Source organism: Phocoena sinus, chromosome 11, assembly GCF_008692025.1.
Source record: "Phocoena sinus isolate mPhoSin1 chromosome 11, mPhoSin1.pri, whole genome shotgun sequence".
NCBI lineage: Eukaryota > Metazoa > Chordata > Mammalia > Artiodactyla > Phocoenidae > Phocoena > Phocoena sinus.
Window position 1 is genome coordinate 103,881,635 of NC_045773.1, and position 144,179 is coordinate 104,025,813.

Below are 144,179 nucleotides of genomic sequence, written 5' to 3' on the forward strand. Positions count from 1 at the left end.
CTGCCAGGCCCCCCAGGACCAGCACCTCCACACCTCCACTTGCCCCTCCCTCGCTCAGCTGGCCCTAACTGAGGAGCAAAGCCACCTGCCCTCGGCCACCTCCTTCACATGGAGCCGAGGTGCTTCCTCTATCAGCGGGGCTCCTGCCCCACTTGCACTTGCCCACAGGCCACAGGAGCGTATGGAGGGGTGGCTGGAGGGGCCCACGCAGAGTCAGGTCCTGGTGACCCGACTGGCCGATCTGCCTCCAATCTTCAGAGTTCTGAAAGGTCCCTGTGGCCAAGGTACTCATGGCCCCTGGGGAGTGACGGGGACACTCTGGACAGTGACAGATGTTTGGCTTTGTTGAAAGGCGTACGTCGTGGTAGGTTGATTTGCATGAGGCTCGGACCGCACCAGTAACAGCCCTGACGTGAGCGGCTGGGATGGCTCTGCCGGGACATGGCTGAGGTCTCTGGCAGGCGGCGAGCTGTCCTCCCTGCTGACCTTGTGGGACCGTCCTCCCCTTCTGCCCCTCTGGCCCTTTATGTGTGGCCTCGCAGCGCGCTGGAAACTGTCTGACCCCTGCAGCTCCTCCCGGGCCCCCAGCACCCCGGAGGCTCTCAGTGGTTACCGAACGAGCCTGTGTCCTTCGTCTCATTTACACTGAAATTTCTGTTTTGAAACTCCCTTCAGAAATTCCCTTTCTCTTCTAAACGTTGTGCTTTTTCTTTCAACTCTGCAGAACCATCGTTCAAAGCCGGTAGGCAGTGCATTTGGAATAAACCCGTGAACTGAGTCTTCCTTTCTGCGCACTGAATTCAGTTCTCTGTTTTTATTTGGTATCGTCTGTCAAATGTAGGAAAGAGCCAACTTGGGAGATAAGGCCTCAGTGGAGCGGCACCGTGAATACCCTGATTCCGTTTCTTCGGTAGATGCTCTTTGCTTTTATCTTGAACTAAGTGTCGCCGGCATCCCTGATGGTCACAGGTTGTAAATGGATTCTTACAAGTACTCGGGGGTGCTCATCCTGGGTGACCTACATAGAACTTTTGGGAGCCTTAAAATTTTGCATTTTGGCAATTTGTGACTTATATAAACTTTTTATTTTATAAATTAACATGCCATCTTTTTGGGGGGTGAATTTTTGCTATTTCTTGACTTCTTTTTGGAGCATCTATAACAAAAGTCCTAATCCATTCATCGCTGCCTCCATCTTTATAAATTAAAAATCAATATTCCTTTTTAAAAGTTCATTGAAACTTCCCAATTCCTTCGAAATTTCTTCCTTTTGAAAATCAAATTCAGGTTCCATCAGCAAAGTTCCTGTTTATTTTGATTCTCGAGTTAAAGCACCCAGGTGGCGAGCATATATTTAGCGGGTGCTGTTTCTTTGCATTAGCTTACTGAATAATGTTCCGGGGAAAAGCTTATTCCTGAAACACTGAAAATCACGCGCAGGTCTCAGTAATGTGGGCGCTTCAGTGCTTTGTGAGGAGACTCCATGAGCTCGCTGGCGTCTGTCCTTCAGTGCGTCCCCAGCTTTCTGTCCTGTCGTCCAGGCGTCTCAACCTGCAGCAGCAGAACCTCAGGGCCCCAGCTTTGCCTCAGGCTGCGACCCCCACTTTGCGGCCAGGTCTCAGTATGAGCAGGTGCCCTGCCCGTGATCTGGCCCCCGTGCCCGCCCCGCGGGTCCCAGATGGGGTCAGGGGCTGGCCTCCCCACGTGGTAATGAACGCTCCTGTGACACCCCGAGACCCCTCTCCAGCGTGGCGCAGACGCTCCCTCAGTAAGATTCTGCTGCAGGCCCCCCTGTTCCAGGAAGGTGGGGCTTTGGAAAGCAGAGTCCCGAAATTGGAAGCAAGGACCCTGATTTCCCTCGCACCCGTTTCGGGCTGGAATTACACCCTGAATCTCAGCAAAGGTTTTCTTCTGAGATTCTGGGAGGCCTGGCACCAGGCACCTAGGAGGCCAGGAGGATGGCCTGCCTGGAGTCCCCCCAGCTGTGCCCTCCCCTGCCCCCTCCCGCTGTGCACATGTCCCGCCCTCCCCCCCAGAAGAAAATCTGATCAGACAGACAGAAAGGGGGCGGCCACGAGGGAACTCAGAGCGTCGTGAAGATGGTGTTTGACCTGAACCTTGAAGGCTTCAATGTCACAGAAGAGGCAAAGGACGTTAGAGGCTGGGATGCCCAGGGGGAAGGTGCTCCGGAGGGAGGAGGACTCAGGGTAAAAGGCCAGGGAGGGGGCTCAGTGCTCCCCAGGAGGACCACGGGAGCCTCACGAACAGCCGAGGGACCTGCACTGCATGGACGGGACACTGGCCCTTCAGCGTCACTGTGAGTGCAGGGGTTCAGACTCAGCCGCTGGGCCCAGGAGCCTGCCTTTCCATCAGAGGGTGGGAGTTTGGCTCCAGGGTCCCAGCACCACTCACTCTGAACACAGCTGGGAGAAAGCGGGGCCATGGGGGGCACACTGACCGTTTTAGAGCAGAAAGTGACACAGCCCAGCTCCAGCTTCAGGAAGACCGCTTTGCGGCGGGGTGAGGTGGGCCAGGAGGTGCGGCGCTGGTGGGCCTGGGGGCCCAGGAGGTCCCAGCGAGGGCGGCGTGGGTGCCAGGTGGGCCAGGGTGCGCCGAGGACCAGCACAGAGGGTGACCACGTGTAGGACGGAGGGTGGCGAGTCTGACCCGGGAACCGGACGCGGGCCGTCAGAGGGACGTTTGGGCGGGTGGGCCTGTAAAGAGGAGTGGAATCCGCTGTGGAGGGTGGCCTGCAGGGCACAGGCTGGCGGTGGGCGGATAGGGCCCTGGCGGTAAAGGAGGATCCTGCGGTTGGTGGCCGGTGAGCTTCTCTGTTTGTCCGCCCAGGACGCTCAGGCTGGGGGCAGGGGGAGGTCAGGAGGCACTCACCTTCCCCTGACCTTGGTGCCACACTTCCCTCCCAGGAGGTTTCACTGGCACGGCTTTGGGGTGTCCCTGGTGGGAGCCGCCCAAGATGACTTCCTTGAAGACTCCCCGGCCCTGGAAGGAGACGCCGCACCGGCCGCTCAGCGCAGACGCGGCGAGGGGAGGAGGGAAAAGGATCGGAGAGGAGAGGGGCGAACACGGCGGGGGGCGCCCTGTGGGCACAGCAACTCTGTGGAGGGTTCCCCCAAGCACACTCAGCCAGGAAGCTGCTCAGCCCGCCTGGAAGTGGGCAGCAGGGCCGTGTGCACTCAGGGGCTGGTTCCCACGACTGCGGGGAGGTCAGAGGTCTCCACCAGGCTTCCCTTTGGGTCAGGGTTCGGGGCAATTGCAGAGGCCCAACCTTGTGTCTGGTCTGCGGCTGCCATGCGGGGCTCCCTTCTCTGCCTCCTTGTAGCCCACGGAGAGCTGGCGGGGAAGGGGGCAGGTGTTGTGATTACACTTAGGGATGAACCCCTGAGGTCAGACAAGCTGGGCACAGAGGCCCCTCGGCCACCCGCCTCCTCTGAGCTGAGCCCAAAGTGACCAACACTGAAAACTGCAGCTCAGGAGCAGCCCTGGATCGGACAGTCCTTCAGGTCCCACGCAGGGCGGCCTCTGCTGCCCTTCACCGTCCACGCCTGTCACCGCCGCTCTCCAGAGCGTGGCCCCGTGAGGGCAGGGCTGTGTCCGCACACATTAGATGCTCTGTGAACGAGTGCATGAGTGAGCGATCATTGCAAAGGGACAGCAAGTTCACACCCATTTAAACGAGACCACGTGAGACGAGTGTGGCTGGACATCCTTGTTCAAAACGCTCACCTCAGCATTTGTTACTGTAACACTTGGAATTAAGTTAAATATCTAATTATTGGGAACAATTAAATACACGTTAGTACATCCACACAGTTGGGAAATTACAGTTCTGAAAATTTTTGTTAATTTTTGGAAAATGCTTATGATATGAAGTTGAAGGAGAGTGGGGTGCAAATCACACGCACAGTGTGGCCTTAACAGAAAACACGCCAGCGTCAGGGACCCCATGGCGGGAGCTCTCGCGTTGCCCATATGAATTGCCCTATCCTCCATGTTCTTTCTGAAGTTTACAGTTTTTTAGGGATAAAATATGGTATAACCCAAACCATAAAAACATGTTCTAAGGACAGACAATCCACACACACTAAGACTGATCGCCCACGTTGGTTTATGTCAAACGCTATACCACCTCTTGACCTGCACGTTTCTGCAGCCCTCAGTCTGTGCCAGGCTCGCATTCTCTTCTTTCTTGCTGTACAATTCCTTCCTCGAACTTTTTTGGTTCAAGTTACTCCTGTTTTCACGCTGGTGTCTTTTTCTAGATTGCTTGAAGTCTGGCTTGGTTTGAAGCTCTTGGCAGGGAAACGCAGAACTCCACTGTCAAAGTTCAAAGATGGTCTCTGGGCAAGAGAGGTGCTCTGGGAAAATACAAAGATATATTAGAGTATGCTTCCTGCCCTCAATAAATTTTCAGTTGAATACCTCTGGTTCTCTGGTCTTTACCTTGGAGGAACTACTTTTATTAACAAACCACCAATGACATACTTGTGGCAAAAATCCAATGGCCTCATCCCTTTTCTGAGCTCTCAGCTCCTCTGCAGAGGCCCACCAGCCCCTTCTCAATGCGCTCGGGTCTGGTCTTCAGGGGCCTCCTGCGTCTGTAATCATCTCTCTCATATTCTGTCGGTGTCGAGACTGAATTCATTTCCTGCTTTTCAGCATCTCCAGGCCCTCACAGTGCTCTGGAACCAGCCCTGACATTATCGGACCAAATGCTTCAGAGATGTTTATCTTCCTGACACCAGTTACCCCTCATCACCTTGGGCCCAGTGCCTATTCTGCTCTCTTCAACCAGAAAACCAAACCCCACTGCTGCCTCTCACCTCTACCAGCTCCTCGGATTCAGTGCTGCTGCCTTCAGCAGAAAAAGGTAGGTCTCTCCTCCATCCCAGAATATTCTCCTCGCAGCCTGAATTCAAGCATTCAACCACAGCTTTGACTTCCTCTTCCTGGGCTGGTCCCATCTGTCCCACTCACCTTTAATGGGCTGTCCCTTTGCTTTAGCAGAAGTTCACATCAGAGTATGTGTAATACCTATGGGCATGGCTTTTAAATTAATTAATTATGTATTTAAATTTTAACCTGCTTTATTGAGGTATGTTTGACATGGAAAAAGCTGTACATACTTAATGTATGTAACTTGAGCTTGGGGATAAGTAGAATCTGTGAAACCATCACCACCATCAAGGCCAGAGAAACATACCCATCACCTCCCAACGGTTCCTCCCATATCCCCTTTTATTACTACTGTTACTACGACTATTGTTGCTGTTATTCTGGGGTAAGAACACTTAACATAAGGTCAGTGCTCTCAGCAGCAGGCACCAGGCTGTACACAGACTTCCAGAACTTGTCTGTCCTGCACAAGTGCAACTGTGCCGTTTGACCATCACTTACCTCTCCCCTCCTCCTCCAGCCCCTGGCAGCCACTCTTGTCCCCTCTTCTGTGTGACTATTTGAGATTCCACGTTACAAGTGAGGCCACAAAGGATCTGCCCTGCGTCTGCCTACCTCACTGAGTACAATGTCCTCCAGCGAGTTCTGTCCGTGTTGTCGCAAATGGCAGGAGATGTCCTTGTTTTAAGACCAAACAGTATCCCATGTCTGTATACATGACATTTCTTTATCCATTCGTTATAAGCATTTTTAAACTTGTAAGACATTTTATTCACACAGCAAACATTTCTGAGTGCCTTTTACAGCACGCAAGGCACTCCCTAGGCTGTGAGAGGAGCCATGGATAGACTGACAACTGTCCTCAAACGATTGCAATTTAGAGGCAAAGATCAGACTGGTAGCTAACACTGAAGTTGAGGGAAGTGTGTGGTTAGTGCTTGGAGGCATATTTTAATCTTTGATTTGTGTATTTCTCTTGTAATATCTTATTCCCCTTCCCCCCCCCCCCCCCCCCCCCCCCCCCGCAGTTCTAAAGGTAAGTATCACATTTTCTAATTCTTTTATTTTTCGCAGGACTTAGACTAGCGTTCTGTACGAAGTAAGCTCTCTGGCAGCCAACATGAAGTCAAGAATTCAGGTAATTTTTCAAATGAAGCTAATTTTTTTAAAATAAGAAATTTGAGTTTGCATTATCCTACCTGTCCATCTACGTTGGCCACATTCAGGTGCTTTTCTCTCATACTTCATTTCATCCCTGCAGAGACCTCAGGGCCACATTTCACTGGACCCTCAAGCCTTCCAGGCGACGCCCAGCTCCGGCTAGGGCTTACGGGCAGCTCTCCATCTCAACCCTCATCTCTCTCTTTTTTTTTTTTTTCCCATCTCTTTGTTTTTTTAGGAGAGCAGACAGATCACTGGATTTTTTTTACGGTTTCTCAATCTTTTCTTTTCTTGTCTTTCACACCCTTGACCCTTGACGGTTCTAGTCAGCGAGCTTTGCAGAAAGCCTAAGAGTGAGGACCTGTCTGATGTCCTCTCAGTATTGACTGGTTGAGTTGATGCATTTTGGCAGCAATCCCATGGAGATGGTACTTGGTCCTCCTCGGAGCATCACACCAGGGCTGCATCTTCTTCCTGGAGATGTTACTTTCTGCACCTGCTTACGACGCCTGCAGACGTTCTCCGTGGGAAAGACTGTAAAGTGATTATTTTTCTCTTTCTAGTTGATCATCAATCCTTGTTTTTTGTCAGAGCTTAGCCCAGTGATTTTTGTATCCGTCAGTGGATCCTTCCTGCAGCGACTTTTACCGTAATGTTTGCCTATTGGTGATTTGGTGCTTTCCTCCTTTCTTCCACATTTGTTAACTTGAGTTCTGTAAGGAAGGGCTGCCCGTCTCTGCCGCTCGTTTATCTATTTATTTGTTTATTTACATCACCGTGGACTCATGAATACTTATTTTGTTCTGTGGATTAGGATCCAACTCTTGTAATTGATGGTTTAGGCGCCACTGTCCACCTGGCTGCTCACATCAGGCCGGTTTTGACCGTAGGGGGCTCCTTCCGGGGGCTGTCTGCGCCCTCGTGGCACCTCCCTCTGTTTTTCAAACCCGTCCCAGTTTTCTAGCCCCACACGTCTCAGGCTCACAACCGGACCCCACGGCAAGGTCGCCTTGTTCGGAACAGACTGCAGGGCGGCCTCGCTGGAACCTCGCCCCGGTTTCTGAGTCTCCGGTTCACAGTCACAGTTGCAGCCAAACACCACCTTCCGGGGGAGCCTCGGCCCGGAGCCAGGCCTTCTCGTCCGCTCAGCCCGAGCCGCGGGCGGTCCGGGCAGCGAGCAGAGGTGCCACCCCGCCGACCCCGGACTCGCATCGCTCAGGAGCGGCCGCTGGCAAGTGGGCCGCAGGCGTCGGGCTTGGAAACAGCTCCAGCTTCCGCCAGCCTGGGGCGCCGGAAACTAGGAACCAAGCGTCTGTCCTCATTTTTCTAAAAGTAGCTCCTAAGGAAACAGAATCCAGGAGAGTGTAAGTCACCTCCACGGAACTGAGTGCCGTTCCAGCAGCCAGGAAAGAGGGACACGTGTGTCACAGGACCTCAGGGAGCTCGGCCTCTAACGCGCACACGCACGCGGATCCGAAAAGCTCCTTTGCTCACACGTGCCGGACGCAGGAGCCCACAGGAGAGCGGGGGCACCGGGGTTCCAGAGCCCCGGGGGCTGCCCCAGGAGCAAGGGGGAGGCGCTGCCGCTGAGCATGGCTGTTGAATTCATCTACAATGAAGCACTTTAACATGTACCTTTATTATTGTGAGACACTCTGACATCGAACTTTTCGAAAATAAGGTCTGAGTGAAGGTCTGAGTGACACGAGTGAGACCAAACCCCTCTCTTGGTTTGCCCGTGATGCCCCGGGGCCGGGCGGACTCCCGGGTTCGCAGCGTCGGGAGCTGGGTCAACTCACAGGGACGCACAAGCTGTTCAGTGTCAGCCTGGCTCCCGACTCACTTTGGGAGGTGACAGCACAAAAGGCAGAGCCTAAAGACGGACACCCCCGAGTTCGCATCCCAAGCCCCGCCATTACTCCTTGCACTTCCCGAGGCATCGTTTGCCCGCTCAGACTCCATGGGGCGCATGCGTGGAAGTCTGGCGAGCCTCCTGAGGGCCCCCAGGCCAGAGCGAGCTCCAGTCCCGAGAAGACAGGCACTGAGGCCTTAGCTCCACCTGACCGTTTATCACCTGCCACCACGTCAGTCTTTGATTCGTGAAGGTGACTTTGGTCCTAATTCCTTCTCTCCTTCAACTAGCCTGTGTCGTGTACCTGCCACGTGCCCCGCTCTATCCTAGGGGCTGGGGTACCGCAGGTCCAAGTGAGTGCCTCCTTAGTCAGCAGAGCACAAAAGCATCTCCAAAAGGATATATCAGAGCTTCTGTTTCTATTTGTTTTAATATAAAGTTTAAGAAATGAGCCGAGGGCTTCCCCGGTGGTGCAGTGGTTGAGAGTCCGCCTGTCGATGCGGGGGACACGGGTTCGTGCCCCGGTCCGGGAAGGTCCCACATGCCGCGGAGCGGCTGGGCCCGTGAGCCATGGCCGCTGAGCCTGCGCATCCGGAGCCTGTGCTCCGCAACGGGAGAGGCCATAGCAGTGAGAGGTCCGAGTACAGCAAAAAAAAAAAAAAAAAAAAAAAAGAGCCGACCTCACGCTTAGCCTAGAGAGTGACAGTGGCCCCTCCACGGGGAGGGCCCTAGTGGTGACCGCCACCGGGCACTGCGGGGCCCCTCCCTTAGGTGGATTTGCAGGTAGCATCTTCTGGTGTTGAGCAGACAGCCCCCAAAAGAACTATTAGCAAGAAACTGTGAATGAAAGATGGCGGTAATAAAGAACAAGCAAACAGCAACCCAGAGCCTCCTTCACTCTGAGAACAAGCTCTCTGTCAGCTGTTTCCAGGTTAAAGACATGCAGTACGAATCTAACAGGAAATCAGTCCCCAACATTTGCGATTCTCAGAATGGCTATATGAAATGTAGGTGCTATAGACTGAATGTGTCCCCACGAAATTCACGTGTGAAACCCTAACCCCAAGGTGATGGTGTGAGGAGGTAGGAGGTAATCAGGTCCTGAGGATGGAGCCTCATGAATGGGATCAGTGTCCCTTCAGAAGGGACCCCAGAGGGCTCCCTCGCCCCTTCTGCCACGGGAGGACACAGCAGGAACACAGCCGTCTGTGAACCGGGAAGGGGGCCTCACCAGACACCAGATCTGCCGATACCTTGATCCTGGTGTCACAGCCTCTGGAACTGTGAGAAATACACGCTTGTTGAAGCTGCCTGTGGTAGTTTGTACCTCAGTCCAGTCAAACTAATACGGTGGATTTCCGCCTTCTGTCATTAACATCAAACCTCACACCAGACATCCGCTTTACCCTAAAGTATCAGCTACTGATCTATCCCAGTGATCATGTAAAAGTTTTGCGTACACTGGCTTAGAATCACCCAAACGCCACACTCACTGAATGAATGACTCGTTTAATAACCTATACCAGACAGCATGTAAGAAGCTGGTGCTGAGCTAGGACACTGCCCTGGCTTAACGGAGCTCCCTCTCCACACACACATACGCACACGCGTACAGTGTGATAAGTGATAAAGGACGAGGTTCTGTGGGCGCAGCAAGGGACGCGCCTGGGGGAAGCAGGAGGGCTCAGGGGGGAGGGGCCGAGTCCTGGGGGAGAGGGAGCTCGGCGTCTTCCCCCCGAGACAGGCCCCCACGAGAGGGAGCAGGCCAGCCTGAGTGGTCAGCTGTGCAGAAGCAAGGATGCCTTAGGGTGCGTGGCATCCCAAGGGACAGCAAAGCAGCCTGGGAGGGAAGCGCCCAGGAGGCTCTTGGGAGAGGCGTGTTCATGCCACCGGTCTCTGCCACGTCATGCCCTCCACAGCCCGTTGCCTCACAGCCTCTCCCAGGGAGCTGAAGGCCTGTACCGAAGGCCAGGCGGACCTTCCGGAAGACCTTGTGATTTCAAGTGAATCTCTCTGTCCTGGAGGGGCAGGGGAGGTCACCCACTCTGTATGGATGTTCCTGGCTTTGCAGTTTCCGCCCCGGTCCTGCCCCAGGCTCTCCCCAGAGGCGCCACGACAGCAATTTGGGCCCATTATCTCCCCACCTATTTCTAGCCTTTATATGTACATCTGTGAATAGTATATGCTATTTTTTGCTTGTTTTTATAAAGGTTCTAGAAATTATATTTGTAGCGTTTTATAGAAAAGCAAACATGACAAACTATTAAGTACCAATAATTATAGTGGAAACCTGGCTGTTCGTTATATTGTACTTTGTATATTTTGGATTTCTTTTTAGAAAAGCCAGCAAGGCTTGGGAACCCAGGTGGCTGACAGCCCTGCTCCATTCCACGGTTCCTAATCCAGAACTTTTTCTTCAACTCCTCTGGGAGGCTTACCCGCCAGCTCCCCAAGGGCAAGGGCGGGGCAAGAACTCACCTGAAGCTGCCTGTGAGGTCCTGCCTGCAGGTCACCCGTGTGGTCAGGACCCAAGTTCTCCACACTCCTGTGGGCCTCGTCCCTGGCCTGGGGCAGGGCAAGAGCTCATGGGGGCATTTCTGCCTCGGACCCAGTGCACAGCGGGGTCAAGGCCATGCTCGTCTGGGTCCTGGAGACACCGCTTCCAACTATGTGACCAACAGCCTGCCAACGAACGGAAGGGTCAGATCTACCCTACGCCAAGAGTCGTGAAGCGGGGCAGTGAAGCCCTGGGCAGGCAAGTGGGGCTGGAGGAGGGAGCTGGCACCACCCTCTGCTCTCCGGGAGGCAGCCAACAGGAAACGGGTCTCTCCCGGCAGGACCAATGAAAGGTACCTCTGCTTCCTAAGAGCAGTAGCGTGAGGGCTAAAAATCTCCTGAGAGAGCCTCGTGCTCTTTGTCAGAGGAGATGGTGTGTGAATCTGGAAACCAGGGGGCTCAGCATATAGAAGTGCCCTCAGCTAAAAATAGCAGTGATTGAAATCCTCTTATTTACAAAAGAAAGGGTCTCAAAGAAGACCTTAGAAGGAGAAGGGGGTCACAGAAGGGAGGCTTGAAAAGCGGAGGCAGGTACCGGGGAGGAGGCCGCGGTCAGGACAGAGCAGTTTTGTCCCGGGAACGCAGGTTTGGGGGTAAAGTTCCGAAGGGGAACAGTTTCCTACTGGACTGAGAATTTCCTGCGCTCAGAGATTTCTGGTTTGTGCTGGCAGTGAGCATTTCCAGGGGTCAGAGTATCGCCATAACGGAAGAACAGGCACATTCTTACAGGGGAGATGGTAAAAGGACAAACACCTGCTTCTCTCTGAGGTTCTGGGAGCTTTCATCCGTTAATCAATCGTGGAGCCAAGATGAACACAAAGGAAATTCTCAGAACACTTCCCCTCCGCCAGCGAACATCAAACGCTTATGTCTACAATAGTTTGTTTTTCAGCGAGAGGGGGAAGGAGACCTCACCTAGATCTCCTTCTTTAATTACCTGTCTATACTCTAGTATCACTTATGTAAAACTCTACCCGCTTTCTCTGTCAACTATCTCTCTAATCTGCCTAGAGAGACTGCAGGAGAGCTATGCGGATGTGTCCACACTGCTTATCTCTAGGTGAAGAGGTGGAGATAATTTTTACTTTTAAAAAATATTTATATACATGTATACCACTTCAGTAATTAGCATATGTCATTTTTATCTTCAGAAAAAAAAGCTACATTTATTTTAAGAGAGACACGGACAGACCAAGGTTGATCATATTCCAGAGTTTTAGATTCAGGCATTTGATCAACCAAGTTGAATCTTCTGTAAAGGGTGTTGGAACAACTGAGCTGGAGAGCAAGTGTGGAGTTATAGCTTTTGTTTTTTACGGACTTTCTTTATTTAGAGCAGCTTTAGGTTCACAACAAAATTGAAAGGTACAGAGATCTCCCATGTACCCCGCCCCTCCCCCCCACAGAGACACACACACACACACACACACACACACACACAGACACACACAGACACACACAGAGACACACACAGAGACACACACACGCAGACACACAGACACAGACACACACACACACAGACACAGACACACACAGAGACACACACAGACACAGATACACACAGAGACACACACACACAGACACACATACAGACACACACAGACAGACACATACAGACACACACACACAGACACAGACACACACAGAGACACACAGAGACACACACAGACACAGATACACACAGAGACACACACACACAGACACACAGACATACAGACACACACAGACAGACACATACAGACACACACACACACAGACACAGACACACACAGAGACACACAGAGACACACACAGACACAGATACCCACAGAGACACACACCACACAGACACACAGACATACAGACACACACAGACACACACAGACACACACACACACACACAGACACAGACACACACAGAGACAGACACAGATACACACAGAGACACACACAGAGACACAGACACACAGATACAGACACACACACACACAGACACACACACACAGAGCCTCCCCTGCTGTCAGCATCCCCACCAGATGATGCAGGTGTTACGATCGATGAACCTATATGGACACCCAGTCACCCAGTTACGACACCAGCACCACCCGTAGTTCATGTCAGGGTCCACTCGCGGTGCTGTGCGTTCTGCAGGTTTGGACAAGTGTATAATATGTATCCACATTATAACATCATACACAGTATTTGCACTGTCTACTCATCTCCTTCCACTGCCACAACCACTGGTATTTTTATGTTGGGTTACAGCTTTTTTTTTTTTAATATTCATTATTTATTTGGCTGCCTCGGGTCTTAGTGTGGCACACAGGGTATTTCATTGCAGCGTGCGGGCTTCTCTCTGGTTGTGTTGGGCAGGCTCCAGAGCCTGTGGGCTTAGTTGCCACCATGCATGTGGGATCTTAGTTCCTGACCTGGATTGAACCCACATCCCCTGCATTGGGAAGGTGGACTTGTAAACCACTGGATCGCCCAGGGAAATTCCCTGGGTTACAGCGTTTTAAAGGCCAGATCTCCTTTTGTACTGCTTCTTCTCTTTGGAATTTGGATTTACAGAAAACTCCGTTCTAATTTCTAAACTCTACTGCTTATCAGCTGTGTGGCCCTGATCAAATTGCTCGACCTCTCTGAGCCTAAGCATCCTCAACTGTAACACAGACACAAAACGACTATCTGGCAGCGATGAACAAATGTGTACAAAGTGCTTACGGTCATTCTGAGGAATGTGCGTGTGCATATGTGCCGTGCACACATGTTGTGTGTATGTGTATATGTGTTGTGTGCTGTGTGTGCACGTAGGACTGTACAGGCATATACTGCATATGCCCATCTGGATACATGTATGTTATATGTGTACACACGTGTGCATGTACATTTGCATTTTGCCCTCATTTTACTGCCGCTGTGTATCTCTAGCAGGCGGTGCTGATGAGACACAGAGGTGGTACAGGAGGTCAGATGCAGGGGAGCCTGCAGGAGACCCAGCTCTGCCGGCCCCTGCCAACCAGCACTCCTGCCCGGCACCCCCTCCCCCGGGGCTGAGGCAGAGCTGCCCACTGGGACCCCAGAGTGGTCGGAGTGAGAAGTTACCCAGGGCAGTTGAAATGCACTGTTTACTTGTTAAATTCCCAAAGGTAACCCTGCCCAGGATGGTTTACCGACTCACAGCACTTGGGTCTCCTCTTACGTTACTAGGCTCCAGAGAACCGTGTTTCTTATTCATCATCACACAAAACTCAAAAGAACCAAGACAGAATCCCGCCTCCTGGCACCTCAACAACCCAGAGGAAAAATCGAGCAGTCCGAGGTCCCTGGTCTCAGATAAAACAAAGTATTTAAATTCTGACTGATTTCTTCTTTTTCCCAAGAGGGGTTTTATGCTGGGTGATAAGAACTTCTTTAGTTTTTGATTTTTGGATCTGTTTCTTTTAATCCCTGCCCCCTGTAAACTTTATTCATTAATGTTAAGAATAACATAGTAGAGTCAAAATTCTGGAGCTGAAGTGGAAAAATACAACCAGAGTACGTAACGTTGGACCCTAAGCCGCAAAAGTTATAGCGCAATTTGTTGCTAAACAAACTTAATGTCCTTTATTAAATTCCTCTATTATAAGCCTCCCAACGATTCCTGCAGTTCCTGGAACTTAAAGCTGTACAAGCCACACCATTTGCTACTTTTCTGTCGCTAAGTTTCCAAAACCAAGCAACGCTGAGATCTCAGCCAGGAAACAAGAATTGTACACTCTCTTTCCTCACCTTTCTCTCTGGTGGACAGTGCAACCCAATGAATAATATTTTAGGAGATTCCAAAATTTTCCCAAATGGTAAAAAAAATTACATTTCACAAATGAGTTTATATTTTAAACATACATATAAATTAGACAAACGGAATCCCAATTCAATGATATGCAGTGCAATCAAAGGGAAGGCTCCCGTCAGGCAACACTTGGCTTTAGACGTGTACCCTGAGGATAAGAGGGAATTTTGTGAAGCCCACCAGGGATTCTCAGTCTCAGCACCGCTGACGTTTTGGGAAAGGTCAGTATTCGCGTGCAGGTGTTTAGCAGCATCACTGGCCTTCGTCCACCAGATGCCAGGAGCAGCCCCCACCCACGTGTGACAGTCACGGTGCCTCCGGACATCACACAGGCAGGCCCCATGGAGACCCTCAACTCCAATTAACAAAAATCCAGGCTGTTCAATAAAAAGGAAAGAAGCACCAACACAAGGTACACCGTGGCTGACTCTCAAAAACTTTATACCAGGAAGGACGCCAGACCCAAAGACCACACGCTGTACGGTCCCATTTATATGAACTAGCCTGCGAGGCAGCTCTACAGAGAAAGGAAGTGCATCTGTGGGCGGGTGTCAGTGTGGGAAGGAGGGGTGATGACACTGCTCTGCATCTGGTCATGGTGACAGCTGCACAACTGGGTCGGTGTTCTTAACCCCACTGAAGAGCACACTGTAGATGTGTACTATTTACGTATAGCATGTAAATTTGACCTCAATAAAGCTGTTTTTAAAAAAACATGAAAAAAACAATAGGAGGGTAAACGTATCGCCCAAGGAAGAATCAAAACAGGGGCCACCCTGATCCCAGCGACTTGCTTTGACTCCGGACAGCAGTCTCCCCAAACAGAGGTCAGAGCCCCGCCTTCTCCTGGCCCGAGCGACCGTTAGAACAAGCCTGAGGTGTTTTTGCCAAACAGCTGCATCGTCTGTTAGCACCTGATGCCATCCAACGGGCTGTGTAGTCAGTGCTGGTGTGTGTCTTTCTATGGAAAACATTGTGTATGCATGGTCACCCATGTCCAACCCTGGCCAGGAAGAAGACGAGCAATCAGCAGGGGTCTGCCCTATAAGACCATCTCCGTCTTCTGTTAGCATGTGAAATAGTTCATGGTGAAGCATGCCTAGCGTGACATAAAATGCAAAGGGGAAAAAGGTTTGAAAGCCCCCAGAATCCCCTATGGCCGACTCAAACCTCTGTCACAGTAAAAAAAAACCCAAGTCTATCTCCTTTGGTGTGCCTTAAATAACAGCTGTTGTTGCTATTCAAAGAAATTCTGGGGTCTCTTTTATTGTAAATGGGAGAGCACATGCCTTCTTAGGGAATGGAAATATCCTCTCTTACCTGGAGGGCTAGTCGTTTCCAGGGGTTGGTAACCTGTCTCAGGCAGGAGAGCTTTCCCTGGTCAAGTCATAAATACCTACTTGACCCAATACACATACAGCCCTAAGTGTGTGAATTGAAATTTTTAGGATCTTCAGCTCTGATGTACCCAAGAAAATCGAGAAATGGCTTAGAAATTGAGGCTGTTGGGTAAGTTATCCCGAGACCTCATCGTGGCGAAGTTCTGGTTAAAGGAAGGTGTTGATAGTAAATTCACCCCTATCTCCTTTAGCTGGAAGCTGTGCGACCTTGGAAGAGATAATTTCCACAATTTATATTTTCCCCAAAGGCCACGCACACAAAAAGATACTCTTCTCTTTTAATGACTCTACATCTGATCCGCGACAAAACACTGAAATTCTGAGAAATTCTGTATTTTAAGACCCGGTAAACTGAGGACAGGAGAACTCACACTGGCCCTGACGGATATGGCAGCTAGGAAGGTGGGTGACGCCTGCCAACATTTCAGGAAAAATAACTGAACGATAAATAATTCTGATTAGGCCCAACTTCTGAAGTGGGCTGAGGGCAGGAAGGAGGATGATCTACCCAATTAAATCCCACTGGTTTCCTAGAAAATTGTTGGTCTCACGCGTATTCTGTGAAATGTGCACAATTTTACAGCGACGTTTTGCTGAACAGGGTCCAGGCAACAAGCACGTTAAAAATAAGCATCTCCTAACACATGGGAATAAGAAAAAGGTGACACCGCTAGAGAAGATCCAAAGTCACGGTTTTCTGCCTACCTCTTTTTGAAAAATACATAAATATAAGCTTCAGAAGTAATTTTGCAAGTTTTCTTTCCAGATCTTGGCAGGTGTCAAGTGCCAGGATCGGAGTGAGAGGCATATGGCTGGGGTAAAAGCCCTCACTACCTAAGTGGCGCAGGTTAGGCTATTTTCCAAAATACGAAGTTGTCTTTTACTTCCAGAGGGCATGATGGTTCCCTGCTTTCTTAGCTTTGAGTTTTAAACTTCTCATAGAAACCAAAGGGGGGGGCGGGGTTACTGATTCAACAACCCAACTGGGTTTATTCTAGCTAAGGAAGTCAGAGATGTATTCACCACTATACTTAACCATCGTCTGTTAAAATATTTACTCATTGCCTTTTTCTAATGGTTGTTGCAACTACTTTTCAACTGCCCCATTGCTTCCTTTCCTACACAAAGTTTTCTTTTGAAAAAGTTAATTCTTTTCCATGGACTTGAGAGCTTTTGTTTTGTCTTGTTCTGTTTTTGTTTTGTTTTGTTTGGGGGCAAAACAATTCTCGACAGGAGGAGACTGATTCTTTGGTCTTAAAAGTATGTTAAGATATGTCTGATGATTTGGTGTTAGACGGAACAGCTGTCATTGGTCCAGAGTTGTGTTTGTGAGACCGTGTGACTTGGTGCCGACCCGTGCAGTGTAGACAGCAGCATCCCTCACTCCGCCTGGCAGGTCCTGGACAGTCCATCCCAACCTGGCCCAATGTCCCTCCTTCCTGTCTGCTCAGTTCTTGGGCCACCTGCCCCATTGCTTCTCCCGGGCAGCTTCTGCCCTGCCTCTGGCTTATTTTCTGCACCTTTGTCTTGGTTCTTCCAGCAGGTCCCTCCTAGACAGACACCATCTCTACCTGCTGCCCCTTCTAACCGAGATGCCACCCGCTGGCATGTCTAGACCTGTTTAGTGGCTCTCAGACACAACCAATTCAAGTCTACAAGCCTCAAGATGATTTCAGATCCACAGTCCTTGAGGAAAGACACTTCCCTGTGTACATGTATCATGTGGAGACATGACCTGGTCTCTCGTGGACCAGGTAACTGTGGCCTCTTCTGCGATTCAATTCCACTTTATTAATTCATAAATCGATCCACTGGGACCCGACTATGTCACATGATAACGTTGCCTCAACCTTTGTTTCTAAATCATTTTGGCAGGTTATCTTTGATTTGCTCACATGGAGAGCTCGTTGCTCATTGGTTCCAACATGGTATAGAGCAAAGAGCAATGGACTATGAGTCAGACCTGAGTTCTAGGTCCTGTCCTGCTACTGAGCAGCTGAACGTGGGTGCTGGTGATTCCACAGCTTTGCTGGGAAAATGAATTAATGTACGTGAAGGTGCTCTCTATATGGAAACACTTTATGAAGCGTCATAGGATTTACAAAATAAAAGTAATTTTCTGAATGGCGCTGTAGACTTCTTTCATTTTGTGAGGGAAAACATTTTCATAATCTGAGGAAGAAGCTATTGAACAGAAAATCTAGAGAGTCTGGACTTTTCCCAGAGAAAGCTGAAGAAAAGAGGGGTAGACTAGAACAGATACGTCTGGACACCGTAACACAGTAAAGCGCTTCAGATCCGATCGAGGGGCTGTACAGGAGCCTTGCCGCCAGCAGGCTGGCTTACGGTGCAACAACCCGGTCGCCCGACGTCAGCTCGTGTCTCTTCCAAAGAGGTGTGAGATTCTAGGACCAGAAGTTGTGCTTCTCTAGAGAGAAGAAAAGTGGCTTTAAGCAACCGTTTCAACTGGTACCGTGAACTTTGTCCAGAGCTAGTTTCACAGCAAACAATCAGCATCAAAACTCTTCTGAGAAATGAATGTAAATTGTGAGAAAGGCAGTGAATGAAGAAATCCAGGAAACAGAACAAGGCTGTCAGATAGCAAGTGCATGGATCGGAGTGAAAGGTAACAAGAATAAGGTCCACGGTATTGTAAGAGATATGTAAGAGTTTGAAAATCCAAGCCACAGGAAGGTAGCTGAAGCCAGAAACGTGTGGCTGGGCTCTGGTTGGGGCTGCGGAAGGGAGCCGCAGAGGAGACCCCGGAACAGGCCTCTCCTCTGCACCAGAGGCACCCTGCACCCTGGGGGGGACACATGGGCTCGGCTGGGCGGGGACCTGGCCCAGGGCTGTGAGCACAGCGGGGCCACCAATAGTTTTGACTGATTGACTTAAATACAGAAAAAGGAAATAAACATGTCAGCGGAATTATTTTTTTAGCTTAAGAAGCAAAATAAAATAAGAGTAGGGTCCTAGTGGTGAGGCCTTGATAAAAAGAATGTTTAAGAGGCTAAGATTCATTTCCCAGAACATTTGACTTTTATGTATTTATTTTTTAAAGAAAGGCTCAGAAACAAATGATGTCAGCACACAGGGGAGGTTACGAAACTCCAGGTGGGTTGAACCGGGTCCTGCCTGGTCCACAGTGGGCTCAGATTCCTAGTTTCCAAGGTGCTAACTGTATGAGGGCAAACGAGGTCCTGAGCGCGTTTCTCAAAACTGGGTGGGTGGGTAGGCAGGACCCGGTGAGCAGAGGGGCTCCTGTCCTCCGTCGGATGGCTCAGCCCGCCCTCTCGCGAGCCAGAAAGTGAAGATGAGGGGCTCCCACAGCGCAGTCGTGAGGGGCCAGGAGGGAAGCACAGACCGGAGCCTGGGGTCTGGGGAGCAAGTAGGGCAGGGCTGGGGCCTCTGAGGCGCCCTGCTCCGGGCAGGACAGCCTGATGGGAGCGAGACTCCGGGAGCTCTGACCAGGAGACTCAGGCACCTGCCGCGAGCCGGGCCCCGCCCCCAGGGAGCTGAGGGCCCGCTGCCGAGGCTGGCACTCCCACCTTAGAAATGCATTTGGTGAGCGACAAGGATTTACTGCTCAGCACAGGGAGCTCTACTCAGTGTCTTGTAATAACTTACAACGGAAAAGAATGTGGAAAAAGTACGTAAAACTGAGTCATTTTGCTGTACACTTGAAGCTAACACAATATTGTAAATCAACTAAACTTCAGTAGAAAAAAAAAAGAAAGAAATGCACTTGGTGATTTTTGGCACAGGAGAAGGGCGTGCTTCAAGACTGGGATTCATCAAAATCTCACAAACACTTAAATTAGGTCCCTCACCAAATAGAGGAACATCGTGATTTTTGCAATAGAGGAGACAGTCTTAATAAGTTGTATGTTTGTAGAATTATTATATATCTGAGTCTCTGAAATGCACTAGGAGAGACGGCAATTTAAAGACACATTGATGCGAGAGGGGGGATGCTTCAGCCTCTGCTCACGTCTTGTGAAGTGCAGATTCTCATATGTGAGCCTCTTAGTGGAAGGGACACCCACAGGAGAACACTGCACAGGAAACATAGAGCAGCTTTCTCACCGAGGGTCCCCCCAGATAACAATAATAATCTTCAATTATCTTTGAAGAAAGGACCAGAAAAAATGAACATTTGAAAAATCAGAGAATTTTCATTATCTTTTCACTTGTGCCTCTACAGAGAATGAAACAGAAACAGATTAGTGAAGTCTCGGGTATTAGGAAACGTGAAAAAACCAAATCATAATGGGGTCGGGAGACCCACGCACATAGGCTGCAGTAAAACCAGTGGGCTTCAGGGCCTCAGTGTTTCCTAGGGAGCTTGTGAGCACAGGTCCACACAGCATACATGACACCAGGGTCCTCTGTGTGACAGCCAGTAATGGTCACGGAATTAAACAAAAAAGAATACGGGACAGAACATAAACACATGCTGTTAAAAATGTTCTTGTTGAATTTTATACTTATCGCTCCAATAAATAAAAGAGAACAAAAATAAAAATCACAGTAAAAAGAAGAAAAAAGTCATGGACTAATACTTTTCAATTGCAATAAAGTATATTTTGAAAATTGGGGAAATACATATGTACCTATACGTTGGTCTGTCACATTAATGAATAATTACAATTTGTTTTAAAGCCTTAACTTTTGTAAATTTGTTGCAAAAGTTAACAAATAAACATAAGGAGAACCGACCTTCTCTTTATGTCAGATTTGTCAAATAAACATAAGGAGAACCGAGCTTCTCTTTATGTCAGATTTGTCAATCTAGCTTCACTCATCATTGATCACAGACCTCTTTTGCTTTATTTTAATTTTGAAAAATTTCTTTCACGTTAAGCAACAGATATATCGATACAAATAGTTAGGAAAAGTTTTAAAAGCATAAGACTGGGAAACATTTATAGCAAACCCATTTCACATCAAATTCCATAAATAGCATGTCTATGCGTCTTTGGGACCAATTCTGGTAGCTTTCAAATATCTCTCCAGCCCCCAAATTGTAAAGGCAAGTAAATGTTCAGGTGGTTACACAGGGGCTCCCCTTGGTTATTTCAAATCTACTCTGCAGGCTGGAGACCAAACTGCCCCCGTGGGGCTCGGATTCCAAGTCTTTCTGAATTTAGTGAAAAAGAAAAAGGCAAAGCTAAGCCTAGCTGATTCCCTCTGTGCCAGTGCTGCCTGTTAACTGGGATTCTCTACATTCACATCGTGTAGAAAACATCGTTAATTAAAGATGATGTAATAAAAACACCCACATCTAAAGGTGATGTAATATTATTAAGACTCTACAGCAGACACAGCCGTTATTTAGACTTGGGTCAACCAAAGAAATTTTGGGGGAGGAGTATTTTAGCACTGGAATGGTTTAGGATTGCTGGCTCTTGGTAGACAGATCAACGTTTAGTTGTTTATTGCTAAAAGTTATTTGTACTAAATGCTCTGTGGCCAGTGCGTCTCCACATCTCCTGCACCGGGAGCGCTGAGGCCCTGCTGCCCCCCTGGAGGGACGGCTGTGAGGAGGGGCAGAAGGGATCCCCCAAGTCCTGGTGCCGCACCTGGGGGCGGGGAGGGGACTTCAGGTCGCCAGGGGCACCTGGTGACCATGCTGCCTGGAAGCTCCAGCTCTGGAGTCTGGAGCGCGGCTGAAGCATTTCGGCGGCCCTGCCGGGGACACCCTTGTGCAGAAGTACCTCTGCAGGGTCGCATTGCAGCACCTGGGGACCCCGGAGAGCGGCCGGGCCGCCCCAGCCTGGGCGCCCGGTGAGCGCCGCCAGGCTCGGACCACTCTCTGGGGCCGCCGTACCGCCCCCGGCCTGATAGCCCCCGGCCCCGCCAGCCTCCTCCCCCGCCCGTTTCAGGTGCTACCCGCCAGTCACCTTTGGCGCCTGACCCTCTCTGCCTCTGAGGAACCCAAACCAGCACTGCCCGCCACTACTTCAAGGTGCCGATGACCTACCTATGTCAGTCCCCCGGCCTGGTGGATTCGTATTCGGGAAGGTCCCGCGGGAGCCCATCGGGCTGACGCCTGCCCTCCCTCACAGCTCTTCCCCCGCCTCCAGCCCATCCTGCCTGCCAGTCATAGCCAGGCCCCCAGATGCCCTGCACATCTGCTTCCAAGTGCACCTGGCCGTGCCGCCCCCCTCCTTCGCCCTCCGCCCAGCAGGCCCTTGACTCCCTTCCCTTTCCAGCCCCAGCCAGCGCACCCTCCACTGCAGAGGCCTCCTGGCCTGCATTTGTGCTTCTAGCTCAGCATTTGCTCACAGGACATTCCGGAGTGACTGCCCCCTCTCCCCAACTCAGTTAAAAAGCCTTTGAAGGCAGGGCCGCCAAGCCTGGCTCCTCCCCTCCCCCATGGCGGCCTGCGTGAGCTGCTGGGCGCCTGCGCGAGCTGGGCAGTGAGGCCTGACTGAGGCACGCAGTCCATCCTCCCCCGCCCTTCACAGGGGGGCACAGTTCATAGCAGATATCAGAGGCCACCCGACCCTGCTGGCCTTCCCTTGGAGGGTGTCATTCCTCCAGATGGGCCACGGGAAGTACAGATCGGGGGGGGGGGGGGGCACACTGGCAGGCATGGATGCTTCTAGGATGCGTTTTAAAGATGAAAGCGGTGAGTCACAGGCCAAGCCCCCGACAGCATGCTTCTGGGGCAAAGCGTGGAGGAGAACCCAGGCTCCTCTCTCAGACCCACTTTTAGCATCAGCTGCTGACACTGATACTTCTTGGAAGCCGGTGGTACTTCCTCTTCCTATCACGGACTCTCCGTCCCACCCATGCTGAGGGCCAGGGCTGCCTGTAGGAAGGAGTCTGGCCCGCAGCAAGCAGAATACCCTGCCAGCCAGCATCCCACTGGGTCTGGGGAGTCAGGACAGGACACAGGACGGGAAACTTCTTCTGCCCCCAGCTTTCCCGTCCTTCTTGAAGACCTGCCCTTGCCTCCCTGCCCCCAGCCCTGCCCTCAGCCCCAAAGTCAGAAGGAGGCCCCCTGTTCCTTCAACACACTGTTGCTTCCCCTGCCTCTGTCCTTGATGAGACTCCACTGAGTTATCTGAGCTGAATAACAGCAAATCCCTGGGCTTCTTGCACAACCCCCCCACCCCGGAGCCCCTCAACTTGTGTAACGCTGCACCTCAAGGACAGAACGCCATCTGCTTCGGGTGCTGGGCTCCCAGCACCAACCCCACTCTGGTCCAATTCCGTGTTCCTGAAAAGGGCCTCCTGGGGCGCCACGACACCCCAGGACTCTGCCCGCCACCCTGGGAGGTATCAGGAAGGCCCGGTGGAGGCACGTATGGCGGACACAGCGCCCACGCAAGGGGATGTGGTGGAAAGAAGAAAGGCTTCCCTCGTGCCTCACCTGTGTTCCTCCTGTCTCCCCACGAGGCCCCGACCTCAGGAGAGAACTCCAGCGTGGATGCCCGCACCCACTGGCATTGCCCCAGGGGTGCTGGCGTTTACAAGGAAGTGGCGACCTTAGCGCAGTGGGGTCAGGCTGCTTGGACTCCAGGCCTCACTCTGCCACTTCCTGGCGTGAGACTGGACAACACTCAAGTTCTCTAGAATTTCTAGAGTTTCTTCATCTCAAAATTGGGGATAAAAGTAAAACCTATGTGACAAGATTGTCGAGAGGATGCGCTTTCGGGAACATCACACACTAAGTGCTCAGTGACTGTTGACCGTCCAGAGGCTGCCTGTCCTGTCCTCCAGATGGGGGGAGGGGGGCCAAAGGGGCCTTCCTAGACCATAAGGGGCCACCCCGGGGGCTGCAAGGTGGGCTCTGGCTACACCTCTGCGCCACCAAACAGGGTGCCGTCCAACCCCGCTCACCCCTCCCAGGGAGTTTCTTTCAGGCGGGTCTGAGAAGAAGTCCCCATAGGGTGGGCTGCCTCCTCGGGGGCTCCCAAGGTGTTCCAGGGAACTGGGGTCGCAGTGGACTTCTCCCAGGCCACCTGGTCACGGGTCCAGGCCTCGGCTGCGCTCTCCCGGCCCGGCACCACCTCTGCCCCGAGCTGCGCATCGGTACCCGCAGCTCCGAGCTCCCAGCAGCGGATGACTCAGGAGGGGCTCTCGTGCCGCGGGAATGGCCCACCGTGCAGCACACCTGAGATGCACCTGATCTCACACCGTCCTGCTGTTCCTGTTGGCATCCGCGTGCTTCACACACACCAAGGGGAATGGAACGTCCGGCAGAGCCGGGACGGGCCTCTCTGGATGTCCTCTGAGGAAGCTGGGCGCCCGTGGCCTCTTGCCGTGAAGGGCATACCCTTTGCAAAGCAGGTGACATTTCTCTGGGGCACATGGAGGCCTTTCGATTATTATTTTCCAAAAAGGCTCCCATCAGTGCCTTGGGGAAACCCAGAGCCGACTGACAGGCAGGGCAGCTCGCCAGAAAGCACGGTTCCTGTCTGTGCTGGTCTGGCCACGTCTGGGGGCAAGTGGACTCTGTCCCTCTCTGTGGCCGGAGGGACACACACGTCAAGGTCCCATCACACACGTGCTCATCGTGAGAGTGTCCGGGGGGCCAGGCCCCGACCCCCGTGAGCTGATGTGTCTCCCTGGGTCGAGCTCCCAAAACGCACTTGGCACGGTCAGCGTTGTTTCCAAAAACTGTCCCGAACTATCGATACTAGAAGGGATTGTCCTCCCACAGAACCAGCCCCCCTGCCCCATCTAGTTTTCCTACACAGGCCTTGGTATAAAGGACGTTCTCAGGTCCGATCCCTTCCCCACAGACGCAGCACACCGCCGGGATCAGAACACCGGCGGCCTGTGCTCAGTCAAGGCCGCCAGAGCCCTTTACACACCCGGCAGGTGTTTGCTAAGCCGAGGATGGCAACGCTTCCCCGACAGTGAGCCCAGAGCGGCCCCACGGCCTCGCGGCGAGGTGGCGGAGCCCAGGCTGCAGAAGAGAACGCGAATTCTGATACTGGCTGCGATAATCACGTCCCACTGTTGCAGCTGGGGGGAAGCAAGAGAGCAAAGTGTCCCGGTGAAATGCAGCCACCGTCACCGGATTCAAGCACCTGACAGCCTGGGTGTCCTAGCTGGGGGCCCAGCGAGACCCCAGTAAACCCTCGGAAGGGACGGTGAACGTTCTCAAGCCTCCGGGAACAAGTCAAAGGCCGTTTTTTTTTTTTGTTGTTGTTGTTTCTTTTTCCCTCCCTTTCTCTGGGCAATAAAAAGGAAAGGGAAGGGCTTCCCTGGTGGCGCAGTGGTTGAGAGTCCGCCTGCCGATGCAGGGGACGCGGGTTCGTGCCCCGGTCCGGGAAGATCCCACGTGCCGCGGAGCGGCTGGGCCCGTGAGCCATGGCCGCTGAGCCTGCGCGTCCGGAGCCTGTGCTCCGCAACGGGAGAGGCCACAACAGTGAGAGGCCCGCGTGCCGCAAAAAAAAAAAAGGAAAGGGAAGAGGAACTTCCCTCCGAAGTCTTGGTGATTTCTTCTTAAGTACATCTATAAATACAAGCGTGTTGAAAGCACATTCTCGATAAAATTATTAATAACGCAGGGTCAGGATGGGAGGGGTCACCTAATGTGGGATCACAGGGTATTGAGTCTTAGCATGTTCCCTATTTTCAAGACTAGATGCTGGTGTGCAGGGCAGCCTGTCGTGACCAGCTCTGACTTTCCCTGGGCTCCCAGGTTCTGCTGCCTAAGGTCCCGATGCCCCTTGACGTTGCCCACATGGCTCCCCTGAAGGCTAAGGAGTCCTCTAAAATAAAATTTAAAAACAACAGAACACAGCTGTGTGCACACACACGCATGCACAGCAGTCCCTGGAATTTGTAGGCTGTCTCATGCACCAGCAACAGGAAGCAGCCCCAGAAGTTGGAAGTGGGGTCCCCTGCTGAGACGGAAGCTGGAGAGAATCAGCACCCCATACATAAAAAAGCCCCCAGGGGGAACCTATCCCCAGGGGGAAGCCCAAGGTTCACAAAGTTGCTCTGAGAGACGTGAGTTAAGTCAGAGAACCAGCTCAGGCAGAGGGAGCGTGGACCAGGGTGGCTGCTGAGAACGTGGACGGGGACGGGGACATAGGAGGCTGGAGGCTGCAGAACTGCTCCAGGGCGCGATGGCAACAGCACGCCTCTCTGGGCACGCCTGTCAGGACACCCCGCCCCCAGGTCTCAGCCCCACATCCAGGAGTGTAGGGAGATACCTCAGGACTAATTTACAAGGTGCTTTACTCTTTTTCTTCTCCCGCTTTATTGGGATATAACTGACATATAACATTGTGTAAGTTAAGGTGTACAGCATGTTGGCTTCCAAAAATCTGATAATGAAAGACAGCCTAGTTAGGGGATAAAATTAGTCTTCATAAAGCTAATGTTTTTATCTTTCACAATAAATTAATAAATTGGACATTTGGATTGGACATGAATTGTCGCAAGTATGGTGCCTGGGAGTCTGTTCCGGGTCTGTGGACAGACTTGAGCCCCTGGTGCGCGAAGCTGGGTGCCAGCAGGGCGTGAGCCCCGTGGACGCCTCTGGCCAGCGGCCCCTTCAGTCTGCCCTCAACGTGCCAGAGTCCCCACCCCACCTCGGTGTGGGAAGAGCCATCGCCAGGGAAGCAAGCCCCTCACGGGTTCTGGTCCTGGGAGCAATGGCCTCCCACTCCCCAGTCTCCCTCAAGCCCCTTCACCTCCGCACCAAAGCCCCGCTCTGGGCGCCACGACTGTCGCCTGGATGGCCGTGATTGCTGCCTCTCGACAGGCCCCCAGCGTGGGCCCCCTTCCCCCGCACCATCACGGTGCCTGCTTGCCCAGCACGTTCGGCAAGCCCCACTCCGTGCCTGCAAAACGGCGTCCACGCGCTTGCAAGGCTCCACGCCTGGGGACCAGACCGCGGGAAGCTGCAGGGCACCCGCCCTCTGAGCTTGGTCAGCTCCAGGGCTGGTGTGAGAAGGAAACCAGTTACTGTGCCAAGCAGAGAGCGAAAGCCTGGGCCTTTGCCTGTTTCTGCAGCTTTGTCTGCACCTCTCATCAGCGCCCACCCCTGTGCCTACTCTGGTCACCCAGAGAGACTGTGGCCTCTCCTGCGCGCATGCCAGGCCCCTGCCTGGACTCCCCCGCACCCACTGTGCCAGCCAATTCCAGCACTCATGCTTCAGGCCCCGATTAGGTACCACCTCCTCCGAGATGCCGTCCTGGGACACGACCTCCCTCACCCAAACTGGAATGGCCTCTCTGTGCCTTCCCCACACACAGCACCAAGGGCACCTATACCAGTGCTTATGGCCGGCTCTGTAACCGCCAGTTTTCCTAACTGCCAACCCCACCAAGCTAGTCTTTCTGAGAATCAGGGGTGGGTCTGTGCACCCTGCCTGAGTCCCAGAGTGCCAGCTGGGATGAATAAGCATTTCTCAAGCAAACTGGCAAATGACTGAATGAAGAGAGGCAGTGCAGGTCTCTTCCACCATGGGTCACGATCCTGAGACCCAGGCTGGACAGACCTGTGTTCAAAGAACATCACAGAAAAGACAGCCTAAAGAAACTGCCAGGGCCACGACCCCTCCTCTAACAAGGCAAGGCCCTGGGGGCAGGGGGGTTCACCGTCCCCATGTCCACGTGACCTGAACACCTGCTCTGGTCTCGGAGAAGGGGCCTCTGCCTCTAACAACTAAGCACGGTTAATACCATCTAACGGAAACGTCCGTGTGCATTTGGCCACCACCCACCATGGCCCCAAACAAAACCCCCAGAGAGACTGGGGGGAGCGGGCAGAGGCTTTGGCTCGGACAGCCGTGCACACGGCAGCGGTGCTGGCTTTGGCTTGGACAGCTGTGCACACGGCAGCGGTGCTGGCTCTCCCAGGGGCCCTGGCGTTAGAGCCTCACAAACCTCTAAGTGCAAAGCCCAGGGCACTCTGCCCCTCCCTCTCACATCGCACACTGATTTGAGATCAAAACCTGGGTTCAGGCAAAGTAGCACTAACGTTTTTAGTTTTCGGTGTGTTTCTTGGCCTCTCTGAGCCTCAAGTGAATGAAATAATACCTTCTCTGTGGGTTTATACGGCTTCAAGGTGATAGTTCGTGACCCGCAGAGCACCGATTACTCGGTGATTGTCGTGGGTGCCACGAGGGGTAGGGGAGCCCATAGGGTTGGGGCCGTCGCCAGAAACCCTGCTTCCCTCATGCTGTTTCCTCACGCCCCCCGGCACGCCCTCACAGGTGGGCAGTGGAGACACCTCGGGGCCTCGAGGCCTGGCACCTCCACCTGGATCACCTGTTCTTCACCCAGGTAGGCCTATTAAGTCAGAATAAGCATTGTGGTGCCCGTCACCCCACACCCATCAGGGGCCGTTCTGGCACAAAGTGTCCTGCCCCGAGCCTTTGCCAGGAGCGCCCAGGCGCTGCAGGCGCAGCACACAGGTCAAGCCTCCTTCAGCCACTGAGCCCACGCACCTCAGCTCCTGTGGTCCCGCCAGACCTCTCCTTTAAGTAAAACGTTACACTTCCTTCTTCCCCCACTGGAGTGAATGAGACGAGAGAACGCTGGGAAATCAACTTAAACTGCTCTTCACACCAGCTACTGTCCTTCACATTGAAGCTGAGACTGGAGTTGGGAGATGGCCCTGCGCACCCCCCGGACTTCCCTCTGCTCAAGCGGGGGACTCGCTTTCTCTCCCAGGGAAAGCAGTTCACGTCTCCTGCCGTCACTACCCTCCTTCTGGAGGATGGCAGCGGCCTTAAAATAAAGCAGCACCACTGCCAGGGGCAGCCTCCGAACGGGCCTCGTGGCGCCCGTGGAAGAGCAAGTGGGATCCACACCCCAGCTAAGGGCGGGCGCAGCGTGTGCAGCTGCCCTTCACCTCAGATGCGTGCACGTGTGGTGGAGGCGAGACCCCAGGACGAAACAGCCCAGGAGACAGTCCCCAGGGGCAGGTGTGCCCAGCAGGGCCCTCAGGAGTGGCAACCGCGATCACCACATGGTCACCGGGTGGGGCAGCAGGGCCCTGAGATGGCCTGGGGGCAGCAGGGCTACGGGCGAAGAAGGAGCCACAGCAGGGGAGTTAGGTAAAAATCCTTCCCTTGTCAAAGAGGACGTGTAGTTCCCAACGTGATGACACAATTGCATATGTTTAAAATGAAAACAGGTGAGTTCACAAATTACTTCTGGACACTGAAAAATGAACTCCGGCTGCTTTTCTTCCGGGTAGCACCTAAACTCTGGCTTTGCAATATTACAGGTACACTGCAGCCTTCTGAGAGAGGCCCAGTACTTCAGAATCCCTGGGGTGGCTGTGGAGAAAGAATGTTACTGGCGACCAATATTAGGACAACATTTCAGGTTACAGGAACAGATCTAGGCGTTCACATTGTACCCGCATTTAAGCCTTCAAGCTGACTCCTAAATACTTCTGTTAACATATTTACATTTCTTTTTGGTTTAAGGAAAACATTACTTTAGAGCAAACTGCCGTGGCTGTAGGTGAGGAGCTCCGCGGCTGCGCTTTCTTTTCCTGCTGCACATCTGCGGCCCGCACGAGTGTGGAGCCTGGCCCCCGGCTTGGCCTGACTTCGGCTTTACCCACCACAAAGCACCCCCAAAGCCCGCATCAGAAGCTTCGAGTGGCCCAATGATACGATCCTTTTCCCGTTGGCTTCAAAAGCCATCGTGACCAAACGCTTTCACCCATGAGGCAGAGTTGATTGGAATAATGAAAAACTCTTTTTCAAAAACCATTTCATGAGGTAGCTGAGATCAAATCCCAAATCCACAGCAGACACAAAGGCGCTTAATAAGTGCTCAGGCATTTTAAATGTATTTTTAAGCGCAAACCGTGACAGTGCCTAACGACTGCTCTTTCTTCCCAAATCCCAAAGGTGCATGCAAGCCTTGTGAGGAGGCCCCCACAGTGAGAGCAGCGGGCGGGGGGGGGGGGGCTGGGAGGAGGGGAAGCTGGACGGGGGCCGAGGGCGGGCGTCTGGGGTGCTCCCCACACGACCCAAGGGCAGGCGGTTCAGGCAGGCACCACCGAGTAGGGCGCGGAAGGGCAGGGCTGGGCAGGGCCGGCTGCAGCAGGGGGCCCTCCACGGCCACCTCCAAGTGCCTTCCAGCAGACCTCGCACGGGGAAAGGCAGTGAGGCCGACGCCGGCAGTGTGGCTTTCACGGCAGCTCCCGCAGCGCGCACATCCAGCACTCACGCTCGCGCGCGCACACACACACACACACACACACACGAGCGCGCGCTCGTGCACACTCCCCAGCCTGCGGCGCAGAAGCTGGGGGTGGGGCTGCTGGGGTCTCGGGGGGGCCCGGATCCACCGGGACACCCCTTCCTGTCCGCGGGCAGGGGCGCCAAGGGCTCCGCTAGGTCTCCGTGGTGCAGCTGCCGTAGGCCAGAGGAGGTGAGGCCGGGAGGCCACCCCAGCGCCTGGCGCCAGGCGGGGGCTCCGCGCGCCCCTGCTCTTTGTATTTACCCAGAATGCCTCTGGCTTCTTCTGCATCCCGCAAAGGGCTCTCTCCGTACTCCTCCTTCAGCCACTGGCGGAACTGGAGAAGTGAAACAAACCAGGATGTCACACAGCTCATCCCCTACACTCTCACCTGTTACCTGATGGTGTAGGTTTGCCCCTATGAACAGGGGGCCAAGGGGCATCGGGCAGTCAGCTCTGAGGCTGGCCAGCCAGTGTCTAGCAAGAGAAATGACTGCTTCTTCCAGGTTCTGGCCTGAGAACGTGAAAGCAAGCCTGACCAAGGAAATGGCACTTGACCCCAAGGCAGAGAAACAGAAACGAACATGGGGCCTGAGGACAGTGGGAAAAGGGAATGACCGCAGCGGCTGGCGGACGAGTGGCCAGTGATACTGCAGAGGGGCTGAAGGGGTGTCCTCGGACCAGCCGACCTCTGGGGGCCTTTCCAGCCTCCACAAGTCTAGGAGGGCACGGAAAGACGGAGGTGTGTTCCCAGCCCCTGAGCACGCTCACCTGACAGACCTGGTGTTCCTCAAACTCCTGCAGCTGCCTCTGGAAGCCCAGGTTGGGGTTTGCACAGGACCTCCCCGCACGCACAGTGCGCAGGGCATCTTCCCAGCCGAAGTCGGTGACCGTCATGATGTATGCGACCACCAGAGTCACACTCCTGGAGACGCCGGCCAGGCTGCAGGGCCAAGAACCACACAGGCAAGGGAGGGTCGGGGACTCCAAAGGCTTCACTGCGGAAGCCTGCCCGCCCTGGGGTGGGAGTGCACAGCAAGCCAGCACGTTACTAGGAAATTACTCAGAACATACCAGCTCTCTCTCCCTTATGACACTAGAATCTCAGGCATCCTTTACCTGTGCAGCCTCATTTTTTTATTGGTTTTCTACCGGCTGTGTCTCCGGACACTTCACTGTCTGATTCCCTATTGCTCCTGAGCTCCTCTTCAGGTAGTCCCTGTTTCCCTGGACAGACAAAGTAACTAAAGGACATCCAGGGACTGGAGGGGTCCAGGATCTGAGCAACAAACCCAGTTATGATCTGCAGCCGTTCAGACAGCTTCACGCTTTTAGAGTCTGGTTTTCTTAGGGATACAAGGGCCAAGTCTATAACTTAAAAAACTCATTAAATACAGAAGCCCTTACCAAACGTTTTGTGATCCTCCTCACATACATAAGCAGAGTGCCAGCGTGGGCACGCTCTGCAGGCCATAACGGTCAATTTTCTTTCACAGGCTGAGTAAGGGACCGATTTTAAATGCACATGCAAATTACGGCAGTCAGAGAGGTTGTGCTGCGTCAGACTTGGAGTGCTCAGCAACGGTTTAAGATGGGGAAGTTTAGCAAATTTCTCATTTTTAGAAAAGCCTATCTTCAGATTGACACAACTGTATGAGATACAAATTCCTAGAACATCAGGCCTGCACATATTCAAATATAAATAATAATAATAGTAAAAAACCACTCTCAAGTAGCGGTTCTTCCTGCATATCAGAAAAACTGAGAGAGCGTTAAAAAAAATACATACTCTTGGGCTGCACCCGGGCAGATGCCCTCACCAGGCACAGGACTCCAGAGCCCCTTGAAACGGCCCTGACTGCGCCGCAAAGCGTTTTGAAGCAAATGCCAGAAAACCTGCACTTTGTGTTTATCACATGTCCTGCTCCTTTTAAAAGTAAAATGAAAATGGGCAGCGATGAAACGAGGGCCCACATTCCCTGAGTGCTTGCGATGTGTCAGGTGCGGGGCACCGTGCTTGAGTTCTGTGTCTCAGAGCAGCTTTCTCTGCACGATGTGTGCACAGGTGTATGTGTGTGTACCACACAGACGGCAGCTGAATGCAGGTGGATAGCTGCATAGGAACTGCTCAATTCTAAGAGTCTATTCAGTTCTCTTCAAAGCAAAGTATAAGCCCCAAACACATAAAAGCTCCAATCTATAAACTGAGAAGAAATGGTCATTTTGGTGTGACAGTAACGCAATGCTAAACACCCACACATGCAATCAAAACTCTCCAGCAAGAAGCAGTGTTTTGAATGGGCACTGGGCAGAGCCCATATTCTGTCGGGATCTCGGAGGAAGGCTGGAAAAGGAGTTTCTGTGTCGTGACCTCAACAGTCCCTGCAGAAACCTAACTGAGAAAATGAAAATCCTAAGTGAAAAGGAAAGAAAAAATGTACAGTTCTCTTTGCACAAAAGCAAACAATGACTAACAAGCAGGTGGGGTCAGGTGGGGTGTGCACTGGGCATTTGCGGGAGGTAAGCAGAACAGGCCAGGGGTCATCCGACAGGGGCACACGTACCAGTGAACAAGGCAGCCCTCACCTCGCAGGCGGCACTCGTGGATGAATTGAATACTTTCTTTGAAATGTCTTGCCCTGGGGTGAGGAGAAAGGAGAGACGTGACATCTCTGTACTTTACTCAACGCATGATGAAAAGAAAACTCCACTGAGGTTTATTGTAAAGGTCTTGAGTTCACAGCTTCAGACCCCAGTCACCGACCGGGGCTAGAACGGCCTCGGCTTTGAATCCGACCCACACCGCTGAGGTCCAGGAGGGCAGCCCATCCGCTGGAATTGTCAGAAGTTCTCTGCAAGGGATCCCTGAAACACACAGTTGCCACTGACTTGTTGGGGGGTGGGTCCTGCCCAGCCCCATGGTCAGTTTGGGCCCCTCAACACTCAGCAGTACAGTGACCTGCTTACCAGCCACCCAGGCGAGGGAGGTGCCCACCCAGTGTGGGCTCCCTGAGCTCTAAAGCCAGTTCACTTCTGACCGTCTGTGGATAGGTCCTGTCTGCCCGTCCTCCAGGCCGGGGAAGGGGAACTGCTGCTCCAGTCCCGCTCGGCCTCACTGGATATGGGACTTCGGGAATATCACCTGGCTTCCCTTAACCTCACTTGGAAAGTGGGAGCTATGTGTCACAGGCTGGGACGAAGCAACATATAACAATGTGCTTTGCAAACTCTGAGGTCCTGCATGAAGATGAAACCATGATCTTTTCTCCTGACCCTCGGCTTTTATAGGACCCCCTTCCCCTGTCCCTGGGCCCTGCCCAGCTGCGTGCACCAGCATGTTCTAGATGGGCAGGTGGGTTGAGTACAAGTACTCTGAGGGCAACTACAGAGTACGTGCTTTTCGATGTCTCCTGCCTTTGAATGGCTTATAATGCAGCAAAACACCTAAAGATGCCCACGGACTAAAGTCACAACACCTACTGAGTACCGGTTGTTTAGCAGGGGCTCTGCTAAGATGCAAGAGGCTCAGAGCTGAATAAAATGCAGCCCCACAGACTGGGTCTGCTGCCTCATGTCAGGGAGAATGAGTCCAGCAAGAGTGGGGAAGTTCAGGTGCTGGGACAAACAGACTCAGCCAGCTGTCGACTGCAGGAGAAACCCAGCAACCTAAGTGCCGGTGCCTGGCTAGATTAGGGCAGCTGGCACAGGGGAGACTCTAGTGGCAGGCCTGATGCCGCCATGTGTGGAGGGGCCAGGCTCCCACCCACAGACTCTAGACTCTCACCTGAAACCTGACTATAGAGCAGGGCAAGGCGTGCTTCTGCTGACTTTCCCAGGGGCAAACGCTCCAGGTGTAAACGCACAAAGTAAGCAGGGCGCTGCGACGCTACTCCCCCAACCGACCTGTTGTAAAACAGGCAAGGAAAGATTCCTGCTGTGATCCTGAAATCCGAGGAGACCTCCTCGGAGCAGGGCTGTGAGGCAGAAGCCAGGAAGGCCAGGCAGCAGAGCAGGGAGGGGCGGAGGGTGTGGCCCTGGAGGCGAGGCTGCCCGTGCACAGGCAGGAGTGACGGTCCAGGGCGGGGAGCGCCGCCCATCCTGTCTCTCAGCAGGCGGAGCTGGCGGTGAACTCTTCTGATGATTGGGAAGTGCTGGGGCTGAGGGGGTCTCCTCCGTCACCCTGAGGCTGTCGGGGCAGCAGTTCCCAGTCCCTCGGAGGCCCGTCTTCCCTCCAGTTCCGGCCACAGAGAAGTAAAGGGGAGGCTGTGGGCTGGGGGCCCCTCCTGATAAAAGGAAGGGCACCTCTGCCCCAGGCTTCCTGCCAGGGGACTGGGAAGTGGCTCATGCCCAGGGTTGCGTCAGTCGCTCTGCGACCACAGGTGGCAGGCCTCCGGGGTGGAAGGGGGCTCCAGGAGCTGCTGCCCAGACCTGGAGCACCCACCCCAGGCTTCTTGGGCAGGGAGTGAAGTAAATCAATGTCTTTATAACTTAAAAGACTGTCAATCAGATATTCTGCTATTTATAGCCAAGCACTGTCTACCTGATATTAACAAGTGCAACGGTTTTAAAGACACTGAGCCACTCATGTGGCCGAGGAGCCACTCATGTGGCCACCTACAGGCGGCCCGCCCACCCTCTGCCTCGTGGTATCCCATGCAGACACGCCAGAGGGTGGGCAGGTTTGACTGTAGGTCCAGGGCTAGGCAGCTCGCCCAGGACCCAGGCTCATCTCAACTGCAGGCTAGTGGCCTCCGTACCCTAGCTGGCCACACTGCAGTATCCAAGGGTTCCCAAGAGGCCTCTCCATGCCTGCAGCCCATGCTCTAGCCTGTGCTCTGTGGGGCTCTTTCTGGTCCAGGAGAGCTGTGTCTGAGATGAGACAGGTGGGAAGAACACCCTCCAAGCAAAGGAAGAGCGAAATCAGGAAACGAGAGACAACGGCCTGAGAGCGTGGGGAGCACGGACGGCCTCGGAACACACTGTGGAGGCTACGCCAGGCAGGTGGCTTGTCCCGGGGACCTGTCGGCCCTGAGGAGGCCACCGACACCTTACAGAGCCTTACAGAGATGACAAGTGAGCCCCTTTACTGAAACCCCAGGGTGGGAACCTCTTCTGTCTGCCTTTCACGCCTGCATGTCCGAAACCACACACAGGATGAAACCCAGGTCCTAAATAAGGCGTGGTGCTGGGTTCAAGGATCAGTTTTGCCACACCTCAGCATGAGAGACTGAGGTGGGGTGTGGTCAGCAGGAAAACGTCTAAAGTGGCCGGAGCCCAGAGCGTGTGTGCGAGGGGCCCCCCGACAAGGGAGCTGTGAGGAGGGTCTCCCCCCAGCCTCTCCTCTTTCGGCTCTGTCTGCATCAGGCGTTAAGTCCAGGAAAAACCCACCGATGGCTCCTGCCCATCGCTGTGTTGGGACAAGGGCTCCGGCCCAGGAGATTAATGATGCCCACGGAGGGCCCGCTCGGAGCCCCACCTCGAAACCTGACTCATGGGCAAGACCGGACACGAGGCCAAGCCGGACAGACACTCCTAGAAGTGCCTCTTCCAAGGAAAGCCAGGAGGCAGGTGCACTCAGTGCTCTGGGGGTAGGTTATTTCCAGGGAAGCTCGTGACATAAGCCCTGGCCCGGCTATCACACCCCCTCCTCCACAGTGGGAAATACCCGGGGCTCCGGGCTGCACGTTGCTCAACCCTGGATCAAAGCAGAAGCCCAGAGGGAAGCACATCCGCCACAGGCTGTTCCACGGAACGCCGGTTCCCTATTCCTGATCTTCGTGCTGTACCTTTACTTCCACACAAAGACAGGCGGTCAAGCTCTGCCGGAGGACAGCCACCTGGGCGCGTCCAAAAGCACGCGTGCCTACACGTGCGCGTGGCTGCCAGTGTGTAGCTGCCGACAATCGCCGAGAGCACGGGGCCGGGCGAGAGACGCCCTTCCGTGGGGTTGGTACACAGCCCGGCAGCTGTGCCACTGTCCCCTTCTTCCTCCTCCCCAGTCTGTGCTGGCCCTCCCCACTGGGCAGTGCATCCCAGCCCGCCCTCTCCATCCAGACGCCCAAAGCAGGACCAGCTGGGTGTTCCTGACCTTCGGGAAAGGATGCTGGATGAATCTAGCAAAGCCGCACCACACGACGCTCATTCTTTGAGTCTGGACAATCTCTTCTCACTCCAAGACTGCAAGACTTGGAGGCTGTGGTCCCCACTGTTGGGAGGTCTGAGGCGGTCCTGTCCTGCTGGGAGGGACTCTACTTGTGGGAGGTCTGGCCCAGCACCTCGGGGGGCAGCTGGGCTCACCCCAAAGCCAGCAGTGCCAGACCAGGCTGCGCTGACAGCACAGCCACAAGATCCAGGCCACTTCTCCTGCCCCTCATGAGAGTATGAACATGTGTGTGCACGTGTGTGTGCACGTGTGTGCGGTATGTATACAGGAAAGCAAAGGAGAAAAAGACCAGGAAAGGCCAGCACCCTTCGGGGTTTCTTCCCTCAGAAAAGAATGTTTAAAAAAAAAGCCTATGGGTGGAGTGTCCTCTCTGGGTGCAGGCTCTGGAGGGTGGGCTCAGATCAGAGAGCTGCTTCCTCCTGGGCAGAGTCAGTCCAGCCCCCCCCAGGCCCTGCGCTGACCGGGCAGCTCTCACTGCACCCGAGGTGAGCGGGAAGGAAACTTCCCCACCCGGAGCAGACTGCACACAGCCTTCAGCACATTTATGTCAAGGCTTCCGCAACTTTTACATTTCCTGCATTGTCAACATTTAAAGAAAAATTGCGGGGAATATGTGTACTGTACTTTTCATTTTGCCAAATAAGGTCATTTTAAGAACAAACAAAAAAAATCCCCTCTCTACCATCTACTACAACATCATTTTACAAAGAACAGTTCCACCCCAAAAAAGCAAGGACGACATAGTCTAAGACTAAAAAATAGGTTTTTAAGTTGAATAAGTGAAGAGTCTTATGAAAAACGCAATACACATTTTCCACATATTTCTCATTTCTGCGACTGCAGCGTCCTCAGGAGTCGTGTATGCGCAGGTGTGTATGTGCATCTCTGTCTGGAAGCAGGACAGAGCACATCGGGGCCCACTTAGCTCTGATCTTGCAAAACTGCCTTTTAATAATAAAAGTAAAGAAAAATGTAAATGAGAGAAAAGGAGAGCTGAAAGTACAGAAGACATGAGCTAAACTAAAGAAAACACACACAAAAAGACAGAAGGTGGAATAAAGCAAGGAGGGTTTAATGCAAGCTCTCTGCATTTCTGGTGCCTCTTCTCTCCACAAAAACCCCAGGAACCTGAGACCCTGCTCGACTCTCAAGCCACTGTTGTCACCAAGTTTCTGCTGCGAAGATGCGATGCTGCAGCTCCACAGAGAAGACGAAAAAGATAACCCTTCCCTTATGGTGTCTAAATCCAAACACCAATCTGATAAATACTAAACTAGGAATGAATACAATAAGCTGCGATACCTCCAACCGTTCACTCTCAAGACACGTTAACACTCCTTTCTTGAAGAGGCAGAATATGGAATCTGATTCTTTGGAGACACTTAGTGTCTTTTTACACACTTGCACTACCTCACCTAATGCTACAGAAATCGTGTGAGACAGGTATTTCACAGGGGAGACAGGTGAGGTTCAAATGACCTGCCCAGGGAAGCACAGACAGAAAGCAAAAGCAAACATTTCCAAAAGCCTCGGTTCACTCAACCACTGCACGTCTGCCACTGGCAGAAGGGGTGTGCATTTGATATAAACCCGACGATGCCTCCAATTCTGCAAATCACGCAGAACGCATCAGCCTGGGTTCTGTGGGGTTGTCACCACTGTGAGAACCTGAACTTCCACGTGTCCTGACTTTGTGAGGCAGGGTGGTAGTCGGGACCAAGCTAAAATTCTGATGTGTTACTGTTGTCTCCGGTCAGGGTTCTGCATTTCAAATTCCTGGAAGATCAGAGGGGAATTTGTGAGGAGTACGGCCAAGACAGAAAACTGACCTTTCTGGCGCGTCTGCGGTGGCCGAACGCAGGTAGTCTCCAAAGGTCACAACCCTCTTAGTAAGCATAATTAGCAAGAAGAATTCCTGCTGGTATAGGGATTTGTGGGGAAAGAGTTAGGATATAAAACCTTAAATTATATCCAAAGTTGGAAAGAATTTTTAAAATCTTTAAGTTTAAAAAAATAAGCAATACAGTTTTCTAGAATTTATTTTTGTCCTTAAATATAGGAACTCTCAGGCACCAGGAAGTAAAAGCTGCTAGACTAAAGGACCTCTGGTTCTAACTGGGCTTCCAGAGCAGTAAGAGGATTTGCCTCCGGACCATCTACGTCGGTTGATGGTACAGAAGCTGAAGGTTCACGGTCAGCCTGCACACGCTCCTACTACTTGGTGAGTAATAAATACAAGCTACCCAAAGCGAGGTGGGTGACACAGAGAAGTCAAGAGTTCTGCCTGCCAGCGTTAACCGTCTCACTGTACAATGAATGCATGCTCGCGGTTAAAAGGCAGGCTGCGCTTTCCAATGAAATATCTGTAACAGGTAGAGAAACTCAAACTATTTCATAGGCTGTCTCTTAACATACGAAGCACCCTCGAATTCCAAGCTTAACTTCACGATCTCTACATAACTTCACTAAAGCAAGAGACATTTATAGAATGGTGCACATTTATGCACCTAAAGCCCTACTTGTGTATAAGCTTTGCCATTACTAATGGATCAAAAATAAAAGTTTCCCTAAAGAATCACACACGTGCCCATGAGCACAACTGTCTTTCCCTGAGTTATGGTCTGGACCCCCTTTTCCAACTGAACCCGAGGTCAGGCTGCTGCAGGGCTTCACTCACGACGGCAGCAACGGCCACTGCCCAGCTCGACCTGTCACCAGCCCCGAGCACAGACGCCGCAGCACCCACCTGCTGGACCACACGCTTGGCCCGATTCCAGGAAAGGGTAAGAAGGCAAACCACACATCGTAACAAGACATCTGTACACACTTGGGACAGGAGAGAACAAGTTCAAATCTTATGAACTAGTCCTCTGGCCCCAGGCTGACTGGGCTCGAGCTGGTTTTGCCAGAAGATCTGAACAGACCCAGGAGACATCGGAAGTCGGGGGAGCGGCTGCTGCACCCTCTGTCCCCGCCCCCCCCGGATCACACCTTCCCAGCATCTGTAGTGGGCCTCCTGGGCACCTGTAACTCTCAGGACGCACCAACGCACTTGAAGTAAAAACACACTTATTTTCAAAAGTGCTCGGAGGTCACAGAGAACACTTCCACACACATGGTCTCATCTCCACAAATCCTGGAGGCAGGCGTTTGCAGATGAGAGAACTGAAGTTCAGGGGCGTTAGAATGACTGGCCCGAGGCAGAGGGAGCTGCTTTTGAACCTGAGATCTCTAAGCAGTCTGGGTCTACCGCTCACTTGTCTGCACAGGGCAGGACCGCTGAGCGCTGTCTTCACCTGGTGAGCTAGGGTCCTTGCCCCAGACGTGGAGCACGGTGCCTGCCTCCACCGAAGCTGAAGCATCCTGGGGCGGTGCGAGCAGAGTGGCCATCTGCCCTGACCACGAACACCCACGGGCTGCTGCAGTCAGGTTCTTCCGGAGGGTCAGAATGCCAATCAGGTACCGACAAGTTCAACAGTATGTTAGAATTTCGGTTTGAGGTAAGAGCAGAGCAACCATTCTAAAAATAGCCACCAAAACATGGGCAGAAGACTGCCGTGGTCTCGAGAGAAAGGCAGTGGCTCGCTTCCTTCCGTATACACCATGCCCTCCAACCACTTCTGTTTCTCGACACGACTAGTAACCAAGGAGGTTCTCTGATACTTCTTCTCCTTCCAGATCTAGGCTACTACTGTTTTCCTGGTGATCCTATAAATCTTTCCTCACCATCCTCGATCTTAAAGACTGACCTTTTCTGTGAAACATGGAGAGCTGTTGTGGAAACACAGGCTTTGGGTAGGAGGTTTTGGCCCTGCATCCAGCCTCCCCTGCCCCTTCCTGGTCTGACTCTACACCTCCTGCCCCTGCCCTCACCTTTACTCTTTCCCCCATCAGCCCATCTGACTATATAGCCTGCCGTTTATCCAAACAGGTAGACCTCACAAAATTATTGCATAACCTGTGATTTCTCTGCTCTCCAGCAGTGAAAAACCAAGGTTGGCTGACATTCAGTATTGGACAGCCTTCAGAGTGGTAAAGTTGTATGGTCTGTACTTCTGATATGTAGGCCTTGCAGGCGATAAAGCTTGAGGACCATGAAGGTTCTCAATCCTGACAAGCCCATGGACTCCCAAATTCTCCAACACCACAGCCTCTTCCCTGATGAAATGCAGCAACATGTCATTCTGGAAGGGTTGTTGTGTCTGCCCTAGAACAGGCAGCAAAGGTGAGTCTGAGGCAGAGGCTGGGTTGCTGGACGTACTGAACAGCCATGTCCTCGACTCCTGTGGCTCTCAGCCTGCCTGGTTCAAATCCAGGCTCAGGAGAACTTTCATCTAGTCCACATCACCTCCACATCACCTCCAGACACCGAGGAGCGTGGTGTCACAGCTGTAACCTCGTTGGTCTGCAACCCCTGTCCCACAGGTCTCGTATGACTGTGGGGAATCTGGAAAGGAGAGCGACTATGAACCTCTCTTTGGAGGGACACACAGAGCTAAAGCGGCACCGGAGATGTATTCAGCTGTGGGGAAGAGAGGGCAGGATTTTCCTAACCAGAAAAACATGGTCTCTCAACTCAGACCAGCTTTCCAAGGATGCTGTCCCTCAGGTGGCCACTGGCCACGTGAGGCTGCTAGGCACTTGAGACGGAGCTGGTCCGAATGGAATGCGATGTAAGTATAAAAAGTGCACCAGGTTTTGAAGACTTTGTATGAATAAAAGGGTATAAAATATCTCATTTTTAAAATGCTGAGCACATGCTGAGTTGATAGTATTCTGAGTATATTGGGTTAAATAAAACGTATTATTAAAATTATTGTCACCTTTCTCTTCTCTACTTTTTAATGTGGCCCCTAGAACATCTAAAATTATATGTGTGGCTTGTGTCTGTGGCTCATATTGTGTTTCTGTTGCATAAAGTGCAACAGCTTCCAGGGAAAGGGTGAACGTGCTAAAGGTTTGGTTTGAGGCACCCTGTACAAAATTAGGCTCCTCATACACACCCCACTGTCAGAGCTGCACAGGGGAAGGACCGGCAAACCAGCAGCGCTGACCTCCTGGGCCTCCCCCCTCGCGGCCGGGCGGCAGCTGTGCATCGAGGTCCCTCTGCTCTGATGGCTTTAAGTCCTTTATCTTTAGTATGTCCAAATAATACAGAAAAAAACTTACAGGTTTTGAGATGGTGAATCCGCTGCTGGAATGCACAGGTATTTAACCCCCTGTGGAATGATAAAAAATAAAATAACATAAAAAGATGATACTCTGTGGAGAAAAGTATTTAAGGGAACTATTTACTCAGGCCAAAAAATAAAAAGTAAAAAGGAGAAGTTTTTCACTCATCTTCTATTGCCAAGGAACTGGAGGAAAACTCTTAGTTAAGTTCCTGGTCATTTTCTATGACCATGCACACAAATATTCATGCTCTCGCTTGTAGGTTAGACAGGGTTTATCAAAGAAGCGAGATGGCTGAGTCCTTCCCACGAAGTGTCTACAAGTTTCAAAACTATCATCTCTGATGCTTGTTCAAATATTCTACTCTTTAAATCTATTTCATTTAAGATCCTGAATGGCCCAAAAGGAAGCACTGATAGTAAAAACCTTATCACGACGACGGCATGTTATGCGACAGTCTTAGGGGGAGGAGAGTTACAATTTCACTGACGCAATGGCAGGAGCTTCACACACTCGAAACAATTTGATTTATTTTGCTTGCTTTTCAGAAGAGTAAAAGTTTACACACCAAACTCATATATTTTTAAAAGAATGACCCGATTTGAAAAAAAATGAACTTCACATTGTTCACTATAAAAATCTAAAAAAATGTTTATGTAAATTCATACTATAAAAAAATCATGCCAAATTTGAGTTTTATTAAAAGCTTGGTTGCCTCTTCTTTGGAGGGATTTAAAGTATAATTCAAAAGGTCTTCAATGTCAAGTAAAAAAACAAAGTCTAGAAATCTCAGCAAACTTTGCGAAGGAAAATGGCTTCGTGAAGCCTTAAATAAACCACTTTTAAACCTTTCTATCTTGATAGCCTAATCTAACAGAATCTAGCCACCAGGTCATAGATAATTAATGGGGAAAACATTTTCAGAAACTACAAAAGTAACCAACCTAATAGAGTCAAAGAAGGAGAAATATGTGGAATCATGGTACAGACAACCACACGTCCCTTAGCAGTTGAAGGCATAAAATTATTATTCCTAGAATTATTTGCAATTTTTTTGCAGCTGATCATTAAAATTTTACACTCAACTCGTATCATTAGGAATTTCTGTGTTGTATTTGCTAGTGCAGTCTTGTGAGGAACATGTGGTCCTCCGCCACGTTGTGGATCCCACTTTCCAACACAGAAGCTATAGAAACTATGTTTCTCAACCTCCTTTGCTGTTAGGGTGCAGACTTGGGACCTGGTTGCATCATCTGACACACCTACTTGCGGCAGATTTGGAAACAGGACACGGGAAGTGTCAGATGGGTAAAGAGCACCTGCTCAACAGGTGCAGGTGGCGGCTGAGGCGGGAAGTGCTGGGCGGACGTGGCAGCAGGTCACAGTGGGCAGTTGTATGTTGTGCACTGGGTGTTGTTCCTCGAGCTGCAGTTGGCAGCCTGTCTCTCCAGCTCTTCTGAGGAGATCATAGCCCTCGGCTCTCTCTTAACAAGCCCCTTTCTGCTGAAGTGCCTCAGAGTGGAATCTGTTGTCTGCAACTAAGATCTGAGTGACACAATTCCTCTTCCTGTCCCCCACCATTATGAGAGGTCAGAAAAATCATTTCTCCTGCTTATTTCACGCACGCACACACACACACACACACACACATGTATACGTATATATGTGTATATATATTTTTCAGTTTTGAGTCAGTCATGACATCTCCTAACAAAGGCTCCTGTGGATCTCCAAGAAGATGAGTTTTACTGCTACTTAACCACAGCGGAACACTCCACATGTGGCCAAACGTGCTGACATGCCACGGGTTAGCTGCTGGGAGAAGAACGTGAAGCAGCAGGCTGTCCCCCACTCAAGCTTCGCTTCGTCACCTCACTGTCCCCGTCCGTCCCCGTCCCCTGGACTCTGGGCATCTGCTCTGCTGGAAACAGTGAAGTGGCTGCCTGAGGTTCTAAGCGTCTCCAAACCCAGACAGGTTTGACAGCCCTGATATGAAGGGAAAGAAAACGGAAAAGGAAACGACACTGTTAAAAAGAGTCATTTCACGCCTCCCCTCATGGAGGCCAACAGGCTTGCTGGTATAGACACACACTGATCATCTTGTGATCCGCCATGGAAATGACTCATTTACTTTTTTTCCTTTTACTCTGAAGTGAGAGTTGGCTGGATCAGGCCCAGAAGCTTGTGAAATGCTTCCCTCCCACACACTTCCCCCAATTTCCTTCAGACCAACCCTTCCCGAGGGATGGGAAGGGTTCTCAGGGTTCCACTTTCCCTTCTCCTGCGACTGTCAGTCTGAGCCTCCTGCTAGTCAGCGATGCTGAGGTGGGTCCCTCTAATGTGGGATGAAAGCACCTGCCGCACTTTCCGACCGACAGCCCCTTAATCCTGCAGAATCCAGAACCAGCCCAGCCCATATGTCGGGAGGAGAGAAAAAAATGGAGAGAAGGAAGAGAAGGAGGGGAGGGTAAGTGGCTCTCCGCTTATCGAGAGCGTCCGCCATCAACGCCAGCATGGTGTCGGGCGGAGTGCTCTGCTGCTTCAGGGGTCTCTGGACGGGGTCTCGTTCCCCTCTGTGGTGCCTGACGTACAAAGGGAAAGAGGCCAGCCCCACACAGCAGGAGCAAGCCGGGAGAAGGTGGCAAGGGGTGTCCCCACTCCGTGCCTGCCGAGGGTGAGGGAGCACCTTTCGGCCATGTCGGTCCCCTCAGCCTCACTAGCTGGGACGGGCACGTGGCAATGATGGCTTCCCATCTGTGACGCATTTAAGGAGGAACAAAGGGTCTCCTGGCCACAAGTTTGGGGATCCCCTACTGCAAAGGAAGGACGCTGAAAATATACAATATAAGATCATGTTCTCTCAAAGACACAATAACAGCAGTAAGAACCTTCCCTGGAATGATGCCTGGCACACCACAGGCACTTACTAAACGTCTGCTGGATGATAAGAACGAGGTGAAAATCAGTTAACATGAAGATCACATCGTAAGAACAGTACAAGGGGAGAAAAATACTGTGAAGTGCCCAGGCCTTATTCTGGTGACCACAGAAACAAGAGGCACGCCACGCTGGGGGCACGCGCACACACACGCTCCAGCGGGACACAGCTAAGAGGCAGCTCACCATGATCTACAATAAGAAGGGAACAAACTATGCAAATACAGTGAAGAAAGGAGTCAAAACTGTCGAAAAGGTTCAGTTGCTCACCACCCAAGAACGTCTACTTATCCTGGCTTAGTCATTAACAAAGCACAAAAAGTATCTTTCTTGGAGGCCACAGACTGCAGAAGGTAAGGTGCCTGAGAAAAGGCTTCAGATGCCTGCACATGTGTACAATTCAGTTAATTACTAATTCAGAAAGCAGCAGGAGTGCTGGCAGCGTGAAGGACCTCAACGCTAATGAGAAAGCCGGACAGACTTAAAATTATTAAAGGACCGGGCTCAGCAAATGTTTTAATATGATGTGGAACAGAATTTTTCATCTACTTGGACCTAAACAAAGGACCTTTCTGTAGTGCTGGAGTTCAGAGAGACAGATGTTTAGCTAAGTTACGGAAAGTTTAGCAAAAAAATAAAGAACGTCTTATTATATAGGACAAAATTCTAGAGCAATCTGAAAACTTCATAAGCAATAAAAACAGCAGCCATGTCCTCCCTTTTACTACAGAGTTGGCTAGGGGGGTATCTCCTCCTTCGTATTTACCGCTGGTATGTTTTTAAAAACCCTAAAATCAGTTATCTTCTTTGAAACAAAATTCTTACTAAATAAATAAAAATTCAGTATTTCCATGATCTTCAAAGAAGTGATTGTTGGAAAGCTAATTGACATTAAACTTTTATGGAGCTAATAAATGTCAAGTTACAGACTCTCAACTTAGAGAGCTGGCCCAGGAGTGCCCACTGAAGTACAAAAAGAAGCTCAGTTAAGACGGCCATGGTTTCTACGAGGGACAAAGAAAGAGCAACCAATTTCTTTGGACTATATGACCTCCTGAATGGCCTCACATGTCCTGAGAATGGCACCAATACTGATGAAATGGGAACCGGAAGGAGGAAAAAGGCAAAAAGCACATACACTAAATATTCACAGTACCAAGTGACACATTGATTAGTGTGACATGATGTCACACTAATGTGACAAAACGTAGGAAAAACATCAGGAAGATACAGGAAGGAAGGAAGAGTTAGGTGGGGTTTGCCAAGGAGCGCTTTTTGGATGAAGTTTTTGTTTTTGTTAGGTTTTCAAAGAAGCGGTAGTCATCACTTGACTGAAAAGAAAGTTTAGAAAGTATTCCAGAGGCTCTTCTTGAACAAAAGGTTAAAGCTTTCTAAGTCCGTATTCTCAAAAGTTCTAATAATTTTCAGTTTTCTGTTTCAACAAGCATAGTAACCACCAAGAGTAAGGTTTTTGCCTTTCTTTGGGTCTGAAACTAAAGATTACACTTAAAACGATACGTAGGCAAGTACTTGAAAAGCAGGGCCAAGGTTCTGATTTCAGGACTAGTGAAGGAATCAAACTCTCGCTTGTTTCAAGTACAATTTCTAAAATTCACTGCTCTTTTCTTTCTGAAACATCATAAGTAAGAGTCTTCTGAAGAACCTAGTTGACATTCTACTTTTCAAAGGAAAGGCCAAGCCCTTCAGAGCTGTCTTCTCTCTCCCAGGAAGCTAATGGAGACCAGTTACAGAAAATAACTCCTTCCTGCCTATTTACAACCTAAGAGGAAACGTCAGTAGGAGAAGCAGGGGCTCACTTAAGGGGCCAGAGTCGGGAAATCCAGGCAGAAACAACATAATCAGATATCTTGGTTTCTCATTTATCCCGTTCAGTGCCAGCAGCAACTTGGGTGTGCATGGGAGGACCCCTGAAGAGACTGCGTTTTTCCTTTGACCAGCATGTTTGGGGGCTGTACTGCACGGCTTGAGAAAATAAGCTGAAGACCCCATGAAAAGCTAGTTTCACCACATTCCCAAAAAACTCTGAGTCCAGAAAATAAACATAAAATTAAAGAGGATTAAATGTGGCGACTTCCCTGGTGGCGCAGTGGTTAAGAATCCACCTGCCAATGCAGGGGACATGGGTTCGAGCCCTGTTCTGGGAAGATCCCACATGCCGCAGAGTGACTAAGCCCGTGCGCCACAACTACTGAGCCCACGCACTGCAACTACTGAGCCCATGTGCTGCAACCACTGAAGCCCGTGCACCTAGAGCCTGTTCTCTGCAACAAGAGAAGCCACTGCGATGAGAAGCCCGTGCACGGCAACGAAGAGTAGCCCCCGCTCACCGCAACTACAGAGAGCCTGCGCAAAGCAATGAAGGACCCAACGCGGCCAAAAATAAAAAATAAATACATTAAATAGGACTGGAAATACAGTGTTAAATAAAAAAAGAATTCAATTTGAACTGTCTCACACCTGCTCAGAAGCAGGACCACAGCTTATATACTAATTTTAAAAAAGTCTTTCTCACTTGAGACAATCACTCTGTCCACTTTCTTGGTGTGGTAAAATATACATAACATAGAATTAACCATTTTAAGTAGACAGCTCACAGGCATTAAATGTATTCACATTCACATCCCTGCCACCCATCTTCAGAACCTTTTCATCTCCCCAAATGGAAACTCGGTCCCCAGTAAACACTAGCTCCCACCCCTCCCCAGCCCCTGGGAGCCTTCTACTTTCTGTCGCTATGAATTTGACAACTTCTGCACTTTTTTTTTTTTTTTTTTTTTGTGGTACGCGGGCCTCTCACTGCTGCGGCCTCTCCCGTTGCGGAGCACAGGCTCCGGACGCGCAGGCCCAGCGGCCATGGGTCACGGGCCCAGCCGCTCCGCGGCATGTGGGATCCTCCCGGACCGGGGCACGAACCCGCGTCCCCTGCATCGGCAGGCGGACTCTCAACCACTGCGCCACCAGGGAAGCCCTGCACTTTTATATAAACCTAAAGGTAGGTAAACTCTGAAAAAATTAGTCTGGCCATACTCTTAAAGGTCACATACCCGAGAGATGGCAACTGCTGACCTGGAATTGCTTTTGGACAAACATACCAGGTTTGACAGCCTCACTGTCTGTCTCCAGGGCCCTTCCTGGCAGAGGCTCAGCGCAGAGAAGGCCCAGGAAGATGCCCAAATCGCTCATGTACGTGGAAGCCAAGCCCAGCTCCTGGCACATACCCTTTGATTAGTATTTCTCCTCGACGTAAGAATTTTCACCCAGCCAATAACATTTTAAAAGGAAACAGTACAAAGTTATATCCATAAAGAGGTTACATCTGGAAAACCCGATGCGCGTCTGCGGACTAAGAACTGGAAATCAGCACAAAACACCAGACAGGGAAGGTCCCGAGGGTGAGGCTCCGCCATCTCTCTTGTTTGGTTGTTTATACCGCAGCAAAAATCTCAAAGAAACTACTGTAGAAAATCACTCCAGAAGCTAAATGCGGCCCTTTAGTTGTGCCACATAATACACATCTTAAATCCAGGTTCTAAACCCAAGATGCATTTTCTTAACGTCCCCATTTGCCCCTGATTCTTCCTGCATCAGCTAAATTTAGGAAACACCACCACAAATAACAACTTCCACGAACTCTGTGGCGCTTGGGGGGGTGGGGTGGGGTGGGAAGGTCAGAGTGGAGAGACAAGATTTAGCCCTCAGTTTGATTTTGTGAGAAAAAATGCAAATGAGAACCCTCCAGCACCTGCTGGCTTCTTTCAGGTTAGTCAAAAAACGACATACATTTGACTCGTCAGGTCAACAGGTGGAGAACCCAAAGGCTTATTTTTGCTCTAACTCCTTTTGCTAACACGGGCACAGTCTGCTGGAGTCCCTCAGGCTGCGAGGGCGGGCGATGGGGAGGTCACGCCAGCCTAACCACCTAACCCTCTTCCGCGACCTGGGTTCTGTCTGAGGACCTGCTGGTGCGCCCGATGTGACTCGTGAAACAGGGCAGTTTCGGCAAAATCTCTCCAAATCGAGCAATTCTACGGTGTATCCTAACGGGTGTTAATGCTACACGACCACGTTGAAAGTCACCGTGAATGAAACACTCCTCAGGAGTGATCAGCAGTGGACCAAGTCTGCCTGTAAAAGACACAAAGGTGGATTTTTATCTGATCATGTGTCTCGGCTGGTGAAACACCCCGTCTGCAAAGTAAAACGACCCCCTCCCAAGCTCTGTGGCTCTGTTACGACCCCCCTTCCTCCAGATCACCAAGCCCAGGCACCTGCTGCCTGAGACCCCCAGGCATCCTGCACTTCCCTGCTTACCCCTCCCCAGGCTCCTGTGGGTCCTTCTCTCCCTCAGGAGTCCTGGGGGGCACCTCCTCAGAAAGCACCCCCGTCCCAGGCTGACTCCAGCGATTTCTCTAACTGCCACCCAGCACCCAATGGGCCGCACAGGGTGCCGGGGCCCCAGCACAGAGGACGGTAATTGACTTGAGGGTATCTCCCTTAGACCCCAGTTTCCTTCAATGCCTGAGTCCCATCTCACTCATCTTTCTTGTAGCACCCTAGGCACCTCTCTCTCCAGAGATCATCAATACATGGTCACTAAGTGAAGGAAGGGAGATCCACCTTTAGAATATTAAATTCCAATGTGCCCTGAGAGTCCCGTGTCCAGGGGGGCCAGAGGTCCCTAGAGTTGGCAGGAAGCACCGCCCAGGGCAGGCAGGCGGGCCAAGCCGTTTTAGAGGGCGATGTCTCATCTGCAGGGTCCTATGAGCTCTAAATCTCAGAAGGATGCTGTGGCCCATCTCACTAACAATGAAAAACTATTACTGAGGTGGAGGCTGGCCAGATGCTCAGAAATTTCCAGGAGTGCATTAAACTGGGGACTCAGTGGCCCCAAGTTTCATTCCTAACACAGGCCCCTGGAAACCGCTGGCTCAGTCCCTGAGGTGCACCCCAGCTACACTCCCTGCCACTTGGCCACCAAGACCAGAGGTGACAAACAGGCCCGTGTGTGTCCGGACACAGCCCGCCTGTTCATCTGCGTGTGGCCTGCAGCTTCTCTCAGGACACGGGTGGAAGGGGGCGGCAGAGTGCTGCCCAGAAACCTCAGGGTCCTAGAGCCAAACATATTCATCATCTGGCCCTTGACAGAAGGTGTGCTGAGCCCTTGTCGGACAGTGACGCTTGCTTCCGAGGTCACTGTGACAACCTGGAGCTCATTAGGTAAATCACACGTCGCATTCCTCTTCCACACACGGGATATGAGGATCAGGCCTTGGGGGCTCAGGCCTTGGGATTGCCTGATTCTAAACCATCACTTGTGCCTGGCTCTCTTCCTCACTCTGGAGAGAGGCACAGAGGAATTTCTCTCCAACACAGGACTTTTTTAAAAAAGGAGATTTGATTCCACCTGTGAAGCACTGAGCGGCTGGAGGTGCTAACAAAGAAACAAGGTGCGTGTTGTCACCAGCACAGACCAGGCTGCAGAGGTGTCGCCCGGGGGTTTGGAGGGCCGGGCTCACGCGTGGGTGCGCTGCCGGCTGGCCTCGCCTCTGTGCAGGAGGGTGCCCAGCCCCTTCCTCCGCAAGGAGCTCAGCATTTGGAATGTTGTGTGTGGTCCCTCTTGCAGGTTGCCAAGCAAATGAGTCCAGACTCCCTCCCTCCCAATGGGACGAGACCTCCCTACAGGCGAGTGGCCAACGCCGCAGATTCCACTGGGGCGCAATCCTCGGCACTTGAGGAGCTTTTTCTAAGCAGCATTCAAGGTCCCTCGGGCCTAACATCACATCCTCCAAGTGGGGTCAGACCCCAGAAATGGTGTGTTTCGAGAATGAAGCAAACACTGACCCAGACCAGGGCACTGCCCTGCGAGATAGCCAGTCCTGCATGGGTGGGGTCAGGGTACGGACACGCAGAGGTGGGATGCGGTAAAGGCCAGCGCGTGAGTCCATGACTCCCGCTTCTCCTGGGCGTGAGGAAGGGCGCGCTCTCCAAGGCAGGTACGTGTGGATGGTCAGATTGCACTGGATCTCCCTGGCGCGCGGGTCACCGACATACCGCAGTGTGGGGGTCCAACCTCCAGCACTACAGGGGAGGGGCGCCTTCCCTGCTCTGCTCTAAGACTGACTCCGCTCTGCTCAGTGCCCCAGGCCTTCCTTGAAGGGCAACACTTCACCAAGCCCTCCCTCCCAGATGGCTGCCACTGAAAGCAAGCCGACGGGCCATTTTTATTTTGACAGCTGCATCCTCTCGCAGTGGGCACAGAGGGGAGAGCTGTGTGGGGAGGCCAGAGGTCCTTCATGGGGGTGGGCAGGACGTCAAGACAACTGGTTGAAACCACTGGTCTTGACGCCACTGCAAGTGCAGGGGTGGCAGCAGGAGAGGGTTCCAGCGGAAAAGTGGGCAAGTGTCAGGTTACAGGAACACGGGAGGGGGCGTGGGAGAAAGGCAAACACTTGGGAAGGTCGTTCTTCGCCATGAGTCGGGGTGTTCTACAAGGCCGTTTGAATTCAGTCCCTTTGGGTTGATCTGGGGATCTGGGAGTGTCTTCCACTTGGATTCCGTGGGGCTGGTCTGGTTACACAGGTAAGTTCAGGTCGGACCAGCTCCACCGTCGCTAGGCCCTGAGGACTCTGAAGGCCAGTACAGTCGGCAACGACCTCTGAACTACTCTGGTTAGGAAGTTTCCAGGCCTGGAACGCTGAAGCCGAAGCCCAGGCTCCACTCTGTTGTCTGAGACGCCTCAGGTGATCACACAAGTCTCGGCAGCGTCCCTTTGCAGCCACTGGGACAATGCGGGGTGGCCTCTCCTTTCTCTGGCTCTGGCAGTAGTTCTATGGATGATGCTCCTTTAGTTGGGACAAAGTCTGGGAAGCCACCAAGACTGTCCACAGTTGGCCCTCAAGAGGAAGGGGATCCCACTCAGAATGCAGACGCACCCGTGTCCTCTCCGTCAGCCAGCCTCCGCCCTCACCGCAAATTCAGTGATTTTCCCTTAGAAGAGAGAGCAGAGCGGCTGCAGACACCCTGCTCAGTCACGGATGTTGGAACCACACCTGTGCTCCTCTCGTGGTGATAGCTGAGAGGAGAGAAACAATTTCTCACTCCAGACCCGGGGCCTCTGCCAGTCTCTGCCCCGGCACACACGCAAATGTCCCGCAACATCCCAGGAGTCAGAGCACAGAGAGGGGAAGGCAGGACCTCGGCTGCAGCGAGGCGACGGCACCAGCTGGTACTGTTGCTTCACCCCCAGCTTCTGGAGTCAGGTTGGGCCACTTCCCTTGCAGGTGTGGCAGGCACAGGGCCCACTGGCAATGCCTACCTGGTAATGAATTATAGGAGCACCTGAAAATGGCAAATCTGCTTAGGGTTTTATAAGGTGCCCACAAGAATTCTATTTTGTCTGATAAGACTATTACTATGCCACCTTTCTTTTGGTTCATGTTTGCTGGAGACCCGTTTCCCATCCTTTGATTTCTAACCTTGCTGTGTCTCTTTGTTCAGATGACTCCTCTACTTCCTGGCATCCCAGTTCAGCCCTCACGGTTTCTGACCAGGATTACCGTAAGAGCTTCCCAGCAGTTTCCTTGGTATCTGTCTCCCTCCCTCCATCCCATCCCCTAGTCAGAATCTTGGAAAAGAAATGTGAAGGAGTCACCTGACTGTTCATAAGTCTTTGCTGAGTCTCTGCTTCACACAAGACGAAGCTCAGACTCCTCGGCTTGACGAATAAACCCTTCCTAATCTTCCCCACGCCTCTGCCCCTCCAGCCTGGCTCCTGGCGCTCCTGCCCCGCTGAGCCCTGTGCTCTGCACACCCGGTGCCCTGCACACATGCCCTCACCCAGCATCCATCCCCCGCTCCCCAGCAGACCCTCCTATCCTGGAGGGTCAGTCCACACTGCCCGCTCTGTGGCGAGGCCTGGCTGACCCAGCGGGGACGGTGCCCCAGGCCCCTCAGCTCTGACGTGCACTCGCAGCTCCGCACCGTTGAAGGATTTCCGTGCCTGTCTCTTCTTAGTGCGGGGCCACAGCGTGCTTCTCTTTGCGTTTTATCCCCAATCCCTGCTACAAGGTAGGTGCTCAATTAACATTTGCTGAATCTGAAGGAATAACTCCCAATTTAGCCAAAAGGAGAACTGAAGATGGCACCACCCTCACCCCCCCACGCTGACCACCCTCTCCACTCTGTAACCAGACGACATCCACACGTGTCCTTATTTCCCCCTTCCTGACCAGCCTGGAAGGGCTGGTCCTACTTGAGACACACCTCCCCACTGAAGCGGACATACCAGTCCTGCAAGGCTGCCTCAACACTCCTCTTCCCCAACCCCCAGTCCATGGGCATAAGGACGTTGTATAAACAGACCAACTACCATCCAGCACTTACGGGCAATCCTGCCGCAGTGTGTCAGTGCATACTGCCATTCCAGCTGGAGCAGAGGGGAGAGACCACGTGTCACATGCTTCTCCTGAGACCTCGGTTTGGAAATCCTGGCAGATCCTGCCACTAGCATACTCCCTGTTGAGGACTCTGGGAGGGGTCTGAGCTAGGAGAGTCCCCTCCAGAAGCAGCGCTTGGCGCCCATGCACAGGACGTGATCGCACAGGGGCGTCTGCAGAAGAGAGAGGAGACGGAAGCTCAGCAGGAGATGCTCAAGAAACTGGGACTTGACTGAGAGGAAAAGTCTAGGAAGAAGAGTGTTTTGCAAAAGTCTTCAGTTACGTGGTGGAGGCTGGTCAGTAAGTGTGAGAACTGGAGAGCGTGCCCACAGCTGAAGTGCCAGGAGCTCCAGGGAGCCGGGCAAAGGGAAGTTAACACACCTCTTTCACTTACAGACAAGAAGCACTGCTTTCCTGCCTGGAACCAACGCAGGCCTCGGCAATTTCAGCCCCTCTGGCTCATCTGAGCTGGAATTCTGGCTTCAGAATTCCATTTGTCACAGAAGGCCGGCAGCCAGGGGAGCCGCCTTCTTCGCGCTTGACGGCCCACACACGGGGAACTCAGACACGGCTGGATTCGAGAAAGAGCGATTACTAGACAGTTTTCGATACCCACCATAATCATTTCTATTTGAGTCATTTCTATTTAAGTCTGGGGTTGGCTTCAAAGAAATTTGCCTCAACACATGAAAGCTGCAAACTTTTGGCACAGGAGGTGCCACCGATACTCAAAGACCTTACCGGAGAGATGGAAACAACTGTCAACCTGAGAACGATCCCAGGTCGAACAACGATTTGCTTTCAAAGGCCCTGGACCTCATCAGCAATTATGATAGTGTGGTGGTTTCTGTAATGCCAGTAAAGTAACAGAACTCATCCACACCGACCAATCTGACCAGGAAACCCTGCCCAGTGCTTCAAGCTGTATCACTGGGGGATCTGTGAATCCTAAAAAAGGATATAAACTCATTTAACTGAAACGTTCAAGTAGAAGTACAACATAACTGATATTGAAAATAAAATGTGCACAGTTGAGAGGTGTGTCATGGGCTTTCTTCTCCCTTTGAAGATTAAGATGACTAAAAGAGATGCTTTGTATTCACTGACCCAGGAGGAAGACAAGCATGCAGTGTGTCTGAGGCCACACATTCACATGTGAATCCATGGGAAACACTGCTACCAAACATAGAACCCATTCCAGCCAAGCCTGGACATCCAAGTGCAATCTACCTGTCACCACTCCAGACACCAAGTGTGGCTACCTGCTTACCTTCCTTCCCTACCTCTCTTCCTTCAAAATGATACTATGAAGATACTCCCATTGTGGAAAATAAATAGAGAAAAAAGTGAAACTCATCCTTTCCACTCTCTTCTCCTATCCTACTGCTCTTTACCATTCCCAGGAGTCTGATATGGTCCTTTCAAGCTCTTATCTGTACATTTACACATTTATTTATGTACATACAGGAATACATTATTGATATGCAATTTTACACAAATGGGAGCATATTATGTATATTATTCTACAACTTGCTTCTTTTGCTTAGCAATCAACCTTTTCCTGTGCACACATGTAAGCCTTCCTCTTCTCTTTGAACTGCTGCGGTGTCTCTTTCACACAGGTGTATCACAGCTGACAGGTACCCTTCTGCCGGATATGTGGGTTGGCTCCAATTTTTTGCATTACAAACAGACCTGCAGTGAACCTCCCTGCCTACACCTGTGTGTACCGGACAAGGCATGTGGCTTTCAGCAATTCTCTTCCTCGTGCCAGGGGAAATGTGGCCAATAGCCCCTGTGACTTGAAGGTCATGGACAGGAGGGGCCTCAGAGTCCTAAGAGCTGAGCTGACATGGTCACCAGGTAGGCAGAAAGGCAGAGCTGGGTCTGCCTACGAAGCCTCCAGAGGAGGACAAGGTAACCAAGGTCTCCCTGATGAGTCAGAACACGGCCCCGGTGCCTGGAAAGTCCTCCCAGCCTTTCATGATCCGGCCACAAGCTCCCGAGATCCGAGAGGATGTCTCAGCCAACCCTCCCAACCTCGACCTGCCCTGGCTGCGGCCAGTCTTCTTTTAATTGGTCGTCCACTGTCCGTGTCTTAGACTGTGCTTTCCTTGTAGGACCAGGCTTCCAATGCAGACCAAAGGTAGATGAAGCACCGCTGAGAGGTCAGCCAGAGAGCCACAGAAGAGTCACGTGGTTGCAGGAACTTAGCAAGAGGGAATTCTGAACTGGAGGCCACTCCAGCTGTGTATGGCAGAACATCTGCACCTGCCCAGGCTTCCTGACAGTGGGGGGAGGGCAGTGAGGCTACGCTGCATTAACAGACCTCTGGCCTCACAGATCACTGGTGGTCAATATACCATTCTTGACACTGCTCTTCTTTCACACCCTGAAGTCAGCCACAAACGACCGAAGACACGGCTTCTCACTTGGGAGTGGAGCTTAAATGCACTCGGCTCTGAGTGTGTCAGCAAGCATCTGCAGAACCAGATCCAGGCTGAGTGCCGGGGAGACCAGGAAGTCCAACACGGCAGAAATCCACTGCCCGCAGTGGCCTGAGACCAGCTGAGGAGCTAGACCATCAGACGGAGGTCAGACGGCCATTTGATGGCCTGCAGGGTCTGTCACGGAGCACTCACAATTCAGGGCCCAACAAAGAGTGCAAACTATAAGTATTATAGGAAAAAGGGAAGAATTCCTGAGGTTGGAGGTCACCGGGAGTGTCCTTCTCAGAAAAGGAGCTGGGGCCAAGGTCTGAGGGAGGGTAGGACTTGGGTGGGCAAAAGAAGGGTGGAAGAAAGAAGTGGACACAGAAGCACAGTTTCAAATGCCATTTCACACCTTGGACTGGGCTTGTTTTACATTTAGGAAGCCAACAAAAATTTTCAGGGTGAGAAACGGGGTGGGTCACCAGACAGAAATGCAGCAGGGGAACGAGGTCCCTACAGGAGCCCCTCAGGCTCCCAGCACCACTGTCCAAGCAGACTGGGCATCTCTTGGAGATACACACCTATATGTACAGACACATAAATAACAGTAAGTGTCAGGACCAGGAGAAGTGGTCAACTACACAGAAAACTAACAAAATTAAATCCTGAGTCTGGATAACTCAAGAAAATGTCTTTTGTGTTAAAGGAAATATAAAACAGAATCACCAGGAGTAAATGCTGGCCTATGAAAACATCCTATTCTTGAAAACAGAAACAAACACTTAAATGGTTCAAAATACGAAAGTCACAACTTAAAATGGGAAGAATATGCAAGCCGAACTCAAGCTCAGAAAATCCATGTGGCATCATGCATGCAACGCCCTGATTTGAATATATGTATATAAACGATTTGTTTTCTATTTAATCCTAAAATGTAAATCACTTAAAAATTAAATTGTTTCTGTTATTAGCCCAGAGAAGGAATGAGAATACTTTTTAAAGCATTTTTGTTAATAGTGAAAAATAGTTGTTTCCTGCAGGTGCTCTGGTTAAATACCCAACATGAAAGATGAAACAAACTCTGAAATTTTTACACTAGAAAGATAGACTTCTGGTTCTTTTTTCAGAGGAAGGGAGAAACCTTTCATTGCTCAATATTACTTCCTCAGCACCTACAAACAACACGGGGTTTCTGATTTGAAAAAGCACTGTCTTTGTGACAGGAGTTTTCACCATCCCTCAAATCTGGAGCAACCAGTAGGCACTGAAAACACAGCCCACAAATAAAGAAACACTTTCAGCAAACGCAGGCCACTGCCCCACCCAGTCCTCAATGTGGAATCGGAGGAAGGGATTTTTTCCCCCTTAGATGTTATGATTACAGATTTCGGCTTAATTCCTACTTGAAATTCATCTACGTGGCAATGATTTCTCCCCCGGCTCCGCCAGCTGCTAGCAGGTGACGTGGGCAGGCCGCCAGGTCTGGTTATGCTACAAAGGAACCAGGACACTGCTATCCTCCAGGCTGGGTCCCCAGGATCCATGGGGGATGAGCAGGACCGATGTGATTCCGTGGAGTCAGGGCCCCACCAGAAGGCATATCCTGGTACTCTACCAGCCAGAGCGGTACCAACCAAATTTTCTAAATCCCCAGTTGTCTCCAAAGGCCCAGCCAAAAGCCCAGCACCGCAAATGCCTCCAGACTGACGTGGTAAAGGAGGAACCTTGTTCTCTGAGCGGTTCCTGCCCTGAGCCTGATGGTAATTATTAGTAATATGTATGAAAGAGTTACCGTGTGCATTTTGTTTATTCACTGAGGGCTTCACCATGGCAGACACTGGCATTCACTTTATCTCTAGCACCTGTCCCAGGGCCCTGCATGCGGCAGGAGCTCAAGAGTAAGCCATCCACTCCCTGCCTTCAAATGGAAGAATTGTCTGGACAGGGGACTCGACAGTGTGAGGAAGGCATTCACAGAAAATAAAACAAAACAAAAATACTGCTAATTAAAAGTAAAGAAGAGCAAAACTCTGTGCTGGTGATGGTTTGGGGAAACAGGTATTTTGATATACTGCCAGTGGGGGTACAAATGGTACAACCTTTCCAAAGCTGATGTGTCAATATCTACTAATACTGCTAGCAAAGTCAGAAGTATCAGTCATGCTAGAAGAGGACCAAGGCAGTGAAGCCTTCTGGGAAAATCTCTGGCCTGGGAGAGAAGATCCAGGTTTCCATCAAGCTATCTAAAACAGCAGTGGGATTGTGAGAGTCCCTTCACGTCTCTGAACTTCAGCTTCCTGTCCACACAGTGATGGAGTCAGGTAGGTGATCTCTAGGACCCTGTTCAGCTGGGATTTCTACATCAAACAAAGAGCAGTAGGCATAAAAATGGAGCCAGAGCGCCTCAAAATCTCAGATCTTAGTTTAGAGCTGACTCAGTGAGCAAGAGGCGCCTAAGTCTCTGCCACGTCTCTAAGACTCTTTATTCTGGAAGATCTAACCCTCGGATACTCTTCTGAAGAGACAGGAAGTGGAGCCTTGGACCTCTTTCCCTCCACTGACCACCTCGCCACAGCGTTCAGAGTGGTAAGCAAACCTGATCTCACCCACAGAGAAGCACCTACGGTGCCGTGCAGGGCGGCAAGGCTCACAGAACTCCCGCATGGATGTGACAGGACTGAAACCTTTCTATTTTGGATAGTAACTACCTCCCCACTTCCAGCCCAGCCCAGCCCAGCCCAGCCCAGGGCTGCCCAGAGAAAGTTAGGGCCTGTTCTCTAAACATGCATGGCTTTGAAGATCTCAGAAAGGGCACGAGGTGCCAGCTCCCTTCTCTCCTATCTCTTATCCCTCCACCCTTTATCAGGGCCCTGAAACCATCTGCCCTCTCACCTCATTCCTGCCCTACTTCCATCCAAGGATCAGGGCCAGCAAAACATGGAGCTGCTGAAACATAAAATCTATCCATTAATTCCCTACCGACTCCAAACAAGTAACTTCCCTGACTCATCTCAGGCTGGGTGAAATTATGGCTTCTGGAACTGAGTTTGAAACCTAAGAGAGACAACTGCCTTTATGCATCAGGCAGAGGGCTACACAAAGGTCCGGAGCTTCCGGGGCCCTGGCGAGCGTCCTCGACCCCAACCACTCAAGGCAAGCACGCCCGATCAGATAACTTTTGACGCCTCAGTTTTCCCCACCTGTGCAATCAGAGAATCTATCGTTTTAATTTTTAAGCTAAGAATATATTCATGAATTACTTGTGAAGTTAAAAATGAATAAAGTAAGAGGGGCAACGTTAAAGTATGTCATGCTATAAAACGAAGGTCTAACCCTTAATAAAATGAAATCACAGGAAAGTACTTACTATCAAGAGAGGTGATAAAAGCACCCAAAGGCTGAAACAGGATGCTGCCAAATAAAAGCAGTCCCATGGGGAAAAGACAGTAGATCTGGTACCTGGAGGCTCGGACCTGTTTCCCTCCACTGACCACATCACCCCAGGGTTCAAGAGGATAAGCAAACCTGATCTCATCCATCAGAGAAGCACCTCCAGTGTCGGGCAGGGCAGCAAGGCTCACAGAACTCCCGCATGGAGGAAGTTCTGTGAGCCTGAAGGTCTGGTATCTGGACGGAAGCCACAGTGGGGACGGATTCCGGGACCGTGTTCCTACCTGACAACGTGTTGTGCCGAACAGGGCACAAGGGTGCGAGGCAGCCTAGAGGGCGAGGGTGGGGAGGACATCTATGCAATTTATTAAAGTAAAGGAAACCTCAAGCCTCATCTTGTGATTTAAGAGGAAGTAAGTCATGACCAGTTTACGTTTAACTTATCATCTAGGCCATAGCTTGGCTATATGTTTAATATAAACTACTGTTGATATATGAAAAATGGAGTAGCTATTTTCTAGGGAAATGTCAGGCTCCAGAAAAATGATGTTTTGTTGTTGTTGTTTCCAATAAAATCACGCTGCAGCACAAATTGTAGCACCTTAACAAAACCCATGAGCTAAAACAACAAAGGGAAGTGCAAGCTCAAAAATCTGGAGAAAGGAACAGAGGTTTGTTCACATCCCACCGTCCTCTGTATGGCGATGCCAGTAGAATCACTTATTACTCTATATCCTCATTTATTTGAAACTGACTGAAATCTGGCAGCTGTAATGGACAAGTAAAATAGATAAATTTGAAATAAAAATATATTACCTACTCTCGCAGACTATGAATTTAAGTGTAAACTGATTGAACTAGGATTATTTCTTTCAGAACAAGCCACAGCTCCCTCTCCAATACCCAACCCTAAAATAGAAAAACATACACATCACAACCACACTCGCATCATTTTCTACAAAGAGGTAGTTTGGGCTCTGTCAAGGCTAATAAACAGAAATATATTTTGCTCCCAGCCAACAGCTCAAACCGTCCATTAGGGTAAAATTGAAGATGCTTTTGGAATTAGTGTGAAGGCAGACACACCCTGTTTACTCTAAAACCTAAAACACAACAACTTCTGCACTGACAGTCTGCACAGAGAAGCCCCGGAAAACCTCCAGGGACAATTTATCCTCCATTGCCTTTTTTTTCCTAGCAAATAATTGAGCTTAAATGGAAAAAATCAGGAAATGAGCAGACCGAATTCTTCTGGATTCTAAAACGGGAGATAATTTTGAAAGGAATGAAAATAGGTCTTAAATGTCCTTAGGATCCAAAGGGAAATGCAGCATCAGCTTGTTCTTTGGCATTCAGCCAAGAAAGCCAAGCTAGCAGCGTAACAGAAGGACGATCAGGAAGAGAAGGCGTCCTCCCGCCACGCCACGGACCAGGCACAGACGTGGCCTGAGCGCAAGATTAACACGGCCGGTGACACAGGGGCACAGCGGTGCTGCAGAGAACATGGCTGCTTCGTCAGTGCCCCCTGGACCCAGGAGCACAGTGCAGACACGCGTGCACCTCAGTTCTCTCACCTCCAGTGCTGGCCTGGCGCTGTCGTGCACAGACAGAATGTGTGTCACCTGGTTCTTGCTCAACTGCTCTGCATCTCTGGCATCTGTCACAGAAGAAAGAGGAGGACATTTTAATGTTTTCTGCAAGTGAAGTACTCCTTAAGTTTAGCCGGCAAAAGAACACAAAATGACTTGCATGTTTCTCTCTTAAAAATTCATAACTGACTAGACCAGAATAATCTAGACTTAGGGAATCTAGGATTATTGCTTTTAGGTATTCTGCAGATAACTAAGTTTATTTCTGATTGGCACATCTTCTGTTAAAAAGTAGTCATATAAGACTTGAAATATATTTAGATTAATAAACTTTATAATCATGAGTGTTACTGTTTAGAGGGAGTCACTCTGTAGTTGACACTTGTTAAGTTGTAGGCCCTTAGGTTAGTATTTTACGTGAAACATGTAATAAGAAAGATGTTTCAAATATTTTTAACTGCCTCTTAATGATTAGTATCTAAGTTAAAATTAAACACAAAACAGCAACTTACTATATAAGATACAGGAATCTGCCAGACTTATCAACCCTAATGTCAAACACCAGGGAATGGCTCCGGATGCAGATAAGACTGTGGTTTACAACATCTACATTCACTTCATGGCAAAACTAAAAATGGAACATTTTCTGGAAATTCCAAACAAAATAGTCCATAAGTTATAAGTTGGCTATTAAATTATCTGCATATGACACTAAGGAGACACCAAAATTACATTCCCTTCCAGTGATCATACGTGTAGAAGAAAGTTGGAATAAATCCCCTCAAGTTGGAACTTCTGCTAATCTACAAAACAGGGCCCAGCAAGAATCAAGGAGGTCCGCTCCCCCTCTGCCCCTGTTCTGGCCTGGGGCGAGCCTTTGAAAATGATAGAGGGTAAAATGGACTGAAAATCAAATGTTTAATTATGATGTTTCTGGAGAATATTAATGACATGGGAAAATGCTCAGGATACGGTATTAGCTGGGGAGAGGGGGAGCAGGTACCAAACTACAAATACAATATAAACTCAATTTGTTAAAACACATAAAGACAAACACACACAGTGGGGGAAAACTGCTCTAAGGAATTAGCCCAAACGGTGATAATCTTGAAGAGATGGAATTACAAGTGTTTTAATTTTTTTTTCTTTATAGTTTTTTTGTGTGTATTCAACACAGGTGGTTGTAAAAGTTTAACATGCCTATGAACTACCTGGGGTTTTTTTAGAAAGGCAGATTCCTGGGCTCCAACTTAGTTCAAGGTCTATGGCAGGGCTGGGAACCTGCATTTCTAATAAGCCTTGGTGATTAAGCAGAAACTAAGAAACACCATTCTAAACATTTTGCAATCAGCAGGTAACATTTTTAGAGTCAAGAGAATGATCTTTAAAAGTAATTTTAAAACGTCGGTTTTACTTTAAGACTCTCTTAACTGCCGCAACAACCCCAAGCAGCCTCCACGTCCATCACATAGGACCCGGCCCAGCAGACCCTCCGCCAACTACGCCAAGCCGGGGCTTCAGTGAGTTTTGAATTCGGCGGGAACTCAAATTATTTAGGGTCCCACAGGCAGGCAGACCCCACGTGTTCACCGAGTTGTGGTTTTCCAGTCCCCACCAGTACGTGCATTTTAGACAAGCGGTGAAACAAGGTCAAGCTGGAGCTGCTGGCGCCCAGACAAGGCGGGGCAGCGAGGCGTTCGGAGCAGCTGGGCGGGGTCTCCCCGCAAGGCACTCCAGGCCAGGCTCTTCCAGATTATACGTGTTTTCCTTTTTTAAAAAACAGTGTTACTGAGATAATTCACATACCATAAAATTCACCCTTTTAAAGCGTACAATGCAATGGGTTTTAGTATATTCAGAATTGTTTAACCATCACCACAATCTAACTTTAGAGTATTTTCATCACCCCGTAAGTATACTTTTGTAACACAGATTAAGATAAACAACAACAAAAAAGGTGGTTTGGGGATAAAATTGTTTTCGAATACAACCACCCTTGATACCACAGATGAGAAAACTGACTGTTGGGCCCCAGAGAAGACAGAAGTGGCTCCTGGGGATGCTTGTGCCCCTTCTGCTCCGCGCTCCTTTCTATTCTCCTGCAGCGCCATCCGTCCGCATGCATACGCCACCTTCGGATTACTCTTTCCCACAAGCACAGGCTCTGTCCACCCATTTACGTGCATGAGTGCTCAGCCAACACTATTGGAATGATGACATTTATTCTTCAGGACTACATGTTATTGGTGGATGGCTGTCTAGAGCCGTGGGCGCCGTGGTAATGGTGTGAATGCAGCTGGAAGGTCTGCCGTGGGGTCATCAGCTAGCCCACGTACACGTGCACAAGCTCTCCCCGAGCACGAAATCTTTGGAGAACTTAGTCCTTTGCTGCTCAAACCGAGGTCTGGCAAGCAGCAGCCTGGCACCATCTGTGAGCGTGATGGAAACTGTTGGCAGGAGTATTGAATTTGGTTGGTATTTATTACAATTTCTGATTTGTAAAAATATTCACACAGCAATTCTACTTCCAAGAATTTATCCTAAATTCTGTTGTTTTCAAAAACAAAGACATTCCCCTCTCCCCAGGAAAGTGTTAATAATAATTCACTAAATAACCATAAAGATGTTATGCATTCTAGCACCACTCCCCTACCTGCCACAAAGCACTGCTGCTTTTTCAGAACTACAGAGCTTACTAATTTAGGAACGCCAGGACTATTTTTAACATGTTCTGGCAGCAATTAGCAGCTGTCAGCTCACTGTGCTGACTTCTCTTTGAGGCCAGTTAGCTGCCCTCGGAGCCCAGGGGGGAAAGGAAATGAACATCACGCAGAGAAGTCATTGAGACTGTTCTAACAATCGATGTGAACCTGAGCTCACAGATTTAAGCAACAACCAGAAAACAGACAGGGGTGTGTTCTTGCTCGTCTGGGGAGCCAGGCGTGGTGAGGAGGGCCCTCGCCACCAAAACAGGAGGCTTGTTTCTGCACATGTCCTGGGCCAAGTCCATGGATGACACACAGTCCATCTCCAGCGCGAGGGAGACCGGGCTCCCCATCACACACACTCAAACGCCTCACAAGGTGGGGACCAGCCCCTCCCCTCCGCATGCACTTTGCTCCGTGGGCTGCTACTCACCTTTGCATCTACAGAGCATTTTGAGACAAACGAGCTAAAAATAAAAGGTCAGTAGCAGACAGCATATCAACAAATATTCAACAAGCTGCAGAGACGTGTGTAAGCAGAAAAGTCAACACAGGATAAGAATAATCTGCTGGAGACGAAACTGCCACTTGTTTTCCCCAGGTAATTAGAAAAATGGGTTTCTGAAAATTTATTAATAACTAGAAAATAAAAGTGACAAAGATGACAAACACGTTACATGGCTGCTAAATGTGCCTTTGAGCCATCTTCTTTTGATAATAAAGCTCCAGCAAGCGTGCAGAGTTACAAAAGGCAGAGGTCAAGGTGGAATCTGCAGGGCTCCACGCCACTCTGCCAGCCACTGGCCAAGGTGTCGGGGTACAAGGACCAGAGCACAGTGGTGGCCACGTCCAGAGCAGACTCTGCATGAACCGACGTCCACACCTGGGCTCCACCATGCGTGAGAGCCTAAAGGTAATCGTTAAAACAGTGAACTCACCACTAGCAGGGGCGTCCAAGTGTCCGTCCACAGGTGATGGACAAACACAGTGTGGTTCATCCACACACTGGAACGTTATTCAGCCTTAAACAGGAAGGAAATTCTGACGCAGGCTACAAAAGTGAATCAACCTTGTTATGCCCAGTGAAATAAGTCAGTCACAAAAGGACTAATACTGCATGACTCCACTCATACGAGGTCCCCAGAGCCATCAGATTCATAGACAGAAAGGAGGGGAGTGGTTTCCAGGGGCTGGGTTGGGGCATGGGGAGTTAGTGTCCAATGGAGACAGATTCAGTTGGGAAAATGGGAGTTCTGTGGACGGATGGTGGTGACGGCTGCACGATGGTGTGAATGGACTTAATGCCACTGACCTGCACGCTTCAAAAGAGGTTAAAATGGCCTATTTAGTAGTTTACATATTTTACCACAATAATCAAAAAGGAGAACTCACCTTTGAAGCTGCCGATATACAGGCCGGGCAGGATCTAGGGGGAGACACAGACCAGACACGAGTGTTACAGGCCCGCGGCTGACGCGGGGCCCTCCAGGAGGTGGGAGCGCAGCCCAGGCCTGTGCCCACCACACCCACCTCCCAGCACCTTCCCAGGTGGACAGCACGGACGACAAGCATCCTTGTCTCTTTCTGAGCCCAGCCCCAAACCAAGCGCCGCCAGCATCCCCTCCACGCGTCCTGCCTGCCCGCCCCCCACTTCCCCCCTCCCACTTCTCTCTCAGCTCCAGCAAACCCGCCCTCTGCAGTCTGAGGCTTCGCACATGCTGTTCCGCAGCCAGGCAGCAGCTCTACTCCCGCTCTCCCTATCCTTCAGGCCCCAGCTCCGACCCATGCCCTGGGGAGGCCTGTCCTGAGCCCTGCTTCAGCGCCCACCGTCTTCCCCTTGCAGTGATGCTGTCATGGACGTTACTAGGTGGAGGCCTGTCCCCTCTGCTGGGCTGCACACCCAGCTCCTGGCCCAGGTCTTGGCCCGTGATTACCGTTCAATAAAGAGTTGCTAAATGAATGAAAGAACTGTCTAAACGTGCACATTAATAAGAACACACATTTGCTGCAAAACATCTACTTCTAAGGCAGTGGTTCTCAAGTCCGACTATCCACCAGAATCAGCGGAATCTATTAAAACTTCAGGTTTCTGGGAAGCCCCCAGCCCCAGGCTCCACATAGAATGATTCAGTAGACCTGAGACGGAAACGGGTGACTGTAATTCTCACCTTAAAGCACCCCCCACTTTGCAAAACACGAAGCTAATTCCTGTCCTGCCACTACTCTGTATGGAACCTCTGAAATCCAAATATGGACACTGCTTTGGAAGCTACACCACGTATATGATTTCCAAGTGCATACAGTACACTGGCCTTGGGGACACTTCAGTGCAACCCCTGGTGCCCTGGCGACACCCTCCTCTCAGCCCCATCTGCCTCACACTCTCCATCGTTTTTTTCCACTTCCACTAAGAAAGCTGAAAGCAGCAGGTAGTGCCGTCCTTCACGTGCTTGGATTCCTTCAAGCATCTTGCTGACAACCAGCTGCCTGCGGGGATGTACTGGGACACAGCAGTACTGGGTCCAGGGTCAGCGTCTGTCATGGGGGACCAAAGAACTAATCGACCAAAATAGGACACCCATGAGAGTGAAAAGGGGTACTATTAATAATCTAGGACAAAAGGCAAAATCCAGAAGTGACATCGTCGTCATGGAGACATGTGGTCACTCTGGCTGACTCAATACCCGGGGAGGCAAAACTGGCTTGGAGAGTGCCCCAGGGGACTGAGAGAGTCACAGCACTGAGGCTGGCAGGGTTAGCCCTGGAACCAGGAAATGGAAAACTGCCAAGGAACTAAAACACTTGACGGGTCTTTCTTGAAACATAATCAGTCTTTGGGATTCTCCTGGGAGGAAGGGTGGAGTAAACAGTTCACCATTCCTGTTTTAAAACAACGTAAGAACAATGCAAGTTCACCTGGGAGACGCCTCGAACTGATGCTCTCTGGCAGCTCTTGCCTTCACAGAGCTTTTTCACGTGTCATCTGCGCTTCTCCAGGGTCTCTCCTATCTTCATTAGATACTCAAGGGCAAAATCATCACCCAGCTCCTTTGGCTGATGGGGACACAGACTTCCTCCCTGACCGAACTTCGAGTCTTCTCCACCTGGCTGGTCCTTGGCCAGATTTAGCCAAGAACCCTGCTGAGCCAGGTGTCAAGCGCCCACCCGCTCTTGGTATCAGTCAAGCCCCTCTTCCTCCACCCTTGGCATCTGATCAAGCTCCATCAGTGATTTCCACCCACTCCCTCACCTGCCCCGGTTGCACTGGGAGTGGAGCTCCATCTCCCACTTGTAATGGTCTTGAATAGAATCATCCTTGCCATTTCCAATGTGTCAAAATTATTTTTCTTTCCTAACACTGACCACAGCAGTCTCCCAATTCATACAGCTGACAGTTACAATGGACCAGAACACAATCATGGAGCACGTTTGCTTCCCCGAAGTTGCAGAATGCATCATAGTGGCTGAATGGTTTCCTGAGTTCCTGTCACATACGGGTACCCTCTGGGCACTCGGGATACAGTGTGACCGAGAGACATGGTCCTGCCAGTGTCCCACTTCCCTTGCTGAGTTGCTTGCCTAGGGAGGGAAGAGGCGCCTTGACCACTCTGGGGTCCCCGAGGACCTTCAGGAGGCGATGACACTCAGGGGCCCTGATGTCCAAAAGAAGCGGGCTGGGAGAGAGGCAGGACGGGCAGGGGGCGGTGGAGACAGCCAGCCCTGAGAAGGAAGGCCCGTCTCTCCTGGGAGCAAGCGTGAAGGAGGCGAGACGGAAGGGGCAGAGGAGGGGCAGCCGCTGCAAGTGTTCAGGCTCTAGGTTAAGTGCCACTGAGATGCTAGGTGTGTGTGGCTGTTAGAGAGGAGTATTTTTATCTACTGTATCTGGGAAAGATCATGATAAATATAAAGGAATGCTTTCCTTATTGTGCTCACCTCTGGAAGGGGACACTGGGGGCTGGGAGGTCTGGAAAGCCCACTTCTAGATTTCCGTTGGCACTTTTACATACCGTGCACATGCATTACTTCAATTTAGTTTTTCCAGAAAGTCAAGTGGGGTTATTTGGGGAAAAGATTATGGCCCATTTTTGCTTTTCTTCTTTGTACTTCTACTACCTTCTCTACTAAACATAAGTGAATATATTTCATATTATTTTCAAATAAAATAAAACAGGGGCATGAGATTAGCTCATCTCTGGGCTCTACTGCTCTCGAACTGATTGTATGTTCCTTGAATCCATCCTTTGGAACTCACCTCCAGGGCGTCTTCCAGACCCTGCACCCCATTATCCTCCCACCCCCACTATTGATCCCACCTGTCCCCTCACGGTGTCACCTTCTCCCTGTCACCCAGAATGAAAAACGTGGAGCCCCCTCCCAGCTACCCCTCCCCTTGGTAGCTCTCAGTGAGCTACCAAGTCCCATCATGGCCCTTGCTCCTTGGTTGTGAGGCCAAGGGTCCCAGTGCAGAACCTCACAAGCTAGAGCAGTAGCCACTGAACTTCTCTGTCTCATCAAATTAATTTCTGAAAGCCATATTCTCATTGGGTCATTTTCTAGGTCAAAATGTTTGTTGGCAAACCCTTTCCCAAGAAAATGAAGGCCAAAACTGAAAATGAGCTGAGAATTTCAACGTGGCTTCCTGCCTGTAAAGGATTCCCCACTTCTCTTCAATCTCCAGTCAGGCCAGATAACCCGTATTTTCCCAATATCCCCTCCTGGTTCCACCTTGGAACATCACCTGCTCTGCTCCCAATACTCTCTCTAAACAGGGAAGGGATGCTCACTCTTTGGGGTCCCTCATCCCATGGGTATGTTTGAAAATTATAAACCCTGTAACTGACAGCTATTTTATTGGTTTCCTAGCCTCTGAAGCCCTTTCCTGTGTTTGGAGAATCCCCATCCCCACTCTGGAGTCTTAGTGGGAAGCAGAGCCCAGCTCTTCCTACATAAGATCCCCACTTCCATTTGCCTTCCTGCTACAGCACGGACATGGGGCATAAGTGCAACACGTCTCCACAGCTCCTCCAGACGAAGTCAGAGACAACTCACAGCATCCTCTCTTGCAGTAGGGCAGGTGGAACACGCAGGACCCACTGGCAGCAGCAGTAGCATCTTGAGGCAGCCGCAGAAATGCTCTCACCAGACCAGTTCTAGGATCTGCTCCCGGCAGGTAGCCTAAATCTGGTTCCCCAGACTTCCCAGCCTTCTGACCTATTCTACCCAAAGGAGTCACGTCTGGATTCTGTTACTTACAACCAGAGACCCTGATGTGGGCCGTTCAACCCAGAAAAACGCACAAATGCAAATGAACCGCACAGACCTTCAAGCAAGTCACAGACTAGCAAAGCCCCACCCACCTACAAGGGCAGCCCCACTGGCACTCCAGGAGCCAACAGGAGACGCCTCCCTCCTCTGGACACCACGCCCGCCTCAGTCAGCACCAGCTTCTACTCCTCCACAGATCCCCAGTTAGTCTGCGCCTCTGGGCCCTGGTGCAGTGCCTTTGTTCAGCTCCTGCCTGACCTACTGCAACAGCTCTTAGAGACCTCCCTACCTCTGGACTGGTCCCTCCAAAGGATTCCTCAAGCCTCCTTCAACACACTAAAATCTCCTTAGGGCTCCAAGTAGCTATCAGAAATTCGACACCTCAGCAAGAAAGACCTTCAAGGATGGAGGTTTCTAGGTCTTTAGCCTCCGCCCCATGCCTGGCCAAGGTGATGATGCAGAGATGCAGGCCAGGATCCCCAATTCCAACATCTGGGTTTTATGGGAAACAGCCCAATTTTCAAACACTGTCAACTGTATTTTTTTAAAACCTTAAATACTGTGATAAATAAAACATCTGTAGGCTGAGTATGGCCCGTAGACATCGAGTTTATGACCTCTATCTGCTGCCTGCATCATATTTGTGAATATGTTTTCTCTAAACTTGAGTGGTTCTCCATCGACTGGTAGATACTTAAGTAAATGTTTCTTCAACCAACGAATGAACAAGTAGACAACGTGAGTCAGGTGGGAGGGGGCCAAGCAAGGAAGAGAAAGATGGAAAACCATGATGAGTGAGGCCTGAGAGATCAAGCTTTACCCCTTTCTGCTCTGGGAAGTTTTCTGTTCAGGGCCAGTGGCTCTGGGGCTGGTGTTAAAGGAGAGTGGCTCCCAGAAGAGACCCCGGGGCAGAGCGCTGGCAAGGACAGAGGTCTGAACTTAGCAAAATCAAGGAGGCAACTTACCAAAAATCATGTAAGATGCACATTTTACATGCACTTAAATATTTTAATTATAAGGAGAGGACAGAGTTGTGCCAGTAAACTTTTAACTCCATTTTCCAGACTAGGAGAATAAGCTACAGATTCAGGGGCTGGAAATAGAAAGCAAATTGCTCAATCCCAGTTTCTGTAGTTTCTTCCATATAAAATTACAAAACAAGATCCAGGAAGGCTGGAGAACTGGCCATTGCCAGGCAGAGAAATTACATTTTTGTTTTCAAGGAGAAAAAAAAAGCCCGTAAATATTTAAATTTCTATACCAGTCAGCCTCAGTTCAAACTTAAAACTCAAAAAATCTGACTGGTTGACTCCCCTGGTATTATTGCTGCTGCTAAATCCCTAAGTACAGAGAAAGAGAAAATGAAATGAAATCTTTTTCCAGCAGGCTCATGGCTCCTCTTGGCCCATGGGGGAGGCCAGGGAAGGGCAGAGTGGGCATCTGGGACAAAGCGGCTGACCAGTGAATTCGTGGAAAGTCTGAACTCAAGCCAGAAGCAAGAACACAGGGGGAGTGAAGTTATCACCACATAGTGAGAAGTAAGGATAGATCAAGGAAAACGTCTGTAAATGCAACGTGGGAATGTTCTATGGCTCTAAAAGAAAAGTAGAGGATTGGTCCCAACCATCCTTGGGCCTTGGAAACCACTGTTCTTTCCCTGTGCTGGGGATGTTCATGCCCCATCACCCACCTGGGTGGCTGCTTGTCACTCAGGTCTCATATGAGATAACAGCTCCCAGGGAGATCTTCCCTGACCATCAAACTCCCTGGCACCCTCTGTCACATTACCCTGTTTTATTTTCTTTATCACGTTGATCACTACCTAAATTTTTTTCATTTGTTTGCTTACTTTTTTGATTGACCTTAAAGCAGGGGTTGTGTCTGTCTTGTTCCCTGCTGTGTCCCAAAAGCCAGGCCCAGAGATGGGCACATGAAGCGATAATCACTGCATAAAAGGTGATGAAACACACCACAAAGGGAAACACTCTCTGACATTCTGCTGGTCAAAAATGATCCTTGTTTTCTACTAGAACACTGTCTGGGAGAGATAACGAAGGCTATCCTGCAGAAACCCTGCCTGACCATGGCTGATGGCTCCTCTTGGTCAGCCTCCTTCACAGCCACACTGTCCTGACACCGACCACAGACACACGGACAAAATCAAATCCTTCGCCACAAAAAAGCACTTGGGCGCAAAACAACATTGCTTCTAAGACAGGAAATATTTTATTCTTTAAACATTTTTCTTAGTACTTCAGGATGCCATGGAATCCGAGGGCACCCCCCAAGCAGATGTAAGATCAAATGTCTGATCAAGTAGCAGTACACGGTCACGGGGCGGGGCATCTTAATTCTTCCTGTTAGAAAGGACTCGGTGGGCTTCAAAGCCAGGGGCAACGGGGAAGACTTTGGTGGATTCCCTGAAGGTCTAAATGTCACAGACTTTCTTAATGCCATTTGGCCATGAACTTAACAGTGTGCATTTATGAAAGGAAGAATCTGAGAATACTCTTGTGTGCACTTAGAACAGTGCCTTAAGCATCTATTTCTTTAAAATGAAATAAAACTGTAATGTTGAGAAGAAAGACCATTCAAGGGGTGCTGTGCAGAGGACGGAACCACCAGCATGGAACCGTGCATCCGCCAGGCCCACAGCCACGCCGCCTGCGGCGTGCTCCCTCCTGCAGGACTCCTCTGTAGGCTGCCTGTGACCAATTTGGGTGGCAGGGTCTTGTCTTTCACGCTATTTCCCACTACAGGATCTAGCACGGTGCCTTGACAATAGCAGGAATTCAATAACCTAATTTGATGAACTGGTGAATGGACAGACGGATGAGTTATGAAGGCAGCCACATCGGGTGCTCCGTTGTGGAAACAGCAGCATCTAACAGCGCGAGGATGTCTGACCTTCCAGCCCCTTCCCAAACTAAAACCATGCTTCCCAACCTTTTCAGCCTTATTCCACTTTCTGATAACGATTCAGTTCCATATCACACAGGGCTCGGGAGATTGTGAATGGAGAACCCCAGGCCAGTGGCTCTCAACTGTAGTTTTACCCTCCAGAGGACATCTGGCAGTGCCCAGAGAAATTTCTGGTTGTCACCATGAGGGGAGAGTGCTACCGGCATCTAGCGGGTGGAGGCTGGTGTGTTTGTTCACCACAACGCCATGAAGCCCCCACTGGGGTCCACATCAAAGAATGATCCAGCCCCAAGTGTCAACAGTGCAGAGGTTGAGGAACGGGCTATGCCTAGGGGGACGTATTCTCCTTGCTCTTTGCCCTTGGACTATACTCCTTTCTCAACCGTACTCCCTTGTCTTCCTAAGAAGAGAAGTCATCCTAAAACAGGTGTCAGCCATATCTAAAGCAGATGTCTTCGCTGTCACCGTTGATGGGAAAAATCCAAGAACGCTAATAGCAGTGCATATTTGTACTTTACAGTTTGCAAAAATGTCTTCTAATACATTCTCATTTGCTTCTCCCAAGAATCTGGGTAGTAATTGGGGGAAGTAACATTATACTCATTTTAGAGCCAAATAAGGAGACTAGTTAAGCAAACCACCATCCCTGTGAATCAAGGGCAATAAAGAAATTGATGCTCAGAAACAAAGTGACTTGTTCAAGAACACACCCATGCAGTAGCAGAGTGGTAGACACCACAAATCAGGCTTTCTGATAGCTCTGCCCCTCTCTTTCACAACAGTGGTCTTCTTATAGAAAAGTGATGCACCAAGTTAAGTGTTTGCCTCCCGCTGCCATGAGTAAGTTGCCCATGAAATACTGGGCAGCATCTGTTTCCACCAGGTAGGATGCTTTCAGGGGAAACAGGGCAGTGAGGAACGAAAAGGCCGCCAGACTGGGCAGCTGTGTGCTGGGTGAACTGAACCAGCGCTGGGTCCTTACAACCCGCCCTAGAATGGCAATGCTTCAGCCCACTTTTAGATCATTAGTTCAGGTTGCTCAAGATAAAAACATGCACATTTCTCTAATAGAATGCTTGGCCAGAGAGATTAGATTTTTGTTTTTAATGGGCTATTATAGTACTTAAGACTAGTAAGACGAGAATGAGGACTTTTCTTTATAGGCCCTCCCCCAAAAGATTTGGGGGTCAGACCTTTGAGAAAACTTCGACTCAACGAGGAATTTTCAAAGGCTCCACAGAAACACATTTGCTTGCAGCAGCCTGTTTAGTTTAACCTAATCCTACTAGAGACCCTTGCTAGACTGGCCTTCAGCAGCAAGGCGGGGCAACCTGCATGACGCCAAGAGCTAGGCCACCTGGCTTTGAGTCCAGGCTCTGCCACTCACCCAGTGGGTGACTCTGGCCAGGTCATCTGTAAAGCAGGGATGAAAATGGCAGCACCTGCTTCCTGGAGTTGTGGTGGGGATTCAATGAGTTACTCCATGTGGTGAAGTCTCAAAACAGGCCTTGGCACACCGTAAGTTCATCAGTGACTATAATTTTGGTCACTTTAGAGGATCTATTTGGAAACTGCACAAAGAACAATGAAAAAATAGTTGTAGTTGCCTGACTTAACCCTCTCCTCCTTATATCAATATCAAACATGAAGGGAGAGAGGAGAAGGCTTTTCCTATTTTACAACTAATTTGGGACTCCAGGGAGCTTTTTTCAGTGTCTTCAGAAATCACTTGGAATGAACTGGTATTCTAGTTCAAAGAAAGACTTCTACTATCTTCAACATCAGTGGGAACTGGGTTCAAAACCCAGTTCGGCCACTTCCTAGCGTTAGGACCTTAGATATGCTACTTAACCTGAGTCTCCATTTCCTAATCTGCACAGAGAGTAAGATAAGACAGACTGACTCCTAGGGCTATAGTGAGGCTTAGATTTTATAAACTGCAGGCACGTTGTATGAGGCTCAAAAAAAAAAAGATTACAACTGCTGTATTCTCTGTTTCCTCACCATCTTTTTTTTTTTTTTTTTTTGTGGTACGCGGGCCTCTCACTGCTGTGGCCTCTCCTGTTGCGGAGCACAGGCTCTGGACGCGCAGGCTCAGTGGCCATGGCTCACGGGCCCAGCCGCTCCACGGCATGTGGGATCTTCCCGGACCGGGGCACGAACCCGCGGCCCCTGCATCGGCAGGCGGACTCTCAACCACTGCGCCACCAGGGAAGCCCTCCTCCTCATCTTTAATTGGCCAGAACACAGATGTTTCTTCCCCTAACACTCTCCAAGTAGCACACTGTGTACACCTAACTGAGATGGGCACGATATTCTGCCACACAGGAGACTGGGGGCGTATTGATGAGAAGATCCTCCACGAGGACAAAGAATAGAAATAAAAACTGCTGTATTCAAAAACTGCTGCACTGTTTAGTTCATAAGTTTCCTTTTGCCAAGGATGACCGACTTTTGTGAGACTGGAAATAAATCTTGTCCCAGGCACCTCAGGGCACACACACGGCAAATAAAGTTTTCAGTTCCAAAGGCACTGCGTTTTTATCTATAAATGTTCTTAGAAAAGCATTTCTACGGCTAGCACCTTATACTAATTCCACTAGGTCTGCAAATCAACCATTCTTTTTTTAAATTTTTAACAGAAAAAATGAAGCCTAGTTCCAAGTCACACACTAACACATGAGCAAATTCTAATTAAGGCTTTTAATTTCTTGCTTCCAGCAATCTACTTTGCCACTAAACAACCTTGCAACTTAGAGCAGTTCTTCAGATCTCAGCTTAAACCTCTGTCCTCCAGCGTGACCCCTGGCCTGGATGAATGCTGCTTCTAGGTTATACACATCACATCTACTTACCCGACTCTCAGGAAACTGCCTGTCAGCCTCTGGAGCCCTCACTCCTCCCCACCTTGTGTTTGCTTTCTCTCTCTTACACACACACACGCACACACACACACACTCACTCACACAACCCGTGTTGTGGAATACAGTAGCCATTAGCCACAGTGGCTTTGAGTACTTAAAATGTGGCTAATCCCAAATGAGATGTGATTTAAGTATCAAATACACACCAGACTTTGAAGACTTAGCCCAAAAAATATATACAAACCATTCTAAGAGTAACTTTATCACGGTTAAATGTTGAAACAACAATATTCTCAACATATTTCAGTTAAATATATTATTAAAATTAGTTTCTTTTTACTTTTTTAATCTGGCTACTAGAAAAATTTAAGTTACATATATAGCTCACATTATATTTCTATCGGGCAACTGCTGGTCTATACTGAAGGTTCAGTGAAAGACCTCTGTCTGTGTTTTTTACCATTGCACCTCCCCTAGCCCCCTCAACCAATACAGCACCTGGCTAATAGCAAGTACACAATAACAATTGGTTGATTTAATGGTGTCTCTAAATCTGTCTGTAGGTATGTTTCCCCGTCTCTACATTGGAGATAGTGGCTCTACGTACAATATAAGATGGTCATGAGAATAACATCATCAAGAAATGTAGTGCTTTCTCTGAAAGGTAAAAATCATGATATGAATATGACCGCTTTTGCTGAAAAGCCTGCAATTAATTTTGAACACTTAGGCAATGATTTGTATGCCTAAACACGTTCTTTGAGTTATAATAGAAAAATATTACAAATTAAGGCTGAAAGAGGTGGAGAGTGAACAACTCAAGGGGAAATAACTGTAGGAAAAAAACAAAGTAAAGCTGAGGTGTGACCACAACTAATGGGAAGGAAAACAGAGCCCACAAACTCGCAGAAGCCCCTTTATTGTTCTGTTTGCATTAAAAAAGCAGAAGCGCATGGTGCTGACGGATTCCAGTGCTAATGGGGACATACATACTGCGAGTACTTATCCAAGAAAGGAAGAGTCTCTTTCCACCCAGCCTTCCCACCGAAAAAGCCCTCACAAGGAATACCATTCTGGTTACCAAAAAACCTCCGGTACGCAGGCCTAAACCACACAATCAATCCCCTTTTATATAAACTGAGTCTCCATGACAGTGAACTTGACGTGGCAGGTGAAGAGTTAAGTGGGTACCTTTCCTACCTGCCTGGACTGCTAACACTCCAGCTGAAAGAACCCCAGGGCTGACAAATCAGCTTTATACCCACCCAGTAGGGAAGCTGAAAGTGCGCAGAGACGCGGGTGAGTGGAATACACCGGGGAAGAGAAGCAGACCAGAAACTAATCTCTGATCCAGGACCATTTCAAAGACCCGTGAAGATGAGGGCTTTAGAAAAAAGAAAGTTTTGTAAGTCTTTTCTTTAAACCAGAAGTACCAGATCAAAAGCTCCTTAACCTTGCGTTTGACATGAATACACCCCAAGCAACTCTCAACTGTAAGAGCTGGAATCTGGTCCCCTCCACCGGCAGGAAAGGCACAGACCATCCCACGGCCTCGGAAGAAGGGTCTGGGGCGCCGGAGAGCAGAGCAAGCCGGGTTTTCTATTCTAGAAGGCACAGGTCGCCCTGCGCAGAAACCACACTATCCGGATAAATCAGCTCTGAATCTGTGCTCTCACCACCCGCCACGCCCCCGCCCCCCAGGGAATTAAAAGCACCTCAGGATTTAGGCCTCTGTCAACTTTTCTGTCCACAAGAAAAAGTTATCTGCGTACACGGAAAAAAAAAAATCTGGGAAGAGGAAATTACGGAAGAGAAGACACTTATCTACTCCACTTTAGTAATGATGTGGGTGGTGATGCTTCAAGAGCCGAGTCTGGGGGTGAAGGGGAGGGGAGAAATGGCAGAAACCACAATCCTTGTGAGCTTAGCCCAAGTCGGGGCAGAACAAGCGCCGGCGCCGCTAAAGGGCACGGCTAATTCTCAGCCACAAGCCGGAAGCGGCGGGGCCCGGGGGCCTCGCAGACGCAGGCACGCGGCGGCCCCCGCCTCTCGGGGGCCCGGGGGCGCGGAGGGCTCCGCTCGCCGGCAAAGCCCCGCGCAGGCAGGCTGAGGAGTGGAGGCAGAGGGCAGGAACGAGGGACACGTTACCTTGTTCATCCCATTCCCCATGGCGGCCGCGCGGTCTAGCGCCCGGGGCGCGGCGGCAGGCGCACTGAGGGCATGTTGGAGCGGGCGGGGGAGCAGCGGGAGGGCGGGCAGGGGTCACTGCGCGCCCGCAGCGTAAACAGCAACACGGACCGGCGGCGCCCAGGCCTCTCGGTCCGCTGCGCTCCTGTCCCCCGCGGCCCCCGGGCTCCCCGGCCGCCGGACAGCGGCACAGGCGCCCCTGTGGGAAGGGGCTCGCGGCGCCTGCCCCCTCCCGGAGTGAGCCCGGCGCCTGCCACGCCGGCCCCCGGGACTTGTGGACGCGGTTCCTAGGGGCCCGGCCGGGGCGCAGGGATTATGTCTCCCGGAGGCCAGGGTGCAGGGACATGGCTCCTGGAAGCGGGGGCCTCCAGGATTCTGGCTACTCGGGGGCCCGGGCCCAGGGCGCACGCGCACCCCCGCCCCGACCGCCGTCGCCCTGCGCGTTCCGAGACGGGGCGGGGCCGGTGGTCACGCAGGCGCAGCCCCTACCCAGTGAGGCGTGTCACGGGTCGCTCCCCGGGGGTCAGGGTCACCAAAACTCCGGCAGGCCTTTCCCCGGGGCCACTGGGGGGCCTGTTACCGGCAGTCGCCGCCCTGCCTTGACTGCCTGGGTGAATCAGGTGCTAATCGAAGCCTTGGTCTTACAGGCTCCCCTGCCTGGGTTTTCTGAGTGCTACCGATTTAGGCCGGGTGGGGGGATTCCTACGGCCCTGCCGCACCCACGAAGAGCGAGAAGGCTCACCCGGTGGAGAAGGTGGGCTCGGTGACTCATCTCTGGGATGACCTAACCTCCCGACCCTGGCAGAGCAGATGTCCGGATGTCAGACGTCATAGCGTGACTTTGGACGGCCAGTGTGTGCCCTTCAGATTGTAAACTGGCTCTAGTAGTTGTATGGGTATGTTGATACAATTGCTTCCGGAAAGCCCCTTTCCTTGCTAAGCAACACGGTAATGTCTGCGTTGTGGTTCTGCCTGGAGTGGAACACTTTCTAACCTGTAGCAGAATTGTGTAAGTATTCTGACACCCTTACTAAACTGACTTCTTCCCTGCGGACAGAATCCTTGAACTAGGCGTTTAGCCGTTTCCTTTTTATACCCTCGGCAATGCCCTGCACATCGTGGGTGCTTGATAATTATTTGTTAAATGAACGGATGCCTCATTCTGATACGGCCGGGCTCACCTCCGATGACCTCATTTCATCTGCTCCTCCTTTCCCGAGTCGCAGCCACACAGACTTTCTGTGTGTCCCTTGAACGTGCCACCCTTGGCGCTTGATCACTTGACCATGGCCTTGAGCCTTTGTGTGGGCTGTGCTCTCTACCCAGCCGTCTCAGTCCCTAGCTGGCTCTTCCTTTCAAGCTCCCAGCCCAGATGTCACCTCCTCAAAGAGACTTTTCCTGACCACCCGATCTAAAGGAGATTCTCCAGTCACCATCATATTACCCTGTATTGTTTTCTTCGTAGTAGTTAAGATGAGTGGACATTCTCGTATTTATTTGCTATCTATCTCACTGGAAAGCATCCTGCAGAGGAAAAGGACCTTGTCTGTCTTATTCACTGCTGCAGCCGCATGGCCAGGGACAGGGCCTGGCACAAAATAGGTGTTCAGTAAATATTTGTGGAATAAGTTCACAGATTCCAGAAGACTGAGGAAACAGTAGTGAGGCTCTAAGGAAGGCTGACATTTTGAAAAGAACTTGCAGACTCCATCTTAGTCATTTCCCTCCTTGTTGATGTCTTCTGGACCTTAACAGGTACCAGAGCCCCACGTGTAGGAAGCCCCCCTTGGTGTGCACCCAAATTGTCCTCCGTGGGTAGGATAGGACCCTTCCTATCCCTTGCTTCTGGGGTGTTCCTTCCCCACCACATTCACTTCCTCTTTTCCCTCCCCCTCCCAGTCACCTGGACAGGCCACCTCCTCTGCCCCTCACCGTCATTACTTGTACTGCCTTCCTGCTTATAGACAGCACAGCATGGTTAGTGGGCTGCCTGGGGAATCCCAAGACCAGCCTGTGTCCCTAAATCTCAGAGTGCTATTGGGCAAGATGATCAGCTTTTCTGAACCATTTTTTTCCTCCTTAAAATAGAGCATTGGACTGTGAATTTTCAAAGGTCCTAGCCAGCAATCAGTGAACGACTTTTATTTCCCTCCTCTGCTTGTGCTGTCGTTGCTTCCAGTTCAGATGAACTTTCGAAAACATGAACAATTCTTGAGTTAGTGCTTGCCCATAAATGACAGAGCCACACCCAGTTTTTCTTCTGCCATCCGTTTGGAACATTTTCTTTCTCTTATTCATTTCTTATAAACTTATTTTTCTAGCTCAGACCATCTGCTTAACAAGCTCTCCTAAGCTCAGAACCAGCTATGGTGTGTGCGTTTGTGTGTCTGTATTTGTGTGTGTGTCTGTGTCTTTGTGCATGTGTGTGCACGTGTGTCTGTGCGTGCATGGGTGTGTCGGGAAAGTTTCCCACAAGGGACTCTGTCTCCCTGCACTCCCGTCCACCTTATCCTTGAAGCTAACCCCAACTCTCTGCATAATAACCCCAAAATTGTCATTGTCGTGTGTTGCAATTCCACGACTAAAGAAAAGGAAAAGAGAAAGTCTGGTCCATTTTGACATGTCCTGGTTTTCTCTTTTAATTTTCATAGCACCACCTCAGAGATTTTCAGGTTCAGCTCTCATGCTGAACAGGTGACATACTCATTTCCAAGCTCCTTCCTGTCTTCCTCTTTTATTCTTTATAGCTGCTGATAATGGAAAGAAGGGAGGGAAGAAGACTCCTAGACGAAGCTGGAGTAGAATCTATTTAGAATCTATTTAGAGTAGAATCTATTCACTTGCATTCTTATTCGTAAAATTGTTAAGGCATCTTAAGCCTAGTGGAATTTCACTCCATGTAAGATTTTTACTTCTACTTTTCTTCCTGCTGCTTTCCGGTGTCTCAGCACAGCCAACACCACACATTTTGGCAGCAACTCCCAAACAAATAAAGCTTTCATGTGTGCACAGTCTGGAATGGTTACCAGTCACGTGGGCCAGCAGGGACCATACGCATGTGGTTAAGGATAACCAGTTAGTGGTGTGTTTAGTGAGAAATAGCTTTGAACTTTAAGGTGGGAGTGTGTAAAAGCCCACAAGCAGAAGTTCAGCCATTAGAGCCACAGCCAGGTCATTACGGGTGTTGCTGGTAATTCAGAGAATTGAGATAAACCTTGGCCCAAGTGGGAAGTAGTTAAGTAATCTTCCTTGGCCTTTTGAACATACTGTAATCTGGAGTGTCTCAGCCTCAGCACTGCTGACATTTGGGGCTAGATCTTTTTTTTTTTTTTTTATTGTGGGGCTGTCCTGTGCGTTGTACGATGTTTAGCAGTATCCCTGGCCTCTACTACTGGATGCCAGTGGCACCCCTCTGTCATGATGGTCAGAAACGTCTGCAGCCCTTGGAGAGCAAATGCAGCCCCTGCCAGTGTTGTTTGTGCAGTGGGCGCATAGGGGTGAGATCTTTTAGGGACGAGATTTCTTTCTCTGTGTGCCTCTTTCCCTCTCTCTTTCTCTCACTTGGTAACCACTTAAATGTACACTAATAGGTGATGTTAGCCCTCTGCAGAATCCTCAGGCCACACGGCCAAATTAGAACAAATTAAGAACAAGAGGTTAAGGTGAAGAGCTAATCTAGCCAAAACATGACTGAAAGTTTAAAAAAAGAGCTAGAACCTAATGAATTGTGGAAATAAGTAAAAAAAAAAAAAAAAAAAGAGTCTATAACTACTGAAGCAAAAGCACAAAACATTTTTCTCTGCTTCTCCAGAACTGTCCAGAAAGAGAGTGGGTAACCAGTTGAGTGCTTGGGGCCATGCCGAGCAGTGTGAGCACAAGGATGGCCCCTTCAGTGACCTCAGCGTTTGAAAGGCCACTGATTTCCAGCCTCCAAGCAGTCTCCTGAACATGAACTTGGTTTCCTTCTTCCACTTAAGAGGTTTGGGGACCGCGGATCTCAGAGCACTGACAACTGGAGAGTGTGGCGTCAGGGGAAAACAGCAGGAGGAATGAATACCCAGGTAGGTAAGCAGGGCGGAGAGACGTGGTGGAGAGTCTGGGGGGAGGTAAGTGGAGAGATGTGGTGGAGAGTCTGGGAGGAGGTAAGTGGAGAGACGTGGTGGAGAGTCTGGGAGGAGGAATGAATACCCAGGTAGGTAAGCAGGGCGGAGAGACATGGTGGAGAGTCTGCGAGGAGGAAGTGGAGAGACGCCGGCAGGCATGTAGCTGGGCGTCAATCAACTACGTTGACATGTAGAGCTCCCAGCTGGGTTGGCAGAGGCAAGGCCTGCCCAGTTGTGGAGGAATGGAGCTGTGAGGCAGGTTGTAAGGCAGAGTATCAGGCAAAGGGGGAATAAGACAGAGCCTGGGTCCCTAAAGACTGGAGGAAGGTGACACTGCTGTCAGCCTACAGGTTGTAGCACGTATGCCTGTGTGTTGTCAGTATACCTAGTTTCCAAAATTGTAAGCTTCATGAGGGCAGGGACAAGTTGTCATCAATCTTAGTATCCAGCACCTGAAATAGCCCCTACTATGTGGGGAAACTTTCAGATGTTTATTGATTAAGGAGAGAAAACACAACTGGGAGATTGTTGCATTTATCCAGATGTAAGGTTCACAAATAATTCATCCCTTTACATGCCAGATACTCTGTCAATGCTGTATATACTTAGCCTGCCTTTTCTAGGGCAATGCAATTTCCATGTGGGATGGCTGTGATCTAGGAGTGACCAAAGTCCTACTGTGCTTTGTTTTTGAAACTGATGCAGTATATATATACTGGTGAGAGAGAGACAGAAAGACAGAGAGAGAGAGAGAGAGAGAGAGAGAGAGAGAGAGAGAGAGAGAGAGAGAGAGAGAGAGAGAGAGAGGGAGATTGAACACGGTGCTTGCATGTGTTGCTGTGCCCTTCCTCTTGACTTGCAGCCACAGCTGTGGTTGGCAGAGCCCAGCACTTTCTGGAATTCTGCCCTTGACATGGTGATGCTCTTTGAGCTTTGGTAGGAAAGCATTCCTGGTTTATGAACATCATCTTGCAGGTTGGCTGTGGTTCTTCTTCTTATCTGGAATGGTTTGACTCCACCTCTGCACTCCCCTCTCTCTACTAAGGAAGGTCTACCTTAGACAACAAACAGGTCCTTTAAAACTCTTCATGGTGAAAAAAACAGAAGCCTTTCATGGTTGGTGATCCCAGCCCAAAACAGCTGACAAAATCTGAACAACTGATGTATTTTAGATTCAGGGAATAATTGTCCTTTCCATCTGTGTGTGACAAGGCTGGCATGAGATACAACCTGGGCCTTACTTTTTATTCTAGCTCATCTGGGTGCAAGGAGACACACCCAGTACTTCCCTGATGATGGTCAGAAACGTCTGCAGCCCTTGGAGAGCAAATGCAGCCCCTGCCAGTGTTGTTTGTGCAGTGGGCCCATAGGGATGAGACATTTTAGGGACGAGATTTCTTTCTCTGTGTGTCTCTTTCTCTCTTTCTCTCACTTGATAACCCCTCAAATAGGTGATGTTAGCTGGTTTCATGTGTGTAAGTGATTCAGACTGTTTTCACGGTCTCCAGATCTTCCTAAAACCCTATTCAAAGTGACTGCATGGCCTGCAATCTAGTGGAGAGTGGGATAGCCCCTGAGTGTCCCTGGCCAGAGGATTCGTCTGCATTTACCACACCTGCATGCCCAGCTGCCCTCTGGGAGGCGTACTTCTGCTTCTTCAAATGCCTTTGGTGGTTGGGGGCAGCCCTGAAGTGAAGACACGAGAGAACATGGCAAGAGAAGCCCCAGCTCTGAGAAACAGCTGGGCAGGGGCAGCTGCCCTTAGAGAGACTGGTCCGCACCTGCAGAATGTTACTTTAGAGTTCTTTCCTCCTGAAGAGCTTCATGTTGGTTAGTTTTGTTGGTTTGTTTCCCCCTTTTATGTGAAAGAGAAATTGAACTAGATCTGAAGACATTAAAAAGTGTCTGGGTAGGGGGCTGGATGGAGAAGGGGGTTTCCTCAGAGGATGGAATGTCCCAAGAGAAATTTCACTTGTTGTGAGAGGGGAAGTCCATTTCATATGACACAGTGGTGTCACTGTTCAGCACTCTGTTGGGCAATTTGTTAATACTTATCATTATTTTGATTTGTCACTCATCACTAAAACCCTGTGAATTACAGAAAGACCGTTATACATAAATGCTGCTCAGGCTAGGCAGTGGATCAGGATCGTCTTCTTTCTTACACACGACGGGGCGTTTGTGTTTTCTCACTGACCATCTCTTGGTCTGCAGGAGACCACCCGCCTCCACCCAGACAGGACAGTTTCACTCAGAGCTGCGTATTGCCGTTCAAAGACTGGCGCCTTTCCAGCGCTAGTTGGCCTGCACTTTTTACCGTCTCTGTCACACCTGTGTGTCCTTTCTATGCAGAGCTTCAACTCCAGATCTGCACAGACAGCCACTAGCACAGGAGCGACTGCTGCAAGGAGGATCAAGCCACGGCAGCACGAGGTGTATTCCGTTCACAGGAAGTTAGGGCGTGTTTCTCTTTCACCTCTCATACATCCAGTAACCCCTGAAAGAGGGCAGGAAAGTCTGAGGCAATGCTCGCCCTGATTCACCAACACACAACTTGCATACTGCACAGACTAGAGCAATGTCTCAATCTAAAAACATTTATATTTGGCTTTATAATGACATCAGTTTCTCCCCATTCTGCTTCAAAATACAAGGGAGTCCTTACTTTACCTCTCTTGTAATTAAAGGGTCCTATCAAAGGCACAGTTTGTCTTCAAGGTGATGTGAGATCTCTGTCTCTAAACATAGAAAACTTTGTGACTTTTAAATAGCAGTCTCCTCTCCTGCTTGTCAAGGTTTTGTAAGGCAGCCCAAGGGCAAGTGCAGTGGTTGGTTAGAGAGATAGATAATTGATATGTAAGACAGTATGGTATGTGGACGTCTTTCCTCACTGCAGTGCTTCTAAAAATGTGTATAATTTTTTGAAGTATGGTCATTTACAGTGTTGTGTTGGTTTCATGTGTATAGCTAAGTGATTCAGTTATATATATTACACATTTTCAGATTAGTTTTCATTATAGGTTATTGCAAGATATTGAATATAACAAAAAAACGTACAATTTAGGGTGAACTTTTGCTTTTAAAATCTCACTATGTCCATTGCAGTCATAACAACCAAGCAAATGGGGCAGGAAGCTCTCTGCTTTGCGGTTATTTTATTCAAGCCATGTATGAAGTTTCCTTTTGGTATAAAGGTATGTGTGTGTTTTTTTTCCTTGAGTAACAGTAACTCTAGGACTTCAGAGTCGGTGTAAGTGTTGATTCTGATCTCCAGAATTACATATCTGGCTATGACAGGGCTGCAGAGGTAAAATGTCTGCTGTGTGGCAGAGGCAGAACTACCTTGAAACAGACCGTGCTCCCTTCTGGTTGTTAAGTGTAAAGTTTCACTGAGTCAAGATAATAACCCCTTAGCCCTCTTTACCTGTTTCCTAAAAAAATATATGGTTTTAGTTTGTATCCGTCACTTTCTGTTCTTTTTAATTTTATGAAATTTCTTATTTCTAAAATGTTTAGTTATCACATAAAAAAGAGGGGACAGGGCTTCCCTGGTGGCGCAATGGTTGAGAGTCCGCCTGCTGATGCAGGGGACGTGGGTTTGTGCCCCGGTCCGGGAAGATCCCACACACCGCGGAGCGGCTGGTCCTGTGAGCCTTGGCCACTGAGCCTGCGCGTCCGGAGCCTGTGCTCCGCAACGGGAGAGGCCACCGCAGTGAGAGGCCCGCGTACTGCCAAAAAAAAAAAGGGGGACAGTTTGGTCCCTTCACTCAGTATAAAGCATCTGTCATGAGTGTTACTATCTTGTCCCAATTTGCCCAGGATTTCCCTCATTTTAGAACTGGGAGTCCTGTGTCCCAGGAAGCCCTTTAATCCTTGGCAATCCAGGACAGCTGGTTACCCTAGATCTATGATGTATTTTGGGGAAATACACATTAGCTTTAAATAAGAAAAAATACTTAATTTTTACTTATGCACCTTCCTCTTTATTTACAAATAGTTCCAGGTGTGAAATGTTGAAAAGAGCAGTTGTCTCCCATTACTGGACAGAGCCAGGCTGTCTTCAGCTGCTTCTATGTGGCAGGAACTGGTCTCTCCTTAACAGTTATAGCAGCTGCTACTTTCCAGAAGGGAAGTATTGGCTAAAGAAAAGTCAATGTCAGTATTTCTCCCTGAAGAAAAATGCATATTGATCTTCCCCAAAACAAATCAATAATTGTGTTAGGTTCAATTTGAATATTTTCCCTAGAAACTATCTCAGAGTAACCATGAGAGCCTAATAGATTTTCCTTATAGTATTAAATTGACGGGATCACAATGCTTGAAAGAGTACTTATTTCAAGGAAAATGGACAGTTTCCTAAAAGCAGTTAGATTTTCACAAAGCGGAGGGTTTGGGTACATAAATGCTTTAATTGAGCATCTTCTTTCTTCTCGTAACTCCCCCTCACTGCCTACTGTCCCTCAGCCTAGTTACTGCTCCCCAGGTAACACGGCCTTAGATATCCTTCTGCAACCCCATTTCCAAGCACTAAGGTGACATTTTTATTCATTCAACCAACATTTATTGAAAACCTACTAGGTTCTAGGCATTGTGCCAGAAGCTGAGGATACAGAAATAAAAACAAAACTGCCCCACACTCAACTCACATTTATTTATAAGTTCATTGGAAATAGGGACTTACACATAAATAATTTCCATGTAATATGGTATACTCTGAGTTTGTAAAACTTGCTTTTTGGAACTTAGAGGGGGGCACTCAGAACTGCCTTAGCTGGCTCTTCTTTTCTATAAAAATAAGCATCCTATCTTAAGAAGGAAGAGGCGATTAGGACACAGACACACACAGAGGGATAGACCTTATGAGGACACAGGGAGAAGACCGCTGCCTACACACCAAGGAGAGAGGCCTCAGGAGGAACCAACTCTGCTGACACCTTGGTCTTGGACTTCCAGCTTCCAGAACTGTGAGACAATAATGTTCTGCTGTTAAAAGAAATAACAGATGTTGTCTGTCCAGTCTGTGGTACTTTGTTATGGCAGCAGTTCTAGAAAACTAATACAGAGAAGGAAGCAGCCACTGCCAGAACCGTGACTTTGTCAGGGAAGCCATGGGGAAGAGATACCCTAGCCTCTCTCTCCAACTGCTCTCTGATCTCACTTAAAAAATAAACCTACCTGGAGGCTGGCAAAGGAGCCCAAGTGATTTGTTCCATATGTACACTCTCCCAGGGCACTTGCAGGACAGAGGAGGGTAAGAATGGATTCGGGGGGACAAATAGAAAATGATCAGCAAAGACATCTCATCAAGTTTTGAAAAGAAGGGCTCCATGGAGGAGGTGTCTCTTGAACTGAGTGTGGAATAATAAACGAGTTAATATGAATAAAGTACTTAGAAGCTTACTTGTACCGTAATATGAGTTGTGTGTGTTGTTTTTACCACCATACCCTTTCTATTTATTACTTCTAGTTCATCCTAGCAGTCCAGGAAGGTTGGTATTATTTTCCCCTTTTTACAGATAAGAGAATTAGGCTCAAAGAGGTTGAGCAAATGGCTAAGCCAGTTTTCATACTCAAGGCTGCCTAGCTCAGAAGCCACCAGTCCAGGTTGCATCCCTGATAGCCGTCAGCCAGCTGATGAAGCCTGAATAAAGGACAATTCCGAAAGAGGATGTTACAGACACAAAGGCAGGTTGGCAAGAGAGACTGTGACACCTTTGGGGACCTGAGGTGGTTTACCAAGGTGGCAACATAGAATGCAAAGTGGAGAGAGGCAAGACATCAGTGGAAGGGGGGCAGAGCCAGTTTAAAGACTTCTTCATATGCCATGCCAGGAAGTTTAGGCTCCCTCTCAGAGATGTTAGGGACCCTTTGCAGGATTTGGATTTTAGAATGAGCATCTTGAGGGCTTTTTGGAGTATGTCATGTTTTAGTAGGTGAGACTGAAGATGGGGAGATCACTTAGAAGGCCATTGCCTGGTGAAAAATAATGAGAGCCCTAAATAAGATTGGCAGAGGGGATGGAGAGAAGGGCTGGTTGGGGAAAAGGGAAGAGGGAGAATTTGTAGTACTTGAAGATTAATTGGATATAGGAAATTGGAAAGGGGGAAGAGCAAAGGGTTACCCCCAGGCTTCTAGCTTTGGTAACTGTATAGATGGTGGTGGCGCCATTCACAAGGGTGGGAGCACAGGAGGAGGAACAGGGTTAGTGGGAGAGTGATGAGTATTGTCTGGACATGCCGAGTTTCAGATACCTCTGGGTTATCCAGGTAGAAAATACAGAGCTAAATTACTCCAGAAAATATAGAAAACCCAATGATGACTTAAATTGTGTTGTATCTTACAGCATAAATCACAGTATTTCGATTGCTCTAAAAAGTGACTGTTTTTCCTACCTTTGTTCTGAGAGATAAGCAAATACCACCATGATTAGGTCATAGTTATAAGCGTGTTATTTCAATAATTTTTTAAACAAGCAATTATTGTTCCAATTTTACATAAAGTACTAAAATAGGTATTGGGAGATAGGAAGGTAATAGTGAAAGATGAATAAAATAGAGTCTTCCAGGAATAACTGATGGAGTTACAAAAATGAAACAGAAGAGTGACCCGAAGAGGATGGAATTAAATATGGACATGGTACGCCTCAAGTTTTCCAGCTGAACGCTAGTGTGATGACTAAGCTAGTCATAAATCACATTCCAGTTACGTTGTCAGCAGTCGAAAATAATAGTCGGAATTAGGGCCAGATAAAGGCAACAACTCTTAAACCCCACTGGTAGAGCAAATTATACACGTCACGCAGGAGGCCTCTTTCTAGTGTATCATTTCAAATTAGCTCTAATAGGCAACAAATAATGAGGAAGTAAACTATGCAATGCCGAAACTTGTAAAGATAATAAAGGTGCCTGTGTATTCTAAATAAGAGACTCCAAAGATGGTTTTATGAGATCTTAATTCGAAATAATTTATTTTATCATCCACCTCAACTTCAGTGGCTTGGTAGTTCTGACAACCCTAATTATGGTCAGCAGGTATTCCTCAGGTGCCAAGTAGTATAAAAGAGAGACAGCCTCCTTGAGAAATGGCTCTCAGTCCTCCTAAAAGTCCCTTGCAAAAACATCTGTTTGGTTATACTGTTGGTCAAACAAATGCCCCTGATATATATTTGGATAATAAGAAAGATAAGGCACCATGCATTTTCTTTATTGCAATAAAATAACTATGTACTTTGTTATATCCTAATTGAAATTTCACTTAAGACATAAATAGAAAGGCAAGGAGTTCTAAACATACAGAAGACAAGGAGTATTGCTCCTATTCTAACAAGTAAAAACTAGATAAACTATATAATTATAACTTTTCTTGAACCCATCAGAGACCTGAGGTCACAGGTAAACTAAATAGCCCCAAGTCCAAGGAAACGTTGGCCCTTTCAAGGATAGAGAGGATACAAGCACTTGCCCACCCATGGTAGAAGATAGCAGGAAAAGATATCGGGCACCATACAAGTAGGTAAGAGCTAAAATTTTGGTAACAGATTGCTAGAGGCCAAGTACGAGCTAGTGTGAAAGGCCCCCAGGTGACATGAGGAGAGTCTGTGCCCACTCACAGCCTCTTGCCCACAGACTTTCATCAGATCCCTATCGGTGCGCCTGGGGCTGGGGGTAGGAGGTGGGAGGCAGCCCCTGTGGGGCGCAGACGTGGACGAGGGGAGTGCTGCCAGCCCAGGGAAATCCGAGTCCCATCCAGGCCTGTCTCCCCTTTGCGACTAAAGCTCTATGTCCTTGGGAGAGGGACATGCACAAAGGAGCATGTGTTGTGTCTGAGGAAAGATTAAAAATAAAAACGATCTATCTCTGGGGGAGGGACGGGAAACAGTCCTGGCCCAGGATCCCATACCAGTACCTTGGAGGGCTCCTGCCACTGGGAGAGGGCTGGGAACTGCAATACGAGGGTTACCAGGTTTAGCAAGTAAAGCTAGAGCTAAATCTGAATTTCACAAAAACAATTAAAAAAATTCTGTGTAAATATGTCACCTCCCAGTGGTAGACGGCCGTTGCTTGTTCCTTAGCGCTCACTATCTTTGTGATGGGAAACGGGAGAATGCTTTGTTGTCCTGGTCTAGCTGCAGTCTCAGATGGGTCCTGTGTGCCTGGGACTCCAGGATTGGGCTTCCCCTCTTCCCATGGAGTCAAATTATTCTGCATATCTTTGGCAGCTCAAGTATGGGTAGGGTTATCAGGAAAAAAAAAGAATTAAATTTGAATTTTACATACACAACAAATAATTTTTTAGTATTAGTATGGGTTATTAATGCTTACGGTTCTATGATTCCCATTTTAACTGACCAAAAGCTAAAGTTAAAAGAGGGTAACTCCCCATAATCATGTGCCGAGTAAGTGGAAAGTGTGGTGTTTCTACCAGGTGGTGTGTCTTCAGGGCACCAACACTTAACTACTCCAATGCGAATTCTTTCTGTACTGTGCACACTTACTTACAACACTGTATTTCATTAGAGATAATTACAGAGCAACCCCACATGGATTTCTAACAACCATTTTTTAAATAATAAAATTGTTTTTAATTTTTAATAATATTAAAAATTTTTCCATACGTTGAGCTGATTAATAGAATCACAGATTAGAACTTATTGTCTTTTATTTCACACACTTATATTTCTAGACATCTACTGTGATTCTAATTCTGCTAAAAGAAGAACATCTAAATATTTGTCTCTGCTTGGCTGAGTTTGTCTAAGTTGATGGAGGAAGCAACAAAGAGGAACCACAACTCCAGATATAATTCTGAAGAATAACAGAGAGAAATATAGAAATTTCCTTGTCTTCTTAGAGTGTAGCCTAACAAAAAAAACTAAACCAAAACAAATAAATGATAATACTGGGCACAGCCAGGCACATGTCTGAGAGTCTCGGGAAAGCACAGTTTCCTTTTAATGCAGAGAAGATACGGTTTTAATTTTATAAAACTGAATTCTTGAATTACAAAAATTCTTCTAGTTCTGGGGAGAGAAATTGAATTTCCTGAGATAATATTATGTTAATTAATTTTCTTTTGCTGCTTTAACAATTTACCACAAACTTGGTGGCTTAAAACGAAACAAAGTTATTAGCTTACAGTTTTGCAGGTTAGAGGTCTGACATGGGTTTCACTGGGCTAAAATCCAGGTGTTGGCAGGCTGCCTTCCTTTCTGGAGGTTGTAGAGGAGAGTCTGGTTCCTCCTCATTGGTCTGCTGGCAGAATTCAGTCCCTGCAGTTGTAAAACCTATGTCCAGGGGCTTCCCCGGTGGCGCAGTGGTTGAGAGTCCACCTGCCGATGCAGGGGACGCAGGTTCGTGCCCCGGTCCGGGAAGATCCCACATGCCGCGGAGCAGCAGAGCCTGCACCTCCGGAGCCTGTGCTCGGCAACGGGAGAGGGCACAACAGTGAGAGGCCCGCGTACCGAAAAAAAAAAAAAAAAAAAAACCTATGTCCATGTTTTCTTGCTGGCTGTAAGTTGAGGGCCATTTCCAGCTTCTGGAGGTCACTAGATTGCTTTCTCCATCTTCAAAGCATTAGCAGCCTGAATCCTTTGCACGCTGCGTTTCTCTGAACCACTCTTCTATCATTGTCTTCCACTTTTAGGGATTCACATGTTTAGACGGGGCCAGGATAATATCTCTGTCTCAAGGTTCCTAACCTTAATCACATCTGCAAAGTGCATTTTGCCATGTAAGGTGGCAGTGTATTCACAGGGGCTTAGGATATGGACATCTTTGATGTATTCTGCCTGCCGTACATAGAGATTAGTTAAGAATTTTGAAGCTGCAAATAGAAAACCTGACTGCTAGTGAGTTAAAGCAATAGGAATTATTTTTCTGTGATAGAATGGGGTCTGGAGGCAGTGAGATTAGGTTTGGGTGCCCATCGGGGTCTGGCCTCTTTCATCTTTCTACTCTACCATCTTTAGTGTTTTGACTTGCTGACGTTGCTGCAGTCCCAGGCACTATGTCTGCTTTCAAGGTTAGAAAACAGAGGGAGAGCTATTACAGAATCTCTCCTTCAAACTTTCTTGTATATCTTTGATCAGAACAGGGTCATGTGGCCACACTTGTTGCAAGAAAGGATAAAAAATAGAGTACCTGGCAAAGATGAACTATGTTGTCTGGAAAGTCTTAGAGCAATTATAAGTCATCTCATGAGAGACCATCTTGGGAAATATCTGGGGGTTTTAAGCAAAGAAGAATAGGGGAGTGTTCTTGAGTAGGCGGTGAACAATGAGTTATCTCACAGAATCAAATGAAAAATAAAGCAACCAATAGTCAGAAGAGAAATTCCCAGCATGTCTCCAAGGATCTGAGCAGGAGGGATTTGTGAAGCTTTTCCCTAGATAATACAATAATGTGACTCTCCTCCAACAACTCCTAATATAAATCTGCATTTTTACTTCTAGACTTTAAATCCATGGGAGAAAAAAATTTGATTGGCCCAGGTTAGGTGAGATGCCCACCCCTGGGTTTATCAATTATGACCCTGAAGTCAGGGACATTTAGTGCAGACAAGGCCTAACCCTGGACATCTAACCCTGTGTATTGAAGACTATTCTAGAGCAATGGTAATTATTAGATGAAGCTTTAGCAAAGTGATGTCTGTGAACGCTAAAAAAGTAAATATGGATGAAACTTAAAAATTGAAATTCTGACTAGATGACTGGCTCATGATTTTATTATGTGATAATGATGGCCAACACAGTGTAGTGGCAGAAGTTTTTCCAAATAACATTGAAATATTATTTGATGAGAACTGAAGTTAATGGGCTAATACAAGAAATGTCTAGTGATGATTCTACCAAAAATATGAAGCATATGAATGAGATTTTACACTAATACTTCAGAAGTGGTAACCTTTACTGTTGCCTGTTTATCCCTCTCAAAACTATTTACCTATATGGAGGATTCTATTGACATCATACTCAATGGTGAAAAGCTGGAAGCTTTTTCTCTAAGCTCAGGAACAAGACAAGGATGCCTCCTCTTGCCACTTTTATTTAACATAGTACTGGAATTCCTAGCCAGAGCAACTAGGAAGAAAATGAAATAAATGACATCCAAATCAAAAAGAAAGAAGGAAAACTCTCTATCTGCAGGTGACATAATATTATATATAGAAAATCCTAAAAGACTCTACCAACACTGTTAGAACTAATAAACAAGTAAAGTTGCAAGATACAAAATCAATATACAAAAGTCAGTTGTATTTCTATACACTAGCAATGAACTATCAGAAAGAGAAATGAAGAAAAGAATGCCATTTACAATTGTATCAAAAAAAATTAAGTACGTAGGAATAAATTTAACCAGGAAGGTGAAAGACCTATATTCTGAAAACTATAAGACACGGAGAAAAGAAATGGAAGATGACACAAATAAATGGAAAGATATTCTGTGCTCGTAAATTGGAAGAATTAATATTGTTAAAATGTCCATGCTACTCAAAGCAATCTACAGATTTATTGTCATCCCTATCAAAATTTCAATGGCATTTTTTTCCTAAAGAAATAGAATAAACAATTCTAGAAGTTGTAGAGAACCACAGAAGACCCCAAATAGCCAAAGCCATCTTGAGAAAGAACAAAGCTGGAGGCATCACACTTCCTGATTTCAAACTATTTTACAAAGCTATGGCTTTGTAATATAGTATAGACTTGGCATAAAAACAGAAACATAGATCAAGGGAGCAGAATATAGAGCCAAAAAATAAACCCACGCACATATGGTCAATTCATTTATGATGAAAGAGCCAAGGATATACAATGGGGAAAAGATAGTCTCTTCAATAAGTGGTGTTTGGAGAACTGGACAGCCACATGCCAAAGAATGAAACTGGGCCCTTGTCTTATACCATACACACAAAAAACCAGCTCAAAATGGATTAAAGACTTGAACATAAGAACTGAAACCATACAACTCCTAGGAGAAAACATTGAGGGTAAACTCTTTGACATAGACCTTGACAAAGTTTTTTTGTATTTGATACCAAAAACAAAGGCAATGAAAGCAAAAATAAACAAATGCGACTGTATCAAACTAAAAAGCTTCTGCACAGCAAAGGAAAACATCACCCAAATAAAAAGGTAACATACAGAATGGGATAAAATTTTTGCAAATCATATATCCGATAAGGGGTTAATATCCAAATATATAAAACTCATACACCTCAACAGCATGAAAACAAACAATCTGAACTACAAAGTGGGCAAAAGAACTAGACATTTTTCCAGAGAAGACATACAGATGGCCAATAAGTACATGAAAAAATGCTTAACATCACTAATCATCAGATAAATGCAAATCAAAACCACAATGATTTATCACCTCACACATATTAGTATGACTGTCATCAAAAAGATAAGAGATAACAAATGCAGGCAAGGATGTGAAGAAAAAGAATCCCTGTTCACCATCGGTGGGAATGTAAACTGATACACCACAGTTTGTGTGTGGAGGTTCCTCAAAGAGCTAAAAATAAGACTACCATATGACCCAGCAATTCCACTACTTGGTATATGTCTGAAGGAAATGAAATCACTGTATCACTATCTCAAAGAGATGGCTGCACCCAATATTCACTGCAGCATTTTCAAAATAGCCTAGGCTGGGAACCAATCTGAGTGTCCATTAATGGATCAATGAATAAAGAAAATGTGATTTTATAGATCTATATCTATAATGGAATATTATTTAGCCATTAAAAATCCTGCCATTTGTGACAACATGAATGGACCTTGAGGGCATTATGCTAAGTGAAATAAGTCATGCAGAGAAAGACAAATACAGTATGATCTCACTTATATATGGGAAAAAAAAAAACAAAACCTCAGAGAAAAGGAGAATAGATTGGCATTTGCCAGAAGCAATGGGTGGGTGTGGGAGAAGTGGGTGAGGGTTGTCAAAAGATACAAACTTTCAGTTATGAGATAAATAAGTTCTGCAGATATAATAATGAACAGCATGGTGACTATAGTTAATAATACTATACTGTATATTTCAAAGTTGCTAAGATAGTTGATCTTAATAGTTCTTATCACAGAAGAAAACATTTGTAACTATGTGAGGTGATATGTGTTAGCTAAGCTTATTGTGATGTCATTTCACAATATATACATATATCAGATTATTATGTTGTACACCTAAAACTAATACAATGTTATGTGTTAATTATATCTCAATAAAACAAACAAACAAAAAAGAATTAGAGAAATGGAGGAGGAGCTGGTATTATAGGAACCACAAAAATAAAAGAGGTTCTTACAAAAGGGAAATTCTTGATATATTTTTCCATTTAAATAAAACACACAGTACAGCCAAGGATATCAAGGGGAAACGCTGGAAAGAGAAAAAAAAAAAAAAAACACCTACAAAGATTAAATTTTTGTAGCATTTGTTAACTTATCACACAGTGGAAAGAACATGGGCTATGGCATCAAACAGATTTCAGTTTAAATCTTGCTACACTCAACAGCCATGTAACCCTGGGCAAGTTGCTAAAGTGAGTCAGTCATCTCAGGCATAGTGTGTGACAAGATACCACCTGGCACAGTTATGAAAACTAAGTGACATGTATGAAAGTGGCTAGTGTAGCTAGGAGCCCAGGAATCCACTGGTTACCTGCCTTTGGTTCAGCAGGTCTGAGCCTAGATCTGGGTATCTGTGTTTTAAAAAGTTCCCTGGGTGATTATACTGCATGGGCAGGGCAAAGAAACATGTAAACAACTCAGTGTCTTGCCCATGATAAGTACTTGGTGGTCGTTTTTATGTACAGAATATAAGGATTCTATCATTTTTATTAAGGCTGTTGTGACTTTTTAAATTAAGCACAATGACAAGACCTGTCCTAAATAAGCAGCTCATATTTTCTTTTTTCTGCCATGAGAGAGAGAAAGAGGGATGGAGGGAAGGATGGAGGAAGGCAGGGAGAGAGAGAGAAAACTAAAATGAACAAAGGAAAAATATAAGTGCTACTTATGGTCTAAATCTGTACCATGGCATTTAAAGATTAAACATGAGAGATGTCAAAGGTCTTTAACATATGGTCATGTATAATTTTGCTGAGGCAAATTTGAATCATTTTTGCTTTATAATGTGTAGTACCAAGTCACTTAGTTGATATGTGTGCTTACCCACTGATCAGTATCCAAATTTCGTTTAGGGTTTGTTGTACTCTATTCATCACCATAAATAGATAAAAGCTTTGTTCTTTGTGAGATGGCCTCAGAAGAAATTCAACTGCTATGACACAAAGATATTTGCAAATTTGGGGAAATGGAAAAGGTCTCAAAATAATCTAGCAAATGTCAAAGATTTATTACACTATACATTTTTTAACATAAGGGAAAGGTCTCATTCCATTCCACAAATAGTTTTCAGCAATAAAATGTCACATGTAAAGGTCAGAATGCATGGCATACGATGCTCCCAATATTTCAAAAGTTTGTCTGCCTTTCTTCATAGGGAAAAAAACAAAACAAAACAGCAGACCTTGGGGAATGGAGAGAGTCTAATTTCCAGAGTCACCGTATTATAAGATTCAAATGTCCAGGTTTCAACAACAACAACAAATTATAAGGCATACAAAGTAACAGGAAAGTATGACCCATGCAGAAAGACAAAACATATGGATAGAAGTGATTCCTGAGGAAGACCAAATGCCAGACTTGACAAAGTCTTTAAAGCAACTTTCTTAAAGATGCTCAAAGAGCTAAAGGAAGACATGGATAAAATCAGGAAAACAATGTACGGACAGAATAGAAATATCAATAAAGACACAGAAAGCATAAAAGGAACAAAAACAAATCCTGAAATTGAAAAGTATAACTGAAATGAAAAATTCACTAAAGGGATTCAAAAGCATATTTGAGCAGGCAGAAGAAAGAATCAGTAGACTTGAAGAAAGGACAATTGAAATGATCAAGTCTAAGGAACAGAAAGGAAAAAGGTTGAAGAAATAGGAATAGAGCCTAAGGGATCTGTGGAACATCATCAAGAAAAGGAACATATGCATTGTCCCAGAAGAGGAGAGAGAGAAAGGTGCAGAGAGATATTTGAAGAAATAATGACTAAAAACTTCCCAAATTTGAAGCAAGGTATGAATCTTCAAATCCAAGAAGCTCAATGGACTCCAAGCAGGATAAATTCAAAGACATTCACACTGAGGTAAGTTACACTCAAACTGTTGAAAAACAAAGACAAAGAGTATCTTGAAAGTAGAAGAGAGAAGTTATTCATCATACACATGACACCCAGAAGCCTTGGAGACCAGAAGGCATTGGGTTGAGATAATTAAAGTGCTGAGAGAAGAAAACTGTCAACTGAGAATTCTACATTTAGCAAAACTCTTCTTCAAAAATAAAGGAGAAATTAAGGAATTTTCAGATAAGCAAAAGCTGAGGGGAATCATTAGCATCTGACCTTCTTGCAAGAAATGCTAAAGGAAATTCTTCAGGTTGAAATAAAAGGATGCTAGACAGGAACTCAGAGCCATTTGAAGAAATAAATGTTTCCAGTAAAAGTAAATACATAGACATTATAAAAACTAGTATTATTGTATTTTTGGTTTGTAACTCTTCTTTATTTTCTACAAGTTTTAAAAGACAAATGCATAGAAAAACAATTACTAGTCATTGTTTTAGGAAACACAGTGTGCAACTTTGTAATTTGTGACATCAATAACTGACAGAAGGTGGGGACAGAGCTGTATAGGAGCAGAGATTTTGTATGGTATTAAACTCAAACTGGTAAACCTCAAATTAGAATGTTATAACTTTAAGATATTAAATATAGCCCCCATGGTAACCACAAAGAAAATAGCTATAGTATGTACATAGAAGGAAATGAGAAGAGAAGGAAAATGTTTCAGTTAAACACAAAATAATACAGTAATGCAGGAAATGAAGGACAAAGAAGCAATAAACCCTACAGAAAACAAATAGCAAAATGACAGAAGCAAGCCCCTCCTTATCAGTAGTTTAAATGTAAATGGATTAAACTCTCAAATGAAAAGACAGAGATTTGCAGAATGGATTTTTAAAAATAATCCAACTATATGCTGCCTACAAGGAATTCACTTTAGATTCAAAGACACAAAAGGATTTAGGGTGAAAAGATGGAAAAAGGTATTCTATGTAAATAATAACCAAGAGAGTTAGGGAGGTTATACTAATATCATACAAAATAGACTTTAAAAAGCCTGTAAGAGATAAAAAACTCATTATATATTAATAAGTTTCAGTACAGCAAGATTATATAACCATTATAAATATTTACACACCTAATAACAGGCCCTCAAAATATATATGAAGCAAAAACTGACAGAATTTAAGGGAGATATAGACAGTTCTACAATAAGAGTTGGAGATTTCATTACCCCACCTTCAATAACGAATAGAACAGGGACTTCCCTGGTGGTGGAGTGGTTAAGAATCTGCCTGCCAAATTCAGGGGACACAGGTTCAAGCCCTGGTCCAGGAAGATCCCACATGCCGTGAAGCAACTAAGCCTGTGCACCACAACTACTGAGCCTGCTGTCTAGAACCCGTGAGCCACAAGTACTGAGCCTGTGTGCAGCAACTACTGAAGCCCACATCCTCTAGAGTCTGTGCTCTGCAGCAAGAGAAGCCACCACAATGAGAAGCCTGCGCACTGCAATGAAGAGTAGCCCCTGCTCGCTGCAACTAGAGGAAGCCTGCATGTAGCAACAAAGACCCAATGCAACCAATAAATAAATAAATAAATTTATTAAAAAAAATAATGGATAGAACAACCAGACAGAAATAAGTAAGAAAACAGAAGACTTGAACAACACAACAAACCAGCTAGATCTAACAAACATACACAGAACACTTCATCCAACAACAACAGCATACACATTCTTCTCAAGTGCACATGGCACATTCTGTAGGATAGACCATACGTTAGGCCACAAAACTAGTCTCAATAGATTTTAAAAAATTGATATCACACAAAATACCTTTTCTAAACACAAGTTGAAGTTAGAAATTAATAACAGAAAGGAAACAAAAAAAAATCTATCAACAGATGAATGGGTAAAGAAGATGTGGCACATATATACAATGGAATATTACTCAGCCATAAAAAGAAATGAAATTGTTATTTGTAGTGAGGTGATGGACCTAGGGACTGTCATACAGAGTGAAGTAAGTCAGAAAGAGAAAAACAAATACTGTATGCTAACATATATATATATGGAATCTAAAAAAAAAAAAAGCGGTTCTGAAGAACCTAGGGGCAGGACAGGAATAAAGGTGCAGATGTAGAGAATGGACTTGAGGACATGGGGAGGGGGAAGGGTAAGCTGGGATGAAGTGAGAGAGTGGCATGGACATATATACACTATAAAATGTAAAATAGATAGCTAGTGGGAAGCAGCCACATAGCACAGGGAGATCGGCTCGGTGCTTTGTGTCCACCTAGAGGGGTGGGATAGGGAGGGTGGGAGGGAGATGCAAGAGGAAAGAGATATGGGGATATATGTATACGTATAGCTGATTCACTTTGTTATACAGCAGAAACTAACACACTCTTGTAAAGCAATTATACTCCAATAAAGATGTTAAAAAAATTTACAAATATGTAATCATGTAAAAGTATAGTCTTTAACAAGCAAAGATTTCTTCTTTCTTGTTCAAAGAAGAAATCACAAAAGAAATTAGAAAATACTTAGAATTGAATTAAAATACAACATACCAAAATTGATAAGATGCAGTGAAAGCACTGTAAAGAGGAAAATTTATAACTGTAAATGCTTACTTTAAAAAAGAAGAAAGATATCAAATCAACAATCTAAATTTATCCTTTAAGGAACTAGAAAAAGAAGAACAAACTAACCTCAAAGCTAGCAGAAGGAAGGAAATAATAAAGATTAGAACAGAGATAAATAAAATAGAGAATAGAAAAACAATGGAGAAATTCAATGAAGCCAGAAGTTGGTTCTTCAAAGAAATCAACAAAATTGACATACCTTTAGCTAGCTGGACTGAGGCAAAAAGAAAGACTCAGATTACTAAAGTCAGAAATGAAAGTGGGGAAATTACTACCAAATCTACAGATATACAAAAGATTATAAGAGGGCACATAAACAACTATATACCAACAGATTGGATAACCTAAATGAAATGGACAAAATCCTAGAGGCACAAAACCCACCAAGACTGAATCATGAAGAAATAGAAAATCTGAATAGATCTGTAACTAGTGAGGAGATTGAATCAGTAATCAAAAACCTCCCTACAAAGAAAAGCCCAGGAGCAGATGGCATCACTGGTGCATTCTACCACACACTTAAAGAAGAAATAACAGCAATCCTTCTCAAACTCAAAAAATTCAAGAGAAGGGAATACTTCTAAACTTATTCTAAGAGGCTAGCAATGCCCTGATACCAAAGCCACAGAACGCTACAAGAAAAGAAAACTACAGACCAATGTCCCTTATGAATTATTGATCCAAAAGCCTTCAAGATAATATAACCAAACTGAATTCATGAGCATATTGAAAGGATTATACACCATGGCCAAGTGGGATTTATTCCTGCAATGTGAAGATGCTTCAACATGTGAAAATCAATCGTGAAATACACCTATTAACAGAATGCAGAGGGAAAAATTACATGATCATCTCAATTAATGCAGGAAAAGCATTTGACAAAATCCAATGCCCTTTCATGGATAAAAACACTCAACAAACTAGAAATAGAAGAAAACTACTCAACATAATAAAGGCTATATATGAAAAACCCACAGCTAACATCACACTCAGTGGTGAAAGACTGAGAGCTTTTCCTCTAAAATCAGAAACAAGACCATAATGTTAATTTTTACCATTTCTATTCAACAGAGTATTGAAAGTTCTAGCCTGTTTTAGTCCGTTTGGGCTGCTGTAACAAAATACCATAAATCAGGCGGCTTAAACAACAGACATTTATTTCTCACAGTCCTGGAGTCTGGGAAAGCTAAGATCAAAGGCAATATGGGTCCTGGTGAGAACTCCACTTTTGGTTTGCTGATTGCCTCCCCCTTGCTGTACCCTTACTTTGCTGAAAGAGAGAGATCATCTCTCTCGTGTTTTCTTTTTTTAAAAAAATAAGGGTATGAATCTCATTCATGAGGACTCCTCTCTCATGACCAGATTACCTCCCAAAGGATCCATTTCCAAATATCAGCAGTTTGAGGATTAGGGCTTCAACATATGAATTTGACAGTGGGGGCGGGGGAGCATTCAGTCCATAACATAACCATAGCAATTAGGCAAGAAAATGAATAAAAATATTCAAACTAGAAAGGAAAAAGCAAAATCATATTATTCACAGATGGCATGATTTTATATGTAGAAAACCCCCAAAATTTCATACAGACACACACACACACACACACACACACAGAGCAAAAGAGAGAGACAGAGACAGAGAGAAGCAAAAACTGTTAGAACTAATATGCAATTTCAGCCAAGTTGCAGAATACAAAATCAATACACAAAACCCATTTGCTTTTCTATACACTTACAATAAACAACCCAAAAAGGAAATTAAGAAAACAACTTCATTTACAATAGTATTGAAAATAATAAACTACTTAGGAGTTAACCAAGGAGGTGAAAAACTTGTACTGAAAACTATAAAACATTGTTGAAAGAAATTAGAGATAAATACAGATACATCCCATGTTCAATTGTCATATTTTTAAGATGTCACTACTCCCCAAAGGGGTCTATAGAGTCAATACAATCCCTACCAAAATATCAACAATTAGTTTTTGCAGAAATAAAAAATTCATACTAAAATTCATATGGAATCTGAAAGGGACTTTATATTGCCCCAACAGTCCAGAAGAAAAGACCAAATTTGGAGTACTCACACTTCCTGATTTAAAAACTTACTACAGGGCTTCCCTGGTGGCGCAGTGGTTGAGGGTCCACCTGCCGATGCCGGGGACACGGGTTCGTGCCCCGGTCCGGGAAGATCCCACATGCCACAGAGCGGCTGGGCCCTGTGAGCCATGGCCGCTGACCCTGCGCGTCCGGAGCCTGTGCTCTGCAACGGGAGAGGCCACAGCAGTGAGAGACCCGCATACTGCAAAAAATAAAACAAAAAAAACCAAAAAAAAAACCTTACTACAATACAAATTTACAGAAATCAAAGCAGTGTGGTACTGGCATGAAGACATATGCATAGACCAATAGATGAGACAGAGAGCTCAGAAATAAGCCCACAAATATATGGTCAAATGTTTTTTGACAAGTGTACTCAAACCATTCAAGGGGAAAGATGTTATTTTCAACAAATGGTGCGGGGAAAACTGGGTATCCATATACAAAAGAATGAATTTAGACCCTTACCCAACACCATATACAAAATTAACTCAAAATTTCATGACATTAGATTTGGAATATCTTGGATATGACACCAAAATCACAGGCAACAAAAGAAAAAATACACAAATCGGATTCCATCAGAATTTAAAACTCTTTGCATAAAACACTATCAATACAGTAAAAAGGCAACCCACAGAATGAGAGAAAATATTTGCAAACCACATATCTGATAATGCATTACTATCCTAAACTCAACAACCATAAAAAACAAACAACACAATTGAAAAATGGGCAAACGTCTTGAACAGACATTTCTCCAAAGAAGATATACAAATGGCCAATAAAGTTCAACATCACTAATCATTAAGGAAATACACATCAAAATCACGAGATACCATGTCACAGCACTAGGATGACTATTATTTTAAAACCCCAAAATACAGAAAACAACAAGTGTTAGTGGGAATGTGGAGAAACTGGAACTCTTTAACACTTTTGGTGAAAATGTAAAATAGTGCAGATGCTTTTACATTCTGTGTAATTACATTTAAACACAGAATCACCATATGATCCAGGATTCCACTTCTGAGTATATACACAAGGGGATTGAAATCAGGGACTTGAACAGATATTTGTACATCCATGTTCATAGCAGCATTATTCCCAATAGCCAAAAGGTGGAAACAACACAAATGTCCATCAACAGATGAATGGGTAAACAAAATGTGGTATATTATGCACTCGAATGATATTTAGCTTTAAAATGAAATGAAATTCTGATATATGCTGTAACATGGATGAACCTTGAAGACATTGTGCACAGAGAAAGAAACCAGAAACAAAAGGATAAATATTGCATGATTCAATTCACATGAAATGTCCAGAATAGGCAAATCTATACAGACCAAAAATAAATTAGTGGTTGCCTCAGGTTGAGGAGCGGGAATGAGGACTGACGGCTGGTGGGTACTGGGTTTCTTTTAGGTAATTAGAAATATTCTGAAATTAGATTGTGATGATGGTTGCACAATTGTCTGAATATATATACTAAAAACCATTGAATTTTACACTTTAAAAGGGTGAATATTATGGCAATAAATTGTATCTCAATGACGCTGTTGGGGGAAATGCTGAGAAGATTTAAAGATGACACAAATAAATTTTATACATATACAATTTCAGTAGAGTGACGGAAGTCAGTTCCTGGATCCCTTCCCGCACTCAGATCAGCTCCTCTCATCCACCCCTAGTTTCAGCCTTGTCCTACTTGTTCTTATTTTTTTCCTTTGCTCAGGCCACAAATAATTCATTTTTCTTTTCTTTCTGTTGGTAGTTAGACACGATCCTTTCCACTCTTGGGATTTTTTAACTCTGAAACTCAGCTTAAGGGCTAATGCTAGGGTTTCCTGTATTAACCTCTTCCTTGCTAGGCAGAGTTCCTCCTTGGGTAGCTAATTCTGCTCTGGACTTCGTCAGAACTGGTTTTGAATTCCAGCTCCTCCACTAGTGATGAGCTGTATGAACTTGGGAGATTTATTAAATATTTTAAACTTGGCTTCCTCATCTGCAAAATGAGGACATAATACCTGTATTAAGTTTCTACGGTTTGTGAGAATCAAAGGATATAATGCATCTGAAGCACTTAGCAGAGTCCCTGGGACATCTTAGTGCTTAGTAAGTGCCTTTATGATTTGATTTTCTAAAGTGGAACACTTTCTTCTTTTGTTTTTTACAGTGTCACTGCCAATCATAACAAAACTAATCACTACAGAAAAAATGAAATGAGGTAACAACAAATAATGAATGTAAAGAAAGTACAAAACTTACGAAGTTCCTGTAGTGTATTAAAACAAAACTTTTCACTCTATAATTTGACTCATTCAACAAACGTGGTGGTAGGCAGAAAAATGCTCTCCCCCCAGACATGTCCACAGGCTAATCCCTGGTATCTGTGAATATCTTACCTCAAATGGCAAAACGGGCTTTGCAGATATGATTAAGGTTAAGAACCCTGAGATGGGGAGATTATCCTGGCTCAACCCTTAAAAGTGAACGATGACAAAAGAAGAGTGAGTTGGAAAGATGCAGTGTGAAAAGTGCCATTTCTTTAAAGATGGAGGAGGGGGGACAAGAGCCCAGGAATCCCATGGCCTCTAGAAGCCAGGAATAGCTCTCAGATTACAGTCAGCAAGAAAACATGAGCCTGCATCCTACAACTGCAAGGAACTGGATTCTGCCAGCAAGCCAAATTAGGAGGAAACAGATTTCCTCTACAACCTCCAGAAAGGAATGTAGACTTTCTAATACATTGATTTTATTCTAGTGAAAACCATGTCAGATTTCTGACCTACAGTACTGTAAGCTAATTAATTTGTGTTGTTTTAAGTTACTAAGTTTGTAGTAATATTAGGGCAGAAACTAATACAAAATATTTATTGAGTACAAGGCACAAGGTCAGAGTGGGTTGAGGGGAGTGGGGAAGGATACAGGCAGAGACATGACCTTCATGGAGTTTACCATCTGTCTAGGGAGAGAAATACTAACTAAATAATCACAGGTGCCAAAATGGGATATTTAATGTGTTTTGAAAGCAGAGTAGGGGATCCAACCCAGCTGGAGGATACAGGAAATTCATGATACTTCAGGGAGACTTAAAATACGACAACAGGGAACTTCAAAGACTTGTGTTCTCAGCCTTTATTTCTGATAGTGGAGATCATCCCCTCACCCTCTGTCCTTGCATAAAGCCTTCCAGCACCTTTCTTCTAAGGCTTCTCTCCCCAACTGGAAGAAGCCATCAACATAATCTGCTTCTCTGGGGACCTTCAACAAGTTCACTAGACCCCTGTTAGCCCACTAATGATTTCCTTTATGGAACTTCACTTATCAGGTTGGGAATACTAAGACAGACCTCAGATTTAAGCTATAAAACGTTGGGAATTTAGTCAGTAACACCCAGAGCCAAGTGTTAGATTTGGAATAGGAGGACTTTCTCTTCTTTTCTCATGAGATATCACTTTGAGATGAACAAAGTTGATCTTGGCCATAGTTTTTACTTTGTTTTTGTTTGTCTGTTTTGTTTTGGTTTGTAATAGTCTGCCTAAGATCAGAATAAGGTGGATAATACTTTTTTAAATAAACATTTTATTTTAGAATAGGCTTAGATTTATAGAAAAGTTGCAAAGAAAGGGCAGAAACTTGCTCTGTCTTTCCCCATTGTCTTTCATCTCTCTATTTAATTTTTATTGAAGTATAATTGATGTACAATATTATATGTTACAGGTGTACAACATAATGTTCCACAATTTTTAAAGGTTATACTCCATGTATAACTATATTCCCTGTGTTGTACAATATATCCTTGTAGCTTATTTTATACCAATAGTTTGTACCTCTTAATCCCCTAACCCTATATTGCCCCTCCCCTCTTCCCTCTCCCCACTGGTAACCACTAGTTTGTTCTCTATATCTGTGAGATGGCTTCTTTTTTGTTATAGTCACTGCTTTTTTTTTTTTTCCGGTACGCAGGCCTCTCACTGTTGTGGCCTCTCCCGTTGCGGAGCACAGGCTCGGGATATGCAGGCTCAGTGGCCATGGCTCACGGGCCCAGCCGCTCCGCGGCATGTGGGATCTTCCCGGACCGGGGCACGAACCCGTGTCCCCTGCATCGGCAGGCGGACTCTCAACCACTGCGCCACCAGGGAAGCCCTTTCTTTGTTTTTGATAACCTTGAAAGTTTTGAGGAGTATTAGTCAGGTATTTGTAGAAATGTTCCTCAATTTGGGTTTGTCTGATGTTTGCTCATGGTTAGACTGTGGTTATGGGTTTTTAGAAGGAAGACCACAGAGGTGGAGTGCCATTCTGATCATATTAGGGTTACATGTTATCAATGTGACTTATCAGTGATGGTAATCTTGACCACCTGGCTGAAGTAGTGTTTTCCAGGTATCTTACTGTAAAGTTACCCCTACCTTGTCCTTATTCTTCTCCTTGGAAGCAAGTCATCAAGCAGAGCCCATACTCAAGAGGAGTCTGGGGCAGGGAGGAAGGATTAAGCAATACCTCTTGGAAGGCAAAGCATCTATATAAATTATTTGTCATTCTTTTATATATAAGATCCCTTTCTTTCTTTCTTTCTTTCTTTCTTTCTTCATTTATTCACTCATTCAACCACTTATTTATATCAGTATGGACTCATGGATGTTTATAGTCCAATACTATGTTATTTATTTTGTTGCTCAGAGTTTTCCAAATTTTGCCATTGGGAGCTCTTTCAGCTTGGCTCTTGTGTCCCTTTGACATGATTGAATCATTTTGTTTCTTGAGTACTTCCTTTACTGCTGGCACTACTAGATGCTCCAATCTCACCTTGTATTTTTCCTGCCACAGACTTAGCCTTTTCTCCAAAGAGCCCTTGTTCCTTTTGTCAGAGAATGGTGGTGTTAGAAATCAAGATCTGAGTATGCTCGTTGCTACTATGGTCCCACTGCTTCTAGGCCCTCTTAGTAGACAGAGTTAGGACATATATGGGATATATATATATATATATATATATATATATATATACACATACATACGTACACTAACCCATGTATACATGAATATCTATAATTTCTTTATCTGTCCATCTATGTCTGTGTTAAGCTAAACATGAGCTCATTCTGATGTCTCTAACTCTAACCTAGTACCACATAGCTCATTCTAGGGAGTAATAATTTGAAAAAAATTTCCCATAAATATCAGTTTCATCAATTCAATTATAATTTTACATATAGCCCTATGGGCATCACCTTTCTCTCAAAACCTTCCTGTGACTTGCTTATTGCATACAGACTCGAATATCAATTCTCAGCTTATATACCTATCTTTTACAACTTTATTGACATAGGTGTAATTGATATACAACAAATTGTACACGTTTGAACTGTATAATTTGTTGTTTTGCCTCTGAAGCCATTGCCACAATCAAGTAAGTAAATAAATTTATCCATCATCCCCAAAAGTTTCTTCATGAAACTTTTAGTAATTTCTCTCTCGTTCCCCTCTCTGTATACCTTCCATCCCCAGGCAACCACTGACGTGCTTTCTGTCACTAAAGATTAGTTAGTACTTTCTAGAATTTTATATAAATAGAATCATGAGTTTGTACACTTTTTTGGTCTGTCTGCCTTCACTTTGCACAGTTATTCTGAGATTCATCCATATTGTTGCATGTGTCATTATTGATTTCCTTTCTATTATTGAGTACTATTCAACTGTATGGATATACCAAATTTTTTTATCCATTCACCTGTTGGTGGACATTTAGATTGTTTTCAGGTTATGGCTATTACACATAAAGCTGTCATAAATATTTATGTATAATCTTTGTATAAACATGGCTATATTGTATGGTAGGTGTACGTTTGAATATGTTTGACTTACATTCCCACCAAAAGTGTATGAGAGGTCCAGTTGTTCCACATTTTTACCAACACCTACTTTGGTCACTCTCTGTAATTTTAGACATTCTAATAGATGTGAAGTGGTATCTCATTCCTTAATGACATATGATACTGAACATGTTTTCCTGTGCTTATTTTCTATATGTTAATCTGCTTTGTTAAAATGTCTATACAAATTGAACATTTTGATAGGGTAGTTTATTGTCTTATTATTGGGCTTTGAGAATTATTTATGTATTCCAGATACAAGGTTTTTTTTTTTTTTTCCTTAATTGGGGTATAGTTGCTTTACAATGTTGTGTTAGTTTCTGCTGTACAATGAAGTGAATCAGCTCTATGTACACCTATATCCCCTCCGACTTGGACCTGCCACCCCCCATCCCACCCACCTACATCACCACAGAGCACCGAGCTGTGTTCCTGCTCCATACAGCAGGTTCCCACTAGCCGTCTGTTTTACACATGGTAGTGTATATATGTCAATCCCACTCTCCCAATTTATCCCACCTCCCCTTCCTACACCCCTTGTCCACACGTCTGTTCTCTACATCTGCATCTCTATTCCTGCCCTGCAAATAGGTTCATCTGTGCCATTTTTCTAGATTCCACATATATGTGTTAATATTTGTTTTTCTCTTTCTGACTTACTTCACTTTGTAACAAAGGGAACCCACTTGCACTGTTGGTGGGAATGCAAATTGATACAGCCACAAATTATCTACCTTAGGGATCCATAGATGCCTTTTCTACTATGGACAGATTTGGTAACAAAATATAGGACAGAGTTACATTCTTAGGTGGGCTTTTCTTAAGTAATGCTGTGGTGAGTAGAAATCTGCCTGATCAGGGAGAACAGCAGATTGTTAAAGCTAAGTCACATAAAAGCTTGTTGTCAATACATAGTCTGGGATAATTGGAAAGCCATCTGGAAAAATAAGTAAGTATGAATCCATACCTTACACTTTGCACCAGCATACATTCCCAAAGGAACTTATTTAATAATAAGTTTGAAAAAAAAATGAAACCAGAAGGTACAAAACAAAACAAAACAACTAAAGAAACTAAAAACTAAAGAAAAAAAAAGTTTTTAAAACTACCGTTGAGTGAAGTATCCCTGGCTAACTATTATACTAAACTCAGAAAATATTAATAAATTTAGATACACGAAAGTCAAACATTTCTGCATAGCAAAAGCCATCATAAGCAGAGTCAAAGAACAAATGACACACTGAGTAAATGGATATTTACAAATCACATTGAAACAAAGGACTAACTACCGCAATATATTGTGATTTTATATATACACATATATATGTATATGTATATGTATATATATATATGTCAGTAATATTTAAGTAGCAGAAAAATGAGCTAAGAATATGAGCAGAGGGTTTATAGAAAAGAAAAAACAAATGACTTTTAGCACATAAAAAGATGCTCAATTGCACTCATAATAAGAAAGGTTCAAATAAACCAAGCATATTGGCAGAGATGAAAGTTTGATAGCACTGTGTTGGCAAGAGTATAGGGGTAGATTCATGAAAAATATCTAATAATTATAAATATATGTGCATAAAACAGCAGAGTCAAAATATATGAAGCAAACAGTGACAGAATTGAATGGAAAAACATTTCTATAATAGTTAAAGATTTCAATATATCATTTTCAATAATGGGTAGGACATAGAGAAAGAATATCAATAAGAAATAGAGGACTCAAATAACACTATAAACCTACATCTAACAGAGATATGCAGAACACCCCACCCAACAACATCAGAATACACATTCTTTTTAAGTACACATGGAACATTCCCAAGGATAGAACATATATTAGGACACAAACTGTCTCAGTAAATTTTAAAAGATTGAAATAATACAAAGTATCTTCTCCAATCTCAGTGGAATAAGTTAGAAACAAAAAGTGGAAGGAAAATTGGTCACAAATATGTGGAAATTAAACAACATGCTCTTAAACAACAAATGGCTCAAAGAAGAAACCACAAGGGAAATTAGAAAATACTTAGAGATGAAGAAAAATGAAAACTTATGGGATGCTGCAAAAGCAGTGATCAGAGGGAAACTTATAGCTGTAAATATCTACATTAAAACAGAAAAAAAGATTCTAAATCAATAACCTAACTTTACACCTGGAGGATCTATGAAAAAGAGAGAGAAAGAGGGAAAACATCCTTCTGCAAAACTAAAAGAAGGAAGAAAATAATAAATATTAGAGTGGAAATAAATGAAATAAAGAATAGAAAAATAGAAAGTCAACAAGACCAAAAATTGTTTTTTTGAAAAAATAACAAAATTGACAAGCTTTTAGCTATACTGACAAAGAGAAAAGAGACGACACAAAGAAGTAAAATAAAAAATAAAAGTGGGGAAGGAGAAAAACCATATGATCATCTCAATAGATGCAGAGAAAGCTTTCGACAAAATTCAACACCTATTTATGATAAAAACCCTGCAGAAAGTAGGCATAGAGGGGAACTTTCCTCAACATAATAAAGGCCATATAAGACAAACCCACAGCCAACATCGTCCTCAATGGTGAAAAACTGAAAGCATTTCCACTAAGATCAGGAACAAGACAAGGTTGCCCACTCTCACCACTCTTATTCAACATAGTTTTGGAAGTTTTAGCCACAGCAATCAGAGAAGAAAAGGAAATAAAAGGAATTCAAATCGGAAAAGAAGAGGTAAAGCTGTCACTGTTTGCAGATGACATGATACTATACATAGAGAATCCTAAAGATGCTACCAGAAAACTACTAGAGCTAATCAATGAATTTGGTAAAGTAGCAGGATACAAAATTAATGCACAGAAATCTCTGGCATTCCTATATACTAATGATGAAATATCTGAAAGTGAAATCAAGAATATACTGCCATTTACCATGGCAACAAAAAGAATAAAATATCTAGGAATAAACCTACCTAAGGAGACAACAGAACTGTATGCAGAAAATTATAAGACACTGATGAAAGGAATTAAGGATGATACAAAGAGATGGAGAGATATACCATGTTCTTGGATTGGAAGAATCAACGTTGTGAAAATGGCTCTACTACCCAAAGCAATCTACAGATTCAATGCAATCCCTATCAAACTACCACTGACATTTTTCACAGAACTAGAACAAAATCTTTCACAATTTGGGGCTTCCCTGGTGGCGCAGTGGTTGGGAGTCCGCCTGCCAATGCACGGGACACGGGTTCGTATCCCGATCCGGGAAGATCCCACATGCCGCGGAGCGGCTGGGCCCGTGAGCCATGGCCACTGAGCCTGCGTGTCCGGAGCCTGTGCTCCGCAACGGGAGAGGCCACAACAGTGAGAGGCCCATATACCGCAAAAAAAAAAAAAAAAAAAAACTTTCACAATTTGTATGGAAACACAAAAGACCCCGAATAGCCAAAGCAATCTTGAGAACAAAAAACGGAGCCAGAGGAATCAGGCTCCCTGACTTCAGACTATACTACAAAGCTACAGTAATCAAGACAGTATGGTACTGGCACAAAAACAGAAAGATCAATGGAGCAGGATAGAAAGCCCAGAGATAAACCCACTCACATATGGTCACCTTATCTTTGATAAAGGAGGCAGGAATGTACAGTGGAGAAAGGACAGCCTCTTCAATAAGTGGTGCTGGGAGAACTGGACAGGTACATGTAAAAGTATGAGATTAGATCACTCCCTAACACCATACACAAAAATAAGCTCAAAATGGATTAAAGACCTAAATGTAAGGCCAGACACTATCAAACTCCAGACACTATCAAACTCTTAGAGGAAAACATAGGCAGAACACTCTATGACATAAATCACAGCAAGATCCTTTTTGACCCACCTCCTAGAGAAATGGAAATAAAAACAAAAATAAACAAATGGGACCTAATGAAACTTCAAAGCTTTTGCACAGCAAAGCAAACCATAAACAAGACAAAAAGACAACCCTCAGAATGGGAGAAAATATCTGCAAATGAAGCAACTGACAAAGGATTAATCTCCAAAATTTATAAGCAGCTCATGCAGCTCAATAACAAAAAACCAAACAACCCAATCCAAAAATGGGCAGAAGACCTAAATAGACATTTCTCCAAAGAAGATATACAGACTGCCAACAAACACATGAAAGAATGCTCAACATCATTAATCATTAGAGAAATGCAAATCAAAACTACAATGAGATATCATCTCACAGCAGTCAGAATGGCCATCATCAAAAAGTCTAGAAACAATAAATCCTGGAGAGGGTGTGAAGAAAAGGTAACCCTCTTGCACTGCTGGTGGGAATGTAAATTGATACAGCCACTGTGGAGAACAGTATGGAGGTTCCTTACAAAACTAAAAATAGAACTACCATATGACCCAGCAGTCCCACTACTGGGCATATACCCTGAGAAAACCATAATTCAAAAAGAGTCATGTACCAAAATGTTCATTGCTTCTCTATTTACAATAGCCTGGAGATGGAAACAACCTAAGTGTCCATCATCGGATGAATGGATAAAGAAGATGTGGTACATATATACAATGGAATATTACTCAGCCATAAAAAGAAACGAAATTGAGCTATTTGTAATGAGGTGGATAGACCTAGAGTCTGTCATACAGAGTGAAGTAAGTCAGAAAGAGAAAGACAAATACCGTATGCTAACACATATATATGGAATTTAAGGAAAAAAAAAGTCATGAGGAACCTAGGGGTAAGACAGGAATAAAGACACAGACCTACTAGAGAATGGACTTGAGGATATGGGGAGGGGGAAGGGTAAGCTCTGACAAAGCGAGAGAGAGGCATGGACATATATACACTACCAAACGTAAGGTAGATAGGTAGTGGGAAGCAGCTGCATAGCACAGGGAGATCAGCTCGGTGCTTTGTGACCACTTGGAGGCGTGGGATAGGGAGGGTGGGAGGGAGGGAGATGCAAGAGGGAAGAGATATGGGAATATATGTATATGTATAGCTGATTCACTTTGTTATAAAGCAGAAACTAACACACCATTGTAAAGCAATTATACTCCAATAAAGATGTAAAAAAATTTAAAAACAAATAAAAATGGGGACATGTATTTTATAGAAATAACAAGATTATAAGGGAATACTATAAACAGTTGTAACCAACAAATTAGATAACCCGGATAAAATGGACAAAATGACTGAAGAAGAAATAGAAAATCTGAACAGATCTGTAATAACTAAATAGATTTAATCAGCAATCCCCAAATCTCCAAACAATGAAATGTCCAGGACCAGATGGCTTCACTTGTGAATTCTACAAAACACTTAAAGAAGAACTAACAATCAATCCTTTATCAACTCTTCCCAAAATATAGAAAAGGAGAGAATACTTCCTAACTCATTCCATGAGACCAGCATCACCCTGACGTCAAAGTCAGAAGACAGTACAAGAAAGAAAAATTATAAACCAATATCTTTTATGAACATAGATGGAAAAATCCTCAACAGAATATTAGCAAATGGAATCCAATGGCATATTAAAAGGATAATACACCATGACCAAGTGGGATTTATGCCAGGAATGCAAATGTGTTTCAAAATAAGAAAAGCAATCAACATAATAGATTGATCACATTAAAAGAAGGAAGGGGGAACATATGATCATCTAGATTGATGCAGAAAAGGCATTTGACAAAATCCAACACCCTTTCATGGTTGAAAAATCACTAAGAAACTAGGAACAGAAGAAAACTTCCTAAACAGGATAAAAGTCATTTATTAAAAACCCACAGTTAATATATTACTAAATTGTGAAAGACTAAAACCTTTCCCCTAAGATCAGAAACAAGACAAGCATGCCCATTTCCACTCCTGCTATTCAAAACTGTACTGAATGTTCTAGCTAGAGCAATTAGACAATAAAAAGAAACAAAAGGCATCCAGATTGGAAAGGAAGAAGGAAAACTATCTGCATTTGCAGAGGACATGATTCTATATATACAGACTCCTAAAGAATCCACAAGAAAACAAATGCAGTGAAGTTGTAGGTTGCAAGATCAACACACAAAAATTCAGTTGTGTTTCTGTATGCCAGCAGCGAACAATCAAAAAGGACATTTAGAAGTCAATTTTATTTACATTAGCATCTAAAATAATAAATACCTAGGAATAAATTTAACCAGGAAAGACTTTACACTGAAAACTATAAAATATTGCTTAAAGAAATTAAAGAAGACAAAAATAAGTGGAAAGGCATCCCATGCTTATGGGCTGGAAGATTTAATGTTGTTAATATGTTAATACTACTCATAACAATCTACAGATTCAATGAAGTCCTTTTCAAAATACCAATAACCTTTTCTGCAGAAATGGAAAAGTTGATCCTCAGAATCATAGGGAATTACAAGGGGCCCCAAATAGACAAATAATCTTGAAAAAGTAAAACAAAGTTGGAAAACTCACACTTCCTGATTTCAAAATTGACTGCAAAGCTACACTAGTCAAAACAATGTGATACTGGCAGAGGAATAGATATATAGACAAATGGAATAGAATCAAGGGGCTGGAAATAAACCCATACATCTATGGCTACTTGATTTTTGACATGGGCACCAACTGCATTCAATAGGGGAAGAAATCATCTCATCAACAAATGGTGTAAGGACGATTGAATTTCCATATGCAAAAGAATGAAGTTGGACCCCTACCTTACACCATATATAAAAATTAACTCAAAATGGGTCATGACCTAAATATAAGGGCTAAAATAATACAACTCTTAGAAGAAAACATAGGAATAAATGTTCATAACCTTGAATTTGTTAATGCATACTCAGATAAGACACCAAAAGCTCAGTCAACAAAAGAAAAAAATAGATAAATTGACTATCAAAATTTTAAAATTTATACATCAAAGGAGATTATCAAGAAAGTGGAAGACACCCTACAGAATGCGAGAAAAATATTTGCAAATCGTATATTTGATAAGGGATTGATATCCAGAATATATAGAGAACTCCTACAACTCAACAACACAAAGACAAATTAAAGAATAAATAAAATGGGTAAAGGGCTTGAATAGACATTTCTCCAAAGAAGATATACAACCAGCCAATAAGCACATGAAAAGATTCACAACATCATTGAATGATTATAGAAATGCAAATCAAAATCAAAATGATACCACTTTACACCTAGCAGGATGACTATAACTAAAACAATAGAAAATTATAAGTGTTGACAAGAATGTGGAGAAATTAGAATTAGAATTAGAAATTGCTGATGGTAATTTAAAATGGTTCAGCTATTGTGAAAACAGTTTGGTGGCTCCTCAAAAGGTTAAACATAGAATTACCACATTACCCAGGAATTCCAGTCCTAGGTATATACCCAAAAGAATTGAAAATAGGAACTCAAACAGATACTTTGTGCCAGTGTTTACTGCAGCATTATTTACAATAGTCAAAAGGTAGAAACCATTCAGTTATCTACAAATAGATGAATGGATACATAAAATGTGGTATATACATTCAATAGAATATTATTTGGGCATATAAAGGAATGAAGTTCTGCTTCACGCTACAACACAGATGAACCTTGAAAACAATATGCTGAATGCAATAAGCCAGACACAAAAGGACAAAAATATCACATGATTACTCTTATTTGCAATATCTAGAATAGGCAAATACGCAGAGATAGAAATAAATTAGAGGTTATCAAGGGCTGGGTAGGGGTGGGGAAGCAATGAGGAGTTATAGCTTACTGGGTACAAGGTTTCTGTTTGGGGGTGATTGAAAAAGTTTTGGAAACAGTGATAATGGTGGCAGAACATTGTGAATGTAATCAATACCACTGAATTGTACACCTAAAAATATTTTAAATGATAAATTTCATGTTGTATAAATTTTCCACAATAAGAAAGAAGGAGAAGAAGAAACAGTGCCCTCAAAAGAAAAAAAACCCAAAACACCTGGTGGTTAATGTGTCATTTTTCCACTCACAATTCTCAGCTGCTATTTGTAGTAGAGGTTTCAAACATACAACATATATTTGCTTATATATGCATAGGCAACTAAAGTATAACTGGAATTACATACAAGAATTTGAGAACACAGGTTGTTTTTCGGAGGGAAGCTGAGTAGAGGTGAGAGGAATACTTTTCATTGTATACCATTTTGTTTCTTTTGAATTTACGATTTGTTTTAATTAACTAAAATGGATCAAAGCAAAATTTTTGAAATAGAAGATTACCTTCTGTGCAGTAAAGGGTTAACTCAACAGGTCTGGGTCATACAGACTTGTAGTTTCCAAAGGAAGGTCAGGCTCCTGCTGGGCTCCCAGGAGATAGCCTCTAAGCCCTGTCAGTTAAGAGTACCTGAGGCCACACCAGAGAGTTTATGCTGATACCCTGATTTATGGTTGGGCCTTAATGGAGACCAAATTCAGCCACAGAGTCAGCCATGTCTACATGATTGACCCTGGATAAAAACCCTTGACATAAAGCCTTGGGTGAGCTTACCTGGTTGGCAACACTTTCTGCATGTTGTCACACATCATTGTTGGAAGAATTAAATGTTATCAAAAAGACTCCAGTGGGAGGGGACACCTTGAAGCTTGTGCCTGGTCTCCTGCATTCTGCCCTATGTGCCTTTTTCTTTTTGATTTTAATCTGTATCCTTTGCTGTAGTAAATTGTAACCATGAGTATAACAGCTTTGCCAAACTCTGTAAGTTCTTGTAATTAATCATTAAATCTAATTCTTTATTTTTATGTTTGTTGGATTTATTTATTGAATTACAGTTAACATACAACATTATAGTAGTTTCAGGTGTACAACATAGCAACATAGTGATTCAATATTTTTATACATTATGAAATGATCACTACAATAATCTAATTACCACATGTCACCAAAGTTTTTACAATATTATATCCTATGTTGTATGTTACATCTCTGTAACTTTTTTTTTTCCTTTGGGAAAAAATTTTTCAAATTTTTTATTGGAGTATAGTTGATTTACAATATTGTGTTTGTTTCTACTGTATAGAAAGGTGAATCAGTTATACATACACATATATCCACTCTTTTTAAGATTCTTTTCCCATATAGGTCATTACAGAGTCTTGAGTAGAGTTCCCTCCTGTAGTGCTATACAGGAGGTCCTTATTATGTATCTATTTTATACAAAGTTTATGGAAAGCCTTATTTTTTTTTTATAGCTGGAGGTTTGTACCTCTTTATCCCCTTCATCTTTTTCATCTGTCCCCCACATATCCCTCCCCTATGGCAACCATCTGCTTGTTCTCTGTATATATAAGTCTGTTTTGTTTTGTTTTTTATTTTTTTAAATTTATTTATTTTATTTATTTTTGGCTGTGTTGGGTCTTTGTTGCTGCATGCAGGCTTTCTCTAGTTGTGGCGAGTGGGGGCTGCTCTTCGTTGTGGTGTGTGGGCTGCTTATTGCAGTGGCTTCTCCTGTTGCAGAGCATGGGCTCTAGGCACATGGGCTCAGTAGTTGTGGCTCACGGGCTGTAGAGTGCAGGCTCAGTAGTTGTGGCCCACGGGCTTTGTTGCTCTGTGGTATGTGGGATCTTCCCGGACCAGGGCTTGAACCCTAACCTTAACCCTGCATTGGCAGGCAGATTCTTAACCACTGCAGCACCAGGGAAGCCCCTGTTTTGTTTTTTAGGTTCCACATATAAGTGAAATCACATGATGTTTGCCTTTCCCTGTCTGACTTATTTCACTTAGCATAGTATCCTCCAGGTCTATCCATGTTGCCTCAAATGGCAAGATTTCATTCTTTTTTATGGCTGAGTAATATTCCATTGTGTGTGTGTGTGTGTGTGTGTGTGTGTGGGTGTGGGTGTGTGCATCACATCTTCATCCATTTATCTATCAATGGACACAGGTTGCTTCCATATCTTGACTATTGTAAATAGTGTTGCAATGAACATAGGGGTACATGTATCTTTTTGAATAAGCTATTTTGATTTATTTGGATATATACCCAGAAGTGGAATTAATGGGTTATATGGGCGTTCTATTTTTAGTTCTTTGAAGAACCTCTATACTGTTTTGCATAGTGGCTGGACAAATTTACATTCCCACTAACAGTGCATAAGGGTACCCTTTTCTCCACATCTTTAGCAACACTCGTTTCTTGCTTTTTTGATAATAGTTATTCTGACAGGTGGGAGGTGATATCTCACTGTGGTTTGATTTGCATTTCACTGATGAATAGTGATGTTGAGCATCTTTTCATGTGCCTGTTGGCATTTGTATGTCTTCTTTGGAAAAATGTCTATTCAGGTATTCTGCCCACTTTCTAACTGGGTTGTTTGCGTTTTTGATACTGAGTTGTATGTGCTGTTAATATATTTTGAATATTAACCTCTTATCCATACCATTTGCAAATTTTTCTCCCATTCAGTAAGTTGTCTTTTCATTTTGTCAGTGGTTTCCTTTGCTGTGCAAAAGCTTTCAAGTTTGATTAGGTCCCATTTGTTTATTTTTGCTTTTATTTCTTTTGCCTTGGGAGACTGATCTAAGAAAATATTGCTATGATTTATGTCAAAGACTGTTCTGCTTATGTTTTCTTCTAAGAGTTTTATGGTTTCCAGTCTAACATTTAGGTCTTTATTCCATTTTGAGTTTATTTTTGTATGTGGTGTTAGATAATGTTCTAATTTCACTCTTTTACAGGTAGCTATCAAGTTGTCCCAGTACCACGTATTGAAGAGACTGTCTTTTCTTCATTGTGTATTCTTGCCTCCTTTGTCATAGGTTAATTGACCATAAGTGGGTGGGTTTATTTCTGGGCTCTCTATTCTGTTCCATTGATCTATGTGTCTTTTTTTGTGCCAGTACCATACTGTTTTGATTACTGTAGCTTTGTAGTATAGTCTGAAGTCAAGGCGTGTAATTCCTCCATCTCTGTTCTTTTTTCTTAAAATTGGTTTGGCTATTTGGGGTCTTTTGTGTTTCCATACAAATTTTTAAATTAGTTGTTCTAGTTTTGTGAAAAATGTCATGGGTATTTTGATAGAGATTGCATTGAATCTGTAGATTGCCTTGGGTAGTATGGTCATTTTAACAATATTAATTCTTCTAATCCATGAACATGGTATATCTTTCCACCTGTTTGTGTTGTCTTCAATTTCTTTCATCAGTGTCCTATAGTTTTCTGAGTATAGGTCTTTTACTTCCTTACGTAGGTTTATTCCTAGGTATTTTATTCTTTTTGATGTGATGACAAATGGGATGATTTCCTTAATTTCTCTGATAGTTCATTGTTAGTGTACAGAAATACAACAGATTTCTGTTTATTAGTTTTGTATCCTGCAACTTTATTGAATTCATTGATGAGCCTTAGTAGCTGTTTGATGGTGTCTTTAGGACCTTATATGTGTAGTGTCATGTCATCTGCAAACAGTGACAGTTTTACTTCTTCCTTTCCAATTTGGATGCCTTTTATTTGTTTTTCTTGTCTGATGGCTGTGTCTAGGACTTCCAATACTATGTTGAACAAAAGTGGTGAGACTGGGCATACTTTTCTTATTCCTGATCTTAGAGGAAATGCTTTCAGCTTTTCACCATTGAGTATGATGTTAGTGAAGGGCTTGTCATCCATGGTCTTTATCATGTTGAGGTATGTTCCCTCTATACCCACTTTCTGGAGAGTTTTTATCAAAAATGGATGTTGAATTTTGTCAAATGCTTTTTCTGCATTTATTGAGATGATCATATGGTTTTATTCTTCAATTTGTTAATGTGGTGTATCACAATACATGAGGGAACTTTCTAACAATCACATCTGGACAACAATTGAATAGTTGTTCCTTCTCAGAAGTGCATGTGCTCACCGGGGCCCTGTAGCCACCAAATAGATGACCATCTCTCAGCTACGTTGCAGGCAAGATTGGACTTCATGGTGTCTCAGGCTCCTCCCATGCTGAGTCTATAAGTCTACATACAGACAACAGGCTGCAATCTGACAAAAGTGTCTTTTCTTTGGATTGCAAAATAAATAAACAGTTGTTTATAAAGAGCCAGTAAGGGCAAAAAGCATAGGCAGCCCGAGGATGTGGGCTCCAAGAAACAATTGTCACTGGGCACAGATCAATAAAGTGACTTGGTTAAAGAATAAGTTTGAAAATCTGCCTCTCAAACTTGTCTTTGTTTGAAAGAAAACAGAAAAGGCCAAAAGCTTTTACTATTGCTTTTTGGCTATCTGTTTAAAACAAAGCAGAGATGTGAGTTCAAGGTTTATTGTCCACAATTAAAAAGGAATCAGGTTTTGGTTTTTATATACTTCCTGCAATATAGGAAGCTTTCAAATGCAAGTGTTTGCTGCACAGCCTGAATGGTCAATAAATCAATTTTGTGTATCTGTGTTGGTGTCTGTGATTTGTCACTCATGCCTTCTTACAATAATCACTCCTCAAAGAACTGTCTCAATGACTGTCTTTGAAGTAACTGAAATATGTCTTATTAATGTACTGGTTTATGTGAAAGCATGTAAAAGGCAAACACACACAAGCAAAATTATATCCAAAAATTAATCACTTGTTCACTGCTGCTTCCTTCCACTAGAATATAAACCATTTTGTTTGGTGTAGCATATCTGGCACCTAGAATAGCACATAGTAAGTGCTCAATAGGTCACTGCTGAGAGAATTCCAACACTTATTGGAATGGAACTCTTCTACCTTCAGCTTCCTAACTACGAATTTGGGTGCTAGAGACAAGCAGCAGGGAAAGTTCCTCAAATCAAAAGAAGCATCAGGGTATGCAGCAGGCAAAGGGAAGGGGAGAGGAAGAGAGGGACAGTCCCTACGCCCACAGAGGGACATTGAGTCTCTAGTCCCATGATCTTTGCTGGTTCCCAGGCTGGCCTGAGACTTGATCTGGGCTCGTGACCTCTTTTGGTGAGGCTCTAGTGCTGCTGGCAGAGTATTTGTTGGGCAGGTGGGATTTGAATGCATGCACAGTCTTTTTAAAATGATATTTAAAGCTTTTGCTGGGCTCTCAAGTTTTGGTGCATTACAAGCAGAGGCCTGTTAGGCAAAGCCTAGTTTCAGTTTTGGCTCACAATCACATTCTCGGTGACCTACTGGAATCATCCATCAAAGGGAGACATCTCCCTGACCCCACCTGCTCCTGCCTCAACCCAACTTTTCAGAAGTATTGGAAAGAACCTTTTCCCTCTCTTCTTTTTCCCTTCTCTAACTCTTCAGCAAGGCTAACTACTGATGCTACCCAGTACGGATCAGGGTCAACGTATAGTTCTCTTCTCCCCCTCCTCCCTCCCCTTCGTGCTCTGTCTCTCTCCCTCTCAACATTTTTTAAAACAGCCTGGCCACAGGATGCACCTGTCCTCGTCCCCTCCTGGGGCGAGCCCAAGGAGCCAGGTGCTGCCCTTGCTGGGGGAGGCTTACAGCTGTTTTTCCTGTGGGTGGGTGGTAACTTGAAGACCATTGGGCCTTGGGTGCAAGCCAAGATTTTTAACCTAACCTTACCAGTAGCAAAGCCAATATGTTGATCCACATCTGGCTTCTGTGTCTGTGTGTCATTAATTCATTCTCAAACATCAAAAGTAATAGTAGATTTAATTTTCCTCAAAATGAAAGATATTTAAAAGTTAACAAATAAAAGTCATCTGATACTCTTATATAATAATTCTACAAGGCTTTAGCAAGGCTTAAATCAGGTATGCCAGTTTTAGTTTCAGAGAAACAGGGAGCTTTTTATCTATTCTTGCCTGGAAGGCAATTGTTAGGGTCTTTATGGGAACCTAACGATCGTCGCATTTCATTCCCACCTGAGGCTTGAACCAATTAAGAAATAAGGTAGATGAGTTGATATATTAATGAAGAAATAACTTATATTTACAGGTAATCATGGGCTTACCAACCCAGTCACAGGTAATGTCAGAGTCCTCCCCTCGTGGCAGGTCTGTCTCTGCAGGACTTGCAGCATGGAGGAGCCATGGCAAACGTGGGCTTCCCATGAGCATCTCATGCTGAGGAAAGAGGCAGAAGGGGCTGCACACCATCTGGTTCCCCTTCCAAAATCCAGCAGGTGGGGGAGGAGTCGAATCAGGAGTGGGTAACGATCATTCCTCCCCAACAACAAAATGGAAGCCGGAGCAGTGCAGACCACCTCTCCGTCGCCCTCAGGCAACTTGTCAAAGCTGAGTAGAGTACCTGGCTGGTTCAGAGCCAGGAGCAGAGAAGGGCATGGTTAGAGCTGGTAGCAAGTGTGGAGAGAAGCTCTCTGCACTGCTCTCTAGCTGCCTTGCTAGTTTGCCTGGACTTTTAAAATGAGGTATAAATTACATACAGTAAAGCACATAATATTGTTGCCCTTTTATATGTAGATATTCCTTTAACCTCCACCAGTATGAGATATAGAACATTTTCTGGGTTGCTTTCAAAAGGCCTGGCCCACACCTTCTTCTGACCTGAGGAATATCCGAGAAATTCTATTTCCATAAAATTTATTTTCCATGCTTACCTTACACATGTAATCTTTAATTTGTATCCACTTTATCAATTATGGCAATAGTTTCAATTTTTAAGCATTAAAAAATTAATTTTTAAGCTTAAAAAGTTCAACTTATCAAGAGTTGTTATTCTTTCAGGGAAGTGATTATCTGTCCTAGGCACTGACTTCCTCTTAGCAAGAAATTAGAAATTTCTCATAGGGGAAATTCTTTCCCCTATGGTGACAGCATCAGATTTAGAATTACCTCACCAATGGGAGGTTTCTCATCATTAGCCAACCAATAACAGTCACAGCCAAATAAAATACATTTTCAAAAGGAAATCACTTCTCCAGGAAGTATGTTTTCCTAGAGCACATTCAGTGCTTTAGAGGAAAACATGTTGGCTTTGTAAATGGGTATATTGTTCTTAAATGATACAAGTGGAATTCTGATGCTGAAACATTTTTCATGAGCTTTTTTCCCCAAGGAACTTTAGATCTAAGTTAAAACTTTAAATTAACTTAACGTGATCAGCTTTACACATTTTTAATGATAAAATTGCCGAATATTCCTTCCCTTAAAAAAGTCCCATGAGATACAAAATAGATAAAATCTAGGGAAAAGATACCCTTGTCGCAAGCTGTATATCTATATATTTAATATATACATTTATATAAATATGTTATCTAAATATATATATCTATACATACATATCTATATCTTTCTGTCTATAAAAAATAAATATAACGTAACATACAGTATTACAGCTCACCTACCACAGCGTGTTCATATGCTGACCAGCTGGCTGACTATATAAATGCCGACCTGTAACCCTCCTTTGGGCACCTACACAGGGGCCAGCAGGGCTCGGGCCCAGCTTTGACAGCATTTGCTAGACAGGCCTGGGAGGATGCGAATACTCAGGCACAAATCAGGTCAAAACCATCATAATAGCACTAATTTAGATGATACATAGCAAGTAACTGGGTGCAAACACAATGCTTAGCTCTGAGCACATCCAGGTCAGGGCCAGACTTCTCTTTACTGCGTCAGTAATAGCTAAATTGTTAGCGGTCCTAGTCTACGCCTTTGCTCTTGATTTGCCTCTTCAGCTCTGAGTGGCAGGACAGATGTTAAGTATTGTACACACATAACATTAGTGACAGCTAAAGACTGTGATTCTCCAGAACACCAAGCTGGGTCACTGCCTCTAGCTGGCAGTGAATAGTTGAGTCTCTTCTATAGAATTAGGGCAAAGAATGAGATGTTGTGTTAGGCTCATTTCAGCTCTAAAGTGCCACAAGTCTTCATTCGAAGCTTTCTTTAGACTTTAAGGTCATGACCACTAGAAGGTAAACTGCAAAGGGGCTTCCCTGTCTACCTTGGCCATTCTTTTCTGGTGTCTATTTTTAAAGGAATGTGAGGAGCTTTGAGAAAGACCTCGAAGTCACTGAAATCCCAAAAAAGATATCATTCTATTACCACTTCCTTTTTGTTTGACGCCTTATAAGAAAATACACATTCATCCTAAGGGTCATAATCGACTTTTCTTTCCGTCGCATGGATTAATACATGATTCTATATGCACTGTGTCTAGTGTCAAGTTTCACTGCCTTCTAGGAACATCTATTTCAGAATTGTGTGACTTGTTCTTTTGGGCTAATATTCTTTTACTTTCATTTTAAAGCCCAAAATGGGGTTCTCTTGCTGAGTCTTTCCTTAAAATTTCACTTTTAGTTGATAGTATTCATTTGTGCATTTATTGGTGCTCTGTGGTGACCTAGATGGATGGGATGGGGGGTGGTAGGAGGCAGGTCCAAGAGAGAGGGGATATATGTATACATACAGCTGATTCACTTTGTTGTACAACAGAACCTAACACAACATTTTAAAGCAACTATACCCTTTCCCCCCAGAAAAAGCAAACACTGAGTACCCGTTCTGGGCTGGAGCCTAGAATGGAGACATGAGTGAGCCAGTATTGATCATGGGCCTCTGTCAGAGCTGGAGGCCAGAGTGCCTTTCCCAGGCATGTCTCCCACACCCCATCCTTGTAGTGGAAAAGCTAGAGGGCATATTGGTGTGACGTAACCTCCACCCCAACTTGGCCAGAGTAGATTGGATTGGGAGGGTGGAGTGGCTGACACGAAATGGGCCAATCACAGTTCTTTCCTAGGAATTAGGAATTGAGACCAAGAGGAAAAGAGTATGTCTCCCTCCATATAAAACAGTGTAATTGTCAAAGCTATTTTCTGCCAAGTGACAGCTACTGAAAAAATGAAGAATGAAGAAAGCTGACAGGAGAATTGGAGATAAAGATGGAGAGAGATGGTTTCCTGGGTGCCCCTTAAAAACAAGCTAATGTCTCTGGTCTTTTACTGAATCCCAGTTGTATTTCTGCTTATGATTTCATGAAACACTCCATACCCCTGTTTTCTTAAAATAAATCTCCCCTTTTGCTTAAGTTAGTGCCCAGTGTGCTTCTGTTGCTTACATTCAAGAGTCTTAACGTGGTGTCCTGTCCATAAGCAGATCTTCGTTTAGTAAGTCAGGCTGAAAAATACATTTTACAATACTTCCCAGTGTGGCAGGACTCTGAGTTCCTGGGCCAGGAGCCATAAGTGTTTTATTCATCCCTGTATCCCTGGCACATTGTAGGAGCTCAAGGGATTGAATGTTGACTCTACAACTAAATGCCTGAAGGAAGAGCCTTGGAACCCTCAGCAGCCTACTTAACCACTCTTTCTGCAGGTTCCTCCTCTGAAAGGGCCCTTAGAAATTATTTGGTTTAAGTATTTATTCTACAGAAGAGGAAGCTGAGGCCCAGAGAGGTCAAAACCACTCGCCCAAGGTCACACAGCTAGTTTGCTGCAGAACCGAAACTACAATTCATGTCTCCAAGCTCTGAAGCCAGTACTCTTTGTACTACTCTGTAATTTTCCCTTCCTGTGGAACCAATTTCCATTGACCTCAATGGATAATACAGCCAAACGCCCCCAAAGTCAGCCTCCCTTGTTTAAAACTTCCTCAGTGTGGGTTCATAAGTCAGCCATCATATAGAAAACTCTTGAAAAGGAAACTCACAGTGTCAGTCATCACAGAACTTGGCTAGCCACAGTTCAATGAGTGGAGGAGAAGCCCCCCAAAGCTGGCGTGTCATGAGAAGACTCAGCATGAGGTAACTAAGACAACTCACAGAACAACTTCTTGTTTTTATTGTCCAGTGAGATGGGGTTTTTCCCCTGCCCTTGCCAGTCATAAGAATAAATGAAGAATTGATTACCCCAACACTGATGAACAAAAACATTCTCTCAAATACAATTATGTGAAAGGCATATCTGAGTGAAACCTGGGAAGGACTTAAAAATAAAATAAGTTGATCTGCTAATCAAGAGAAGCAAAGAAAAAAATTCATATTTAAAAGAAAGGCAAGGGAATGATAAACAAAGAATTTAGGATGGTGGCTACAGTCCTAAATGCTGGGTGGGGAGAAGCACAGATATAAAATGGGAGAGGACCAGAACACTAGAACCAAATTATTGCCAAAGTACTGGCTTGTGTGTTGGTGACGATGGGTAGTGGGTTCATGGGTGTTTTTATATTATTAAAAATAAATAAATTAATTAATTAATAAAAGAGCCAGATATGGACCAATGGTGAGTGTGTCATGAACCAAGGATTATGAATAATCTAAGTCTGTGCAGATAAGATCCATGGACAAGAAAGAAAGTGGAAAAGAGTAATTATAGTGTCAAAATAATGTCCTTGTTTCTCTCAAACTAGAAAATAAACATGACATATTAAATATTTTTGTTTTGTTATTATTCTACCTGTTGTGACACTTACTTTGTCACTGTCAGGTAGAAAATAAAGGTCTCTTTAATTTGTTTAATATCTGAGTTAAGCTATACATGCTGATAAATGAGTGTTAGCCTTACTTTATAGACTACTTTATAAGAAGCAATAATTCCTTGCTAGGGCTTCCCTGGTGGCGCAGTGGTTGAGAGTCCGCCTGCCGATGCAGGGGACACGGGTTCGTGCCCCGGTCCGGGAAGATCCCACATGCCGCGGAGCGGCTGGGCCCGTGAGCCATGGCCACTGAGCCTGCGCGTCTGGAGCCTGTGCTCCGCAACGGGAGAGGCCACAACAGTGAGAGGCCCGCGTACCGCAAAAAAAAAAAAAAAAAAAAAAAAAAAAAAAGCCTTGCTTACCATTCAGAACTAAGACACTCTGTGACAAACGTGGGCTTCCTGTGTGTAGCTTACAATATCGGATTGACATGCTAAAACTTGCTTTAGTTTCAGTTTTGAAATAATTGAGGACAGACTTTTTCAGGTCCTGCAATGTTTATTAAATGGACAAGAAAGTATGTTCTAAGACTTTCTGAAACAGGGCTCCAGAAGCAAACAAACTAAGAAGGAAAACAAGAAAAAAACTGATTAAGAAAGTTGGAGATGAGTTTTGATAGCAACAAAGCTGCCTCGTTAATGTTTTACATTTTATTGATAGTTGATTGCCTGCCCCCGATGAAATGAGAACACACATTCCATAATCCCCCCTTGAGATCACTGCTGTTTTAAAAATATTAACATAGGCAAAAGAAATCTGGTAAAATACTACCACCTGGGGACACCTGGTGAAGGAAAGGATGAAGGTGAAGGGGTCCTTTTTGCTATTTCTGCAACTTTTCTGCAAGTCTGAAATTATTTCAAAATAACAAGTTTATCAGTAAATGAAAAGACTGGCAATCAATTTGAATCAGCATTATTTTTATAAAGGTAAAGAACAGCAGCTTTAAGAAAATGTAAGAGAAACTATACAATTGAGTGTAAATGATTACTCCAGGGTTGCACACAGTTAACTGTAAAACCATAAGCCAGGGTCCAGGTCATGGAGAAGCTGCTGGTCTTCCTTTCGTGACCTAATAGCCATGCGGTGGTGGGGAGTGTTTAGGGCAAATTCAGATGCAGTGAAACCCTTCAGTGGACACAACTGCTAGATAATTTCTGTGCAGTCTAGTCCCCAAGACTGTAACATTTACTTCTTGGTAAATAAAATAAAATATTACCGTGCAGGTAGAGTTGGAGGGAATGGCCTGCAGAAAAGGCTGTTAAACCTCTCATAAGAAAAGGCACTGCCCATGACCATTTAAAAGCTCAAATCCAAGATGGGGCAATACTAGGAAAATGCTAACTTTGCTAAAATAATTTTTCTCACTGCAGTCTGAATACAAGTTGAAGGGGTATTTGTTGGTGGTGTGGTGTTTAGTTTTCGTTTTTTAAAGTACATTGAGGGGAAAATAATTCATCTCCTTCTAATAACAACAGTATTGATGCCTCTTTGTTAAATCACCTTGGAATTAATATGAGAATTGTAATCTTTTTTACCTCATTCTTTGTGGAAGTGGTTCTCCATCAATAAATGTAAGATTTGATTCAGAAAGAAAGGAAAGAAACTTGCAATTTACTTTCCTAGAAGAAACAGTATTCTCTCCCTCTGAACAATCCTAAGGAGGAAGGAAATATAGGATTTCATGTTCTCATTTCTGCTGAAGTTATGAATCATCACACCTGTGTTAACAGTTACTCACTGTAGGAGCTTTATGATGCCCACATGGGGGCATTAGTGAAATTTGGTGTGCCTAACTTTTTATCCACGTGGCCAAGCAAAATGCACTTAAATCTCACTGGGGCAGTCTCTCCCCACCTCATCACCCTCCCCCCGACTTTTTATGTTTCTCTATAGTTGAGTAGTTTTCGAGACAAGGAGCAGTAGCTAGAAGGAGACCATGTATATGAAGAGAAACCATGGGCAGCAAAATGTAAAGGAATCTGCAATATGTAAACAGATAGTATTTTTTTCTTTCTCATTTTTTTCTACAGTGACTGTCAGGGAGATGAATTAACAAGGTAGATGAGAGGGAGGGAAAGAAGTTTCAAATTAGGTTTTTTCTTTTAACATGTGTGTACCAGAAACAAATTACCAAAACTGACAGAAAATCTGAATAGACATATAACAAGTGAAGAGATTGAATTAGTCTTCAAAAAGCTTCCTACAAATAAAAGCTCAGACTCTCATGGCTTCACTGATGAATTCTACCAAATGTTTAAAGCATAACTAACTTCAATTCATCACAAACTTTTTCAAAATACAGAACATGAAGGAACACTTTCCAAGTTATTCCATGAAGCTAGCATCACACTGGTACCCAAACCTGATGAAAACACCACAAGAAAAGAAAACAAAGCTACAGACCACTATTTAAAATAGCCAGAACATGGAAGCAACCTAAATGTCCATCAACAGAGGAATGGATAAAGAAGATGTAGTACATATATACAATGGAATGTTACTCAGCCATAAAAAGGAACGAAATTGGGTCACTTATAGAGACATGGGTGGACCTAGAGACTGTTACACAGTTAAGTAAGTCAGAAAGAGAAAAACAGATATCATATATTAATGTCTATATGTGGAATCCGAAAAAATTGGTATAGGCGATCTTATTTACAAAGCAGAAATGGAGACACAGACATAGAGAACAAAAGTATGGATACCAAGGTGGGAGGGAGGATGGGATGAATTGGGGGATTGGGATTGACAGATATACATTACTATGTGTAAGATAACTAACGAAAACCTACTGTTTAGCACAGGGACCTCTACTCAGTGCTCTGTGGTGACCTAAATGAGAAGGAAATCCAAAAAAGAGGGGATATATGTATACATATAGCTGATCCACGTTGCTGTACAGTATAAACTAACACAATATCATAAAGCAACTATACTCCAAAAAAATTAGAAAAACAACTATAGACCAATAATCCCTTAAAAATATAGACACAAAGTCCTCAATAAAATACTAACAAACTGAGTCCAGAAACATATAAAGAGGATTAATTCAAATAAGATTTAGCCAACGAATCTAAGGTTGGTTTGACATTGTAAAAGCAATCAACGTGATACACCATAATAATAGAATAATTAACAAAGCTACACGGTCATCTCAATAGATGGAGAAAAAGAATTTTACAAAATCCAACACCCTTTCATAATAAAAGCATCCAAAAACCTAAGAATATAAAGGAATTTTCTCAATGTGATAAAGAGTCTCTATAAAAAATTCACAGTTAACATCACACTATATAGTAGAAGACTGAAAGTTTTCCCCGAAAATCAGAAACAGGACAAGAATGTCCACTCTCATCACTTCTATTCAACATTGTACTGGAGGATTGAGTCAGGGCAATTATACAAGAACGAGAAGAAGACATCCAGACTGTAAAGAGAGAATTAAAACCCTCTTCATTTGCAGATGACGCGATCTTATATACAGAAATCTGAAGCAAGCCACAAAATAAAGTAGTAGAACTAATAAACGAGTTCATCCAGATTGCAGGGTACAAGATCAATGTACAGAAGATAATTGAGTTTATACACTAGCAATGAACAATCTGAAAATGAAATTAGGAAAATGGTTCCATTTACAATAGTCTCAAAAATAATAAAATGCTTAGGGATAAATTTAACAAGGGAAATGTAAGACCTGTATAGTGAAAGCTATAGAACATCATCAAAAAAATTAAAGAAGACCTAAATTAATGGAAAGACATTCCATGTTCATAGATTGGAATACCTAATATTTATTGTTAAGATGAAAATACTCCCCAAATTGATCTACAGATTCAATGCAAATCAAAATCCTATCAAAATCCCAGCTGGCTTTTTTTTTTTTTTTGGCAGAAAGCTCATATGGAAATCAAGGGACACAGAATAGCCAGAATAATCTTGTAAAGTAAGAACAAAGTTAGAAGAGGGTCATCCTTCCAATTTCAAAGCCTACAAAACAACAGAAAGCAAGACAGTGTGGTACTGGCATAAGGATAAATATGTAGATCCATGGAAAAGAATTTAGAGTCCATAAATAAACCCTCACATTTGTGGTCAATTGATTTTTGGCAAGGGCGCCAAGACAATTTAATGGGGAAATCATTTCAACAAATAGTGTTGAGAGAACTGGTCATCCACATACCAAAGAATGAAGTTGGTCTCCTTCCTTATATACAAATATTAACTCTTTGTGGGTCATAAACCTTAATGTAAGAGCTAAAACTATAACACTCTTGGGAGAAATTATAAGAGTACATCTTTATGCCCTTGAATAGGGCAAAGCCTTCCTAGATACAAAACCAAGTCACAAGTGACAAAAGAAAAAATAGATGAATTGTACTTGATCAAATTTTAAAACTTTTGTTCTGCAAAAGGCACCATCAAGAAAGTGAAAAGACCACTCCTAAAACGCAAAAAAATATTTGCAAAACCATATGTCTTACATGGGACTTGTGTTCATAATAAATATAGAACTTTTACAACTTAATAATAAGGAGAAAAATAACCTATTTTTTTAAAAAAAGGGCAAAAGGGGCTTCCCTGGTGGCGCAGTGGTTGAGAGTCCACCTGCCGACGCAGGGGACACAGGTTCGTGCCCCGGTCTGGGAGGATCCCACAGGCCATGGAGTGGCTGGGCCCGTGAGCCATGGCCACTGAGCCTGCATGTCCGGAGCCTGTGCTCTGCGACGGGGGAGGCCACAACAGTGATAGGCCTGCGTACCGCAAAAAAAAAAAAAAAAAAAAAAAAAAGGCAAAGGATCTGAAGAGACATTTCTCCAAACAAAATGTATAAATGACCAATAAGCACGTGAAAAGATGCTCAAAATCATTAGCCATTAGGGAAACGAAAATCAAAGCCACAATGAGATACTACTTTGCACCCATTAGGATGACTATAATCAAGGAGACAAATAATAACAAGTGTTGGCAAAGATGTGGAGAAATTGGAACACTCTTGTTTTATTTATAGGAATATAAAGTGATGCAGCCACTTTGGAGAACAGTTGGCAGTTCTTCACAATATTAAATACAGAGTTCTCATATGACCTAGAAATTCCACTCCTAGATATATGCTCAAGAGAAATGATGGGTAAACAACAAGGTCCTAATGTATAGCTCAGGGAGCTATACTCATTATCCTGTAATAAACCATAATGGAAAAGAATATAAAAAAAGAATGTCTCTCTGTGTATAACTGAGTCACTTTGCTGTGCAGCAGAGGGTGGCACAACACTGTAGATCAACTCTGCTGCAATTAAAAAAAGAGAAATGAAAACATGCATCTACATAAAAACTTGTATATAAATGTTCACAGGAGCAGCATTTTTATACTAGCCAAAGAGTAGAAAAGTTTCAAATATCCATCAGCTGATAAACAAAATGTGGTATAGATTCATACAATGAAATATCATTCAGCCATAAAAAGAATGAAGTGCTCATACATACTACAACATGGATGAACCTTGAAAACATGGTAAGTGAAAGAAGTCAGACAAAAAAGGCCACGTATTGTATGAGTCTTTTATATAAAATGTGTAGAATAGGCAAATCCGTAGACATGGAAAGTAGATTACTGGTTGCCAGGGGCTGGGGGAGAGGAAAATAGGGAGTTGACTACTAATGAGTAAGAGAGATTTTTTGGGGGGAGGGATGATAAAAATGTTCTAAATTAGTGGCTATGCTTACACAATGCTTTGAATGCATTAAAATCACTGAATCTGATACTTAAAAAGGTTGAGTTTTATGGTATATGAATACTATCTCAATAAAGCTATTATATAAAAAAGTGTGTACCCTTTCTCTTTTGTCTCTCCATCATCCTGGTCATTTTTCTAAGACCTGTGCTTGAAGGTCACATGCACTGCCGAGGAGAAGGTGAGAACTTGAAGATGACTCAACGCAAGTCTTTGCCGTAACTGGCACCAAGAGCACATGTGGTGTTATGGGCAGGGCATCGTCCTACTCCTGCATGCCTGAGCCATTATCTTCATGAGTGGCACACTCACCATGATTGGATATGGGAGAGTGTGAGTTTGTGTGGGAGGGATGTGCTCTGTAGAATGAAAATATAGGAGAGTCAAACTCAGAATCACGGAAACTCTGCTAAAGGAATCTCAGTCAGGCTTTGTGTTTGCTGCTCTCCCCTTTGGTAGAAAGAAGTCAATCAGATAAACAATTTCATATCAAGAATTGCTTTTCTTCAAAACTTGACGCTTACCAGCCAAAAGTAAAACAGAGAATTTCAAGCTCCAACTCTACTTTACTTCCTGTTCATTCCAGATCGTCAGGAAAAACAGATTGTCAAAATGGTACTCCAGATGAAGTGCAAGATCCTTCATCAACAAAGAAAAGTTTTCTAAGGTGATGTTTGCTAATGGAATGAGTACAGTTTAGAGCAAGAGTTAGACTAAAAGTCTTTTCATTCCTGGATTAATAAGTTTCTTACAATACTGCACTGCTTCTCCTCTTGACATTTCACAGAAAGTTTCACAAATAAGAGCTTAAAGAAACAGAGAAACACAAAGAAATGCAGTTCTCTGCTTATTCCTAAATTAGCCCAGAAAATTCCATTATCATTTAGGGTTTTACTCTGTATAAATCTGTGCTGTACGTATGTGTATATATACATATATTATATATATATATTACATATTAGATTGAATGGTTTGAATATGCTGATATTTGACAATTTTAACCTATAAGATAGAAATTTCTTGTAGTTCAGCCTAGCACAACACATACATTTAAAATTTATCAAAGGAGAGTATGCATATCTGATGATCTCAAACCAGTAACCACAGATTGGTTTTCCAGACTTTTCATAGTGAAGTTGTTCATCTTATAACATCTGTTTTACTTGATATCTTTTCCTTCTGTCAGATAATCTAGACCCATCATGGGCCAATGATTTAAAGACCTGGTTTTAGGCTTTGGTCCATGTCAGATGGTGATGAGGTTGTATAAAGGAGGAAAGAGTTATTTCATCATTGGTGATGAAGTATGTCAAAGAAAAATTTTACAAAAAGGTAAAATCAAACTCTAATACAAATATAAAATGAACATGTATCAAAGGTTTTATTGTACTCATTAATTAAATAAGGGAAGCAGTAAGATGTTACAACCAGTTCAAGGGAGAATTCAAAGAACCATACAGGGAGGGAATAAGGAACTATAAAATGAATTTACAAATAGTCTTAAAATTGTTCTTCCATAGGGCAATGATCAATTGCTTTCCAATAGGGACACAATTAAATTGCATTTATATGAAAAAGAATCATTTGCACCATATATTCACCCACTTTTTCCCCCACTTCAGAATCTTTCACAACTGTTCATGACAAATGAATAGCTGAGGAAGGCAGGCCTCAGGATACTACAGAATGCATCAGTCTTGGTTATTTTCACCATTTTTTGTGTGTGTGCCATTTAGAGAGCATCATACTATCACTATTTTTTTTTTTCAGCTTTTTCTCTGCATGATATGAGCACTATCCCATTCCCCAAAATTTAATCCATATTATAACGTTCCATCATATGGATAGGCCATGATTGTTAACCAATCCCTTCTGTTGGGTGTTTTTACTTCCTTACTTTTCTCCATTATAAATAATTCTGTCCTCATTTTTTTAATTCATTCTTTATCTTTTATACCCTTCACAAATACTACCAAAATTTTTCTGATTTGGAAGTCTGTGCCTTAAGAACTAATGGTTTAGAACCACTGCACCAGAGTTTGGTACTTTTACTAGAAGCTCTGGAGTCATTAATGCCAGTCTTGTAATGCCTATTATCCTACATGAGTGAAAACTGTCACACTTCCTTTATTGGAAAAGCCATACGATTGCCTATCACATGACGCTTTAGAGCATTTGTCTCAAAGATTTTGAGGTACCAAAAGTAACTGTAAAAAAATGCTTTGTCTATTTTCACAGTGAATTTTGGTTATGAAGATACCAACGTGTTGGCTTATAAGACTGTTCTGGTGCCTGACACGTAAAAGGATAAAGCAAATAATTTGAATCAATGAATGATATTTTCACCATTAATTGGACGTTATTCCTCCTCTGTCTCCTGTGGTTGAAGTAACTCTGTTTTTTAGCTAATTTTTAAAAAGATGCTCAAGGTGAATTACTCTATACATGAGGTTAGCTTGTGTTTGTGCACAAATGGGGAGATATGAAATCATTTGGAAATCATCATCATGGGAAAGTTTTAGCAATGTTCTGAACGTGTTGACAAGAGCAGAGGGAGAAAAATGAGCTGATACCTAGAAAACTAGATTCTGCTAATGGCTATGCCACTGACCAGTGGTTTGTCTGTTATTACAGAAGGGAGATATCCAGGACACATGATGCAGATCAGTCTCCCAGGAAAGGGAGGAGATGGAGGGATGGGGTGGATATTCCTTTTATATGTTTTATTTCCTTCTATCCTCACAGCAGCCCTGGGTAGAAGATTGATGATCATCCCCATTTTAGAGAAAAAGAAGCAGGGGTTTGGGGAACTCATGATACCACGAAGAGTATGCAACAGGAGCAGGATTTGCCTCAGCCCATCTAAGTCTGATCAGGGCCCACTCTTCCAACAGGCACGGGAGACATGGGGCCCAGGGCCCATGCTACCCTCAAAAATAATTAATTTTAATTTCTTTTAAAATCAGAAGAAACAATAAATATAATAATAGTGAGTATATAATGATGACTCCAACCTGGATTTTGTCATTGTATCAATACAGCCATAAAATAATTAAAAAAAATTTTTATATGTAAAGGAGCCACCAAGGCAATAGTGCCTTTAATTGCATCTCAGAGGATTCCTGTGCTTAATCAGAGGAGATGCTTGCACTAGACCCAGTCCGAGGCCGTAATAATGCTCCTCTACCTCTACTCAGGCCAAAGCAACCCCTCCTGATTCACTGCTCTGGAAAACACTGTTCTTGGAATTGGTTCAAGTATAAGAATAACTTGTCTGTCTCTAATATTATTTTTAAACTCCCGGTCAAAGGGCACAGAGAAATAGGAAAAATGGGATTGTAAAATCAACGAGGATAGATCAATAGATGGATTTTAAAATAATAAACAGTTATAAGCCATTGTTCATAATATTGTCCAAAGAAATGAGTGTAGTCACTGAACTGGATGCTGAAATGATGATAGTGATAACTCAAGGTACAGAGAGAAGTTATCCCCACGGAGTCTCCTCAGCACTCCAACACCCTGAGCTGCAATGGGCCTGCTCACTGAGTCACTCCACTTCCTTTTCTGGGCAGCAGTAGTTAGTCAAGAACCTCAAGTGCCTAGGCAATGTAGAGGGCAAACATTTCTAGGGAGTGGAAGTTGTGTCACTATTCTGAGATGTGATCTAGGAGAATGTGGTAGAGGTGAAGACTTCTCTACTAGAAATGAGAAGACCTAGATTCTGGCCCTGGCTCTGATATTATCTGGTTACTTAACCTTGTGATAGGGACAACTTCACTTCTTTGAGCCTCAGTTCTCAACATTTTAATTATAATGTGTAATGGTGTGGGTCTCTTCAGGTTCATCTTTTTCGGAAATCTCTGGGCTTCTTGGATCTGGATTTCTGTTTCTTTCCCCATGTTAGGAAGGTTTTCAGCCATTATTTCTTTAAAGAAGTTTTCTACCCCTTTCTCCCTCTTCTCCTTCTGGTACTTCTGCAATGCAAATGTTAGTCTGCTTGATGTTGTCCCATAAGTCTCTTAAGCTTTCTTCACTCTTTTTTATTTATTTTTTTTCATTCTTCTTTATTTTTGCTGCTTTGATTGGGTGAGTTCCTTTGTCCTGTCTTTGAGTTCACTGATCCTTTCTTCTGCTTCATCTAGTGTGTTGTTGACTCCATCTGGTGTCTTTTTTCATGTAGTTATTGTATTCTTCAGTTCTGTGACTTCTATTTGGAACTTTCTTATATTTTCTATCTCTTTGTTGAAGTTCTCACTGTGTTCATCCATTCTTCTCCCAAGTTTGGTGAGCATTTTATGACCATTACTTTGAACTCTTTATCAAGTAAATCGTTTATGTCTGTTTCATTAAGCTGTATTTCTAAGGTTTTATCTTGTTCTTTCATTTGGGATATATTCCTCTGTTTCTTCATTTTGCTTGACTCTCTGTGTTAGTTTCTACACATTAGATAAAACAGCCACTTCTCCCAATCTTGAAGGGTTGGCCTTGTGTAGGAAAACCTTATCATTCAATCATGGCCTTGGATGTCTCTCTAACCTTTGTGGTTGTTGAAGCAACCTATTTTATTTTTAATAACTCCTAGTAGTTGAAGGTGTGCCGAGACCACTCAGTGTCCCAAAGGGGAGGATCTCAGTCAGCACTTAGATTCAGGCTGATTGGAAGCCAGACCCTCAGGTAACAGCTTTTAAATAATGCAAATATATACAGTCCTGTGGGACCATATGTGTAAGCCTTGCTGGCCCCCGAAGCCAGTTGACCTGGAGTTGTTCCCTGGGCAGCAGTTTGCAAAAACTGGGGCTCCAGATGAGCATAAAAACTCACTTCTGGGTGATACTGGTGAGCTGTAGTGAGGCAGAGGGAGAGCACAAAGAGGGCATCCTCCAGACTGTTCCCTGTGAGCACATCCATAGCCCTCTAGATGTACCAAACCTGAAGGTTGCCTCTAAGGCTGACACTCCAAGACAAGCAAGTAGGCCTCTTTCACAAAAAGTTTGGGAGTGTGTTTCATTTTGCCCTCTGTGCAGTGCCCTGTACATGTATAAGAGCCCTGGTGGTGTAGCCTTCTGAGAACATTCCCTCTAGGTGTTACAGTCCTGTGGGAGCCAAGAATGCAAGCCCCCCAGCCACCAGACTCAGGCAAAGGGGTGTCTCCTGAATGGCAGCTGCAAAAGCCAGGGTACCAGACATAAAAACTGGGGTACCAGACATGTGTAAGAGCTCCCCTTCAAGAAATGCTGGCTCTCTGGCATGCAACAGAGGGACAGCATGAACACAGTGCCCACCCTCAGAGGTATCAGGAAAGGTTTACAGTCCACCCATAGCTGCAGCTATGATGATTAGCTAATAGGCCTCTTTCCAGAAAGACTGAGCTCCTTGGTCTGTTGCCTCTTGCTGTGCCCTGGGGGTGGTAGTTATTTAAGTATTCTTTTGCTGTTGGTTATAGTCTTGAGGGACCTGTAAGCATAAGCCATGCTAGTCATCAAAGCCAGGAGATGTAGAGGTGTCCCCTGGCAGTAACCACAAAAATCAAGGTGCCGGAGAAGGGTATGAACTCCTTTCTGTAAGATACTGGTGATCTGGGGCAAGGCAGAGGCAAAGCATGAAGATTGCCTCCACCAGCCTCCATTTCTTGGGAGCATCTTTGTAGGCCCCTGTAAGTGCTGCATGCCAGAAGCCTGCCCCTCAAGCTGAAGCTTCTGGACAGGCAAATAGGCCTCCTTCTCAGAAAGACTGAGGTGTGTTTCAGCCTGCTGTGTTTGCAGTGCCCTGGGAGCAGTAGTCTGCCAAATACTGTCCCTCCAATTGTGACAGTCTCAATGGAACCCAGGAACTTAAGCCCCCCTGGCCTCTAGAGCCAGGTGATCAGGGGTGTCTTCTGGGTGGCAGCTGCAAAAAGTTGGGCACCAGACATAAGAACTGGGGCACCAGACTTGTGTAGAAGCTCCTCTCTGGGAGATACTGGTGTTCTGGAGTGTGGCAGGGGAAGAGAGCAAAGATGCTGCACACAGTCAAGTCAAATAAATGTATTATTTCAACAGTTGTTTCCATTTTACACCATCAGTGGTTTTTTAGTTCTATGAAGTGCATTCTTTCAAAAGTTAAAATTAATTAATAGTAATGTAGTGATATATAGTAAGAGCTCCCTTTTATTTACTAAGAGACTTTCCAACTATAATTTTTTTCTTTTATGTATATATATATCATAAAGAATATTAAAGAAAAAAGTATATGTATATATATATATATATATATATATATATATATATATATATATATACACTATAAATACCACTCCTTTATATATGCAATTCCTTTTGTTAGATCATCCTCTCGGTTGTCCTTTGCAGATTTGGTCTCTGGTTTGTGCAGTTTCTATATTCTTGGATTTCAGTGTTGCTAATGGTCAATAAGAGCTTTCTGGTTTGAGTGATCATGAATTTAGTGGCTCATTTTACAGGAAAACGAATAGGGAGGAATTGGACAATCAACTAGAAAGTGAATTCAGTGCTCACTGAAAGAGTATGTGGTAGGTGGTGGGGTTTTTTGTTTGTTTTTTGAGGAGACTGTTTTTGTTTTTTGTAAATTTGCTTTGAATTCAGCAGGAGCTGTTATCTTTAGCCTCCAGTTTAGAACAGGTGTGTGAAACACAAATAGTTTTCATTTCTGTGAAGTTTCTTCTTCAAGCTTGTATAAAGTATGCAGGGGCTGAGCACTGTGCTACCTTCTATTGGGCTTTATGTTGGAGAGAACATTTTGATGGAAAGAACAAAATATTAAAAAGTATTGTCTCGTTCATCCAGTGAATTTCTTTTAAAAAGTTCTAATTATAAACTATACAGGTATAGAAAATACATTGTGAGCATTTTAGAAAAAGAAAAAAAATTTAATTGCCCATAATCTAGGAATACTAATGATAACATTTCAGCTTTTAGGGGTTTTTTTGGTCTTTGTTCTATTCATATTACATAATATAAATATAAGTTTCTATAAAAACAATACTATAAATCTTATTTTGTAATATGAACTTTCTAATATATCAGTGACATTTTTAATGTGGCTAAATATTCATCTACAACAAGTTTTAATGGCTGTATACTTTCTCCATTGTATGAAAATACCCTAAAATATATAGTGAGTCCAGTTTTGGATTTTTAAATGTTTTCAAATTATTCACTATTTAAGCCGTACTTTAATAAATATGGTGTACACACATTTTTGGGTATATGAGTCACTTTTAACATATAATTAAAATTTTTCCAAGTAGAATTGATCAGTGTTCCAAATGTGTAAGGGTTTTAGATGCCTACCTGCCAAGTTACTCACCACGAGGCTGTATACCATTTATATTTCTACCATTAGTGAATGAGACTTGCACGGTGCTACAGCATGCCCAACCCTGAGAACTGGTGTGTATGTGTTTGCTTATCCACATCATGGGGAAAATGGCATTTTACTTTTGTTCTGTGACAAGACTCTGATTTTTAGTTGATATTTTGGAGTCCTGAAGTAACACGAAAGAAGACAAAAAATCAGATAGGCTGGCAGCAACTTAGGGGTTTTCCTTCTCTTTATAGGATCAAAAAACAACATTAGTGTAGAGTTTTCACTGCATTTTGTGTCGCAGAATACTTTCCTCCAAAGTCCTAGGTGACTTGTGGAACAGTGTTACTGGGGGTCGAGAGGAGGAAAGGGAATTACCAAGAAAGCAAAAATAGAAATGGTGCACCTGGGAAGATGGCCCAAGGAAGCTCTCTAGGTCTCTGGGTGCCCAGTGTGGCACCAGCAGCCATCAGTAGAGAGACTGCCTGCACACCGGAGTGTTCCAGAGGTGGACAGGGCTGTAGAAGGAGAGCTTTGCTTTTGTATTTGAAGACAATCCTGGGGGGTGGGAGGGGGTGAGGGCCTGACTTGCCTGAAAACAAGTTTCTCCCAACAGGCAAAATGGACACGGAAGAAGAAATTGTTTTTGGATATAGAAAGTTCTATTTATTGTCCACACAGGTTTGAGGTCAGAAATCCAAAACTCCTGATTGTTTTAACAGTTCTTCCTAGAACCCTACTTTTCCCCTATCAGCATCCCAGATAAAATGCCCCAGAGACCTGGCTTTCCAGGAGCATGAAGAGAGGGCAGTGGGGCTGTGAAAGACACAGGCTGGTGAGATGTTCTAGCAGCTGTTGTTTCATTATTTCTCTGTCCCTCTTGGTCTTACAGACCCCAGTTCTGCAATTTTATTTTGTCAATTCCAAGTGAGCAAAAAATTCAACCTCTTCTCTCTCTGCTCTCCCCAGAAAGAGGTTTCTCTCTGTGAAACGATTAACCACATTCACCCTGACAGCCTTCGGTGTGTGGTGGGCTCCTCGTCCTGGATGAGTCTATGTCAGATAAGTTTCTTTTCTGCTTTGTGATGTCTGAAAAAATGGAAAGAGGCCTTGAGAGAGAGAAGAGAGAGCACAACAAGTGAAGGAAAATCAAGTCACCAAGGAAGTTTCCAAAACCTTTTTTTCCCTTTTCTTTTTTGAATGGGAAAATATTTATGCTCACTGATAGGAGTTTTGATTTAAACCTGAGTTTAAATTCTCTTTAGGCTCCTCTGTGTTCACTGTAGAAAAAGAAAAGAGAGTATACGAATAAGATAGTCCTTTTAATAAGATGTGATGAATTTCTGACACGGGATTTGGGAACAACTCCTGACACACTGAAAAGCTGCATCAGGACAATCCGTGAGGATGCAGCTCCTCCACGCACAAGTACCCTCTGTCGGCACTGGTCCATCTGCCCACGGCGTCTCCCTCTCACGCCCAACACTACTTTCATCCAGTGCCATCTGTTTATGTGACTTTAAGCTTTAGAGGAACAGGGAAGAGGAGGAGAAAAGAAAAGATTGGGGTAATTGGTACCAAACGACAAACCCAGGTATTTTGAAAGGAAGAGATTTTATGGACTACTTTTAATATGCATGTGGAGAGGCCGGGAGGGAGAGGAGAGGAGCCTCCTTCCTCCCTTGCGTCTCTCAGTCCCACCCTCCCTCCTCCCTGAAGGCTAGGGCCCCCCAGGCAAGCCTCCAATTTGCCACATCCAGTTTCTTCTGGGGGGAAGGGTCGGGGGAGGGACAGATGGGGAGTTTGGGATTGACATGTACACGCTGCTATATTTAAAATAGATAACCAACAACGACAGCACAGGGAACTCTGCTCGGTATTCTGTAATAGCTGAAATGGGAAAAGAATTTGAAAAGGAATAGATACACATATATGTATAACTGAATCACTTTGCTGCACACCTGAAACTAACAACACTGTTAATCAAATATGCTCCAATAAAAAGTAAAAATTAAAAAAAAAGATTCCTGGGCCAAGAGTCTGAAAGGACAAATGCATCTTCCCCAGGAGCCGATAGTGAGACTTTTGTCTGGAAGCCCTGGCGGAAGTGACCTAATTACACCCTCAAAGCTCTCTCGCGCGCTCATCCTTTACGACGACTTTCTATTAGGGCAGCACTTGGCGTAGAGTCAGTTCATAGGGTTAAAACTCAGAACCCCACTTCTCTGTTGTGTGTCTTTAAGAAAGTCACTTATGCTCTGATGTTTGCAAAGCCCTTCACCTGAGCTATTCTCCTGCCACTATTATTATTATTATTAAGCCTTTTCTAACTTGATTTGTGTCCCTAAGGTAACTATTCCTTAGCTGAACTGCGGAGTTGTGATTATTCTATGTGGTAGCTATTGCTTTGATAAAACCTGCTTGCATGATTGCCGAGCTCAGAGCAGAAGTAACACCCCTGGGAGAGGTTTATCCTCCCGCCTCCTTTCACTCTGTCTTTGCCAGCGCAGTGGGGTTGAGGGGTGCACCGTGAGGTCACCTCCTCCACTCACTTGGCCTTAGAAGGGCGGTGTGGAGCACAGAAAAAACATCACTTTTTTGGAATCAGGGACACCTCAGTGTGAATCCTGGCTGAGTGGATTTGGTCATACTTTCTACTTAATGAGCCTCAGTGTCTGTATTAGCTTCCAGGGCTGCCATAGCGAATTACCACAAACTGGGTAGATTAAAGGAACAGAAATTTATTGTCTCACATTCTGGAAGCCAGAAGTCCAAAATCAAGGTGTCGGCAAGGCCGTGTCTCCTTTTCTCCCATCTCCTGGTGGTTGCTGGCCATCCTTGCCATCCCTTGGCTTATAGCTGCATCACTCCAGTCTCTGCCTCTGTTGTCACGTGGACATCTGATCGCCAGCTGATCTTTAGGGCCCCTTATCAGCTTGTGTATTCTCACCCTCCCACATTTGTTTCAAAATGAATGAACTCAGGAATCTTCTCTGTTCACTCAACAAGAGTTAAATTTCTACATTATTGTTATTTAATTTTTTCCCACATCCATTGTTCTTTTAAAAAGTAAAATTAATACATGTTCATTACATAAGTATTGAAATTACTGAAAAGTAAATGAAAAAAATAACGCAGCATTGGTGTGAGTGATTGAAGAACAATTTCCCATTTGATATGCGATATGCATTCCCACCACAGCAACCTTTAGCATGACTTGACCCATTCCCTAAAGGCACCAGGACCACAAGTTATACTCCAAAAGGAAGGGAAGCATGGCCCAGGGCATCAGAGAAGAATCTGAATGGAAAATACTGCTGGCTCACCCAAGCCCCATCCCCCTCCTTCCTCCTCCCACCCAACCCCACCATAGACACAAGTACTGAACATGCTCAGCGTGTCCCGAAGGCCACTCTTTCAAAGTATTTCATCAAAAGAAATATCACTCTAATTAAACAAAAATAAATGGCACTACCATTGAATAAAGTAAATTGTAGATTAAATTAGGACTCTAACAGCCCAGGAATCTTTCACAATTAAAAAAATCAGGAAACTTGGCAGCTGTTACCATGAATGTGCATATAATTATTTAACCAGCATTCAGTGTCCTCAAAAACTCATCTTCTCACATACCAATACGATGGGAAGGACAAGCAGCTAATGAGTTTGTCTTCCTTGAGAAAAGGTCACGTAGGACAAAAGTGCATTTACAAGTGCCAAAGCTTTCACAGGAACATCACCCAGGAATCACTGAGATTATGAACTAACAGTCATCTTTTAAAAGCTGTGTGATACGTTAAAATTAGTTATAACTGTAAGTTCTAAGAAAAGATGGTTGATCTCAAAAATCATCTTGATAAAGGAAGGCCAGAAGTAATAAAGAAAAATATTGATTAATCTTGCAAAAATTGTTTTAAACTTTTACATAAAAAATACACAAAGCCAAAAGGTAAACAATATACTGGGGAAATTTTGCAACATGATGGACCACAGGCTTCTTTCCTTACTGTACAAAGAGCTCTGTTATATTAGTAAAAAAAAAAAAAAGTGAATAATTCTATGGAAAAATAATATATCAACATCCAGTTCGTGACAATAAAAATGTAAATAGCCACCAAACAGATTTCTCAGTTACGCTCATAATTAAAGACATGCAAATCAAAGTAACAGTGCAATGTACATGGCCATCTATTTAACTATGGCACCAAATAGCATTTGATAAAGTCCTGTTTTGGTGAGGTTTACCTGGAAGTCTCCTGCAGTGCTGGTGGGAAGGTAAATTTGTGCAATAATTTTGGTGGGCAATTCCTGTCAAAATTTTTTTTTTTCCTGCCGTACGCGGGCCTCTCACTGTTGTGGTCTCTCCCGTTGCGGAGCACAGGCTCCGGATGCACAGGCTCAGCGGCCATGGCTCACGGGCCCAGCCGCTCTGTGGCACGTGGGATCTTCCCGGACTGGGGCACGAACCGCGTCCCCTGCATCAGCAGGCAGACTCTCTCAACCACTGCGCCATCAGTGAAGTCCTCCTGTCAAAATTTAAAAGTCATATATTCTTTTCCAGGCAAATCTATATATCCCATGGACATGTGTTTTTAAGTAAATAGGTATCATATCTATCTATCTATCTATCTATCTATCTATCTATCTATCTATCATCTATCGATATCTATGTCTAAGGCTGTTTATTGCAGCATTATTTGTAAGGCTAAAAAAACAAAAAAGAGGGAAGGACGGGAAACCTCCTATTTCCTAAATAGAAGACTAGATAAATTGTAGCATATACATACCATGGAATATTTTGCAGCTATTAAAGAGGATGAGGTAGGTCTAAATATGATCATATGGAAAATTCTGCAAATCATATCATTAAGTGAAAAAGCAAGATTCGGAATCGTATATATACACACACACTTAAAAACATATGTGCGGACATACATACTGTGTGTGTGTGTGTGTGTGTGTGTGTGTATATATATATATATATATATATATTTAGTTATAATGATTTTATCTGGGTATAAATTTGAAGGATTTACATCATCTTTGTGCACTGGAAATGTGATTAAGGAGGCAGGGTCTAGAGTAAAGGGAGTTTATTTTGGGGTCCAAGATGCCTTCATTCTGAGTCAGTGCTGGACACAAGTCTCTCTTGTCAGCTCAGGACTCCAGGGGGTCACTGGCTGGGAGGTGGGTCCTGTTAGGCTGTGAGAATCCACCCGTCTCAGGTGATGGGAGTCTGAAGCACACATTGCATAACTTACAAGGGTCAGCCTCGTAAGAGGCACCGGTTCGAGGGTTTCAATTTGACCTTGGGGAGCACCTACACCTGAAGGATGAATCCAAACCACATACGCCAGGTGAGTTTCATTTCAAAACCATTGAAACTGATCTGGATCCATCTGGCAGCAAGAAGGTGAGAATCGGTGCGCACATCAGCACCCATGCCTGGCTGAGCCCCTCTCTCCTTTTAGACATTGTGAGGAGGGATGAAATCATGCCCCTTTGTCCTTTGTTTCTGGGGCACAGCTTCCAATGTGCATCTTCTGTGCCCTTCTGCCAATGCAGGCATCATGGAAGGAAGGCTCATCCATCTTTCCAGAGCACGGTTGCTGAGGTTCCACCAGCAGTGCCTGAGAATCTAGGGAGGACTTCAACAAGGACATCACAAGTTGAGGGATCGGGAGAAATTGGTCCTTTGAAAAAAATTAAATTTGAAATTTGCAGAAGTTTATTATTTAATTCTGCTTTGTCTCCCTGTCAGTCTCCAAAGAAAGTGCTTATCTTCACTCTAAAAAGGGAAGGAGCATTTTTTCCCAAGAGCAAACCAGGAATAAGCCAAAAAGTGTGTGGTGCAAGTCACTTCCGGATGGAAAATAGGTTATCTTTGTCTTATATTGACCCATAGAATTAAATAATAACAAAATAATGATAAAAATTTTAAAAATAAAAAAGCCACGATTTTATTTATTTGATATAGAAGTTAGTTTGCTTCAAAAAGTTTGAAAACTATTAAGCCATAGTAAGTGATGATAATATGGTTTAGTTGTAATATAAATTGAGTTTTAAAAATTTCTACAAGCTAGAACCTTGCCTTTTTTCATTTTGTTTTGTTTAAATATTTCTGTCTCGTTTCCTTTCTCCCCCTTCCTACCGTTGCCTGCTTGCTTGTTTCCCTTTTCCTTCCTTGCTTCCTTCCTTCCTTTCCTCATACCCTTGACTGCCTTTCTCTTGTCTAAGGACACATTCTACAACTACTCCAAGTCAAAGGACCACCCCTCCCCAGCCATTCCCACCATCTTCCTTTCTAAAACAACCTCACTTGTGCTTAGGGAACACATGACAGCTCAAATAAAGTGTAGCAATGTATTCCCCTTGCCAGGGTCTGGCCTAGGAGAGAGCTTGTGACCCAGTGTTGACCAATGAGATATAAGAGGAAGTGTGCTGGGGGCTACTTAAAACTATTTTACTTCCTGAGGGAGAGAAATGCAGGAGGAGCAAGTCCTTTGTTCCTCCCCTCCCTCCCTGCTTAGGACAACTGTGAAGACATATGATGCCTGCAACTGTGGCAGCTGCCATCTCTCCGCATTAGATGATGAACACTCGGCAGATAGTCCAGCTCTCCAGGGGTGGCAGAGTAGAAGGACGGAAAGAACCCGGTCCTCAACAGCATCACTGAGTGGCTGAAACACTTTGGATTCAGCTATCTCTAGACTTATTAAGTAAACTAGAAAAGTCCTTGTGATGTAAGCCAGATTTTTCTATTACTTGTAGCCAAAAACACCATTTAATGTATACACAGGCTTAAAAATCAAGTGGGGAAAACTATTAAATTAAATAGAAAAGTAATCATGTTAATTATGATTACAGAAATATGATCAGAGAGCTTTGGCTACACCAAAGACTGAACAATCAGCCTTGCTGGAAGG

The 144,179-nt window shown here is 45.3% G+C and overlaps 1 protein-coding gene and 1 long non-coding RNA gene across 8 annotated transcripts; one reads left to right on the forward strand and one right to left on the reverse strand.

The window, feature by feature from the left end:
- Nucleotides 1–3,747: 3,747 nt before the first annotated feature.
- DUSP22 (dual specificity phosphatase 22) lies at nucleotides 3,748–76,382 on the reverse strand. 6 transcript variants are annotated; one of them, XM_032648764.1, is made up of 8 exons: nucleotides 75,919–76,378; nucleotides 64,112–64,145; nucleotides 60,000–60,082; nucleotides 41,208–41,257; nucleotides 32,440–32,514; nucleotides 30,647–30,818; nucleotides 30,140–30,212; nucleotides 25,183–28,956 (listed from the first exon to the last, which is right to left on the reverse strand). In XM_032648764.1, the coding sequence occupies exons 1-8, from the start codon at nucleotides 75,937–75,939 to the stop codon at nucleotides 28,637–28,639; spliced, it is 828 nt and encodes a 275-aa protein (XP_032504655.1). In that variant the 5' UTR covers nucleotides 75,940–76,378; the 3' UTR covers nucleotides 25,183–28,636. The 6 variants fall into 6 exon arrangements, with proteins under 6 accessions (XP_032504657.1, XP_032504658.1, XP_032504655.1 ...); XM_032648765.1 differs by lacking the exon at nucleotides 41,208–41,257 and having other exon boundaries at nucleotides 32,462–32,514; nucleotides 75,919–76,382; XM_032648768.1 differs by lacking the exon at nucleotides 25,183–28,956 and having other exon boundaries at nucleotides 29,364–30,212; nucleotides 75,919–76,370.
- Nucleotides 76,383–76,485: 103 nt separating this feature from the next.
- LOC116762905 lies at nucleotides 76,486–83,586 on the forward strand. 2 transcript variants are annotated; one of them, XR_004352362.1, is made up of 3 exons: nucleotides 76,486–76,966; nucleotides 79,769–80,018; nucleotides 82,413–83,586. It is a non-coding gene; the product is annotated as an uncharacterized LOC116762905 (long non-coding RNA). The 2 variants fall into 2 exon arrangements; XR_004352363.1 differs by lacking the exon at nucleotides 82,413–83,586 and adding an exon at nucleotides 81,569–82,395.
- The last annotated feature ends 60,593 nt before the right edge of the window (nucleotides 83,587–144,179 follow it).

Excerpts from the sequence above, each read along its gene's own strand:
- DUSP22 (XM_032648764.1), bottom strand. The coding sequence starts at position 75,939 with ATGGGGAATGGGATGAACAAG. Across the intron at positions 64,146-75,918 it reads TGGGGAATGGGATGAACAAG|ATCCTGCCCGGCCTGTATAT; the intron begins GTAACGTGTCCC and ends GTCTCCCCCTAG. Across the intron at positions 30,819-32,439 it reads GAGGGCTGCCTTGTTCACTG|CCTGGCCGGCGTCTCCAGGA; the intron begins GTACGTGTGCCC and ends TTGGCCCTGCAG.